This window comes from Ovis aries, chromosome 7 (genome assembly GCF_016772045.2).
Source record: "Ovis aries strain OAR_USU_Benz2616 breed Rambouillet chromosome 7, ARS-UI_Ramb_v3.0, whole genome shotgun sequence".
Taxonomy (NCBI): domain Eukaryota; kingdom Metazoa; phylum Chordata; class Mammalia; order Artiodactyla; family Bovidae; genus Ovis; species Ovis aries.
The window spans coordinates 4,333,491-4,435,264 of record NC_056060.1 but is presented as its reverse complement, the minus strand read 5'-3'; the positions used below and the strand labels follow the sequence as shown (position 1 = coordinate 4,435,264).

Sequence of the window (101,774 nt, the reverse complement as noted above, 5' to 3'; positions counted from 1 at the left end):
CAGCTGTAAGAGAAAAGCCAATGCCATATGGCCGGCACTATAGGGTAAACTTACTGTCTGACTTAGCAAGAGGTCCCCTAACGTATGTGCCTCAAAGATTCATTAAAAACCCAGTGTTAGACACAGTGGAGTATTATGCCACCTTAAAAAGAATAAAATTCTGATGCATGCTCTAATATGAAATCTTGAAAACATGGAGCTACGGGAAGAAAGACACAAAAGGACAAGTATGGTTCCACTTACATGAGGTGCCTAGAGTAGCAAATTCATAGAGAAAAATAGAGGTGACTAGGGGCCGGGGAGAGGGAAAAAACAGGAATCAGGTTTTGTGGGTATAAAGTTTTATCTTTGGAATGATGAAGTTCTCGAAATGGATCGTGGTGATGGTTGCCGAACATTGCGAGTGTATTTAATGCCACTGAGTTGCATGCTTAAAATGGTAAGTTATATATGCATTTTACTGCAATAATTTTTTTTAAAACCAGAGTCTATCCATCATTTTGCTCTGCCATCCTCGGCGTTCCAGCTGAGTTTTCCTTAAGAGTTGTACCATTGCTGCCTGTCAGGTACAGACATTGGAGCATCCAGCTGAATCAGATGGCGGGAGTGGTTTCACCCAAGTGAGGAAAAATATTTCTTCATTGCATTGTTGACAATGGTTTATACATGGCGATAATAAAAAGTCATCTGACTTCTAATTGGTTTTACTATTATTTTAAAATTTTCTCCACCTGCATCCAGATGGACCCTGCCCATCACCTCCTCTCCCCACCACACTGCTGTGGAGTCAGACTGCCTGGGGTTTCGCTTGTTTACTATGTATCTTCTAAATTATTTTTGGCTGTGCTGGGTCTTCATTGTCCTACACAGGCTTTCTGTAGTTGCAGAGAGCAGGGGCTACTGCCTAGTCACTGTGGGGGCTTCTCAGTGCAGGGCTTTCTTACAGAGCGCGGGCAGTGCGACTGCTCTGTGTGGGCTCAGCACTTGCTGCATGTGGGCTCCAGAGGACAGGCTCGGCAGCTGTACATGGGCTCAGCTGCCCTGCAGCATGCAGGATCTTTCTGGACTAGGGATTGAACCGGTGCCCCCTGCATTGCTAAGTGGATTCTTAGCCACTGAACCATCAATGTTTACTGTGTGTCTTTATTCTCAGTTCTATGGTATTTGAGTATTTACACTGTCATCTTTACAGATACCTTTTACAGATACTGAGATAGTTCGCTGTGCTATATATAATTGGTCCCTGTGGATTATCTGATTTATGTATAGTATGTATATGTTTATCCCAACCTCCTAGTTCTCTTCTCCCATTCCGCTTTCCTATTTGAAAACAGACCATGTTTGTTTTCTGTGTCTAGTGAGTCTTTGTTTTGGAAATGAGTTCACTTGTATTTATTTTTCCAGGCCAGAATATTGGAGTGGGTAGCCGTTGCCTTCTCCAGGGGAATCTTCCCAACCCAGGGACCAAACCCAGGTCTCCCCCATTGCAGGTAGATTCTTTACCAGCTAAGCCACCAGGGAAGCCCTTAGATTCCACAGATAAGCAATATTATATGATGCTTATCTTTTGTCTGGCTTACTTCATTTAGTATGATAATATCTAGGCCCGTTCGTGTTCCTACAAATGGTATTTTGTCATTCTTTTTAATGGCTAATATTCCATTGTATAAATGTAGCACAACTTTATCTGTTCATCTGTCAAATGGACATCTAGGTTGCTTCCATGTCTTGGTTATTGTAAATAGTGCTGCAATGAACTTTGGGATTGAATCAGACCTATGTCCTCTACAAATTGTGATCTTCCTGGGTCTTGGTGTTCTCATCCAAAAATGAAGACAGTAATGCCTCCCTGGTAGGGTTATTTTGGGGGTTAAATTATATACGTGTGAGGTACTCAAATAGTGAGGAGTATATGGCTTGCCATACCACTTCTGTCCTACTGGAACTATTGTGGCCTATACACATTTACTCTGTAACATGGGAAGGGGCAGAGGGCAAATAACCCACAACCTTGTTCTTAGAACTCTTGCAACTTGTAAGGACTAGATTTTAAATGAAGAGGAAGCAAGATGCTGGGCCTTATTTCCGTGTGCAGTTCTGTTCCCTTCCAGGCTCTGAGCTTTGAGAAGCCTGTCCTAATCAGCCGGTGTGTAGATTACAGGTGTGGTTGTGGAGGAGGCTGGGGGCAGGGCCCATGACGAACAAGGAGGTTGGACCATAGACTGGAGCCAGTTGGGAATGGCGTTGGAGGGGAGACCTTCAGTGGTGTTTTGTTGCTTCTCAGGCTCAGAAGACGTACGTAAGTGTTGCATATATTTGCATTGGAGCAGGGTAACCCCTTTAACTCAGCTGTCTTCTAGAGCTCAGGATTGGCGGGATCATTTTGCCTTGTCTGGGAATACAGGCTGCTTGAAGCTGCTTGGACTGTTTCCCCTGAGAGGAGTGCTCATCTGCTATTCAGCTTCCCATCCTGACTGGATTTTTGCCCTGAGTTCAGGGTTGCTTGCTGGACTTAATCTTCCAGTGCAGGTCAGGGCTGTTTTCCACTTCAGTCCTGGGTCCTTCGCTTCTGCAGATCCCTAAAGCCTTAGTGGAGCTTTGGTGTGGGCCCAAACCTCCTGCCAGGGTCTCAGGCCTCCTGGTGTAAGGATGGAGGGAGCTTGTTACAGAGACAACTTCCCTGGGTCCTCTCATCCCGTGCACTCCTTTCTAAACCCCAGGCCTGTGTGGCTAGTGCGGTGAGCTTTAGCATGTCTGCCCTAGGTGTCAGCCTTGAGTCTGGGCCTTTCCCCCTCATCACAGCCTTAGGCTCCCGGTCTGTCTTCTGATGGGCTGTCGCTGAACACGACTGTGCCCTCTGTACTCGTGGGAAGGTCTGAAGGGGAGGAGGAAAGTTCAGCGAGCTGCCAAGCACCTGAAGAAGCAAAGCCGTAACAATGAATATCAACATCTTTAAAGCAGTGACCAAAAGGAGTGAATACAGGAGAACCAGTGTTTTTGTCCCCGGAACTGATGTTTCTCAGGAGACTCCAAGGAAAAAGAAATGTGTCAGATTTAGAACATTTAGTGGCTAGATGAAAACGATGTTCTTATGTAAATTTGTATTCCAAGTCATACTTGGCAACCCACATTGTCAATTAACACATTAAGTATGAGTTGGAGTAAACAATACTTGGAAGTGCCATTAATTAATAACTGAAGAGTGTAAAAATGACTTGATGAAAAGCTAAGTTAACCTGTGGAGAAAAATAAAAGACACCGGTTTCCCCTCCTCTTTGCCAGTGTCCCAGCTTCCTCATGGTTTACTCCATCTTCTGCCCTAGTTCACACCTCCCTCCCATTCTGGCAGGAGTGAGAATAGTTATGGAGGAAAAGAGCTCCTTTATTTGGTAGATCATGCTTCCTGTCTCTCCAAATAGAGTCAGTTCTGAGTCATTTTACTCTGAGGTGAATAAATAGGAATGCTTTTTTTTTTTTTTTAAACAAATAACAAGAACCTGCCTTTAAGCAGTTTCGTAATCTAATTGAAAATATTCCTTCCAGCCTTCCAGTTACCTCCTCCAAAAAACAGGTTTCAAACAAGGAAATCTCTACAAACGAGCTTCTCCCAGGGGATTTCCACAGTTATGTTGACTGAGACACATTACCAACTTTACAGTTGTTTTAAGTATATTTATAAATAAAAACACTGTCACATGAATCTAGAGTTATGTTGGGGGTGATGGTTGTACAATTTTGCAACTATACTAAAAACCTGAATTGTACACCTTAAATGGATAAATGTTATGCTATATAAAATAAAGCTCAATAAAGAATGAACAAACAAAACCCCATAAGTGGCAATAACAAAATTCTGTGATGACTTGGAATACTATTTGGCAGTCAATACTGTTGTTGTAAGTGTGCATATCGTGTGAACCGAGCAATCCCTCTTCTATATTTGTACCCCAGAGAAGTTCCCGCAGGTACCCAAAGATGCACATGTGAGAAAGATGTCTGTTGTAAGAGTCTTTGAATAGTAAAAAATGTATACATATTGGAAATAATCTAAATGTCCCTCAGTAGAGCACAGCAATATGTGATGGGAGGTTCATACAGTTGAATACTATAGCACATTTAAAATAACAGAGCTACGAATATCAACATAGGTACCTCCCCAAACCCTAATGGTGAGGAGGGTACAGTAAACTGTAGAATAATATGGACAGTCTGATGCCATTTATATAGTTACGAAGTATGAGATGACACTAAATTTAATGGGGATACACATGGATGATGGTTATTTTATTTTCCATGGTCTTGTGTGTGTTTGAATTAGTTGATAGTCATTTTTTAAGTTAGAATATACTTACAGTCATGTTAAATGCTAGAGAATTTCCTTCCACATGCAAAGATTTGAGGAATGAAAAAAGGGAAATCAGTGGAATCAATCATATGCTGCTACTAGTAGGTTTCATTTTTTATCACCTACTGTGTCAGACACTTCCTTCATTATCTCCAGTGGTCCCCTGTGTCTGAATGGTCTTATTGTGTCCAATAAGAGTTCTGGGAAACTGAAGCTGGAGACGTAAGTCATTAGCCAAGATCAAGAGCTGGTAGTTAACGGAGTTTTCAGACTATCACGCTGTCTGGCTCCAAGTCTTGGTCATTTTTAGGCTCCATAATGTGACTTCTTAATGGATCTGTCTGTTTTCTCAAGGTGGAGAGGTCTTTAGTACAAAGAGAAAATCATGACAGTTTCTAAGTAAAAACAAGAAGTGACATGGTGAACTGGCCCTATTTTTAGTCTTCTTTGCCTGGTATGAGTAACTCCTGACTGGGAGTCAGGGAATCCATGTCCTAACTCCACTATGCTGCTGTCTAGCTCATGTTTCCAGTCGTTGGGACGGAAATTTTGTCCTGAGGTTTGCTTTAGACTTTTGTTTTGCTTTGATTTTATTTGCTTTCTTTGCTTGTGCTAGATGTTATCTATGTTAAATGAAACGCTGTTTTGACTTAGAGGGAAGAAGAAAGTGAGAGGGACTTCCCTGGCACTCCAATGCTTAGGACTCTGTGCTTCCACTGCAAGGGGCACAGCTTTGATTTCTGGTCAGTGAAGTAAGATCCTGCAAACCTTGCTATGTGGCCAATAAAAAAATAAATTTTCAAAAAGAAAAAAGAGAGGGACCCTATAAGTGGGAATCACATTTGTTTTAGGAAAATTACTGTCGCAAAGCTTTCGGACACATGTAGTTATGTTTGTGTGTGTGTGTGTGTATTTAGAACAAAAAGGTTGTTCAGCAATGTATGAAACACTGACTAAAGGAGACAAATATAGGATATTCACATATGAGTTTCATAAAGGCCTAGTTCTAACACATTATTTTTGCAATGCTTCAGTTCAGTTCAGTAAACTTCAGTCGCTCAGTCGTGTCCGACTCTTTGCAACCCCATGAATCGCAGTATGCCAGGCCTCCCTGTCCATCACCAACTCCCGGAGTTCACCCAGACCCACATCCATCGAGTCAGTGATGCCATCCAGCCATCTCATCCTCTGTCGTCCCCTTCTCCTCCTGCCCCCAATCCCTCCCAGCATCAGAGTCTTTTCCAATGAGTCAGCTCTTCACATGAGATGGCCAAAGTACTGGAGTTTCAGCTTTAGCATCATTCCTTCCAAAGTAGTCCCTTTTCTTCCAAGGAGTAAGCGTCTTTTAATTTCATGGCTGTAGTCACCATCTGCAGTGATTTTGGAGCCCAAAAAAATAAAGTCTGACACTTTCCACTGTTTCCCCATCTATTTCCCATTAAGTGATGGGACCAGATGCCATGATCTTCGTTTTCTGAATTTTGAGCTTTAACTTGACTCTCCTCTTTCACTTTCATCAAGAGGCTTTTTAGTTCCTCTTCACTTTCTGCCATAAGGGTGGTGTCATCTGCATATCTGAGGTTATGGATATTTCTCCCAGCAATCTTGATTCCAGCTTGTGTTTCTTCCAGTCTAGCATTTCTCATGATGTACTCTGCATATAAGTTAAATAAGCAATGCTTAGATCATACTGTAAAAGTGAAAATCGCGAAGTCGTGTCATACTCTGCGATCCTATGGACTATACAGTCCATGGAATTCCCCCTGCCAGAATATTGGAATGGGTAGCTGTTCCATTCTCCAGGAGATCTTCCCAATCCAGGGATGAAACCCAGGCCTCCCATATCGCAGGCAGATTCTTCACCATCTGAGCCACCAGGGAAATCCAAGAATCCTGGAGTGGGTAGGCTATCCCTTCTCCAGCGGATCTTCTGGACCCAGGAAAATTATTAATACCATGAAATAGAATGCCATACATTTTGATGAGATAGTGGCCTATAGAGACAAATTGGTGGTGTTCAGTTACTAAGTTGTGTCTGACTCTGTGACACCATGAACTATAGCAGGCTCCTCTCTGCTAAACTATCTCCCAGAGTTTGCTCAAATTCATGTCCACTGATGCTATCTAACCATCTCATCCTCTGTCGTCCTCTTCTCCTCCTGCCCTCAATCTTTCCCAGCATCAGGGTCTTTTCCAATGAGTCAGCTCTTCGAATCAGGTAACCAAAGTATTGGAGTTTCAGCTTCAGCATCAGTCTTTCAATGAACCCAGGACTGATCTCCTTTAGGATGGACTGGTTGGATCTCCTTGAAGTCCAAGGGACTCTCAAGAGTCTTCTCCAACATCACAGTTCAAAAGCATCAGTTCTTCTGCATTCAGCTTTCTTTATAGTTCAACTCTCACACCCCTACATGACTACTGGAAAAACCATAGCCTTGACTAGACGGACCTTTGTTGACAAAGTAATGTCTCTGCTTTTAATACGCTGTCTAGATTGGTCATAACTTTCCTTCCAAGGAGTAAGCATCTTTTAATTTCACGGCTGCAATCACCATCTGCAGTGATTTTGGACACTGACAGAAGTAGAAGATATTAAGGAGAGGTGACAAGAATACACAGAAGAACTGTACAAAAAAGATCTTCTCGACCCAGTTAATCATGATGGTGTGATCACTCACCTGGAGCCAGAATCCTGGAATGTGAAGTCAAGTGGGCCTTAGGAAGCATTACTACAAACAAAGCTAGTAGAGGTGATGTAATTCCACTTGAGCTATTTCAAATCCTGAAAGATGATGCTGTGAAAATGCTACACTCTATACGTCAGCAAATTTGAAAAACTCAGCAGTGGCCACAGGACTGGAAAAGGTCAGTTTTCATTCCAATCCCAAAGAAAGGCAATGCCAAAGAATGCTCAAACTACCGCACAATTGCACTCTTTTCACAAGCTAGTAAAGTAATGCTCAAAATTCTCCAAGCCAGGCTTCAGCAATATGTGAACTGTGAAATTCTAGATGTTCAAGCTGGTTTTAGAAAAGGCAGAGGAACCAGAGATCAAATTGCCAACATCATGGAAATAGCAAGAGAGTTCCAGAAAAACATCTATTTCTGCTTTATTGACTATGCCAAAGCCTTTGACTGTGTGGATCACAATAAACCGTGGAAAATTCTGAGAGAGATGGGAATACCAGACCACCTGACCTGCCTCTTGAGAAACCTATATGCAGGTCAGGAAGCAGCAGTTAGAACTGGACATGGAACAACAGACTGGTTCCAAATAGGAAAAGGAGTACATCAAGGCTGTATATTGTCACCCTGCTTATTTAACTTCTATGCAGAGTACATCATGAGAAATGCTGGGCTGGAAGAAGCACAAGCTGGAATCAAGATTTCCGGGAAAAATATCAATAATCTCAGATATGCAGATGACACCACCCTTATGGCAGAAAATGGCAACCCACTCCAGTACTCTTGCCTAGAAAATCCCAAGGACAGAGGAGCATGATGTCCACTGGGTCGCAAAGAGTTGGACACGGCTAAGTGACTTCACTTTCACTTTTTCACTTTATGGCAGAAAGTAAAGAACTAAAGAGCCTCTTGATGAAAGTGAAAGAGGAGAATGAAAAAGTTGGCTTAAAGCTCAACATTCAGAAAAGTAAGATCTGGTCCCATCACTTCATGGCAAATAGATGGGGAAACAGTGAGAGACTTTTATTTTTTTGAGCTCCAAAATCACTGCGGATGGTGACTGCAGCCATGAAATTAAAAGACTATATCTTATATTTGTTGTAAAAGTTAATAAATGGGTTAAATACAGATAAAGTGCTTCAGAGAGGAGGAAAGCACTTTCATCCTGACTTAGCCCACTATTCATGGCTGATGGCTACGCTATTCAATAAGTGCATAGATCCAGATCTTGACTGTTGCTCTGTTTTTTCCCTTCCAGACCAGATGGGTTCACTTTTCTTTGTAAGGAACAATCCATCTGCCACTTAAACAAGAACAGATGTATTGCTTTCAGCTTAAAAAAAGACATCTGTAAAGAGGAACTCCATCTTCGTGGGCCTCATCTCCTTGCCTCCTCCAGCCCTGCCTTGATGGCTGTCAGACATCGAGTCACTAGAGTGGAGCCAAGGGAGAGAACTCAGAGGCTGTGCTCTAAAGGGGAGGTGACATTAGAACCAGTAGTTAATGACCCTGGGAACTCCGTTACTCTGTTTCACTGTGTCTTATGTTAAGCTAGAGAACAGGAAGCTTCCCAGCCATTCGTTCATTGGTCAGTCTCAGTGTGCACTACAGTAGCTTTTTCATTTCTCTCTTCCACCAAGGAGATGAACGTGAGGGCAGTTTGAGGCCCGATTGTGCTGTTTGAACCACTGGGGAAGTTCTGGCATTGGTTAGTGTTCTGTGACATGGTTAGTGTGACAGTCACTCAGTCATGTCTGACCCTTTGAGACCCCATGGCTGTAGCCCACCAGGCTCCTCTGCCCATGGGATTCTCTAGGCAAGAATACTGGAGTGGGTTGCCTTGCCCTTCTCCAGGAGATCTTCCCAATCCAGGGGTCAACTCAGGTCTCCTGCATTGCAGGTGGATTCTTCACTGTCTGAGCTATCAGGGAAGCCCTAATGTATAATATAAATATAATTAACACTGCTTTATATTATATATGAAGCCCTAAGTGCACCAGTGGCGATGGACCGCACAGCATGGCCAAGGGGAGCACCCCTCGCCCAAGGTCAGGGGTGGTGGCCGAGAGGAGCTACCCCACGTCCAAGGTCAGGGGCAGCGGCTGGGAGGAGCTACCCCATGCCCAAGGAGCAGTGGCTGTGCAGGCGCAGGAGGGCTGAGAGGAGCTACTCCATGTTCAAGGTCAGGAGGGGCAGCTGTGAGGAGATACGCCTTGTCTAAGGTAAGGAGCAGCGGCTGCGCTTTGCTGGAGCAGCCGTGACGAGATACCCCACATCCAAGGTAAGAGAAACCCATAAGACAGTAGGTGTTGTGAGAAGCATCAGAGGGCAGACACACTGAAACAATAATCACAGAAAACTAGTCAATCTAATCACACTAGGACCACGGCCTTGTCTTAACTCAGTGAAACTAAGCCATACCGTGTGGGGCCACCCAAGACGGGTGAGTCATGGTGGAGAGGTCTGACAGAATGTGGTCCACTGGAGAAGGGAATGGCAAACCACTTCAGTATTCTTGCCTTGAGAACCCCATGAACAGTATGAAAAGGCAAAATGATAGGATACTGAAAGAGGAACTCCCCAGGTCGGTAGGTCCCCAATATGCTACTGGAGATTAGTGGAGAAATAACTCTAGAAAGAATGAAGGGATGGGGCCAAAGCAAAAACAATACCCAGCTGTGGATGTGACTGGTGATTGAAGCAAGGTCTGATGCTGTAAAGAGCAATATTGCATAGGAACCTGGAATGTTAGGTCCATGAATCAAAGCAAATTGGAAGTGGTCAAACAGGAGATGGCAAGAGTGAACATCGACATTCTAGGAATCAGTGAACTAAAATGGACTGGAATGGGTGAATTTAACTCAGATTACCATTATATCTACTACTGTGGGCAGGAATCCCTTAGAAGAAACGGAGTAGCCATCATCGTCAACAAGAGAGTCCAAAATGCAGTACTTGGATGCCGTCTCAAAAACGACAGAAGGATCTCTATCCGTTTCCAAGGCAAACCATTCAATATCACAGCAATCCAAGACTATGCCCCAACCAGTAATGCTGAAGAAGCTGAAGTTGAACGGTTCTATGAAGACCTACAAGACCTTTTAGAAGTAACACCCCAAAAAGATGTCCTTTTCATTATAGGGGACTGGAATGCAAAAGTAAGAAGTCAAGAAACACCTGGAGTAACAGGCAAATTTGGCCTTGGAATATGGAATGAAGCAGGGCAAAGGCTAATAGAGTTTTGCCAAGAGAACACATTGGTCATAGCAAACACCCTCTTCCAACAACACAAGAGAAGACTCTACACATGGACATCACCAGATGGTCAACACCGAAATCAGATTGATTATATTTTTTGCAGCCAAAGAGGGAGAAGCTCTATACAGGCAGCAAAAAAAGACTGGGAGCTGACTGTGGCTCAGATCATGTACTCCTTATTGCCAAATTCAGACTTAAATTGAAGAAAGTAGGGAAAACCGCTAGACCATTCAGGTATGACCTAAATCAAATCCCTTATGATTATACAGTGGAAGTGAGAAATAGATTTAAGGGATTAGACCTGATAAGTAGAGTGCCTGAAAACCATGGACAGAGGTTTGTGACATTGTACAGAAGATAGGAATCAAGACCATTGTCATGGAAAAGAAAGGCAAAAAAGCAAAATGGCTGTCTGGGGAGGCCTTACAAATAGCTGTGAAAGAAGAGAAGTGAAAAGCAAAGGAGAAAAGGAAAGATATAAGCATCTGAATGCAGAGTTCCAAAGAATAGCAAGGAGAGATAAGAAAGCCTTCCTCAGTGATCAATACAAAGAAATAGAGGAAAACAACAGAATGGGAAAGACTCGAGATCTCTTCAAGAAAATTAGAGATACCAAGGGAACATTTCATGCAAAGATGGGCTCGATAAAGGACAGAAAAGGTATGGACCTAACAGAAGCAGAAGATATTAAGAAGAGGTGGCAAGAATCTTCATGACCAAGATAATCACGATGGTGTGATCACTCACCTAGAGCCAGACATCCTGGAATGTGAAGTCAAGTGAACCTTAGAAAGCATCACTACGAACAAAGCTAGTGGAGGTGATGGAATTCCACTTGAGCTCTTTCAAATCCTGAAAGATGATGCTGTGAAAGTGCTGCACTCAGTGTGCCTGCGAATTTGGAAAACTCAGCAGTGGCCACAGGACTGGAAAAGGTCAGTTTTCATTCCAATCCCAAAGAAAGGCAATGCCAAAGAATGCTCAAACTACCGCACAATTGCACTCATCTCACAAGCTAGTAAAGTAATGCTCAAAATTCTCCAAGCCAGGCTTCAGCAATACGTGAACCATGAACTTCGAGATGTTCAAGCTGGATTTAGAAAAGGCAGAGGAACCAGAGATCAAATTGCTAACATCTGCTGGATCATGGAAATAGCAAGAGGGTTCCAGAAAAACATCTATTTCTGCTTTATTGACTATGCCAAAAATCTTTGACTGTGTAGATCACAATAAACTGTGGAAAATTCTGAAAGAGATGGGAATACAGACCACCTGACCTGCCTCTTGAGAAATCTATGTGCAGGTCAGGAAGCAAAAGTTAGAACTGGGCATGGAAAAACAGACTGGTTCCAAATAGGAAAAGGAGTATGTCAAGGCTGGATATTGTTACCCTGCTTATTTAACTTCTATGCAGAGTACATCATGAGAAACACTGGGCTGGAAGAGGAACAAGCTGGAATCAAGATTGCTGGGAGAAATATCGATAACCTCAGATATGCAGATGACACCACCTTTATGGCAGAAAGTGAAGAGGAACTAAAAAGCCTCTTGATGAAAGTGAAAGAGGAGAGTGAAAAAGTTGGCTTAAAGCTCAATATGCAGAAAATGAAGATCATGGCATCTGGTCCCATCACTTCATGGGAAATAGATGGGGAAACAGTGGAAACAGTGTCAGACTTTATTTTGGGGGGCTCCAAAATCACTGCAGATGGTGATTGCAGTCATGAAATTAAAAGACGCTTACTCCTTGGAAGAAAAGTTATGACCAACCTAGATAGCATACTCAAAAGCAGAGACATTACTTTGCCAACAAAGGTTTGTCTAGTCAAGGCTATGGTTTTCCAGTGGTCATGTATGGATGTGAGAGTTGGACTGTGAAGAAAGCTATGAGCCAAAGAATTTATGCTTTTGAACTGTGGTGTTGGAGAAGACTCTTGAGAGTCCCTTGGACTGCAAGGAGATCCAACCAGTCCATTCTAAAGGAGATCAGTCCTGGGTGTTCTTTGGAAGGACTGATGCTAAAGCTGAAACTCCAGTACTTTGGCCACCTCATGCACAGAGTTGACTCATTGGAAAAGACTGTGATGCTGGGAGGGATTGGGGGCTGGAAGAGAAGGGGACGACAGAGGATGAGATGGTTGGATGACATCACCGACTCAATGGACATGAGTTTGAGTGAACTCCGGGAGTTGGTGATGGACAGGGAGGCCTGGTGTGCTGCAATTCGTGGGGTCGCAAAGACATGACTGAGTGACCTGAACTGAACTGATGGTTGGTATGGGGAGTAGATAATTCAGACTGCCTGACAGTTGAGAGCTTTGGGGAACAATAGGTCCTGGTTACTGACCTTTTGCTAAGATATTTCCTTTATTTTTCTTGGGACTAACTCATTAGGACCCAAGCTGTTTTCTGTGATTGTAACAACCTACTCAACTTTAGAAATTTAATGTAGTTCTATTTAATTTTTAGGATAGTGTGTTCAAATGCTTAGAAATTCAGAAGTTTCCATGAAACAGTCCAGTTTCCATTTTTAAAGTCAATTAATATTCCCAGCTCATTGTGTTCTCTTCCGGAGATACTTGATACATATGCAATCAATAACACATGTGCATATGTAAATAATTTTATGTCTATCTATCCATACCCAGTAACCGATCTATCTCAGCAGTCATCCCATCTCAATACATGGGGAGCCTTCTCCTTTTATTCTTCTCTTTGACTGTCCTAATATTTCATTGCCTCAGTGTGTCATTTATTTTAACCAGCCCGTGATGATGGACTTTTAGGTTGTTTTCAACCTTTGCATTACAGTGTTCCTATAATAAACAACCTTCAATGTATATGAAATTCTGTACAAGTGTGAATGACTATATCAGTAATGCAAAAGTGTGGTAGACTTGCTTGGTCAATAAATATACGCATATGGACTTTGGTAGATTTTGTACTGTCAAAGTACTCTTCACAAAGTTTGTGTCAATTTATACTACCACTGTTTTCCCAGACGGTGCTAAGAAAATGTCACTAAATGCATTCATCTTTGCCAATCTAATATGTAAAAAATAAGATCCAAAAAATATATATATCCAGGTACAAATTGGCATTTTTTCATAAAGTGAGGATGAACATGTTTTCATAGGTCTAAGACAGAGGATGAGATGGTTGGATGGCATCACCGTCTCAAATGACATGAATATGGGTAAACTCTAGGATTTGGTGATGGGTAGGGAGGCCTGGCGTGCTGCAGTCCTTGGGATCAGAGTAGGACATGACCGAGCGACTGAACAAAACTGAACTGAAGAGCCTGTGGTATTCCCTTTTCTGCGGACTATCTGTACACCTTTTGCTCAAATTTCTATTGAGTTATTGGTCTTTTCACATAGATTTAATAGGAGATCTTCATGTGTGGGATAAATTAGCCATTGTCGGTGACTTAAGCTGCAAATATTTTTCTGAATGTTGGTTTTTACTTTGCTTGTTTTTCCCCATGGATCTATTTTTTATTTGAAAATAATAGAATTTATCATTACCTTTCATCTGATCTTTTTTCTCTTTTTTTATGCTTAGGACAGATTCCACATGTGAAGATTATTAAAGATTATAATCTGGTTTCTTCTAATACTTCTGTGGTTTTGTTGTTTATATTATAATCTTTGACCACTACAGGATTTTTTTTGGTGTAAAATATGAGATGTTGGTGTAATTACCTTTTTTTCTAGCTGCTCTAGCACCTTTTTGTGATAATCTATCTTTCCCCAATAGTTTTAAATTCACCTTTATCATATATTAAGTGTTCATGTATGTATTTTGGGTCTATTCCTGGACTTTATATTATTTCCTGTTAATCTGTGACTCTGTTCATGCATACTTATCATACTTTTTTATGGTAATATTTTGTGTTTTATTTTACATATATGACATTGCATACAACATTCTGTAACTCACTTTTTTCATTCAAAATTTTGTTTTCACAGATAGCTAGTGGGAACCTGCTGTACAGTGGGAGCTCAGCTTAGAGCTCTGTGGTGATCTACCTGGATGGGATGGGGGTGGTGGCAGGAGGGAAGTCCAAAAGGGAGGGGACATATGCACACATATAGCTGATTCACTTTGTTGTACAGCAGAAATTAACACACAATTGTAAAGCAACTATACCCCAGGGGAAAAAAATACATGGTTTCAAGATCTATTCACGTTGATCCATGTAAACCTAGTTCATTGATTTTTGACTGGTAAACTGTATTCTTCACTGTATAAGCATACTTAAATATACTATACTGTATTTATCAAATGCATTAGTTGATGCAAATTTGCACAGTTGAGTTTCTGGCTGATAGGGAATCTCTGCAGTGCTTGCCTGTACTCAGGGAATAGGCAGCATTCTAGGTGAGTATAATGAGAAAGAAGTGTCAGTTCATCCTTACCACCATCCATATCTGACGTGATAGCAAAGTGTCCTGTCACTTAATGGGTCAAGTTAAATACTTCCTGAATCTGACATCACAGTAAGTGGATGTCAGAGGAAACTTGGTCTAGGCTAAGACTCCTAAAGAGTAACTGAAATGATCGCTATCTCTCCTTGAGAAAGAACACACAGAGGAATAAAGAAAGAAGCATGCCCACTCTGACTAGAATGAAGATTCAACACAAAATAATTCTTCTCTGAATAGAAATGTCAGGAAGTTGCATTCTCATTTCTGAGCCTCTAGATATGGATCAGGAAGTTTCTATAGTATTTTCAAGGATGTTTGAAGTTGACCTGGAATGGCAGAGGATAGCAAAGTCCGCTTCTGTAGCCATTATCCTCTGCCTCCTTGAACTCGAAGCACCTAAATGCTCATTAGCTAGTGTCTTAACTTGGTGGGAAGGAGAAATCAGGAAGAGAAAAAAGAAGCCTCCTTGTGGGAGGTCATTCTCCAGGATCTTTTCTCAAGTCGATGAAGGCCAGCTGCAGTGTGTCCTCCTGGAACACAGACACTGGGCCAGATCTGGCCAACTGTCCACATTCTCTGACATCCAAGTTGACCTGCTGTAATGCTTCCAAGATGAGCTGCCGTACTTCAGCTTCCAGCAAAAGTTGCATCAAAGAAGTGGCTAAATGCTTGCAAGCTGACATACATGCAGTCTGGGCCACCTTTCCAGGAAGGTGTGTGGGCATAGCAAAGGTGCTATATAGAAAGGCAGTGAGGTCTACTAGGTAATCACTTGCTTTGCTGCCCAAATCTCCTGTCATCCAGTCATAGCCAGCCAGCTGTAGAAACTGGTCAATTTCCTGGTTTCAGTTGGTATAAATCTCTTCTTCAGCTGCATGTCTGGCAACCTTACAAGTCACGGTGCCATACAGCTTGGTAGCATGAACTGTCCCTGGAAGCACATTAGTGATATTGATGACAAATTCTTTCAAGTACTTACAGGATTTCTCCAGGTGTGTTGTATTGATAATTATCCGGACAAGCTCAGTAAATCCAATATTCTTCCTTTTAATGACATTCTGCAGAGAGTTGCTTAGAGTCCTAGTCAGCAACAGGTCTATAGATTTACAAATCATGTCATCAACTTCAGCTGAGCTCAGATGAAGATCTGAAAACTTCAGACAGGCGTAGATAAATTCTTTAATTTGGTTGTATGATCTTGGCACAAATTCAAAAAATGGAAACTTTTGGAAATGGTTGCTTTTCCAGCTCTGTATCTTGGAATGGGAATTGTCCTACCATCTTTTTATACATCTCAGGACTGTAGTTGTCAGAATCAAGTATGTTTCTGAAAATGTCCGACCACTTCTTTAGCAAAGTTTAACTATACTGGTCTCTGATTTCTGGCAGAATGTCCAAAAACTGATTTACAGGAAAACCATACACCTGAAGTGTCAACAAAAAGCATAGTGAGGTTCTTGAAATCTAACATGAGGTTTGGATCAGAGCAGTAGGATGAGTGAGTACGGAGTGCTGCGATGGTTTTTAAAAGTGCCATTTCCCAGAGTTCACCAATGTGGGCTCTATTTACCAAGTCCTGCATTGTATGTAAAATGTGATCTTCACAAAAGAAAAAGCCGACAATTTGACTGAAATATTTCCTGTAGCCATCTAAAGTTTTATGCGTGTTAGACAGAGGCTGGAGCACCAAACAAGCCTGTTTTTGCCTCTGTTTTCGGTAGTAGTTCTCAAATGTTTCCCAGGCCCCCAGGACAGAATATGTGTAGACACTGATAAACAGGAGAGAAATCAACCAAATCTTGGGTCCCTTCATCATCTTCCTCATCTTTAACATCCAGAATTCCTGAATCCTATTCAGACTTGGGGCTAGTGCTTTCTATCTCTGTATCCAAAAATTGTATATGCTTCTTTCTTAGATTTTTGTATTCTGGGTTGTTGCAAGATAATGTTATCCAGGTTTCTTTTTTGTTGAGCTTGCTTCGCAGCAGTCTCTCCAGTTTTGTCTGAAGGTTGCGAATACTCTCTAGAAAGTCTTTGAGATCAAACATAGACACATCCTTAGTTTCTTCTAGAAGCCTGGGGATATTGACTACCCTCACCTTGCAGAATCGATAGTGGCTTACTTGAGGCAGACAGGTATGTTCTACCTATATTCCAGAGTTTTCAGTTCAGGATAATGCCGTTTAGTTTTCATCTGGTCCCTCAGTTTGCTATACATCTCCAGGACTAGAAGACACAAAATTAATTTATCAGCAGTGGCAGAAATATTTCTCTGTTGTAGTTGATACTGCTTCAGCTCTTCTATTGCTATTACCAATTCCTTTCCCTCATGTTGTAGTTTTCTATTAGTATCTGTCACTTGATGTTTGAGTTCCTGGGCTTCTCACTTTCAGCAGTTCTATTACAGAGTCCACAAAGCCCTAATAAATGAAAGTTGCACAATTTCTCGGTCATGATTGCAGATGTGAGTTTCAAGCTTCTCCATGAACGGTGCATGTTGTTTACAATCATCCACAGACCTGAGTGTGGGCTGGATGCGGGCCATGTGGGTGCTCCAGGTCTCTCTCTCTCTCTCTCTTTTTTTTTTTGGCTTCACAGTGCTTTAACATGAACAGAGTTGAATATGACATTGTCTGACAGAAGAATGAACAGTTTGCTGAATAAAAGCCCCAAGTCAGGATATATACACAGCAAAAATGGGGCCTTAAGGCTCTCAGCACTTGTGCACAATGAAAGAAGGAATCTTTAAAAACAAATAGTCAATAACAGATACAGATGAAAAAGGCAGCAACACCACCAACACTGGAAAGCTGGGAAAAGGAGCAAAGCCTCTCTCTAGGGGCTGCTTAGGCCAGGCAGCCAGAGAGCTGGTTTGTCTCAGGGAACTTCAACATTTACATGGACGTAAACCCCATATTGCAGAAGACAATGGCAACCCACTCCAGTACTCTAGCCTGGCAAATCCCATGGATGGAGGAGCCAGGTAGGCTGCAGTCCATGGGGACGCAAGGAGTCAGACATGACTGAGCGACTTCACTTTCACTTTTCACTTTCATGCATTGGAGAAAGAAATGGCAACCCACTCCAGTGTTCTTGCCTGGAGAATCCTAGGGATGGGGGAGCCTGGTGGGCTGCCGTCTATGGGGTTGCACAGAGTTGGACACGAGTGAAGCAACTTAGCAGCAGCAGCAGCAAACCCCATATTAAAATCCAATCCTCAATCTCTCTGTCAGAATCAGTAATGCTTTTCCCCACGATTATATAAAGAACTCCAATCATTCCATGATAGGAAGCCTAATAAGCAAAGAGCCCCCACTTTTGACCTGACACCAGAGTAAACCTGCTCCCATCCTACAACTTGGGAGAGACATCAGGCCCCAGCAAACCAAAGATCACCTCCCAGAGAGAAGCCCAGGAAAGCTGCCAGCCTCAAGAAGCTGCTTCAGACCAAGATTTAGGAAATCTATACCCAGCTGCTAACCCTGGCTCAGCTTCTGGGGAGAATGCTGGGGTTCCATGGGAAACAAGTACAGGCAGTTCAATAACCCTGTGATCAAGCTGGGGAGGGCAGCAACACCTCTTGGGCCTAAGCCCCATTCAACAGCTCAAAGTGCTTACGAGAAGTCAGACTGGGGTTTGTTCATGTGTTTCTACTTTGTGGCAGCACTAAATAGCATGGGGGTGGCAGGAGGGAAAATGGAAGTGTCACGCGAGTGTACGCGCCTCGGTTTTTGTCTCGTCACAACAAAGATTTGGAATGACGGACATTAAAGCCCCCTCGGCATGTCACAGCTCTCAGGTCTTGGATAGACCGTGTTATAGCTCTCAGGTCTCGAATGGACCGTGTTATAGCTCTTAGACAAATCAGTGTTACAGCTCTATTTTACTTAGAAGATAGCAGGAAAATCCATCTTCGAGGCGTGAGGGCACGTCTCTCCAAAGATGCGAAGAGATGAGCGCCCCAGTGCACAGGAGAGAGAGAGAGAGAGCTAGCTTTGGCTCTTCTTTTTATATGTTTTTCTCTCCCTGGGCCTGTCCTATGTAAACTGGGCCAGCCAGGAGTGTTGTTTGTTTTACCTGAAGTCCTCACTCCGGTCCTTGGACCTTCCTTTGTTCTATTTTCGCAGGCTTTTCCCTTCCTTGTCTTTTAGCCACAGCCACTTTGGACTCCTTTTCCCTATTCTACCTACCTAACAGAAGGAAGAGAGTGGTGATGTTCTTCCCTACCACTGGGAGGTACCTAGAAAATGATCCACTCCCACACTTCAAGGAGTTAATCTGGCAGTGGTGAGTTTCCCCCAGCCGTCAAGCCACCAAACTTGCAAAGCTAACCCATAAAAGTAGCAAGGGCTTGGGGAGTGAGAGCTGCTGGCGCAGCCCATACTGACTCACCTGCTGGTGAGCAAGAAACAGGCAGCCAGAGTGGGGAGCCACAAAGGAGAGACTAGCCAACAGGATCTCCTCGACTTTCCTGTGGCTTTCTTCTGATTCTGAAGCAGCCATGATGATGGGCTCAAAAATCCCACACACTTTGCTCCATACAACAGACTGCTTAGACTCTAGAATTACTGCTATGAAAAGTTACAAGGGAGAAAGTAGAGCGAACGAATCTCTTGGGAAAACTGGGAAAAGGCCTAGAGAAAATGAGAGCTTCAGGGGTCTCTTCCACCTTCCCCAAAGGAAAAAGTTCATGCAGGTAGGAAAGGCAGGGTCTTTCCCTGCTCATCATTCCTGGTTAAACCTAAGAGTAAGAAAATGCCCCTGGACTTGCAGAATCAATATGTATCCAAGTGCCCCACCAGCACAAGACCCCCCCACCCCTCACCCCCAGGTTAGCCTTCTGGTATGGGTAAATGCCCAAGAAATTGCCTTCCAGTCCAATACCCCCATCCACTCCCCAACTCCAAGCAGAGGGCATCTGCCTGTGGTTTCCCACGTCTCCTCAGAGAAGAGGATCCTAGTAGAGTGCCTGCGGTATAGTCAGGTACCAAGGGACACAACGCCAGACAGTCTATCCGGCCAGGGGATGGGCAGACAACTTCAGATCAGAGAGAGAGAGAGGCTTCCTGCAAAAACCAATGTCAGTTCAGCAGGAAAGTAGAGGGCAAGTGGTGAGAGGGGCTCCTACTGGCGCACCTTCCCGGGGACAGTTCCTGTCAGTTGCCTCCTCCTGCAGGAACATGTGTAGGCAGCGTTCGTTCGGAGCCAGTGGGTGCCCAGCAGTTTTGTTAATAAATTGCAGGCCCTGCCTCCTTTCTTCAATAAGAGACTCCTCAAAGATCCCTTCATCTCCTCCGATAGGGAGCTGCCGCTTCAAGGCTTTCCCAGGGAGTGGTGGTACTACAATCTTGCTGTCTCGCTGCAGCTCATTTTTCAGGCACTCACAGTCACTGCAGCGCCGTTGTACACGGGATGCTTCAGTTCGACGAGTCCTTCGATCGGTGGGCATGCGAACCTCGCCGGCGGCGAGGCGCGCGCAGCCCAGGCCCACTGTCTGTGGACGAAACACGGCGGTCTCCAGGAAGTCACTCCCAGGCCCGTCAGCGTGCGTCAGGTCCTCCGGCGTCGAGTAAAGGCGCGGAGTGTCAGCTACTGCCGCGTTGACGTCTTTCCGAAGGAGAGACCGGGACCGGGGACAGAGGCCGAAGGCAGGAGCCTGCTCTGGCTCTCTTGAAGAACCCGTTTGAGCTCTGCCACCTCACCCGGCTCGGTAAGCCCCGCAGCGCGTCCCCTCCCGCTCCGCTCGGCGTTCACTCCCTCGGTCTCCTCTCCTCCAGGGTTCAGAGGCTCCTCAGCCTCCGGCCGCCTGCAGGACGACCTTCATGCGGTTTCAATTAATTGTCACCTTACATTATGCTTTAATATCCAAACAGGCTAGTCACCATTTTCACTCTTCGTTTTAAGAATTTTCTTTTCCTATACTGTCATATTTCATATGAATATGAAATACTAATTTTAACATATTGTTATTAAAATATGTGTATATTCAAAAATCCTTTCATTACTTTTATTAGGACTGCCTTACAGTATGGCTTAGTTTACAAAGATTTGATATCTTTTTTTGCAGTATTCCTGGTTTACAATGGTTACTGCTGCTGCTGCTGCTGCTAAGTCACGTCAGTCGTGTCCGACTCTATGCGACCCCATAGACGGCAGCCCGCCAGGCTCCCCCGTCCCTGGGATTCTCCAGGCAAGAACACTGGAGTGGGTTGCCAGTTAGTTTCTTGCATATATATATATATAGGCAATATATATGTATTCAGATATATATATATATTTCTTTTCAGATTCTTTTCCATTGAGAGTTTCTGGTTAATAGATACACACTACTGCTAAGTCACTTCAGTCGTGTCCAACTCTGTGCAACCCCATAGAGCCCACCAGGCTCCACCGTCCCTGGGATTCTCCAGGCAAGAACACTGGAGTGGGTTGCCATTTCCTTCTCCAATGCATGAAAGTGAAAAGTGAAAGTGAAGTCGCTCAGTCGTGTCCGACTCTTAGCAACCCCATGCACTGCAGCCTACCAGGCTCCTCCATCCATGGGATTTTCCAGGCTAGAGTACTGGAGTGGGGTGCCCTTGCCTTCTCCAATACACACTACTACTATATATAAAATAGATAAGCAACAGGACTACTGTATAGCGTGGGATATTATATTTAATATCTTATAATACCCTACAAGATAGTATTAATATCTTAATATAGTATATAGTTATATAATAAACATAATTACTATAATTACTAATTAATTATAGTATAATTATGTTATAGTATATATAGTATAAATAGTACATATAGTATATATACTATGTATATGTAAGAATTACATAATTACTATATAATAATTATAATTTAAAATATATTATTAAATTATATAATGGCATAAATGAATTGTAGTAAATATAATTATATATGACTATATAATTAATTATTTTTAATAATTGCATATAATTATATAACAATTATCTAGTGCTTATATTATATATTGAGATATTAAATATATTATCTTATAGGTTATTATAAGATATTAAATATAATTTCCCAAGCTATACAGTAGTCCTTGTGGCTTATCTATTTTATCTATAGCAGTGTATACCTATTAACCCCAAACTCTCAAATTGTGCTTCCATTCCCCCTCCTTTGGCAACAACCATAAGTTTGTTTTCTTTGTGCATCTGTTTCTATTTTGAAAATAAGTTTATTTGTATCATTATTTTAGATCCCACATACAAGTAATATCACATGATACTTGTCTTTCTCTAATTTATTTCACTTACTATGATAAAAAGATATGGTATCTTGATGATAAAGATCTCTGACGTGTGTCTTTCTGTCTAGCACTATATTATGCCAAGAAAAAGTTGGCTTAAAGCTCAACATTCAGAAAACGATCCTGGCATCCGGTCCCATCACTTCATGGGAAATAGATGCGGAAACAGTGGAAACAGTGTCAGACTTTATATTTTTGGGCTCCAAAATCACTGCAGATGGTAACTGCAGCCATGAAATTAAAAGACGCTTACTCCTTGGAAGAAAAGTTATGATCAACCTAGATAGCATATTCAAAAGCAGAGACATTACTTTGCCGACTAAGGTCCGTCTAGCAAAGGCTATGTGGTTTTTCCTGTGGTCTTGTATGGATGTGAGAGTTGGACTGTGAAGAAGGCACAGCACCGAAGAATTGATGCGTTTGAACTGTGGTGTTGGAGAAGACTCTTGAGAGTCCCTTGGACTGCAAGGAGATCCAACCAGTCCATTCTGAAGGAGATCCACCCTGGGATTTCTTTGGAAGGAATGATGCTAAAGCTGAAACTCCAGTACTTTGGCCACCTCACGCAAAGAGTTGACTCATTGGAAAAGACTCTGATGCTGGGAGGGATTGGGGGCAGGAGGAGAAGGGGACGACCGAGGATGAGATGGCTGGATGGCATCACGGACTCAATGGACGTGAGTCTGAGTGAACTCCGGGAGTTGGTGATGGACAGGGAGGCCTGGCGTGCTGCGATTCATGGGGTCGCAAAGAGTCAGACACGACTGAGCGACTGAACTGAACCGAACTGAACTGAACATGGGTACCATTCTGGAAGCTTTTAACAAAAAATATCAAGCTTTTGAATGCATTATGTGCCAAGGATTTAAAGTAGGCCTTGTATAAGTGCACCAAAAATTTCTATTTTAGGACTTGGACAGACATCTTGATTCTCTGTGTTATGGTTATGTCTCTAAAATTAATAGGAAGGATTTTAAATTTAAATGCATATAAAGAACCTTAAAAATTCATATTCTAGTAATGTTTGAAAACAAGAATATAATTAGAGATATGTAGAAATATGTATAAGAATGCTTAGTATAGTATTTTTCATAACAACAAAAATTGGAAATAATATAAATGCTTACCAGTAGAGGCTTGATTAAATTATGGTAATCTTTATCTTAAATACCATTCAGTGAGTCAAATTTTTTCTTTTCATAAATATTTATTACCATAAATATTCTAGTTGCAATTTTAAATGTAAAAGCAAAGGTTTAATTAGTATGTTTCTAATTTGTTTTTAAAAGTTGAATGTTTATGTATTATTTATATATTCTTTGAAAAAAGACAAGAAGTCAGTAAACAAAAATGTTAGCATTAGCCATCTATAGAGTTGGATTGTGCTTAATTTTATTTTTGCTTTGTGTTTTGTTGTATTTCCCCCTTTTCTATAAGGAGCATGATTATTTTATAATAATTAATTCTTAATGAAATCCTTAACAATGAGCTTTCATAACAAGATTGCAGTGAAGAGGAGGCATAGGAGGTGTATCAGTAGGTGAAAAATATTTACTGAAATCAGAATAGTGTATAAATACTAAGTGATCCTCCACCTTATTTATGTTATATTTGCCTTTCTGAAGGGCACTGCGAGTTTGCAAAGTCCTGGAATCATGGTTCCATTATTGAATAGCTGATATATAAAAACATAGCTTCAAAAATGGTGGCTCTTAGGAAAAAACATGAAAGAAACACAACAGTAAAATTAGATGTGCAAAATTAGAAAAAAAGGAATCACTGGATAATTTTGTTATTTGCCAGTGTGCTTGACTGTACACATTTTGTAAAACATAACAACAGTGATGGAGTTTTCCTGTCCAAAAAAAAAAAAAAAAGAAATGGTCTTAACCACCTGTAAACTAGCAAAAAGAAAAAGAGACTAATTACATGATTGTGATACGGATCAAGAGCAGATGAGGATGCCGCTGTGTCTGCTCTGTTTTCCACTGCCGCCGAAATACCTGCTTCCATTGTGTGTTTATATGCCCTCAGGATGAACGTTGTCAACTATCTGTTGCTATTCCTGTGCTGTGTTTACTGCTCTCAGACACAAGGGAACAACTGAAAACTTACTTGAACTCAGTCTGAAGAAGTGAAGATTTCTCTTTTGTTAGGTTCTATTTGAAATACTTATGGAAATGCACTTTCCTTTTATCCCAAAATTCTTTTATTGCTGAGTTTTGAAATGTTTTTTCCTGAATTTTATAAGAAATTAAATTTATAAGACACATGGATTTTTTTTCTGGAGACTTCAATAACTAACCACTGTGGGCTGAAATTTTGTTGACACATGAGTGCAACTTCTAATCAATGAAAGGGCATCAGGGTTTAAAATGAAACAAGATTTACAATGGCAAACCTTTGTTTGCAGGGGTGGGGGGACAGATGGGGAGAATAAAATTTTTCCTTGAAAATGTGTGGTTTTTATTCACTGCTGACCCTTGACCTTCCATCATGACTTATTTATAAACAAATGTTTTTCTAGGAAATGGTGATTTTTCTCAGGTTGAGAAATAGGACTCAGAGTTCTCAAACTGTTGCAGTATAGAATTAGTTCTACCCTCACCTACAGTTTCATTCAAAATCTATTATTGAACACATACTATGTGCAAGAGCCTGAAGATGTAAAGATAAATAAGACATGGTTGATGCTCCCAAGAAGGGTTCAGTTCAGTTCAGTTCAGTCGCTCAGTCGTGTCCGACTCTTTGCGACCCCATGAATCGCAGCACGCCAGGCCTCCCTGTCCATCACCAACTCCCGGAGTTCACTCAGACTCACGTCCATCGAGTCCGTGATGCCATCCAGCCATCTCATCCTCGGTCGTCCCCTTCTCCTCCTGCCCCCAATCCCTCCCAGCATCAGAGTCTTTTCCAATGAGTCAACTCTTCGCATGAGGTGGCCAAAGTACTGGAGTTTCAGCTTTAGCATCATTCCTTCCAAAGAAATCCCAGGGTGGATCTCCTTCAGAATGGACTGGTTGGATCTCCTTGCAGTCCAAGGGACTCTCAAGAGTCTTCTCCAACACCACAGTTCAAAGGCATCAATTCTTCGGCGCTCAGCCTTCTTCACAGTCCAACTCTCACATCCATACATGACCAAAGGAAAAACCATATCCTTGACTAGATGGACCTTAGTCGGCAAAGTAATATCTCTGCTTTTGAATATACTATCTAGGTTGGTCATAACTTTTCTTCCAAGGAGTAAGCGTCTTTTAATTTCATGGCTGCAGTTACCATCTGCAGTGATTTTGGAGCCCCCAAACATAAAGTCTGACACTGTTTCCACTGTTTCCCCATCTATTTCCCATGAAGTGATGGGACCAGATGCCATGATCTTCGTTTTCTGAATGTTGAGCTTTAAGCCAACTTTTTCACTCTCCTCTTTCACTTTCATCAAGACGCTTTTTAGTTTCTCTTCACTTTCTGCCATAAGGGTGGTGTCATCTGCATATCTGAAGTTATTGATATTTCTCCTGGCAATCTTGATTCCAGCTTGTGTTTCTTCCAATCCAGCATTTCTCATGATGTACTCTGCATATAAGTTAAATAAGCAGGATTAAGGTCCCTCTAGTCAAGGCTATGGTTTTTCCTGTGGTCATGTATGGATGTGAGAGTTGGGCTGTGGAGAAGGCTGAGAGCCGAAGAATTGATGCTTTTGAACTGTGGTGTTGGAGAAGACTCTTGAGAGTCCCCTGGACTGCAAGGAGATCCAACCAGTCCATTCTGAAGGAGATCAGCCCTGGGATTTCTTTGGAAGGAATGATGCTAAAGCTGAAGCTCCAGTACTTTGGCCACCTCATGCGAAGAGTTGACTCATTGGAAAAGACTCTGATGCTGGGAGGGATTGGGGGCAGGAGGAGAAGGGGACGACAGAGGATGAGATGGCTGGATGGCATCACGGACTCGATGGACGTGAGTCTGAGTGAACTCTGGGAGATGGTGATGGACAGGGAGGCCTGGCGTGCTACGATTCATGGGGTCACAAAGAGTCAGACACGACTGAGCAACTGAACTGAACTGACAATATACACCTTGACGTACTCCTTTTCCTATTTGGAACCAGTCTGCTGTTCCATGTCCAGTTCTAACTGTTGCTTCCTGACCTGCATACAGATTTCTCAAGAGGTAGATCAGGTGGTCTGGTATTCCCATCTCTCTCAGAATTTTCCAGAGTTTATTGTGATCCACACAGTCAAAGGCTTTGGCATAGTCAATAAAGCAGAAATAGATGTTTTTCTGGAACTCTCTTGTTTTTTCCATGATTCAGTGGATGTTGGCAATCTGATCTCTGGTTACTCTGCCTTTTCTAAAACCAGCTGGAACATCAGGAAGTTCACGGTTTACAAGAAGGGTTAAGATGAATGAAAGGCAGAAACCAGGTAAGAATATAGTTGTAGTATAAACTCCACTTACCTGGTATTGTGAAAAATGAAAGAGGAGCACGTGGACTCTGACCCTATATAGAAATTTCATCCAGTGGAATGGAGTAATAATGCTAATAATGATTGACGGCGAAGACAACAGTGATAACAGGGCCAGACACTGTGCTCAATACTTTACACATATTAATACATTACCTGTCTAGGCTTTGCCATAGTTCAGTGAAGTAGGTGGTACAGTAATTTCTTTTTACAAATGATGAAACAAGAGGCACAGCTAAGATGCAAACCTGGGTCCATTTTATTCGGAGTCCAAACCCTTATAAAGTTCGTGCTTTGAAGTTCCACATACTAAATCTTCTTGCTGAATACCTACTGGTAAGTTATTTCACCTCTTAGAAAAGGCAGAGGAACCAGAGATCAAATTGCCAACATCCACTGGATCATGGAAAAAGCAAGAGAGTTCCAGAAAAACATCTAATTCTGCTTTATTGACTATGACAAAGCCTTTGACTGTGTGGATCACAATAAACTCTGGAAAATTCTGAAAGAGATGGGAATACCAGACCACCTAACCTGCCTCTTGAGAAATCTGTATGCAGGTCAGGAAGCCACAGTTAGAACTGGACATGGAACAGCAGACTGGTTTCAAATAGGAAAAGGAGTACGTCAAGGCTGTATATTGTCACCCTGCTTATTTAACTTATATGCAGAGTACATCATGAGAAACGCTGGACTGGAAGAAGCAGAAGCTGGAATCAAGATTGCCTGGCTGGAATCAAGATTGCCGGGAGAAATATCAATAACCTCAGATATGCAGATGACACCACCCTTATGGCAGAAAGTGAAGAGGAGCTAAAAAGCCTCTTGATGAAAGTGAAAGAGGAGAGTGAAAAAGTTGGCTTAAAGCTCAACATTCAGAAAACGAAGATCATGGCATCTGGTCCCATCACTTCATGGGAAATAGATGGGGAAACAGTGGAAACAGTGTCAGACTTTATTTTGGGGGGCTCCAAAATCACTGCAGATGGTGACTGCAGCCATGAAATTAAAAGACACTTACTCCTTGGAAGAAAAGTTATGACCCAACTTAGATAGTATATTCAAAAGCAGAGACATTACCTTACCGACTAAGGTCTGTCTAGTCAAGGCTATGGTTTTTCCTTTGGTCATGTATGGATGTGAGAGTTGGACTGTGAAGAAGGCTGAGTGCCGAAGAATTGATGTGTCTCCAACTGTGGTGTTGGAGAAGACTCTTAAGGGTCCCCTGGGCTGCAAGGAGATCCAACCAGTCCATTCTGAAGGAGATCAACCCTGGGATTTCTTCGGAAGGAATGATGCTAAAGCTGAAGCTCCAGTACTTTGGCCACCTCATGCGAAGAGTTGACTCATTGGAAAAGACTCTGATGCTGGGAGGGATTGGGGGCAGGAGGAGAAGGGGACGACCCAGGATGATATGGCTGGATGGCATCATGGACTCGATGGACATGAGTCTGAATGAACTCTGGGAGATGGTGATGGACAGGGAGGCCTGGCGTGCTGCGATTCATGGGGTCGCAAAGAGTCAGACACGACTGAGCGACTGAACTGAACTGACTGAAGCTTTGATTTCCTGCTTCATAAAATGATGATAATAACACCCGAGAATGCGGATTGCCTCCTATCTGATAGCTACCTCTCCTTCCTTCTTCCATGCCAACAGAACTCACCTCCAATCACTAAAGCTGAACACTCCAGATGCTCATGTTCTCAGCTGCCCTTACAGCAAGGGCCTGGACGCATGACCAAGTCCTGGCCCATGGAACCTGAGAGGGAAATCAAGGGGAGGAACAGTTCATCTCTAATAAAAATTAGTGCTAGGAATCTACGTTCACTTCCTGCGGTGAAGCCCGATACTACTGTAGCCAACCTGCAATCCTAAAGAGCCGCCATGGACATGCTGAGGAGAGCTCCCAAAAGGTGGTGAGCAGAGGAGTCCGTGTTAACATCATGGAGCGATGTGGACAGTACATTTTCTTCCTTATTTAAACCACTTTTTTTTTTAAATTTAAACCACTTTTAATTGGATATTCTGTGACTCAAAGGTATTCCAAATTTATTGAGTTCTAGATGAGCTAAAGAGTGTACAAAGCACTTAGTATAATACTTGCATACAGTAAGTGCTCAAGAATAGAGGGTCTTATCATCTGCTTGGTCAAAGTTATCTAAGTGTGATTTTTGTTTTGTAGCTTTTGATCATTAGTAAGATACAGAGTTTTCTTTTCTCTTTTTAAATAACCATTTCTAAATTGACCAAATCTAGACTTATAAATAATAAGTAAACCAAATCACTGATACTCTTTGACTTCTCAAGGGATTAAGCATAGTGCAAAGTAACAGCTGGGGGCTTCACAGGTGGTGCGGTGGTAAAGAATCTGCCTACCAATACAGGAGACTCAGGAGACTTGTGTTCCACCCCTGGGTGGGGAAGGTCCTCTGGAGTAGGAAATGGCAACCGGTTCTAGTGTTCTTGGCTGGAAAATCCCATGGACAGAGGAACCTGGCGGGCTATAGTCCTTGGGGTCACAAATAATCAGACACAAGTGAGCACACAGGCAGAAATTAACAACTGAGTTGGCCCAGAGCACTGAGCTATCAGATATGCTGCTGGATCAATCATTAAATCCAGATCCATTCCAGAACTTGTATGAAAGGATTATAGGTATCCTCATGCATGCATGCTAACTCACTTCAGTCATGTCTGACTCTGTGTGACCCTATGGACTGTAGCCTGCCAGGCTCCCCTATCCATGGGGATTCTCCAGGCAAGAATACTGGAGTGGGCTGCCATGACCTCCTCCAGGGGATCTTCCCGACCCAGGGATCAAACCTGAGTCTCTAATGTCTCCTGCACTGGCAAGTGTGTTCTTTACCACTAGTGCCACCTGGGAAGCCCAGGCTACTCATAAAGAGGCTTCTGTCTTTTTAAATTAAAATAACATACAACTGACCATCAAGAATGCACTTGGAACTCCGCTTTCCACCAGGTGAGCACTGTAGAAGTCATCAGTCTGCAACCTGGAAGAGGGCCCTCGCCTGAACTCAACCATGCTGGCACCGAGGTCTCAGACTTCCGGCCTCCAAAATGGTGAGAAGTACATTTCTGTTGTTTGTGAACAAAAACAAGGATGCACCTACAGTTAGACAAGATGGGTTTATTACTCGGTGCAGAGAGGGAGGACAGACATCATGGGGAATGATGGAGCACCTCAGTGAATGGGTGTTGGGATAGCGCTGCAGGATGGGGACTTGGGGTAAGTAATTTGGAGACTCTAAGGAGATGGGGGTTTGTACCAGATCAGATGATGTAAGAAAGCAAGACCAATTCTATGACTGGGCATCAACCAATCTTATCTATAGAGTGGGGAGATTAGACTGAGGATAGAGTTATCACTGGCTAATAAATAGCAATCAATCATCTTGGCCAAGCAAGGAGATGCTTGGCATTTTCAGGTAAAACAGTGCCTTTATTTCTGCTTGTGCTTAGACAAAATTATGTAGGGACCTTATTTGCTCTCATTTTATTATGATCTTGGCGTAACCTTGCTTGAGGTTGATGTTCTGTGAGAGAGATTAACATCTAATAGAATGACATGGCCTCACTGTGAGTATAAGGCAAACTTTTGGATGTGAGGGACTGTCATTTTTGTTTTTATCTCAATGCAAAATGCAGTGATATTAGATGCACATGTGCTTCTCTGTATGTAATGCTGTATTTTGAAATCCAGAATTAAAATCAGTATGGGGATGGTGTGTGTGTGTGTTCAGTTGTGTCCGACTCTTTGCAGCCCCATGGACTATAGCCCTCCAGGCTCCTCTGCCTATGGAATTTTCCAGGCAAGAAAACTGGAGTGGGTTACCATTTCCCTCTCCAGGGGATCTTCCCGACCCAGGGATCAAACCCAAGTCTCTTGCATCTCCTGCACTGGAGAATTCTTCACCACTGAGCCACCTGGGAAGCTTTCACCTGGGATGGTACTTTAATGTAAAGGGAACAAGAGCAAAATCCTGTTGTTTCTATTAATGGTCCATGTTGGGAAGATTCTGGAATTCTTTTTGGATGATGTAAGGAAGTTAGAGTAGGAGTACCCCCACAATAGCAGGAAAATAGCTCCTCAGAAAGGGTGTAGTCTCCAGTTAGCCACATCTTCCTTCATCCTTGGACAAAAGATAAAGGAGGAATACTCTATGTTTTGTTCATTCACAATTATTTTTTGACAATCAAATCCCAGCTATCATTCTAAGTTGTTGGGTTTTTTAAAAATCTGGTGTTTATTTTTGAAGAGATCTTCAACTGTCCTTGGTGTCTCCCTTTCTATCTGTTCTTGTTCATATATTTAACAAGTGATTACAAAAGACCATGATAATGAGAAAATAAGCATTGTTCAGGAAATGATATTATAAGTTAAGATGAGCTGCAGTTGATGTGTTTCAGTTCTAGAAAAATTTTCATAACATGTGGCCAGTTGCAAAATAAAAATAAACCATGAAGACTTAGGGGTAGGAATAATGACGAAAGCTTCTGGATTACAAGTTGGAAAATACATTTTCACAGGGAAGAGTCAAGGAGACACTTAATGAAAGCATGTTAGTAATTGTCATTTCTGAAAGAAATAAAAATACATAGTGCTTGGATGATAAAGGGAATAGATGTTCACTTACTGCCCCTAAATAAGCACAAAACTCTGTCACGCTCCCTCTCACTCCTAATATGTGAGTTTTAGCTCAAGATTTTCTTACTTCATCTATGTTTCAAAAACAATTTTCTTCATTCAGAAGGACTATTGAAACACTTTTATTTTAAAATCTTTTTCATGTGAGATATCCCATCCTCAAGGGTAAGGATTACCCAAAGTCGTTCTCATTGCTTTCCATTTTTTGTGCCTGGCTACGTTAAGTTACTGATTATTTTTCCCTTCTCTTCTGTATCATATTTAACTTAGATTTATTCCTGCAATAATAATTTCTAATCTATTACAAACTTGAACTAACAGGTATATATGCAGCTCAACAATAATCTGCTTTATGATATATCCAAGTTGCAAAGCAAAATGAACAGCATTTGACTGTTGCTGCCTTTCCACATGTCCTGACAGAGAGGATCTAGTGTGAGGATAGAGGAAGCTGGTTCTTGAGGAAAGAGGAAGCTAGGCTAGGGGCCTGTTCTGTGGCTTTCAAGATGCTTGTTGGTAAGGGTGAGGGCACTACTGCTGGTCCTCACACTTTATTGTGCATCGAAATGACCAGAGGCTGTGTTAAAACCTCAGATGCTGAGCCTTACCTCCAAGCGTTTCTGTTTCCTTAGGTCTCAGGGCTGGAGAATTTGTAATCCCAATGAATTCCCAGGTGATGCTGTTACTGCTAATTCAGGGACCGCATTTTATTATTAAAATTTATTATATCAACATATAGTTGATTTGCAATATTGTATTAGTTTCTCTTGCACAGCAAAGAAATTCAGATATACATATATCCATTCCTTTTCAAATTCTTGTCCCATAGAAGTTATTACAGAATACTGAATATAGTTCCCTATGCTATATAGTAGGACCTTATTGTTTAATCCATCCTATATATAATAGTTTGCTGCTGCTGCTGCTAAGTCGCTTCAGTCGTGTCCGACTCTGTGCGACCCCATAGACGGCAGCCCACCAGGCTCCTCTGTCCCTGCGATTCTCCAGGCAAGAATACTGGAGTGGGTTGCCATTTCCTTCTCCAATGCATGAAAGAGAAAAGTGAAAGGGAAGTCGCTCATTCTTGTCCAACTCTTAGCGACCCCATGGACTGCAGCCTACCAATGGAGTGCGGCTGTGCACCTGCGCGGCGCCGAGTACCAGCGGGCAGTTTGAGTTTCGCTCCCGGAGCCCGGTCTCGAGACCCTACGCTCCGACCGAGATTGGGTGCGGGAGGGGGCGGTTCTCGGCGCCTCGCGACCCCACTGAGTGGGTCCTTTGCTCCCGGACACGCACGAGAGGCTTAAAGGATGGCCTCAGATCTGGAACAGTTATGCTCTCATATTAATGAAAAGATTGGCAATATTAAAACAAACTCTGTCATTGAGAAATTGTGGGGAAGAACCTACCTTGAAGACCATTTTAAATAAAATAGGAGATGAGATCATTGTAGTAAATGAACTTCTAACTAAATTGGAATTGGAAATTCAGTATCAAGAACAAACCAACAGTTCCCTCAAGGGACTCTTTGAATCTCTTGAAGAAGATTATAAAGATCTCGAGCATCTCAAAGAAAACATCCCTCCCGACTTGCCTCAAGTAACAGTTACCCAGAACTTTGTTAACAGATCAGATCTTGACCCTGAAGAACCAAAGTTGAGGAACCTGCACCCACAAAGAAGCCTCCCAAAGAACAAAGAAGTATTAAAGAAAAGCCATTTATGACTTCTGATGAGTTTAATGGCATTCCTGCGTACATGAAATCCCGCTTAACCTATTGTCACATTAATGATGTTATTAAAGAAATCAACAAGGCAGTTGTTAGTAAATATAAGATCCTACGTCAACCAAGGAAGTCTATGAGTTCTGTGGCCAGAAATCTCTATCACAGATTTATTGATGAAGAAACGAAGGAAACCAAAGGTCATTATTTTGTAGTGGAAGCTGACATAAAGGAGTTCACAGCTTTGAAAGTTGACAAGAGGTTTCACGTGATACTGAATATTTTACGACACTGCCGGAGGCTATCAGAGGTCCGAGGGAAAGGGCTTACCCGATATGTTATAACATAACGTCCTTGTGAGCTTTTGAACCAGCTGACAGGGTTTAGAGGCTGTTCCTAGAGTTTCCTTACATGCAATTTTTTAATACATAATTTTTTTAGCTTTTTCATTCTTTTTTTGTTTCTTCTAAAAATAAAGCATGTATATTTAAAAATCCGCTACCTTACAGTAAGTCCTTCATCACCTACCACATGAGCCTCTGTTGTAGGCATACAGTGGAACTAAGAAATGTTCCTATTTAGTTTTCGTGCTCAGTGACAGTGCCGCCAGTCCCAGTAAGAGGGATGCAGAGAAAAGCCAAAGTTCAAGAGGAGAAGACCGAGGAAGGCCAGGCTCTCTGGAATTAAAGGCCATTAGTGTCTATATTCCATCCTATAGACTGATGATATTTCAAGCTGTAGTCAGAAGTTGGATATGACGGCAACACATTGATCCCTGGGTCGGGAAGATTCCCTGGAGAAGGGAAAGGCTGCCCACTCCAGTATCCTGGCCTGTAGAACTCCACGGACTGTGTCGTCGATGGAGTCGCAAGGAGTCGGACACGACTGAGCGACTTTCACTTTCACTTCACTAATCCCAAACAGACTCCCAATTTATCACTCCCTTATCCTCTGGCAACCCCAAATTTATTCTCTATGTCTGTGAGTCTCTTTCTGTTTCACAGATAAGTTAATTTGTGTCATATTTTGAATTCCACATGTAAGCGATGTCATATAGTACTTGTCCTTCTCTTTCTGACTTCACTTAGTACAGTCATCTCCAGGTCCATCCATGTTGCTGCGAATGGCTTTATTTCATTCTTTTTTATGACTGAGTAGTATTCCATTGTGTATGTATATGTGTGTATATATATATACCACATCTTCTTTATTCATCTGTTGAAGGATGTTTGTTTCCATGGCTCAGTTATTGTAAATAGTGCTTCTATGAACATGGGGTGCATGTATGTTTTTAAATTGCAGTTTTGTCTGGATATATGCCCAGGAGTAGGATTGCTGGATCATATGGCAATTCTATTTTTAGTTGTTTGAGGAACCTCCATACTGTTTTCCGTAGTGGCTGCGCCAATTTACTTTCCCACCAACAGTGTAGGAGGGAAGAACCACATTTTAAAAACCTTTACCCTTGTTGATAAATGTCTGTTGATCCCCCAGCTATATGGGTTACAGGTTCCTCCTTTCCCGTATAACTTCTTACCATGCTGAGATAAGTTGGGGGTGGCCTAATCTCATGTCTTCTCTGCTAGTTTGTTATCTGGACCTCTGGTCTAGAGCCTGAAGCTTAGTGTCTTCTTAGGCTGGGTCCTAGTTTTTCAGGCTCTTTGCTCATGTCCCTGAGCCTTCATTTCTCTAATATCTTAGACTGGATGCTGAATCACTGAAATATCTTCTCTTGGCCTAACCTCTAGCCTGTCTCCCATACCCATGTGACTTACAGTGCCTGTCAACCCTTGGGTCTGTCTCCATCCATCATTCTTGGCCTTCATGTAAATGGCAACGCACTCCAATATTCTTGCCTGGAAAATTCCATGGATAGGGAAGCCTGGCTGGCTACAGTCCATGGGCGGCAAAGAGTCAGACACAACTGAGCATGCACGCACATGTCCTGTTATCATCTAAGTCTCTTGTGAAACTTACCACCTACAGAATTCTGATTTCATTCAGTTCCACTACCAGGATAAATATAATGAATTAGAGTTCCTTGGGAACTCAAAGGACACAGAAACGTGATCTGATTGAGTCTGAAAGAAGCAATATGTGGTTGTTAGTTGTCATCAGGGCTAATAAGACAATGAAAAATTCAGTTCAGTTCAGTTCAGTTCAGTTGCTCAGTCGTGTCCAACTCTTTGTGACCCCATGAATTGCAGCGTGCCAGGCCTCCCTGTCCATCACCAACTCCCGGAGTCCACCCAAACCCACGTCCATCGAGTCGGTGATGCCATCCAACCATCTCATCCTGGGTCGTCCCCTTTTCCTCCTGCCCTCAATCTTTCCCAGCATCAGGGCCTTTTCCAATAGGTCAGCTCTTTGCATCAGGTTGCCAATTCAGCTTCAAAATCAGTCCTTCCAATGAACACCCAGGACTAATATCCTTTAGGATGGACTGGTTGGATCTCCTTGCAGTCCAAGGGACTCTCAAGAGTCTTCTCCAACACCACAGTTCAAAAGCATCAATTCTTCGGAGCTCAGCTTTCTTCACAGTCCCACTCTCACATCCATACATGACCACTGGAAAAACCATAGCCTTGACTAGACAGACCTTTGTTGGCAAAGTAATGTCTCTGCTTTTTAATATGCTGTCTAGGTTGGTCATATCTTTCCTTCGAAGGAGTAAGCGTCTTTTAATTTCATGGCTGCAGTCACCATCTCTAGTGATTTTGGAGCCCAGAAAAATAAAGTCAGCCACTGTTTCCACTGTTTCCCCATCTATTTCCCATGAAGTGATGGGACCAGATACCATGATCTTCGTCTTCTGAATGAGAAATTAATATGAATAATAATTGACTTCAGTTACAGAAATGGATATTTAACATTGTACATGGTCAACACATACTTAGAAACTGTATTAGTTTTCTCATGATCTGTGATCAGTTCAGTTCAGTCACTCTGTCCGACTCTTTGTGACCCCATGGACTGCAGCAGCCAGGCCTCCCTGTCCATCACCAACTCCCAGAGCCTGCTCAACCTCATGTCCATCGAGTCAGTGATGCCATCCCACCATCTCATCCTCTGTCGTCCCCTTCTCCTCCTGCCTTCAATCTTTCCCAGCATCAGGGTCTTTTCTAATGAGTCAGCTCTTCACGTTAGGTGGCCAAAGTATTGTAGCTTCAGCATCAGTTCTTCCAATGAATATTCAGGACTGATTTCCTTTAGGAAGGACTGGTTGGATCTCCTTGCAGTCCAAGGGACTCTCAAGAGTCTTCTCCAACTGCTCTGTGATAAATCACCGTGAACTTGGTGTCTTCAAGTAACACCCATTTATTAGCTCACAGTTTTGTCTGTCAGAAGTCTGGAAAGCAGAGCTGGTCCACTCTTGGGGATCACACAGGGTTGAAATCAAAATGTCGACTGGTGGCATGCTCTTATGGAGGCCTGACGAAGGAAGAACCTGCTTCCAAGCTCATTTGTGTTATTAGCAGAAAGCAGTTCCTTCTGGTTATAGGACAGAGGTCGGACAGAGGTCTTCCTTTTCTTGCTGACTGTCAGCCGGGGACCACTCTCTGCTTGTACACAGCTCATGTAATTCCTTGATTAGGCCCAGCTGAACAATCTCCATTTTGACATTTAACATAATCATAGGGATATAATCACATTCTTAGTTTCCACCAGCACTTAAAGGGGCAGATGATTTGATTATACAAGATTGAAAGACACTGGGGTAGAATTCTGACTACTGCCGTCTACCCTCTCCCCAACAACAACCCACATCTGTTTCACACGCAAAATACCTATACCTGCTCCAAAGGTTCCCAAGGGTCCTATGCCTTTTCAGTATCAACTCAAAAGTCAAAAAAAAAAAAAAAATCATCTAAGTCAGGTTCTGATGAAGCTCCTAGGGCACACTCCCTCTCTAATTGTGGCCCTGTGGGACTATAGAGACAAGTAGTTTGCCCCCACACTCTCAAGATACAATGGTGGGACAGGCACAAGATAACAGTTCAGGCATTCCAGCTCAAATGGGGTGAAAATGGAAAACACAAAGGAGTTATCAGTCCAAAGCAGTTTTGACATCCAGCTCGGCTAACTCACTGAGGCTTGAAACCCAGAGAATAATTCTCCTTGACTTTTTGTTTTACTCTCTTGGCTCTTGGTTCCGCCCTCTGAGTAAGGGTTACTAGGGGTCATTCTTAGACTAATGTTACTGTAGTAATGATTTGATTTTTGGTGTAGACTGCATTTCAGATATCTTGAGGAATTCATGGCAGATACATGGGAATGCATGATATTTATATTAGTAAGCATAATTCAAACATTTATAAAGCTAACAAAATGGCACCCCGATTTTTAAGCACAATGATATTAACCACCTATGTTAGTCATTCCCCAAGCCATGAGCTCATAAGATGATGACTTCTAGGAGTAAAGAGCATCCATTAGGAATAGTCATCTGATAGATGACTATCTCGTGAAGAAACAGAAGGAAATCAAAGAACTGAGAAAACAAGTTTACAGTAAGGCTTTAAATAAAGCCTACTAGCATGTCCTTAAGCCAGCTTTTCTCTAGCATAGTCAAATGTCATCAGGAAGAAAAAAACAACCAAAGGTCATGTATTTGGGTACTTGTTAACATCAAAAGAGACACCTAAGACCTAATCAAGGACCAGTGTCCAGTACATGGACGACTCTTTGAAGTTATTTTGGCAGTGACTTCTAAAGCATACAACCTTGGAGACCTCTTCTACATGAGGCTGTCCTGAATGTGACCCTTAGACAAAGCCACAAGAAGGCTGCTACAGACAAAAGAGAGAAAAGATCTTTAGTCTAATGATTTGCAGCAGACGGGAACGTCGAGGGCAGTTACAGTGATAATGTAGACATTTCACACTTCACATATTAAACAGTGGCCCAGGCCCACTGTGAGCACAAAATGTTCTTTGAGGTGTTTTTCAAGTTGCAATTGTGGATTTGTGCTAATATAGTCATCATTTCTTGTCCAGTCTTTCCTGTGAACAAGGGCAAGTATTACAGTGGGTTGTTGTTAGAATTACTACAGTGATAGGGTCGTGTGAAAATTCAGTTTGTAGTGGGAGAATGAGACACAGTCAGCCAAACACAGATAGAACAAGAACTCTGGGTTCTGGCCTTGTTCCACATCCTAATGGGCACCATTTATGGCATGCCCTCTGTGTGTAAAACGCTGTTATGTGTTTTACAAATGTTATCGCATTTAGTTCTCAGAGCAATCCTTAGGCAGTAGGAACTTTGATTCAGTTTCATATCTGTAGACATTGGGGCTCTGAGAGAGGTTGCCATTTGCCCAAGGACACACAGTTGGTAGGCGCTGGCTGCCTCTGGAGCACTCTGCGTAGTTTCCTCATAGCTTGCCCATCATGTTGAAATTACCTGTTCGAGTGTTGCCCACACCAGACTATAAGGTCACAACAAGAGGGATTCTGTCTTATTTGGAACCTAGTGCAGGCAACATATGTGTGTTGAACTGAACTGTCAGCCCCTAAAGCCCATGCTCTTATCATCTGTCAGGATGTGCTAACTTCCTAACATGATAAAAATGTGGCAGAGAGATAACCAGGGCTTGGAGACAAGGAGGCTGCAGAGTTCTGGGGTTAGAAGACCTTCCAGAAGACCTACATCTGTCTCTTCAGAAAAATTCATTCTTGAAGTCTTCATTCATGCAAGTTCTTGTTGATGAAAAACCATCTCCATGAACAATACATAGAGAATGGTTGTAGAAATTCTATCTTCCTCTAATTTCCTCCCTGACCCAGAGCACACGGAAAACAATAGAAAGTGGACAAGCTATTTTTTACATTTTTCCTACGTTTCTGTCAATGCTGCTCAAGAGAGCTTTGCTAAATGGGTAACAAGGCACAGAATAGGTCAAGTATCTCTACCACGTGTCTGCCATCTGGACCCTGGGGCTATAGCCACCCCTAGGCCTTTTTACTTTGACAGTGAAGTGACCTGGGCACAAAAATGTTCTGGATATACACTGACCACTGTCTGAGGCTTGACGTCCAGGCCATAAGCTAGTATGGATGCCCGTGGAAGCTTATAACAGGGGCCGTGTTTCAGAGAGTGGAATTTCCTGGGTGTGGTGGTATTTACTCAAAGAAGCCAGAAACAGCAAAATGAAAGGGGTCAGCGCAAACCATAATTCATATGAGCCATCCACTTGTGTTCCAGTGAGACACGGTCACATGTCAGGTCTGAAGGCAAATCTATCTGCAAGTGGACAGTAAGTCCAGTTCTGGGGCCAGGCCTGAAAAGGCAGGTGGGAAGCAATTAAGGGACACAAACCATGAGCAGGATCCAGGTGGAGGCCTGTTCTCATGGGTGTTTCTGCAGTGGTAGAGGGACAGGCCTGCTAGCTAAAGGCTGTGGGGCAGGTCCAGAGAGGCAGAGTCCTTGAAGGAACCAACTCTCTGTAGAAACTCAGCCCCAGGACCCGGAGACCCAGGGGGCTGCGCAAGTGGCAACTTGAAAAGGAGACATGCATTACTGAGAACGTACCTGGGGGAGGCATGTATTGAGCTGGCCAAAAAGTTCGCTGGAGTTTTTCCATAAGATTGATTTTTTTTAAGTCTTTATTGACTTTGTTACAACATTGCTTCTGGTTTTTTTTACTGGAGGATAATCGCTTTACAAAGTTGTGTTGGTTTCTGCCGTACAACATGAATCAGCCGTGGGTCTGCCTGTGTCCCCTCCCTCTGGAACCCGCTTGCCACCCTCCTTCCCATCACACCCCCTCAGTGGTCACAGAGCGTGGGTTGAGCTCCCTGTTATGCAGCAGCTCCCCACTAGCTGGTTTGCTCACGGTAATGTATGCATTTCAGCCCTACTCTCTGCATTCTTCTGCACCCTCTCCTCCACTGGTTGTGTCCACAAAGAGGTTGTGTCCTCTTGTCTGCGTCTCTGTTCTTACCCTGCAAATAGGCTCATCAGTACCATTTTTCTAGCTTCTCTGTATGTGTGTTAATGTTCGATAGTAATGTATAATATGTTTTTCTCTTTCTGACGTACTTAACTCTATAACAGGCTCTAGTTTCATCCACCTCCCTGGAAGTGACTGCTTCTATTTTTTACGTTTTGGTTTTTTTGGCCCCGAGACATGTGGGATCTTATTTCCTTGACCAGGGATAGAACACATACTCCCTGCATTGGAAGCCAAAGTCTTAACCACTAGACCACCAGGGAAGTTCTGGGTGTTTCCATAATATCTTAACAAATGAACATTTTGGCTAACGCAGTAGCACCATGATTCAGAACTTGAGTTCTGGAGTCAGATTATCTGGATACCAAATCCACCTGCCACAACTGATCATGTGATTTTTCTTGAGTTATTCAATCTCCCAATCCCTCTGTTTCTCCACCTGTATAATAGTATTCACAGTGTTCATTATTAAAAAAATAAAGCAATCCTAAAGCCTTTTTGCCCAACCCCTTGCACAGTGAAGTACTAAATACATGCTTAGTGTATTGTCTACACTACATGTATAGCTATCAGGGAAGTTTTTATAGTGTATTGTCAGTAGCAGCAAGTCTCAGTACTGATTAGCAACAAAAAATATCCCATGGACAGAGGATCTTAGTGGGCTACAGCCCATAGGGTTGCAGAGTTGGACACAAATGAGCAACTGAGCACACAGCACACACACACACACACACACACACACAATTAGCAACAAAGGAAACTTACAAACTAGAAGAAATTTAGGAACAAATTAGAAACCCATGGTCAGCCCTGGAGCCCCCAGTGCTGTCTCAATGGCCATGCTTTGGATTCAATGCTCTGGGTGCCTTCCCCAGGTCAGAGGCTCCTGAGTCATGAAGTGGGGCTTGAGAGAAGGCAGCTTTGAAGTAATAGTCTGGAACTGATGCAGGATGTGAAAACACCAAAGGAGTGGAGGCTGAGAAAGTAAACTTCATCTCCTGGGCCCTGTGAGAGCCTATGGGTGTTCAGGGTGTGGCAGGCAGGAGCCTAGGAGTGGATCCGGGGCTCTGTCCCCAGGGCTGGGACAGAGGGCAGGAGCCCCTGACCCAGGCTGTGGGGCAGTAGGCGACCTAAATGGACTGCTGCTTAGAAGCCATCCGATTCCTCCCTCTTCAATAAAGTATGGCTCCTAAGACTTGAGTGGGGTGTCATATGCTTGTACCTGATAAGAACCTGGCCTGTCTGATATCAGTATGGGTGGTGACAGGGTTCTTCACTTAGGATGGGACTCATCAGGCTAAGTCTTCAGTAAGCCATTCTTGAGACATTGCTGGGGAGACATCAGCCATAAAGATGTATGCTCGGGCCTGAGCTAAAGAATTCTATAGTGGTTTTAGGTTTTCTGCCCACTGAGTCCTACTGAGAAGACACCGATGTGATTAGAGGAAGCATGGCTGGGACCCACACTTGTGATGTCATCTCTTTAGAAGGCTGGAAGACAAGGACTTTAAGACCATGGTTCTCAAGCTTTGTGAGCATAAGAATGGTTTCTAAGCTGTGTTTACAATGCACTCTTGTGCTTCACTTTAACTCTTAGTGAATCTGAATTTCTGAGAGTGTGGCCCAGGAAGCCTCATTTTAAACAACTCTCCTTGGTGATTCTTATTCCTGAGGTTTGTGGGTCTAAGAAACAATGATGTAGAGGCTCATTCTACTACAGCAAGTGGAGACGGATTTTCCATTTTATGAAGACTGGATGAAATCTGGCCCGATTCTGTTCCTCTGAAGTGAAGCGAAGTCGCTCAGTCATGTCTGACTCTGTGCGACCCCACGGACTGTAGCCTACCAGGCTCCTCTGTCCATGGGATTCTCCAGGCAATAGTACTGGAGTGGATTGCCATTCCCTTCTCCAGGGGATCTTCTCGACCTGGGGATCGAACCCGGGTCTCCCGCATTATAGACAGGCGCTTTACCGGCTGAGCTATGATGGCTTAGATGTGGGTGTAAGGAGTTTGGAGGAAGTGTGGTCATCGGACTCTGCCATAACTGATAAAGATGAGATAAAATGGATAGATGTTGATGTTAAAGTTTCTGGACTCATCAGGCCAACTTGGAATGAGGTCAAGGAATTACTGGCGAGGTGGAGCTACTTCTGGTTAAATGAATAGGCATCCACACAGGCATGGGCAGCCAGTCAGGGGAATGGACTCAGGAAGGACTCAGACTGAAGCTGCAGCCAAGGCCATCAACACATGGGGCTCTTTCCCAGCAGCTCTTAATGTGCTGATAGGAGTGTGCAGCTGACATGGGCCTCGTATCTGGGATGACTCTGGCTTCCTTCATCTGTCCAACACCTGGGAGTCTCTTTAAGCTATTAAAAAAAACAAAAAACAGAACACACCCCAAATCCTCTGAATGGATTCCCAGCTCTGAGTTATCAACTGCATCTCATCTTTTCAAGAAACTTGAGCTTCTATGCCAGAACTGCTAAACAATACTCAGGTGGGATGGGTTGGGATGTGAGTGGGGAGGCTACCAGGGGCTGGAAGCTGAATCTTAAGAATCTTTGGAATCTTTCTCATCCATTGCTCCTGGAAAGTTAGAGCCCTGACAACTTCAGGAAGCGAAATGACAAAGAAACAGACACTTTTACAACAACACAAGATTTCTAGCTTGTGATAATGCAACCCAGAGAAAACTGTCAGACTGTGGTGACCTGGTTGCTGCCTCCTCTTCTCACACTGTTCAAGGAAGTAAAAAGAGGCTCGACTGAAACACGCTATGGGGTGGGGGTGGGGGGGTCTGGAAATTTCTCAGCTAAAAGAATTCTGCTCTGCACACTTCTACAATTTTAAGATTCATTTGAGCTTACAAGTTTTCTTTTTAAAATGCTAGTACCCCAAGGATGTCTTCTTGCTTGAAGTAGGTTACTTTCACCAGGCTGCACATCTCCTAAAACCTCTAGGACAACTGCACTGAGAGAAAGTAAATTCTACTTGAGCTGCAGAAACAGGAAATTGTGGATTATAACGCACTTCAAGGTGGGGAGTGGAGACTTTGTACATTCAGAAGGTCGCCTAGTTTTCCACACTCTACCTGGGCAGGAAGTGGGAAGAAAGAAAGAAAGAAAGGGCCATCTCGTGTGTTTTCAGCTCCTTGTTTCTCAGTGGGGTTTCTGGTCTTCCCCACTGCCTTTTGACTGGGCTTCCTCCCACTAATCCTTGAAGATCCTGTTTAACCATCACCTCCTTTCAGATTTGCCCAAGGAGAATTAGTGGCTCTGTCCTTTGCGCTCTCACAGTTGTATACATATCTTTCACTCTGGCCTGTTTATTGCCACATTTCTCCCACCATGAATTCCTTGAAAGCAGGGATCACACTCATTAGCATCTAACACACTAAACAACAAGACTCAGTAACAAATGACATGATCAATGAACTTACCACAGAATACTCTGGTAAAACAAATTATCAGTGTTAATAGATTTCTTTTATAAGACAGGCATTTCTAAATAGTTTGGGGAGCTTATACATTACTGTACTATTCTTGTGTAACTTTCATATTCGCTTAAGTAGGTTCCTTTCATACTTTTCTGAATTAAACTGATGTTCAGTTAGTTACTAAAAATAAGAAGTATTTTGTCATTCATTCTATCTTTCCCTAAATTAGACCAACTTAACAAAGTTTACCAAAACTGTGCAAGCTGACTCTTTCATTGAGGCTTCTGGTTTAAGCAGAGAGCAGCAAGAATTAAATATCTGAAAAATCTTCAAAGGAAAACTTTGGAAGGAATACTTCACTAATTATAGGAGATTATATGGACCCCCTCCCACAAAATCACAAGGTGTCTAGGCAAATTTGGGAAATTTTGATGTACTATTTTACACATACCAAGCTAGCAAGAACTTTAAGAATTTAGCACACTCTCCTGCCACTAATATAGCATATTGGCCTGACTCTTTGGGAAAATGATACAATATGTATGAGAAGCCAGAAAGATGTTCCATAATCCAACTCCTGGAAATTTATCCCAAAGCGATATATGAAAAGAAGAACACAGCTTAGACAACTTAAGCATGTTGTTTTAGTAGTAAGAACACCCCTTCTCTTTTAGTCCAGTTCCTTTCCGTCACCCTTTCAGGATGGGGTGATGTCCTCTCTGGGCTTACAGTGTCTTGGGGGCTTTGCAAGGAGTTGCCTTCAGAGGCACTTGTAATATCTTGGGTCTCAGGCAAGACCAGTGAGTCAGAGCTGTGGATGCAAGGACACAAGGCTTCCCCTCAGAGACAAACTGGGTGTTTCACTCTGCTTCTCCAAGTGCTTCCTCTTTTGTCTGTCATCTCCTGGGTACTTACCAGAATGGGTTTACTCAGATGCTCCATCTGGTCCTTTCCCTCCTTCTACCTCTCTAGTTCTCGCCTGTACCACCTGCAGGCTCCTTGACCACGAGTCCATGGTTCTCCTTGTTAAATCCCTAAAAGCATTCTGCAGTATTCCGGAAGACAGTAATTGCTGATTAAACCAGAATCCAAAACCTTTGTGACCAAAGCAGTCCAAATCAAACCAAGCAAACCAAACAAAGCCGTTTTTCTTTCCAGTCATAGAAGGTGCCCTAGGAGATAGGTGTTTAGGACACAACGTAAGATCTTTCCACAAAAAAGAAAAAGGAATTTTAGTTATCTCTATTTAAGAAAACAAAAAACTGAAAACAAAGTTTGGAAGAACAAATACAGCCAAAATCTTTAGAGAAGGAGACAACCTCCAATAGGAGGTTGATGAGTAAATCAGATGTTTTTGTTCACACATATGAAATATTATTTAGGTGCTTCCCTGGTGGCTCAGAGGTTAAAGCGTCTGCCTCCAATGCGGGAGACCTGGGTTCGATCCCTGGGTTGGGAAGATCCCCTGGAGAAGGAAATGGTAACCTACTCCAGTAATCATGCCTGGAGAATCCCATGGACGGAGGAGCCTGGTGGGCTACAGTCCACGGGGTCACAAAGAGTCGGACACGACTGAGCAGCTTCACCACCACCACATATTTCTAGGTTAACATTTAAATTTTTTTGTCTTATGTTTAAGCAGTTCCAAAGGATGAAATCTCCTGCATATTATAAAAATGACATTTTAAAGTTGTACTTTAAAATGTCATTCATTTTTCCTATACGGAGGAAGTTGCGGGCTTCCCTGGTGGCTCACTGGTAAAGAATCCGCCCACTGATGCAGGCCTCATGGTTGGATCCCTATGTCAGGAAGATCCCCTGGATTTCGGCAACCTACTCCTGTATTCTTCCCTGGAAAATCCCATGGACAGAGGACCCTGGCAGGCTACAGTCCACAGGGTTGAAAACAAGTAGATACAACTTAGTGAATAAACAACACAGCAAGTAACTCTTTCAAATGAATCCAATGAAATCTAGTATCATAGCAATTATGCCTGTTATCAGCCATTTACAAAATGTATGAACAAACCCTTCTTTACCTTCAGTACATTTTACGTAATTTATTTTTCTTTCCACACTTATAACTCCATTCCACATCCCCATCCCTCAAGAGTTTATCCTAATTTAATGTATTTTTGTTTGTACTTTATTGATCATCCTGTTATATTTCTCTGCATTGAAAATATATTTTAATTTAAAATTTCCATTTTCTTCTACATTAATTATTATATTTACTAGTAATGATGAGGTATTCCAATAATACAAAATATAAACGTTTATGATTACTAAAACATGTAACTTTTTACAATTAGTACACACAACTGTTGTTAAATACTGCATCTTACAAGAATGAGATAGAATTTAGCATCAAATGTTTTTCTCAATTTTTAATTTTTACAAATCCTAAGAAAATGTTTTTACATTAATATATACAGTTGTGAGAAGTGTTGATATGTTGTCATATCAATGTCACTTAATTCTTTGAACTACTTCTAATTTATAAACTCGCTTAGTGATCTTAAGGTCATACTTTGCTGTAAGCAATTACTTGCTGTGCAAATCAATCACCTGGCTTGCAGAAGAATTTGTTATTCAGTCATTAGAAGTATACTCTTAGTGCAGTCCAATATTTTAAACTGATTAAGAACTGACAGAGGTTGCCTGAGGTTTTTATATTTTGGAACAATGCACCATTTTAAGATTCTAAGTGAGTGAAAGTTATGTCCTTTCTTTTTGACATTTGGGAAATAAAGGGCTATTTTGAAAGAGTTGGGAAATGAAACAGGGAGACACCTTACTACATTCCTTTACCAGCAGATCCGTTTTAGGAAATCCTATAGATGCAAGTTGAAGATTTCAGAATCCGGTGGCCTTAAAACTAAGCGTACACCTATGTCTTGAACATCTCCTGGGGGATGCACATGTGAGATTGAAGACCACTGATGTCAATTTTTACATTACCTTATTGAATTTGATAAGAAAGATAGGTCAGCTCAGATTAGGCCTTGACTGGGAAACTGTACTCAGGTGTTTACTCTTTGGGAGTATAGAACTGTGGCCTGTAACACTAGGGACAGAACAGCCAATCCCTCTTAGTTGTTTGAATTTTTTATTGATAGCTGCTCTCATCCTTTCTACTCTGTCCTTCTCTATTTTTTTCTCAGTGGTAATAATTTTTAACTGCAATTGTTGGGTAGTGATGTTGAGTTTACATACTGACTGCCTGAGGCAAATGTAATGCCTCACTTAAAAATGATTATTAAGATCATAAAAAACTATTAATTTTTAGAGTGTATTAAAAGGGAAAAAGCAAAGTTGTATGAAAATTACTATTTCAGTTCTACGAAGCTACATAAACTTCTGAATAATGTCAATGTGCAAAAATGAAGTTGTGATTTTTTTTTAAATAAAATGTCTTTAATATTGCATTACTTTTAAAGTGATAATGCTGATAACATTTATGATACTGAGGGGTCAGATAATCTAATACTCTTTTTCTCAGTGGTACCAAGAAACTGTGAGTTTAAGTTCTCCAGGAGATTGAAGACTATTGTTTTTCAAAACTATTTTCTCATCATGATTCATTATGGATGTTATTCTCCAAACATTTAAACTCCTCAACCGAGTTTAATACATCCCACGTGTTAACGTCACGAATTCCACAAGTGTACTTCCTCTTGTACGACGTAGTAATTCTTTTCTTTCACATTAACTTTTTAGCCTCCTCTCATTTCCTGGTTTTATTGCTTAGTCAAGAACTCGACCATGCTGACTTACACTGGTCTCAAGTTTTATCACTCTTTGAATCTTCCTAGTTAAGAGTTTGTACTTTTAAAAAATAAAGTTTGACACCCGCTAAAAGGAATCTTTTTCTCAAGTTTGTATCCTGCGTTGTTTGGCTTTTTCGAACCCTCCCAACGAACTCGGTATATTCCAGGGCCCACCAAAGGAATAAGCCGTAGAAGAGGCTAGTTTGAGACAGTTTATGTCTGTGAAAAGAGAGTATAACAGCTACCACCACCCCGGAGGCTGTGGCCGTGGGATCCAGGCCCCCGAAACTAGCACCCAGAAAGGCGGAGCGCGGAGAAGCCCGCGAGATCTCGGCGGCTGATCCGCCAACCCCCGGCCGCCGCCGCCGCCGCCGCGGCCACGCCCCCTCCCGGACCGCCCCGCCCCGCCCCGCCCCGCCCCTAGGCAGTAGCGGCGGCCGCCGCCTTCCCCCGGCCCAATGGCTAGGCTGCCGCGTCAGTGATGTGAAGCCGTGCTCTGGCTTGTCCGGCCCCCGGCCCTCAGCCCCATTACACCATCCGCGCCGCGGCAGCCGCTGCAGCCGCTGCCGCCCGCGCAGCCTGGGAGGGCGGGAGGCGGCTCGGCGTGGGGGGGCGGGGCGAGCGGCGCGGCCGGATTCATTCCTGTGGGGCGCGGGGCATGGCGGAGCGGGGCGGCCGCAGGCGGAGCGGGGCGGCCCGGGCGGCGGCGCGGACAACGGTTTCACTTTGAAGGGACGGCGGGCGGCGGCGGGGAGGACTGGCCCCCGGCAGGTAGGGGCGGCGGCGGCGGCGGCCCGGCGGCGCCCAGGCTGCGGCCTGAGGGGCCTGAGGGGAGGCCTGGGCGGGAAGGGGAAGGAGGGCGCCCCCAGCCGCGGAATGCGGGAAGCGGGCTGGAGGCCACGGGCTGGGCGGGCCGCCGGGAGCGGGTCGCGGCCGGTCGAGGAGCTTGAGGGGTGGGGGGAGTCTGCCTGCATCTGGAAATGGTACAGGTGAAGGCTATGTAGGGGCGATCGTGGTTTGGGGAACTTACGGATCCCTTGGCGGGGAGGATCAAAACGGGGCGGATGAAGTTAGCTAAAAGGCAGCCGGATTTCCTGAGTCTCGAGTAGTTTTAAAGGGAAGAGAACCTTTCGGGTGAGGGTTTCGGCGTTAGCTGGCCGCAGTTTGTTGAGTCCGACGTTTTTTTTGTTCCTTCTGGAAAGCCATCCAGGCGACGACAGGGCCTTCCAGCCTCGCGCCCTTGGCCCGCTCTCCTCTGCAGATGTGAGAAAGGGAAACATTTCTGCACCCGCGCCTCCTGCCTCTGTCGGTTGTACTCTCCCTGGGCGTGTGCAGAGCAAAAACTAGAACAAAGCTTGGCTGCTTAGGAGGCGAGAAAACCGGTTGCCTGTCGTGTCAAATTTACCGTATATAGAGAAGAGACTGCCTCCCACGAAAACATTTGGTCTCTGTGTATATCTTTTTGTATTCTCCTTTCCCACCTTTTTCGGGGCCGGGGGCGGGGTGGGGGGGGGTGCGGAGTAGTCCCTAAAGTATGGTTCTCTTCCCCAGAAGTAGAAATTAAGAAAACCTAGTGTTTCCGCCTTTACCTGTGGAAAATTCAAAACTGCTACCTTTTTTTTTTTTTCTAGTTTGGTGCTCGGGCTGTCAGATGTTGGAAGTCAGTAGACAGAACATACTCTCCGTGGTTTTATATCCGTTCTGGGGTGCAGTGATTAACACTGAACTTTGGTTCCTCTAACTCTTGCCTGGGTCGATAGAGTTAAGCTGGAGCTTTGCTTCGAAGGATAAATAAGGCACAGCCTCTCGACTGGACATAAATGGATCTGAAGACAGCAGTATTTAACGCAGCTCGAGATGGCAAGCTCCGGCTTCTCACCAAACTGTTGGCAAGCAAATCCAAAGAGGAGGTTTCCTCCTTGATCTCTGAAAAAACAAATGGGGCCACGCCACTCTTGATGGCCGCCAGGTATGGGCATCTTGACATGGTGGAATTCCTCCTAGAGCAGTGCAGTGCCTCCATAGAAGTAGGGGGCTCTGTCAATTTTGATGGGGAAACCATTGAGGGGGCTCCGCCTTTGTGGGCCGCTTCTGCAGCAGGACATCTGAAGGTGGTTCAGTCTTTGTTAAATCACGGAGCGTCTGTCAACAACACGACTTTAACCAATTCCACGCCCCTTCGAGCTGCCTGTTTCGATGGCCATTTGGAAATAGTCAAGTACCTGGTAGAACACAAAGCTGATTTGGAAGTGTCAAACCGCCATGGGCATACGTGCCTGATGATCTCATGTTACAAAGGACACAAAGAGATTGCTCAGTATTTACTTGAAAAGGGGGCAGATGTCAATAGGAAAAGTGTTAAAGGTGAGTTCATCTTCTTCATTTTTTTAAGTGTTTGCCACTTATTTTCAGGAAGTGTGAGGCATAATTTTAAGCAGTGGTGTTAAGTAAGCCAACATTGACAGGCCTGTTTTGATTAGGTGTCCCTTCCTAAAAAAGACCTCTATCACTGTGTTAAGCAGCATTTTCTCTTTTTATTTGAAGTGACTTCCAGTTCTTGGAAAGTGGGTTCCCCAAAGTTTAGAGCATGTTAGTGGCAGTTGATCTGAACGATTAGACTTGTGTGTACTTCAGAATATACTTTGATGTGATACATTATTCTAGGTTTTATTTTTTTAGAACACCCTTGGAGTAGAAACTACTATATTTAGTGAGTCATCCTTCTGTTTATTTTAGGTAGGCATTTCATTTGTTATTCCATCAGGGAAGACCAGGCCATACTGACTTGGAAGGATTAATATCACTGAAAAGAAGAAAATCTGTTTCCTTATTCCTTACTTATTGTGTGGCCAGTAGAAAATCCTTTTATTAAATAATAGCAAGAGGGAAGGCAGATTTTTTTAAACTGCTTCAGTGCTGAGAGCAAAACAAGGACTAGGTTAAGCAGATGTGGATTTGTTGACTGGCAACCGTATAAATATCTTTGTCCAAAAGAGGAGCTCAAGTTTATGGTTGTATATACTTTTTTAGGATATTTTTTTAACTGTTAAAAACAACTGCTATGCTAGTATAATATTGATGCTTAATGTTATTTTCCTTGCATATGTTTGTTTATAGAAAGGAAAGTTTCACTGTCTAATATTAAAAAACTATAAAATTTAAAGGAGCATACATACATGATAAAAAAGAATCATACAATACAAATTGGTTTATAGTGTTTGCTCTGAAAAATCAGTCTTACTACCTCTCATTTCTAGATCTCCAACCACTATTTACAGTGTTTGGTGTGTCCTCAAGATAGTCTATGCAAATAAAAGTATATTTGTCTGTATATCTCTCCCTCTTCCTTCTTTGTTACTTGATATATACTGTTCTTTTCTTTTTTTAATTTATCTTGGATATCATTCAACTCCAACACACATAACTGCCTCATTCTGTTTCATGGCTACACAGTATTTCATTGTATGTGTGTGCATAATTTATCTAGTCCCTGTTGATAGGCAGTTAGGTCACATCCAGAATAAACAGTGCTGCTATGAATGTTCTTGAACAAATGTGTGTCTTTGCACACTTCTGTGAAGACAGCTCTATTGTAAATACCTATAAGTGGATTTGCTGAATTAAAGTGAATGCTTATTTGTCATTGTGTTAGTGACTGCCTCTCAGAGCAGCTAAACCTTAAAATTACTGGTCTCTACAAAGTTACTGGATATATTTACTGAAGTTAGTATAATCTTTTAAAAAAAGATTTGTCACAAAAATGATGCAGTCTCATTGTGATTTTTTAAATAAATTTTTTCCCAACCAAATATAAAAATCTCATAAAATTCCAGCACTTAGAGATAATCCTCCTAAAGATACTGAATTTTGCATTTAGATATATGTATACAATTTTATTTTATATGCTCTTCTGTACCTATGTTTTAGCTTAATAAATGTTATCCTTAATGGCATTAATTATAGCTGTTTAATTTCAGTAGCTGCTTACTCTTCTGCTAATGAAGTTTTACATTGCTTTGCTTCTGGCTTCTCACTATAAGAAATGTTTCTGTAAACATTCTTGTAGATTCATTGTTTCTGATTATCTTTGAGGTAGGTATTGAGTCAAAGGACAGCATGACTTTTTTTTTCCTGAAACAGTCACCATTCTTTTAAAGAATGATTGTTTTGAAAGAACAAATTACTGCTTAATTGGCCATGTTAGTATTGGGAATGCTTTGAAGTCATACCTAGAATAGAAAGGGTTAAAAGAAATGGCTGCATGTTAGGCTTGTTGAATTTTTAGTTTGTTTCAGCTTTTTATTCATCAACCTAATGATGTACAGACTGTTGGTAAACTCATGTATTTAAATCAATTTGGAGCATGTTTTAAACTCATGTCATTGGAGGGATGAGTACTGGTACTATTTCCCTTCTGTTTTTTCGAAATTTTTTATGCTTCTAAAGGTATAATATTTGGGAGAACTGTACTGTAAATAGCCCATATTTTAATGAGCATTTTTCCTTAGTAAACTGTACAGTATTTAACTTGATTACCTTTGGTATTTAAGAAAACTGTTAACACAATCGTCATACAGTTTTGTACTTGAGGATGTATATGCTGTCTCTTGGCTAATTCTAGAGTTGTTTTTTTTTAATATACTTTTTTTAAAGGTACATGTAATTTTTTAATACCAAAAATTGTTTTATGTAGCTTCAATTTTATATACATATATATACAAACAAACATATGTATTATTATACGTATATATAATATATCACTGTGTGCAGTATTTGAATTTTTGTATGGTGCCTTTAAATTTGACAGTGAGTCTTATTTAATGACTGTTGGGAGCAGATTAAAGTACATTTGTACCTCCCCCACTCTGATCCTGAAGCTTCCATTCTTTGATAATTACTCTCTCATCTACTATTCAGATTTTTTCATTTTTTAATTTTCTGGGTTTGGGGTAATAGAAAAACAGGAACCAGTTGAAACTGAGGCAGGAGCACTGCAGAAGGATCTGGTAGAGCATCAAGAAAGGATTTTTTCCCCCCACATTTTTTATCCTCATCCAAAAAATGGGAAAAACTGATAAGACTAGGGGTAAAATGGAATAATTTCTTAGGAAATTTTATTTTCTATGTCAGCTGTTGGAAATGGTTCTGAAGAAAGAAAATGCCAGTAGATTATGCTTGGTCTGCTAAAATGTAAAATTCATGTGACTTCTACCTTCCATTACTTTTTAACAGGCAGTTGGCATTTGAATATATTAGTTAACCTCTTTCCATTACTTTTTAACAGGCTGTTGGCATTTTGAACATGTTTTAACCTAAAGGTGAAATTCATTCATTAATTGAGAGTATTTATTGAATTCCTTGAGTGTGCCAGGCTGTTAGGAAGGAAATGACAACACACTCCAGTATTCTTACCTGAAAAATCCCATGGACAGAGGAGCCTGGTGGGCTACAGTCCGTGGGGTCACAAGAGTTGGACATGACTTAGCGAAACCACCAGCTTACAAGATGAGTAAGACAAGATTCAGTCCTTGATTCCCTGCTCTTGAGGAGCTCATGGTTTGATTGGAGAGACAGTTCATAAGCAGATACTTAAACCACAATATGGTAAGTGCAGCAGTAGTGTTTTCTTGTCTTAGATTTTTGGAAATACTTGATCCCCAACTAACTAATCATCTGAGGGGGCAGTGGGTTCCCATGGCATTTAGAAAGAGGAGAAAAACAGATATTTTATGTGCTTCTCCATTTAACATAGCAGTTGATTTTTGAGACAGGAAAGTTGGTTGCTATTTAAACAGAGTCCCTAAATGAGAAGTGATTAGACAAGCCCATCTTACAGCCATCCACATTTATCTCAGTATTTCATAGTTATAGTCATTTTTGACTTTTTGACTTTAATTGGTCCTTTTTTATTTGAGTTTTTTGTTTTTGTTTTTTTGTTCTGTTCTTGATGATTTTTTTGTTTTCAAATGCCAGAAACAAACAAAAGGCTTAGAGTAGGACTTTGCAGATCTATGAAAAGCTTAAGTCCTTAATTCAGCTGGAAATTGAGCAGCTGAAAGTGATTGAGTGCTAGAGACCTATAGAATGGCTCTGAGTTGGAATTGGGGAGACTGGCCCCAGAGGACACACTATCCTTAGGCATGGGTCGATCACTTTTAATTATCCAGGATAGTTAAACAAATTGGTAATCAGATAATTCCTGTACATTTTCTGTTGGCAAGGTATTGTGTCAAGATGTTGTGGAGGCTTTGAAAAGATAGAGCACATCACATGTGTTCACTGTTAAAAGAATAGTATAAATTCATTCTATAGAATTTTGGAAGAGTAGCTGGAAAGGCTTCATGGAGAAGTTAACTGGGCTTTAAAAGGATTGCTGAGTTCAGATCTGCAGAAGGGGTCTGATACAGTTTTTAAGCCTTAAGGAATGACGTCAGGAAAGGCACATTGAGAAATATGCTTGGAGGGTACAGAAATGGGAAAGTAGGCATATTTTGACCAGTGGGCACTCAGGGCTAAATTTTACAGGACATTGATTTCCTGGTAAAGGACTTGGATTTTATTCTTTATGCAGTGGTAAGCCGGTGGATGTGTTCAGTAAGGAATGACTGAGTTTTTTTTTTTTTTAAGAGAACCCTATCCTACAACATTCTAATTCTGTTACATTGTGAGCTCTTTGAGGTTAGAGACCTGATGTTTGTATGCATGTGTTAGAGAAATCCCGACCACAATGGACATTTGGTCAGTAAGCTTGTTGAATGAATGTGTTGCATTTAAGAGAGGAAAGAGTATGAGCTCTTTGATGGCAAGGACTGTGTCTTCTAGTCATTTTAGTACAGAAATACATACATGAAGACATTGGGATGGTGATTGTGAAAAATAAGTGGTACAGGTGGAGCTCTAGAGCAGTTCAGAAAACAAACTCACGTAGGCTCGTAAGTATAGACACTAGGTTGGTGAAAAAGTAACTTTGGCTTCAGACCATAAATTTTAAATCATTATAACTAGGCTCAAGCACATCGTTATTAATCAAAATAGGAACCATTACAGTCAACACATGTTTGCCAACGAGTTTTTTTATTCCTGTAGCATAAAATTGTGCTTCAGGATTCAGTGAACTCTTGGAAAGTACTTTCTGCCTCCTGCTTGTTGTGGAAGCATTTTTCCTGAAAAAAGTTGTGGAGATGCTTGAAGACATGGTAGTCAGTTGGTGAGAGGTCAGGTGAATATGGCAGATGAGGCAAAACTTCGTAGCCCAGTTTGTTCAACTCTTGAAGCACGGTTGTGTGACGTGTGTTGGGCGTTGCTGTGGAGAGGAATTGGGCCCATTCTGTTGACCAGTGCCAGCTGCAGGCATCACAGTTTTCTGTGCATCTCCTTGACTTGCTGAGCATACCTCTCAGATCTAACGGTGTCGCCAGGATTCAAAAAGCTGTACGGATCAGACAGGCAGCAAGCCAGCAAACAGTGACCTTGACTCTTTTGGGTGCAAGTTTGGATTTGGGAAGTGCTTTGGAGCTTCTTGGTCTAGCCACGAGTCTGGCCGTCACTAGTTTCTTACAATATCCACTTTTCACTGCATGTCACAGTCCAGTCGAGAAATGGTTCATTGTTGTTGTGTAGAGTAAGAGAAGACGACACTTTAAAATACAGCGTTTGTGATTTTTGGTCAGCTCATAAGGTATCTACTTATCGAGCTTTTTCATCTTTCCAATTTGCTTCTAATGCCGAATAGACCATAAAAGGGCCAACACTGACTTCGGTAACTTCTTGTGTAGTTTTAAGAGGATTAGCTTTGATGATCCTCTCAGTTGGTCATTGTCAACTTCCAGTGGCCAGCCACTACGCTCCTCATCCTCAAGGCTCTCATCTCCTTTGCAAAATTTCTTGAACCACCACTGCACTGTACATTCAGTAGCAGTTCCTGGGCCAAATGCAGTGTTGGATGTTGTGAGTTGTCTCCATGGCTTTATGACCCATATTGAACTCAAATAAGATTTCTTGAAATTGCTTTTTCTCTAACATCACTTCCCTAACTCTAAAATGCTTCCCTGGTGGCTCAGATGGTAAAAGCGTCTGCCTACAAAGCGAGATACCCAGGTTCGATCCCTGGGTGGGGAAGATCCTCTGGAGAAGGATATGGCAACCCACTCCAGTATTCTTGGCTGGAAAATCCCATGGATGGAGGAGCCTGGCAGGCTACAGTCCGTGGGGTTGCAAAGAATCGGACATGACTGAGCAACTTCACAGTAAGTCATTAGCAAAAAACATTAAGTGAGAAATGCACATTAAAATGATGTATAACATAACCACATTTATTTAAGAATGGATTCCAGTATCCAGTGGCAAAGTTCGACTGCAGTTATTTTCGCACCAGCCTTAATAGCTTTAAAAGGATTTGAGAGAGAGCTAGTTCAGGCAGTTTATTTGCCTGTTTATTATGGACATTTTCTAACTTAGGTGCAAGTGGAGAAAGTAGAAGAATACTTTAAACTGCTGTGTACTTACCATCTTGCTTCAACATTTATCCACATTTGCCAGTGTACGTTAAAAAATACATTTCCTTCATCCACTTATTTTGTTATCTACAGTAGTTTAAAGCAAACCCCAGGCATTCTTTCTCTCCCACAGTATAGGCAGTTTTATGTATAGATGTATTTCAATCAAGATGATTTTTTTTTAAAGATCCTTTTTTTTTTTTTTTTTGGTTACCCACTGTAAATCCAAAAAGAATGCATAAAAGAAAATCTCTACTGTAAATTAAGAATGGTTGGAAATAAGGTAATGGACAAAGATAATAACTTGCCATGTAAATAGGTTATTTGTACACTTCAGGACTTAAATCCTGATGGATCAGTTGGTAAAGAATCTGCCTGCAATGCCGGAGACCCCAGTTTGATTCCTGGGTTGGAAAGATCCCCTGGAGAAGGGATAGGCTACCCAGTCCACTATTCTGGCCTGGAGAATTCCATGGACTGTATAGTCCATGGGGTCCCAAGGAGTCGGACATGACTAAGCGACTTTCACTCTACTCCACTCAGGACTTAAGAGTGTTGAAAGCTGAAATTCTCTTTCTCTTTGAGAACTCTAGCTTAGCTCTTCGTTACCTCAAAATATACCTACTAGCAGAGAAGAGTAAAAGAGAGGGATTTAAAATTTTCTACTTGTAACATTCTGCATTTATTTTGATTTAATAATAATATTTAATAGTTGAATTTGTTAATTTTTTTTTTGGCCACACCACACGGCATGTGAGATCTTAGTTCCCCGACCAAGGATTATACCCAAGGAGTCTTAACCGCCGGACCACCAGGGAAATCCCAAGTTCAGTAACATTTCAGTCACAGACCAGGTTACTCCCAAGCTGTTTCTTATTCATTTCTTTCCTTCCCGAATCCCCTGGCACACTTCCTCTGTGTCCTCAGGGAGACGAGGCATCCCAGTGGCGAAGCTAAGCTGTAGATGGTGTTGAGTGCAGTAGTAGGCTATCCATTGTGTTCCTCTGTCCCTGGAGATGAGGCTGGGAGCTGTGCTCCTTTAATATCCTAAAGGGTTCCTCTCTACCCCTTCCCACCTCTCCCTTAACACATGTTGCTGTTGTTGATTAGTTGCTAAGTCATATCTGATTCTTTTGTGACCCCATGAAATGTAGCCCGCCAGGCTCCTCTGTCCATGGAATTTCCCAGGCAAGAATACTGAAGTGGGTTGCCATTTTCTTCTCCAGGGAATTTTCCCAAACCAGGGATCAAATTCATGTCTCCTTACCAATTAGCTATTGGTATAAATAGCTAATACCAGGAACAAATACAGGAATAAAACGCTTGAAGTCAGTATTTTTGTGCAGTTGAACTGCACACCTCCCTCCCAGTCTTCATCAGTAGACCTCTCTTAAAGATTCAGCTTAGCCCCAGCTGCAGGGTTGAAAAATGGATGCCAAGCACAGTAGGCTAAAGAGGAAGGATGAGAACTGTTTTTGTGCATTTCCAGAGGAATCTATTACAATAAAAGAGCTTTTAATTGCTGCTTTTATCAGTCGAAACATATACTTTACTAAAAACACACTTTGGTTTTAAAACAGCTTTGACACATAACTCACATACCGTTCACCCATTTAAAGGGTGCACAATCACTCATTTTTAGGACGGTCATAGATTTGTGCAACCATCACAATTAGTTTCTCATCCCCCCTCCCCCCAAGACCCCTTACCCATTAATAATCGCTCCCATTCTGCCCTTCACTCCATCTTCACCCCCGGGTGCACTCGTCTTCGAGTTCACTCAGACTCACGTCCGTCGAGTCAGTGATGCCATCCAGCCATCTCATCCTCTGTCTTAGGCAACCGCTGATACTTCTGTCTTTGTAAATTTGTCTGCTCTGCACATCTCTGATAAGTGGAATCATACTGTGTAGTCTTTTGCAGCTTTCACTTAGCGTAGTGTTTTCGAGACGTCCGTTTTGCAGCGTCAGCGCTTCTTCTTGCTGAGAAGCCCGTTCTGCACATGCGCGGCCTTCATCCTTCCATCACTTAATGGGCGTTTGGGTTGTTTCCACTTGTTTGCTATTATCAGTAATGCTGCCATGAATATTTGCGCCCGAATTCTTCTGTGGATGTATATTTTTCATTTCCCTCAGGCATATATGTAGGAATAGAATTTTGGGGTCATATGGTAACTATATTTTTAAGAAACTGCCAAACTGGGTCTTTCAAAGTCGCTGCATTCCTATCAACATTGAAGAAGGGATCTAATTTTTCCACACCTTTACAAACATGTTATGACCCTTTTTTAAAATGATAAGTCTTTATTTATTTTTGGTTGCACTGGGCCTTTGTTGTTGCCCACGAGCCTGCTTTCGTCTTGGCAGGTAGGAGCTACTCTAGTTACAGTGCGAGGCCTTCTCATCGCAGCAGCTCCTCTCGTTGCGGAGCTCAGGCTCTAGGGTGCACGGGCTTCAGTAGTTGCAGCTCATGAGATCTGTTGCTCTGCTGCATGTGAAATCTTCCTGAAGCAGGGATTGAACCCATGTCCCCTGCATTGGCAGGCAGATTCTTAACCACTGGACCACCAGGGAAGTCCCCCTTCTTTTTAAACATAGTTTTTTTAGTGGCTGTGAAATGGTGTCTCATTGTGGTTTTGATTTCTTTTTCTCCAGTGGTTAATGATGTTGAGTATCTTCTCATGTGCTTATTGGTCATTTGTATATATCTTCTTTAGAGAAATGTCTTCTTATCATTTGCATGTTTTAAAATTGGGTAACTTACCTTTTTATTACTGAGTTGTAAGAGTAATTTACAACTCTTGTTGGAGTTGTAACATCACCAACTCGATGGACATGAGTTGGCATCATCAATTGGAGTTGGCATCACCAACTTCATGACATGAATTTGAATAAGCTCAGGGAGTTGGTGGTGGACAGGGAAGCCTGGCATGCTGCAGTCCCTGAGGTTGCAAAGAGTGGAAGACGACTGAGCAACTGAAGAGTAATTTATATATTCTGAGTACAAGTCTTTACCAGATATATGATTTACAAATACTTTCTCCTGTCTGTGGATTTTCACTCTTTTGATGGTATTGTCTAGAGCAATTTGGATTTTCTTTTACAAATTAATTTTTTTTAAAATCTGACTTTGGATCACTTCAATTTGACTTAAGAAAATTGCTAAAAATAGTCTAAAATAGTCTGCAGGGTTTACTGATACCTTTTACTACATGGATAAAAACTTTCTGTGGATCAAACTATAGTAGACCCACCCTATTGCTGTGGCATATAAAATTTAAATTTAGAATAAAGAGGAATGGAGAATTTTCATTTCTGTATGATATAAAACAGATCTGTTTTAAACTTCTATGCTTAACACTTGATATAGTTACTGGACATGTTAGCTATATGGCAAATATCTATGTAGCAAACAAGAAAATGAATATTCTTTTTCGGTTTCCTTTCTGCTTGAAGTAGCGAAGACCAGGAGTATAGTCATCACTTGGCCCCATCTTGGCTCACCTGCATCAGAATCTGTATTTTGCTGTGATCTCTGGAGTTTTTCACTTTAAAGTTTGAGAAGCACAACATTATTTGACTTACACGAAAAACATGCACAAAGTTTGAACCCTGTGAAGACTTTTAAGAAAAGCGGAATCTGTTAAATTGATATTGTTAGAAAAAGCAGTTTAAATTATAATGGACATTTTGCACTTGTTAAATATTTTATAGCTTTTATGAAGACTTTTTCATTTCACTAAAAAGATAAATTCTGTTTGTTACTTGGGAGTACTTTGAAAACTTGATCCTAGTGAATCTTAAGTAGTTTTACCCAAATTGAGATATTTATAATGCTGTATTGAAGTTCTTGTATAATTTAAGTGGTTGGTGACAATCACTTATTTATTGTTTAATCAATCCCTGAACATCTGGTTTGGAGCAAGGGAACTCTTCGGGCCCAGACTAATCCTTACTCAGAATACTAGTATGTTTTTGGATTATTAATTTTAGAAAAATCTTGACTCCACCGTTAGGTACTTTTCACAACTGAGCATAAATTCCTGTCTCTTTTGAGCCTGCTATCAAAAATTACGAGTCTCTTTAAAGTTATCAGCATTTAGGATTGGCACTTCACACGAGTCTTCTTGACGAATACCATCATACTTTAATGTGTGAGCACTTCCCACAGTCTCCTTCCCATAGTTCAGTTCAGTTCAGTCACTCAGTCGTGTCCGACTCTTTGCGACCCCATGAATCGCAGCACGCCAGGCCTCCCTGTCCATCATCAACTCCCGGAGTTCACTCAGACTCACGTCCATCGAGTCAGTGATGCCATCCAGCCATCTCATCCTCTGTCGTCCCCTTCTCCTCCTGCCCCCAATCCCTCCCAGCATCAGAGTCTTTTCCAATGAGTCAACTAACTCTTCGCATGAGGTGGCCAAAGTACTGGAGTTTCAGCTTTAGCATCATTCCTTCCAAAGAACACCCAGGGCTGATCTCCTTCAGGATGGACTGGTTGGATCTCCTTGCAGTCCAAGGGACTCTCAAGAGTCTTCTCCAACATCACAGTTCAAAAGCGTCAATTCTTCATCGCTCAGCCTTCTTCACAATCCAACTCTCACATCCATACATGACTACTGGAAAAACCATAGCCTTGACTAGATGGACGTTAGTCAGCAAAGTAATGTCTGTGCTTTTGAATATACTATCTAGGTTGGTCATAACTTTTCTTCCAAGGAGTAAGCGTCTTTGAATTTCATGTCTGCAGTCACCATCTGCAGTGATTTTGGAGCCTCCCAAAATAAAGTCTGACACTGTTTCCACTGTTTCCCCATCTATTTCCCATGAAGTGATGGGACCTGATGCCATGATCTTCATTTTCTGAATGTTGAGCTTTAAGCCAACTTTTTCATTCTCCTCTTTCACTTTCATCAAGAGGCTTTTTAGTTTCTCTTCACTTTCTGCCATAAGGGTGGTGTCATCTGCATATCTGAGGTTATTGATATTTCTCCCGGCAATCTTGATTCCAGCCAGGCAATCTTGATTCCAGCTTGTGCTTCTTCCAGCCCAGCGTTTTTCATTATGTACTCTGCATGTAAGTGAAATAAACAGGGTGACAGTATACAGCCTTGACATACTCCTTTTCCTATTTGGAACCAGTCTGTTGTTCCATGTCCAGTTCTAACTGTGGCTTCCTGACCTGCATACAGATTTCTCAAGAGGTAGGTCAGGTGGTCTGGTATTCCCATCTCTCTCAGAATTTTCCACAGTTTATTGTGATCCACACAGTCAAAGATTTTTGGCATAGTCAATAAAGCAGAATTAGATGTTTTTCTGGAACTCTCTTGCTTTTTCCATGATCCAGTGGATGTTGGCAATTTGATCTCTGGTTCCTCTGCCTTTTCCAAAACCAGCTTGAACATCCGGAAGTTCACAGTTCATGTGTTGCTGAAGCCTGGCTTGGAGAATTTTGAGCATTACTTTACTAGCATGTGGAATGAGTGTAATTGTGCGGTAGTTTGAGCATTCTTTTCATTGCCTTTCTTTGGAATTGGAAGGAAAACTGAGCTTTTCCAGTCCTGTGACCACTGCTGAGTTTTCCAAATATGCTGGCATATTGAGTGCAGCACTTTCACAGCATCATCTTTCAAGATTTGAAACAGCTCTACTGGAATTCCATCACCTCCACCAGCTTTGTTCGTAGTGATACTTTCTAAGGCCCACTTGACTTCACATTCCAGGATGTCTGGCTCTAGATGAGTGATCACACCATCGTGATTATCTGGGTTGTGAAGATCTTTTTGTACAGTTCTTCTGTGTATTCTTGCCATCTCTTCTTAATATCTTCTGCTTCTTTTAGGTCCATACCATTTCTGTAGTAGCCCAGTGAACATGGTTGTGTTTTCTTCCTTCATGATTTTAAAGCACTGTTTCTGTGTTATTATATACTTGAAAGCTAGTGTATTTGGATGATTACTATTTTAACTTTCTTTGGAAATAACTTCTAACACTTTATGTATCATCAGTTTGATTTTATAGAAATGTCCATATAATAGACACATCTTTTGAGAAATCATAAAAAATTTGCCATTATGAATTCAGTACCAGAAATTTTTTTTTTTTTTTCAGAAATTTGTCTTTTCTTAATCAGGCATTGAGAATTGTATAATAAGGTACTGGTGACCCTTGAACAACATGGGTTCGAGCTGCAGGGGCCCATCTATATATGAATTATTTTCAATAATAACTATAATATACACTGTCTGAGGATAAGGAACCATGGATACTAAGGGCTGACTGTAAGTTGTCTACACTTGAATTTTCCACTGCATAGTGTCGGTGTCCCTAATCCCCGAGTTATTCAAGGGTCACCTACTCTTAATCTTTTTTCTTTAGCTGAAGGTAAATTCATTAAATTTCAATGCTAAATACCCTTTATTTCACTTTTTAGAGGAGATAGGTATTTTTAACTAATTAACTTTTGGCTGTGCTGGGTCTCATTGCTGCCCACGAACTTTCTCTGACTGTGGCAGGTGGAGGCTCCTCCCTAGTTGTGGCACATGGGCTCGGTAGTTGTGGCTCATGGGCTTAGTTGCCCTGCGGCGTGTCATGAGGGATCTTAGTTTGCAGACCAAGGATCCAACCCATGTCCCCTGCATTGATAGGTGGATTCTAAGAAGCATGTAACCCAGGGAAAATGCCTGAGTTGAATCTTCAGTAGTACCTGGCAAATAATATTATGCATTTAAATCAGTGAAGTTACCTAGCAAGAGTTAGATGTGATCTTACTGATCTTTGGCATGTATCGTTTAGCACAGACTACTCACAAGGCCACGGTAACTTGATTTTTAAGTTCAGCTTGTTATATTTTTTCCACAGGACCTTGCATTCATAGTGTATCTAATTCTTGAATGAAAGAACAAAGGAAAATATATGCAGTAAATATAACAGACTATTATATACATATATCATTTTATAAAGTACTTATATGTTGAAACTCAGACTTACCCCAGAAATGGGAACATAAATATACATGTCCTGAAAGAAAATAAAGTTTGTGAACAGACATGGGGAAATGTTCTGGATACCCAGGTATTAGTTCAGTTCAGTCACTCAGTGTCTGATTCTTTGCGACCCCATGAATCGCAGCACGCCAGGCCTCCCTGTCCATCACCAACTCCCGGAGTTCACTCAAACTCACGTCCATCAAGTCGGTGATGCCATCCAGCCATCTCACCCTCCGTCATCCCCTTCTCCTCCTGCCCCCAATCCCTCCCAGCATCAGGGTCTTTTCCAATGAGTCAACTCTTCGCATGAGGTGGCCAAAGTACTAGAGTTTCATCTTTAGCATCAGTTCTTCCAGTGAACACCTAGGACTGATTTCCTTTAGGATGGACTGGTTGGATCTCCTTGCAGTCCAAGGGACTCTCAAGAGTCTTCTCCAACACCACAGTTCAAAAGCATCAATTCTTTGGCGCTCAGCTTTCTTCACAGTCCAACTCTCACATCTATACATGACCACTGGAAAAACCATATCCTTGACTAGATGGACCTTTGTTGGCAAAGTAATGTCTCTGCTTTTCAATATGCTGTCTAGGTTGGTCATAACTTTCCTTCCAAGGGGTAAGTGTCTTTTAATTTCATGGCTGCAGTCACCATCTGCAGTGATTTTGGAGCCCCCAAAATAAAAGTCTGACACTGTTTCCACTGTTTCTCCATCTATTTCCCATGAAGTGATGGGACCAGATGCCATGATACCTAGGTATAGAGGTAATATAATTACAGTTAATTCCAGTGCTAGAAGGAATACCGTAAAAGCATTCTTTTGAAGGAATTTATAATTCTTTTGAATTATAAAGAATCATAAGAATGTTTTGAAAGATTTTATGATTCCTTTGGAAATGAATTAAAGATGTCTCTTAAGCTGTCACACGTTTCTGGTTCTAAGGTAGGGATTAATTTTTATGTCATTTGTTTATTGAAGTACACTTCATGTACAATAAAATCCATCCTTTTTAGTATATAGTTCTCTAAGTTTTGATGAACATAAGCAGTAATTTAACCACCGCTACAATACAGATGGAATGGAAAACTCCTGTATTGCCCTTTTGCATTCTCTCAGCGCCCACCCTCTGGCAATCACTGGTCCCTTATCTGTCTTTTAGGCATTAGTCTTACAGTTTTTTAGGCATTAGTCTTATAGTGAAAATTCTAAAGCAGTGCAAATGTCCATCAGCAAAGTGTTTATGTAAATTGATAGTATCTGTATAGTTCATGTAGACTATAGGTACATGGAACATGACAGAATGACTCAGATGTAGGTGAAAAGCAGGAAACAGTTGTCTATTTTCTGATTATAACTTTATAAAAATATACTATTTAAAAAGACTGGGAGACATGACATAGTTGCTTTAAAATTACACTTTTCGGACTTCCCTGGTAGCACACTGGATAGGGATCTGCTTGCGAGTGCGGGGGACATGGGTTCAGTCCCTGGTCCAGGAAGGTTTCACAGGCAGAGCAGTTGACCCTGTGGACCACTCTTCTGAATCTGCTCCAGAGCCCGCGTGCCGCAGCTGCCCCGCCTGCGTATACCCTGGAGCCGGTCCTCCGCAGTGAGCGGCTGGGGGAAGCCCGCAGGCTGCAGTGAAGAGCGGCTCCTGTTTGTGGCAACTAGAGAACACACGTGCAAAGCAACGAAGACCCAGTGAAGCCAGAAATGAATCAATGAAACTAGGCCTTTGTTTTGGATTTTGGTGGGATTTTTTTTTTTTTAACCTGTTGTCTAAACTTTTAAGTAATGAACTGGGCTATAAGTTGAAGATTTTTTTAGGGCTTCTAGGGCAGGGGCATGAAAGTATGGTGGTTGTATACTTGTTAGAATAAAGACTATATCCACCTGCTAAGATTTTACTTTTTAAAGTTATTTTGTCCTTGTTTGAAATCATGTTTTGTGATATCTAGTGTTAAAAATTTAAGAATCTACCTTAGCTTTGATACTGTGCTAACTGCTATCTGGGATTTAAAGGAAATACAGGCTCTGTGTACTTTAAGCCATTTAGGTCAGAAAACCTATTTGTGGGGCCAGAACATATTATATTACTTCCCTTGTGGCCCAGAAAATAAACAATCTGCTTTCAATATGGGAGACTTGGGTTCGATCCCCGGGTCAGGAAGATCCCCTGGAGAAGGGAATGCCTACCCTTTCCAGTATTCTTGCCTGGAGAATTCCATAGACAGAGGAGCCTGGCGGGCTACAAACCTACATTGTTGCAAAGTCGAACGCAACTGAACAACTAATACAACAACAACCACATATTGTGTGGGCTTCTCCAGTGGCTCAGTGGTCAAGAATCCACCTGCCAGTGCAGGAGATGTGGGCTTGATCCTTGGATTGGGAAGGTCCTCTGGAGAAGGAAATGTCAACCCACAGCAGTATTCTTGGCCTGGAAGATCCCATGGACAGAGGAGCCTGGGGGGCTACAGTCCATGGGGTCACAAAGAGTTGAACACGACTTAGTGTCTAAGCAACAGCAGCAGCATGTTATGTAATGTCTTACACGAGGTATTATATGAGTACTTATCAGGATGAGTGAAACATTCATTCGCCAGACATTCTCAAAATGATAATATAGTATAACCAAGAAAGCCTCTTTGAACAGCTAAAATCTGTTGAAACATGGCAGAAAAGTTAAACAGTAAAGAAGGAGGAGTATATTGCAGGAAAATTAAGAGGCACGGAGGTGGAAGTAAGCAGGACTGTTTGTGGGGCTGGAAGAGGTAACGTAGGATAGAGTGATGGGAAGGCTACTCTAGTGCCCCTGGGGCTACTCTAGGGCAGGGGCTTCTCACTGCATCAGCTTCTTCTGTTGCGGCTCCCAGGCTCTAAAGCAGAGGCTCAGTAGCTGCGGTGCACAGGCTTAGTTGCCTTGTGGCTCGTGGGATCTTCCTGGACCAGGGGTTGAACCTGTGTCCCCCTGCATTGGCAGGTGGATTCTTAACCACTGGACCACCAGGGAAGTCCCATTTGTTTTTAATATAACTTGTATTGTGAACTTAGAACATATTCAGTGGTTTCAGTCCCTAGACATTTATGTGAGTCTCATTTTATGGCCTAGACTGCAGTCAATATTTATATGTGCTCCAAGTATCCTTTCCAAAAAGAAATGAAACTCTATAGTGTTCATTATGCAAAGTCAAGTGTGCCTTAGGAAGCATCACTATGAACAAAGCTAGTGGAGGTGATGGAATTCCAGTTGAGCTTTCAAATCCTAAAAGATGATGCTGTGAAAGTGCTGCCCTCAATATGCCAGCAAATTGGGAAAACTCAGCAGTGGCCACAGGACTGGAAAGGGTTGGTTTTCATTCCAGTCCCAAAGAAAGGCAATGCCAAAGAATGCTCAAACTATCGCACAATTGCACTCATCTCACACAGTTGCAAAGTAATGCTCAAAATTCTCCAAGCCAGGCTTCAACAGTATGTGAACTATGAACTTCCGGATGTTCAAGCTGGATTTAGAAAAGGCAAAGGAACCAGAGATCAAATTGCCAACATCTGCTGAATCATCGAAAAGCAAGAGAGTTCCAGAAAACATCTATTTCTGCTTTATTGACTATGCCAAAGCCTTTGACTGTGTGGATCACAACAAATTGTAGAAAATTCTTAAAGAGATGGGAATACCAGGCCATCTTTCCTGTCTCCTGAGAAATCTGTATGTCTGCAGGTCAGGAAGCAACAGTTAGAATTGGACATGGAACAACAGACTGGTTCCAAATCAGGAAAGGAGTACATAACAGCTGTATATTGTCACCCTGCTTATTTAACTTATATGCAGAGTACATCATGAGAAATGCCGGATTGGATGAAGCACAAGCTGGCATCAAGATTGCTGGGAGAAATACAATAACCTCAGCTATGCAGATGACACCACCCTTATGGCAGAAAGTGAAGAACTAAAGAACCTCTTGATGAAAGTGAAAGAGGAGAGTGAAAAAATTGGTTTAAAGCTCAACATTCAGAAAACGAAGATCATGGCATCTGGTCCCATCACTTCATGGCATAATAGATGGGGAAACAGTGGAAACAGTGTCAGACTTTATTTTTTTGGGGCTCCGAAATCACTGCAGATGGTGACTGTAGCCATCAAATTAAAAGATGCTTGCTTCTTGGAAGAAAACTTATGACCAACCTAGATAGCATATTAAAAAGCAGAGACATTACTGGGCCAACAAAGGCCCACCTAGGCAAAGCTATGGTTTTTCCAGTGGTCATGTATGGATGTGAGAGTTGGACTGTGAAGAAAGCTGAGTGCTGAAGAATTGATGCTTTTGACCTGTGGTGTTGGAAAAGAGTCTTGAGAGTCCCTTGGACTGCAAGGAGATCCAAGTCCATCCTAAAGGAAATCGGTCCTAAAAATACTTTGGCTACCTGATGCAAAGAACTGACTCATTTGAAAAGACCCTGATGCTGGGAAAGATTGAAGGCGGGAGGAGAAGGGGATGACAGATGGCATCACCAACTTAATGGACATGAGTTTGAATAAACTCCGGGAGTTGGTGATGGACAGGGAGGCCTGGTGTGCTGCAGTTCATGGGGTCTTAATGAGTCAGATACGACTGAGCGACTGAACTGAACTGATCGTGTTCATTTAATTTTCTGTATCGTTACTGATTTTGGTCTTCTATACTGAGAAAGGTGTGTTGAAATGTATTATTAGTGGATTTATCTGATTTTCTTTATAGTTCTGTTGATTTTTGCTTTATTTTGCTGTGTTTTTTGATGAAAACAAGCTTAGAATTATATCTTTATGTTGTTTTGAATTTCATATTATAATATGTTTCTTTATCTCTAAACATGCATTTTGTTTTAAAGTCTACTTAATCTCATATTTTACTATCAGATAGCTTTCTTATGGTTAGTTTTTGCCTAAGATATATATATTTTTTCATTATTTTACAACAGCCTTTTCCTGTTCTTACATTTAAGGTATTTCTCATGTAAGCAGCATGTAGTTGAGTTTTATGTGTTTGTATTTTTAATCTGATAGTTTTTGTATTTTAGTGGCACATTTAGTTTGTTGTATTTAATATAACTACTTAGGTATTTGGGTTTTAATCTCCTTACTGATTTTTATTTTTCTGGCCATTTTGTAGTCTTTGTTTCTATCGTCATTTGGATTAGTTTTCATTTTTTCAATTTTTTTCTGTATTGTAGGATGTGTAGTAATTATCTGCATGTATACCCTCTATTATTTTAGTGATTCTTCTAGATAGTACTACTTTGACTTATTAAAGTCTAACATAAATTACTAATTTTACCTTTTTCTAAGCAATGCAGAAATCTTAGAATACTTTAACTCATTACCATCATTATTTGTATGCTATTACCATCAAGCATTTTTCTTCTATACACATCTCAAACCCTGTTACAATGTTTAAAGTCAATATTTATTTAGATATCTCCCAAATGAGTTGGCATTTATTTTCCTGTACTGCTTTAGGGCTTCTTTTGTTCCTGATTAGAGCTTTGCTATCAGTCTACCTGTTCTTTTGCTGGTCATTTCTACCTGTTGTTTTGTTTTAAGATTTTTCTCTTTGTCCTTGGTATTCAGCACTTTTGCTGTAGTGTGCCTCGGTGTAAGTTTCTTTTTTATCTAGCCTTCTTGTTTGTAAAACTTTTTAAAACTGTGGCTTAATCGTTGATCAACTTCAGAAAATTCTCAGACTTTATCTCTGTAAATATTGCCTTGCCTTGGCCTTTCTTCTTCCTCTAGAATTCTGACCTTAAGTGTGTTAATCCTTCTGACATCGATTCCTCTGTCGCTTATAGTCTCCTGCTTTTTCGTCCTTTCACTTTCATGCGTCTTTCTGTGTATTTTCATCTGACTTATTTTCTAGTCCACTGATTGCCTATTCAGCTGTGTGTAGTCTGCTTTTAAAGCCACCCATTGAGTTTTTCAGTTCTAGAATGTTCATTTTGTTCTTTTTTTAGTTTCCAGTTTTCTAATTCTCAAAACTTTAAATCCTTCTGAATATTCCAAGCATAATTATTACTTCAAAGTCTTGTGTTTGATAACTGTATTATCTAGGTCCTGTGCTGGGCTTTTCTCTTAGCTCTTATTTCTCTTGGTTTTCGTGTTATGGCTCCTGATTTTCTCTTCTGTCCATTATGTTTGATTAGATACCAAACATTATAGATGAAGAATATGTATATAAATAATTTGAACCCTAGTGTGATAATTGCTTCATCTAAATAGTATTTGTATTTGCTTCTGGCTTTTGATTACATATGCCAGCAGTCCTGGATTACTTTAATTCCATATCAAGATGATTTTAATTTCCATTTCAGTTCCTGTGATGATGGGTTTATTTGTGCTTCATCTTAACTCCTAGAGAGCAGCCCCACAGAGCTGTACCCTGAAGTGTAGTGGGATTTCTTAATGGGCTCTGGACTTTAGTTTTCTCCTCTAGCCCTACAAGATCAGAAGCTCTGCTCAGTTTTTCAGCTGTCTCTTCCATAGTCAGTAGAGGTCATTGGGGGAAATTTCCCCAAATTCTGGCCTTAACTAATTTTTTTTATTCTCCTGGATGTTGTCTCCATATGAGCTCTTACCTACTGTCATAACAGATTTTTTAAAATGCACTTCTCAGCTTTTCTAGTTCTTAGTGAGAGGGGATACTGTTACCGCTGCCGTTACTAGATGTGAGTCTCCTAGTCCTTTAAAACAAAACCCATTTTCTTCAGCATATGGTGTATTCAAAATACATGTATTTGCTGCATTTTTATTCTTGATTTTATTACTATGAATGGAGAAGAATGCCATCTAAGCCCTCTCTTTATTACACTATTTCTTAGAAAAAAAGGAAGTATTATGGATCCTTAATTCAAGAGCGTTTTCAAAAATATACTTAGTAGTAGTCATGTTTAACTGAAACTGGTTTGGGCAAAGAAACAGGAGTAGTCAGAAGTTCGGGCTCTTGAGTGCTTGGTTATTATACACATCGCAGAAACCTTCTATCAGACACTGAGATGCTGAGTCAGAACAAATGCACAGATGTTGTCAATGTAGTCCCTGTAGATGCAGAAGACAAATAAGCGGGGTACGTTTGTGAAGAGATTAAAGTCCTATTATAACCTGTGCTTTTTTGAGTTTTAGTTGTAGATTTGTAATGTGAAGGATTCAGATTTAAGCCACTTTCTAGAACATATCCTGCACCTGGGGTTCCCATGGCCACCCCCACGTTTGGAGTTAACATGCAGTCGTACTCATGGCTAAGATTTATTCCAGTGATGTAGTAAGGACATGGATCTGGATCATAAGAGGAAAGGTACAGGTGGGGTCCAGGGGACTCTTGTGCAGGCTTGTTCATGCTCTGTCCTTCTTGTGAAAGGTCATTCAGAGTACAGTCTTCTCCTAGCAACGTAAATGTAAGCGTGTAATGTTCCTGCCCAGGGAATCCCATTTGATTGATTAGAGGCTCAGTGCCCGAGTTTTGATTGGGTGCTGGTTATGTAGGCATCCTCTGCTGAGCCTCCCGGGAGGAAAGCAGGTAGTCCGCATGAATTCACCCTTATCATTTAGGGAAACTTAGATCTTAGAACTGTTTACCAGGCAGCATTCCAGATGCCAGCCAAGGACTATCCTTGCAAGCAGGTCTTTCTAAGAATAGCTGTCTCAGCCAGCTAGGGTAGCTCTTTTCCACACACATGCCTAAAGTGACTCACTGTTGAAGTTTTCTGTAAACACTATGTGAATACCAAAGGTCTGCATGATAATTTCTGTTTTGATCGTAAGTAGAATGTTTATCATTAAACGTAGGTAGCTAAAATAACTTGAGTAGTTATTATGTCTTAGTATGTTCCATCCATGCAGGGCTTTTTATTAGTGTGCCAGTGCCTGTTGTCAGTTTTAAGCCATGTGTGGGAAGAAGCGGATAGTATTAGAACATTTAGTACATCTAAAAAGAATGTTTAAGAAAATTAAATTACAGTGGGAAGTAATGCATTATGAAAGGACACTTCGGATGTCTCCTTTTAAAGTTCATATTCAACCACCCACATGTTTTTTAGATTTCAGTGGATTTGTTTTTCTTATGGGAGTTTTTTGAAGAAAGTACTTTGTTACCAATATTTTTGACTAAAGCTGAAGTTCACTTGGCAATCTGGAAATACTGAAAAAATAACCTCTCACTCCTAGAAGCAAATTGAAGAGTCTTAGATACCTATAGACTAGATTTCTTGTTCATAAATGTGGACTCTGACTCAGAAAGTTATGTGACAGCAACACTGTACAGCTGGTTAATTTCGTCAGTTTTTAGTGGTAGAATATGCACTTGAAAACATTATCAAAAAATACCAAAAGGGCCATGGACTAGTTTTGAATTTCATTTAGTGACTTTGAATATCTTTTCATGCCTAATTTGGTCATTTCATTTATTCAGAGAACTTAACCAATATTATTTTTCCCTTGCTGTGTGTCAGACATTAATTTTAGGTGCTGGGGATCTTTTTTTCTTATTTGGAATCAAATTAAAGTATGTCTCATTGAGGGTGGCTTGGAGCTGCCTTCTTTTCTTTAGATTTTAAAGTACACTTATGTATTGTATCCTGGTTCCTCAAAATATGTTATTTCTTTTTTCCTTCTCTAAGGTAATACTGCATTGCATGATTGTGCAGAGTCTGGAAGTTTGGACATTATGAAGATGCTTCTTATGTATTGTGCCAAGATGGAAAAGGATGGTTATGGAATGACTCCCCTTCTCTCTGCAAGTGTGACTGGTCACACAAACATTGTGGATTTTCTGACTCACCATGCACAGACCAGCAAGACAGAACGGATCAATGCACTGGAGCTCCTGGGAGCTACCTTTGTAGACAAAAAAAGAGACCTCCTTGGGGCTTTGAAGTACTGGAAAAAGGCAATGAACATGAGGTACAGTGACAGGACTAATATCATTAGCAAACCAGTGCCGCAGACACTAATAATGGCTTACGATTACGCCAAGGAGGTGAACAGTGCAGAAGAGCTAGAAGGTCTTATTGCTGATCCTGATGAGATGAGGATGCAGGCACTGTTAATTAGAGAACGCATTCTCGGTCCTTCTCATCCTGACACCTCTTACTACATTAGATATAGAGGTGCTGTCTATGCAGACTCTGGAAATTTCAAACGATGCATCAACCTATGGAAGTATGCTTTGGATATGCAGCAGAACAATTTGGACCCTCTCAGCCCAATGACCGCCAGCAGCCTGTTATCTTTTGCAGAACTGTTCTCTTTCATGCTGCAGGATAGGGCTAAAGGCCTGCTGGGCACCACTGTCACCTTTGATGATCTTATGGGCATACTGTGCAAAAGTGTCCTTGAAATAGAGCGAGCTATCAAACAAACTCAGTGTCCAGCTGACCCATTACAGTTAAATAAGGCTCTTTCCATCATTTTGCACTTGATTTGCTTATTAGAAAAAGTTCCTTGTACTCTAGAGCAGGACCATTTCAAAAAGCAGACTATATACAGGTTTCTTAAGCTGCATCCAAGGGGAAAGAATAACTTCAGCCCTCTTCATCTGGCTGTGGACAAGAATACTACCTGTGTAGGGCGGTACCCTGTTTGTAAATTTCCATCTCTGCAAGTTACTGCAATACTGATAGAATGTGGTGCTGATGTGAACGTCAGAGACTCTGATGACAACAGTCCCCTCCATATCGCTGCTCTGAACAACCATCCAGACATCATGAATCTCCTTATTAAATCAGGTGCACATTTTGATGCCACAAACTTGCACAAACAAACTGCTAGTGATTTGCTGGACGAGAAGGAAATAGCTAAGAATTTGATCCAGCCTATAAACCATACCACGTTGCAGTGTCTTGCTGCCCGTGTCATAGTGAATCATAGAATATACTATAAAGGGCACATCCCAGAAAAGCTAGAGACCTTCGTTTCACTTCACAGATGATATTTTGACTGTTAAAGCACGAATTGGTAACAGTTGTTTCATAAATGAGCACTGTTGTGATAACACCAGCATTCATTTAGCTTGATCCCATTGTGCTCTCATTGGCTAAAGCATTGTAAGCATCAAATTTACAGGATTGGTTTCCCAGTATTTAATATAAATATACCATATAATATATTGTTTGTGAATTACTGAGAAATGAAATGTCATATTCAGTTTCTAAAATTGTCTGCCAAAGGCTTATCCATTCTGGTTTTGTTTGCGTTGGGTGTTTGGGACAGAGTTAACTAACCATTTTTCAGTGGTGTCTTTATACTTTTCTGATTTGTGAATTTTATACAATTGAAGGTCTTTTTTTCTGCTTCTTCCCTCTTTTCTCCAAACTTCTCTCCTGTTTCCACTTTATTTTTAACTTAACCATTTCTACTGAGCAGTTTTTCTCCCGTCATGGGCCCATGTTAAGTTGTACGAACTTTATGGACTTGTTACCATTTGCAGTTTACCATAAGTGCTTTATCTTCTCTATGCACGGGCTTCAACTTGACTGTTGTATGTTAGCATATTTCTATGCAGCAGTTGGTCAGCTTCAACTCTGAAACACTGTTAAGTATGTTACAAAGTTCATCTTATGAAAGTACTCTTGTAGCATGACAATTTGTAGAGCTACAGGTTAGCTACCAGAGCTTGAGCTTTTTTGTTGTTTTCTTCTTTACATCTGAGATTTCTTTTTCTAATCCACTGAAATTATTGTGTGCTAAATTTGGGAAGCAAATCTATTCTAACTCATTAACCCAGTTGAGATTTAGGTCTGTCATCTTAATATATCATGCAGTAAAAGGAAGACTTCACAAAGTAACCCACCTTTCATGCTACGCCAGCATTGTCCTGCTTGTGCCGATGATGTGATTAAATGTAGAGAATTTGCTTAAATTTAACCTCAGAGTTTATCACACAGCTTAATGGGTCACATTGAAATATTCAATAATTGAACTGCAAATCACTTTTAGTTACTAAAAGAGCTGAAGCATGTCAGTGGCATGATGCTTGCCAAGCCAGACCTAGGCATCTAGGATAATTAAGGAATTTTAGTATGCCATTTACTGCCATAGTATCAAAGGTCAGTAACAGTGTTCTTTCTTTCTTCAAGCTTAAGTATACCTTTGAAGATAACTTGCATGGATTACTTTGGTCTCAATTATTTGTCACCATAATTAAACACAAAAGATTGCAGTGCTTCCTGTTCATTTACTGAAAATTAACTTTTTTCTCTTTCTTTTTTTTTTCTTCCTTTCTTCCCCTCGCTTCCTTCCTTCGTTTTTTTTTTTTTTCTTTTGTTGTTGTTGTTTTGTTTTTTAACAGCTTTGCTAATGCCACAGAAAGGGCTCTTTTAAACTTAGGAAAAAATAAGTGAAAAGTACTAAAAAAGTTCAGGTAATTATCATTCAGCACTTTATTGTTACTCAGAATAAAATTTATGATGGCGTATTTGCCTTGCCAATGTCTTAATAAAGTTGTTCTGAATAAAAAGCTCCTTATTGGTTTCAGAAAAACTCAGTTTACCTGTGAGTTTAATGAGCTGGATCACTTGGATTTTTGTGTTGACATTTTATTCTGAGGGTGGATGTAGTGGTATTAAGAGTTGTCATTGCAAACAGTCATGTTGGGTTTATTTCATCTTTACTCAGTAAAAAACTTGTAATGAATTATAAATAAAAAAGCTTTAGACTCACTTTCTGGTTAAAAAATTGAAGTTTGATTTTTTAAAAGATACCCTTACTCATTTTACTAGGTTGAACATTTAATTTCACCATTGAAAAAAGTGGTTTGGATATAAATGGTTACTCTCCAAACTTTTGATGAAGAGATTTGCATATCTTGTTTACCATGGGCAAATTTGATGAAATATTTGAACTACCACCATATGTTATGACTAATTTGTGATTTAGAGAAATATTCCAGAAATATCAGACATCAATTTTTGAAGTCATTTGCCTCTAACCCTGTGGTATAAGAATTATATATGCATAAACTACTTTTTTTAAAAAAATGAAAACTTTGTAAGTATAGTAAATTTGCATTAGTGAATCTCAATAATTTACAGATGAAAGGTGAGTAATTGTTGTTTAAGTGACTTCATAGTCCTTTTTTGGGGAATGGGGTAGGAGGACTTTACATGCTCTTATAGTAAGGCATATCTCACACTACTTTATAGGTGAATTTGAATTGTGCAACTTGAGTATAAAACAAGGATTTCTTTACATACCATTTTCCCACTGCTGACTATAGATAACTTAGAACTATTCTTCAGTCTTGATAACTGAAATGCATTATTTCAATTAGGATACAGTTTAAAAGCTCAAAATTATCCATTTTATTTTCAAGGAAGTTGTTTCATAAATGTGACCTCAGACACTGTTTAAGGCCTTTGTCAGAATTCTCAAAATTATGAGGCTGAATTTTTAAAAAACTTACATTTGTGTTATTTTTTAAACCAACAGATGAGTAATTTAATACTTAACGAGCTAATTGTGCTCTCTACTGTACCCTGCAGCATGGGAATGTTGATTGGCACTAATGCATATGATTATGTTTCCATAAAAGTTCTCAGTCAAGGCCTGATGAATTTTAGATGTTCTGCTCTTGATTGTTTCTGTAAAAGAAATGGTAATTTTACTCAGATTATATACCAATCTACTTTATAAAGACAAGTGGATTATGGATTTTACAAATAGTCCTTTTCTTCCCGTTAATTGGACAGGGACATAAGCCTACATCAGCAAAAGGTAATTTGGTGCCCAGGATGATTTTGCAGTTAAGTGACTGCTCATTTGTAAAGTGATAACTTTAAATTTTCAAGACCCCTATCTACTGTGACTTGGGAAAACTGTTTAGGTTATATTTGAAAAAGTAGCTTTTTAAAATCATATAAGCCCAGCAGAAACCCTAGGTTGAACTTTACAGGCATAATAATCCTTGTAATTTTCCCAGAATTGTAGGTGCTGGTTGAAATAATAACCATATTCTTGTGCATTGTAACAGCAGTTTTACTGCTTGGACCTTTAACCATTTTAGAGTTAGATACTAAGGAAAGTAAAATTAACTGGTTGTCATGGTTACCCCCCCCCATCACTAAACAACTAGTTCCCCTACTCTTTTGTCAATTCCCATTGTGTGTTTTTCCAAAAAGTACTGTATTCTGGTGCCAGCCAATATATTGTCACACAATGGAAAATGATATTCAATGTAAGTTTAATAAAATTAAATTTGCACCAAATACTAGTGTATTATTAACTCAATACTTGATTGATATTATCTTAGTGAACTCCTGTCTCAAAAACACCCACTGGTAATGTATAGTTAGAACTCATGAGATAGCACTTATTATTATACTTCTGTGTGAAAAACAAGGATGATTTATGTAGCTCATTCTAATTTTTTTTCCAGTTGTAACCACAGAAACTAAAGATACAGTAAGATTTTTGTTGTGAGATGAATGGGAGAGGGACTGCTTTTACCTCTTGTGTTTTAGCTAAACTCGGTTTTTTAACTGAGTGTAAGTATCAGAAGTATGTCATAAATATATTCCTATGAAGTTAAATTTTATAAACTTATTTGTATCACTTCCATAAAAATCTTAAGTAGTCATTATCTTTTCCTAATGTGTAAGTTTCCTCATATAAGAAGTTTTCATAGATCCAGAAAATGCATACTTTCTAAACTCCAGGCATAAATTATAATCTCGAGTTATATGGGCTTTCCTCTTTTGAAACTTTGAATTTGTTATATTTTTAATATATTATTGAAAATTTGAATTATTATCCATAACAGATATGGATATGTCTTTGTCATCATTTTGACAGGACTCTTTTCAGTGTTAGTGTTCTTTACCCTTGGACCTATGGTCGTTCTCAACAACAACCAGAGATACTTAAAAGGAAATCTTACCGAACTTACAAGGAAAAGCATATTTTTTTTAAGGATTTGAACCAAAAAAAGTTATTATATCCTTTTTTCCCTCCATCTCTGCACTTTGTCAGGAAATTCTTTGTTGAGTAATATTGGGATTATGGAAGAACTATGAAGTTACTAGTTTCTGTGTGCCGTGTTATCTTCCATTCTATTATAAGGCTCTTAATATTTTTTCCTAAAATTAATTCAGTTTTTAAATAATTATCTCAATTTAGTCTGATTTTAAAAATAAAAATATGGTTCCATGCCTTTAAAAAATTGAAAATTTAAACTTTAAAAAGAAATACACTTCAGACATGTTCACGTTAAAGGATTTAATTTAGTCCCACTAAAACAATTTGGGTGCTTATCAATCATATTTTGGTGTAAGTCAAGGAGTGGAGTGGTATAAAGTGCTTGACACTGACAAAATATGAATGAAAGATAATTTTCCAGGTGGCTCAGATGGTAAAGAATCTGCTTGCAGTGCAGACCTGGGTTCATTCCCTGGGTCAGGAAGATCCCCTGGAGAATGGGATGACTACTCCAGTTTTCTTGCCTGGAGAATCCTATGGATAGAGCAGCCTGGTGGGCTACAGTCCACAGGGTTGCAAAGAGTCAGTCATGACTGAGGGACTTAAAAACAAAGCCCCAGTAAAACAATTAGAATGTATTTGTTGTAAGTCAAGGAGTGGAATGGTTTGAGATATTTGACATTGCCAAAAATATGAATAAAAGGTGTTACGGTCTATCACTGAAAAATTACTTAAAACTTCCCAGTAATGTCTTTTCTAAAGTGAGGTCTACTTGATTTATTTTAGACATTTGAGCCTTATTTATTTTTTTCCTTTTCCAGAAGATTTTGTTAACAGTCTCCCTTTTTGTTTACATAATAGCCATATCAATTGATCCTAGGATTGATACTTCTAAAATACTTTCATCCATATAAATGAATGGGTTTGTAGATTATAAAGGTTTATAAGGATACTTGAGATAATACTTGGATCTAAAAGAAGGTACCTGTTTGTTTTATACATTTCTTTTAAAAAACAAAATATTTAACATGTTCATTACAAGGACTCAGCTGAACACAACTGAAAAACTAAAATGACACACAGCTTAGCAGAAATCAAAGAAAGGACAGATCATCTCAGGAATAACCAAGGCAACAGCGAAAGAGGCCGGGCAGCAGCAACCCGGGTTCTTAGGTGGAGGAAGACCTGCTCTAGCCGCAATTTCTTGGCAGGTTACTTAAAGGTTGTGGGTATTTCTAGAATTTAGCAGCGTGTGTGTTCGGAGGCCTGTCGATGTTGGGTTCTACCAGGCTCTGCGTGGAGAGCAGGTGGTCCTGACGTCACGTAGGCGGACCCACTTGCCCTCCAAGCAGTCCAGCCGGACGTGAGCCTGGCGTCCACGTGGTGCTGAGGGGCTTCACTGCGCACACGCTGCGATGGAAGCTGCCCGGGAACCCCAGGGACGGACCTGGGGTCTTCACAGACCGTTCCCGCTGCGCTGTGGATGGTCCCCCACTCCTTTGGAAAGCTCTCATGCAGGGTAGGCAAGAATTTCCTTGTCTCCAGACTTTCTGGGGGTCACCAGCTCCTGCTGGAGTGTCTTGTCCACGGGCCGTCGGCGCCTCCGCTGGGGGACGTCCTATTCCTTTAAAGGAGTGGCTGCGGGTTCTTGGATCCAGTCGGTCACCTTGATTCTTTAATAGCAAAAGTAATACCAGTTCAGTATTCAGTCAATAATATTGAATTCCTGTAGTAACAGGCATTGCCAAACGATTGTTTTACTCACTGGAAGATTTTCAAAGATGATCAAAAAACCAATTATCCCATACCTCCCAGTTATACACAGTTAATGCTTAAGTATTTTTTATTTTTCTGTTTTCAGTCTTAAGTTCTTTCAAGACAAATTCTTAAAGTAATGGATTGTAGCTAAAACTTGGACAATTCTGAAAATAGAGTTAGGTCACTGAATTTAGATGAGTGTGACCTGTTTATACCGGAGTGTTAAGGGAAAAGTAGGCATATTCTCCATGCCCTTTCAGGGTAATCGTCACAAAAAAATCAGGTAGCAAAATGAGTCCACGTTCTTTGTCAGTCGGTAACAGTTCATTCCTGTTTATCTCTGAAATAGCTGGTGTTAGGACAGCTTCTAGTCACCTAAATATAACTTTTAAGGAAAATATGGGAACTTCAGTTACATAAACGGCTTATAAAATACATTTAATTCTTTCTGATTTTTTTGCAGATGAATTACACTAATTAGTAAGAGTTGTAGAATATTTTTATTTCTATGATTACACCAAAACTTTTAAAAGTTTTGGAGTAATTTTGGATTTACAGAAAAGTTGCAAAGATAGTACAGAGAGTTGCTATATACCCTTCATCTAGCTTTGCCTAATGGTAACACATTACAGACATTGTACCTATTTATCAAAATTTTGTTTGTGAAAACCAAGAAATTAACATTGCTATAGTGGTATACTAAATTAATGTTATACCAAACTATAGACTTTACTTGGAATGCAGTTTTCCACTAATGTCCTTTTTCTGTTCCTGGATGAAATTTAAGCCACCACAATTGGATTTAGTCCTTGCGTTTCCTTAGCCTGTTAACAGTGTAGACCTTGAAGTTTTTGAGGACTGCTGGTCAGATATTTTGTAGAATGTCCCTTGAACTGGATCTGTCTGATGTTTTCTCATGATGTTAGTGGGACTGTGATTTTCTGAAATACGACCAGAGATGAGGTGCCCTTATCCTTAATCACATCAGGAGTGTGTGGTACCAGCAGGACAACACTGATGATACTGACCTTGATCACTTGGTTAAGATAGTATCTGGTGGGTTCCTTTCTTTATCTGAGAGTTATATTTTTCTATTCCATAGGCTATTCTTTAAAAGTGAGTTGCTAAATCCATCCCTTGTTTGAGGAGGAGAGGAATTAAACTCCTCTTTCTTGACAGAGGTGTCTATATATATTATTTCTAATTCTAATGTAAAGGAAGTTTGTCTCTTTTCCCTGATTCAGTCATTTTCCAGTTATAGGCTCATGGGTACATATTTTATTTTTTTGTGTTATAATTAAATGCTGTGATTGTTTTGTTGCTCAGATTGTTTCAGCTTTGGCCATTCGGAGCCATGCCATTTTGACATGACCCCTCTTTTACACCTTAACCTTCCTTCCTTTCTGTAAGCATACCTCAGATTCATGTTGTATTTTTTCTGCCCCAGCCCTAGAATCATCCATTTCTCTAGAGCCCTGTTGTCTTAATTGGAGAATGGTATTTACAATCCAAGATTTGATTGCCGGGTGTACTTGTTGAATGTATATAAACACATGTAAACACACATATCTGTAATTATTTCTGTATCTGTATGTGTTTAAAATAAACCTGAGTTCAGACTGACATCTCCTACACCCAGTCTGACAGCATGGAATTTGTTACAGCTTCCTCACTTTGCTTCTTTGAACTTCTTTCTCTGTCAGTGACAAACCTAACTCCCATTATCTACAGTTTGTTTATTTTTTCAGCTCCAGTGCCCACATGAAGTACTTTTAAAATGGCTAAGCCAGTATCCTTGTGAGAAATTTACCTGTTAGAGTACAGTGTCATGTACATTTTGTTTTCTACTTTTGTTGTTAGCTTTATAGTATTTAGTCAAGACTCGATATCCCAAGATACCGTAAGGCAGCACCTTTTATCCCCACAACTTTTTAAATGCCTATTTAGTAACAGACATCAAAGAGAGTAACTTTAATGTTCTAACTAGAAGTTCAGTTCAGTTCAGTTCAGTCGCTCAGTCACGTCCAACTCTTTGTGACTCCATGAATCGCAGCACGCCAGGCCTCCCTGTCCATCACCATCTCCCAGAGTTCTCTCAAACTCACGTCCATTGAGTCGGTGATGCCATCCAGCCATCTCATCCTCTGTCGTTCCCTTTTCCTCCTGCCCCCAATCTCTCCCAGCCTCAGAGTCTTTTCCAATGAGTCAACTCTTCACATGAGGTGGCCAAAGTACTGGAGTTTCAGCTTTAGCATCATTCCTTCCAAAGACATCCCAGGGCTGATCTTCTTTCAGATGGACAGGTTGGATCTCCTTGCAGTCCAAGGGAATATCATCAAGAGTCTTCTCCAACACCACAGTTCAAAAGCATCAGTTCTTCAGCCCTCAGCTTTCTTCACAGTCTAACTCTCACATCCATACATGACCACTGGAAAAACCATAGCCTTGACTAGACAGACCTTTGTTGGCAAAGTAATGTCTCTGCTTTTGAATATACTATCTAGGTTGGTCATAACTTTTCTTCCAAGGAGTAAGCATCTTTCAGTTTCATGGCTGCAGTCACCATCTGCAGTGATTTTGGAGCCCAAAAATATAAAGCCTGACACTGTTTCTGTTGTTTCCCCATCTGTTTCCCATGAAGTGATGGGAGCAGATGCCATGATCTTCGTTTTCTGAATGTTGAGCTATAAGCCAACTTTTTCACTCTCCTCTTTCACTTTCATCAAGAGGCTTTTTAGTTCATCTTCACTTTCTGTCATAAGGGTGGTGTCATCTGCATATCTGAGGTTATTGATATTTCTCCCGGCAGTCTTGATTCCAGCTTGTGCTTCTTCCAGCCCAGCATTTCTCATGATGTACTCTGCATAGAAGTTAAATAAGCAGGGTGACGATATACAGCCTTGACATACTCCTTTTCCTATTTGGAACTAATCTGTTGTTTCATGTCCAGTTCTAACTGTTGCTTCCTTACCTGCATACAGGTTTCTCAAGGGGCAGGTCAGGTGGTCTGGTATTTCCATCTCTTTCAGAATTTTCCACAGTTTATTGTGATCCACACAGTCAAAGGCTTTGGCATAGTCAATAAAGCAGAAATAGATGTTTTTCTGGAACTCTCTTGCTTTTTCGATGATCCAGCGGATATTGGCAATTTGATCTCTGGTTCCTCTGCCTTTTCTAAAACCAGCTTGAACATCAGGAAGTTCACGGTTCAAGTATTGCTGAAGCCTGGCTTGGAGAATTTTGAGCATTACTTTACTAGCATGTGAGATGAGTGCAATTGTGCGGTAGTTTGAGTATTCTTTGGCATTGCCTTTCTTTGGAATTGGAATGAAAACTGACCTTTTCCAGTCCTGTGGCCACTGCTGAGTTTTCCAAATATGCTGGCATATTGAGTGCAGCACTTTCACAGCATCATCTTTCAGGATTTGAAATAGCTCCACTGGAATTCCATAACCTCCACTAGCTTTGTTCGTAGTGATGCTTTCTAAGGCCCACTTGACTTCACATTCCAGGATGTCTGGCTGTAGATGAATGATCACACCATCATGATTATCTGGGTTGTGAAGATCTTTTTTGTACAGTTCTCCCGTGTATTCTTGCCAGCTCTTCTTAGTATCTTCTGCTTCTTTTAAGTCCAGACCATTTCTGTCCTTTATTGAGCCCATCTTTGCATGAAATGTTTCCTTGGTATCTCTAATTTTCTTGAAGAGATAGGTCTCTAAAACAAAGAACTGTATAAAAGACATAATGTATGAAATGTTAAAGTAAAAATATATACATTCAACCTCTAACTAAAATTGTCCCCTTTTTCCTGTCTGAGCTGATTGTTCAACCAAGCTCACTCCAGTATCTTTTCACTACTTTTGCTGGTTTGCTAGTTTGTTTTTTGTTAAATTTAGAAATTGTGATTACCGAAATAGAATCAAAATGTTAGTTGGTGAAATTCATTGTCTGATATTTTGAGTAGGCCTTAAAAAATGAGGTGATGTTTGAGTATTGTTAGAAGTAGATGGGAGCAAGTTTAGAGAAAAGTCGTGTATCTTTTTAAGAAAGATTAAAGGAAATTATTCTCTGTATTTAAATACTGAAACACTTTATCTGTGCTAAAGGCCAAAACAAGGGAGTTGCTGGTCACCACCATAGCGGTTTATGGGATCTGTAGTGAAGGCACTGCTTTTCTTCAGACCACATCTACTTCATCCGCATTCAGCAACGTGACGTCAAGTTCTAACTTCTCTAGCCTGCCAATGGACTGAAAGTTTAGCGGAAACAGTCCTTATGACCGAAGGGAAATAAACTTGGGAGGATTTTATCATGTAAATTCACACATTCAGTAAATGTGTTGGCCATGCAGTGAGTGAAGGTATAAAGACTAATGATAGGAGTCTGCCATTGAAAAGAGCAGTATTTTTAAGGAAGCAAATGAAGCTCTTTCAGCTGTATTCTGAAGGGCGGAGGGTTTTTCTGACTTTAGGTGAAAAAAGATTTGAGACAGATCTTGAATTAAAATTGTTTATATGTTACATTGTCCACGTAAAAAAAAAAGTCATTCATGTTTTTAAGACTGGCTATTTCATCTTTTTATCAAAATGAGGTTTAGAGGAAAAGTGCATAGTCCACTGACTGAATTTTCCTCATCATTTTGACATCAGTGTTGTGTTAAAATTTGTACTTTGTATTTTATTTTGCAGTTTGTCCTTTTCCTTACGTAACATTGTAGGAGCTGTCCTTTGAGTGAGTGAGAAAATGTGTGTGTGTGTTCCCAAGTAATGTCTTTTGTTTCTGAACTTGTTAAATCTGGTCCGTGCTGTGCACTTAGAATTTGTGCTCACCAGGATTGAAAATCGGTTAGAGCCTACCAGGTTCATTAGCAAGATCTGTTCTCTGAAGTCTGGAATTTTACAGAAATTTTGTTTTATTAAGACACAGAATTGGCAGAAGAAAAAAGTTGAGTGAGGGGTCAAAAATAAATCTCACAGTTTTAACCTTTTGCTAACCTTTTAAGCCATCTAAAACTATGTTTTAATTTTAAAACGGATCCAGAAAATGTAACTCCTTAACTACCACTAGAATGGGGAAAATTTGGTTCGAAAACAATTTTTTTCCTTTTTTCTATTTTGTAACCTTTGTTTATAGTCTGGTCTTAGTGTTATTACCGGTGAATATGATTTCAGAATATTAATCAGATAAGAATGTCTGCCTTGATAAACTAAGTTGCTGAGGAAGATATTAAAGAGAATGGGACCCAAGTGTGGTTATTCTGATCAACAATAGTACATGTGGGTTTTATTTCATTTTTAATTTAATCTGAAGTTGTTTTTTAACAATTGCAGTTTAATTTGTTTACACTTACTTTCTGGTTCCTTTGGACTTAATTTCTAGCATCTTATTTTACCATGCCTTTTTAGCTTTTATTTCTCATTTCCTTCTTCAGGGAGATTGTTCTCTATATTTCTTTTTCCCTCTATCTGTTTGGAAGTTTTGCATTCCATTAGAAAAAAACCACATTTTTAATGGCTACCTTTTTGTTTTTAACAGGTGCACTGGGTTAAATTGTGGTCTCTAAAGATATGTCCACCCAGTACCTGAGAATGTGACCTTATTTGGCTTAAGGGTTGCAGATACAACTAACGATCTTGAGATGAGATCATCCTGGATTAGACTGGGCTCTAAATCCAGGGAAGAGTGGAGAAGGCGGTGTCAGAGGGGCACAGAATGGAAGGCTGTGTGAGGCGGGGGCAGGGAAAGGCGTGGTGCAGCCCCAGGTTACGGAACGCCCAGGGTTGTTGGCAGCCCTCGATAGCTGGGGCCAGGTTCTCAGAGACCCCAGAAGGAGCTAGCCCTCTCGACACCTTGACTTAGCGCTTTGGCTTCCACAGCCGTGAGAGCAGGTATTACCGTTGTTGTCATTCCATTTGTGGTAAGTTGATATGGCAGTCCCAGAAAACTAGTCCAGCATGAGTCCTGGCGTCACAGAGCTATGCATACTGCAAGGATCTTGGAGTGTTTTAACTCGTCACCTTTCTCATCTTGTTGCTTAGTTTCTTAAGTCGTGTCTGACTCTCTGTGACCCCATGGATTGTAGCCCACCTGGATGCTCCGTCCATGGGATTTTCCAGGCAAGAATACTAGAGTGGATTGCCATTGCCTTCTCCAGGGGATCTTACTGACCTGGGCTCGAACCCACGCCTCCTGCATAGGCAGGCTGATTCTTCAGTGCTGAACCACCTGAAAAGCTGCTCTTGTCTTCTTTTTGTTTGTTCAGTTGCTAAGTTGTGTCCGACTCTTTGTGAACCTGTGGACTTCATCACATCAGCCTGCCCTGTCCTTCACCATCTCCTGAAGTTTGCTCAGACTCCTGCCCATTGAGTTGGTGATGCCATCCAGCCATCTCATATCTTCCAGGCTGTTACAAATCTAAGATAATGGTCTACCTTGGTTTAACCTCCCTCTCATCCAAATGAATCATTGTGTTGTTTTAGTTTGTACTCATATATACTTATTTGCCAGTTTTATTAATAGTACTATTCATTACTTGGGCCCCATTTCTTTTTGGGAAAATTTGTCTTCTTTGTAAAGCACTGAAGATATTTTAAAAATGCATATTAAAATACCTTAAATATTCTTTTGTCCGTGGGGGTGGGTATTGTGTGTCAAGTCTCACTCTGACAGCTCGTCCCTCAGCATTTTGAAGATACTATCGCAGTATCTTTTGGCCTCTAATGTTGCTGTGAAGTTCGGCCATTCTCTGTTCCATTGAGGTCATTATTGTTTAGAACCTCATTTACGCTGAGATTTTCTCTGTCTTCAGCATTTTGCTGTTTCCTTCTTAAGTGACTAGGCTGCGATTTATGTACTTAGCCTGCTTGTGGCTCAGCATGAGTCTTCAGTCAGGCTAGAGTCTTACTTCAGTTATGGAGAATTATCCATGAGTGGGCTTCCCTGGTGGCTCAGCTGGTAAAGAATCCACTTGCAATGCCGGAGACCTGGGTTCGATCCTGGGTCAGGAAGATCCCCTGGAGAAGAGAAAGGCAACCCACTCCAGTATTCTTGCCTGCAGAATTCCATGGACGGAGGAGGCTGGTGGGCTCCAGTCCATGGAGTCGCAAAGGGTCTGACACAACCAAATGACTAACACACACATGTATCCATGTGTACTGACTCTTCCTCAGTCTGTTTTTTCTTTCCTTGTTTTTTTTTTCCTTTCCTGATCTCCTATCAGCCATATTTTTAGACTTATTTGATCGCCTTTTACTTTTTCTCAAATCTTCAGCCTGTATAAGGCTCTGGTTTTCTTAAGCCTTTCTCCCACTCACTAATCCCGTCATTTCTATCTAATCTGCTAACACAACACTGAAGTTGTAAACTTTCAATGCCTGTATTTTTACTTTTAGAAGTTCTGTTTCGTTCATGATTTCCTATTCCGTTTTCGGCGTCTACCCACTCAGCACTTTGCACATTTGTGCTCTGGCGTCCCCTGTAGTCCTGGCGTCTGTAGTCCTGGCGTGCCCACTCCCCTGTGTCCAGTGCTGCGCTCTTCGGGTGCCTCCTCTCCTCCTGGAGGCTGTAACGGGGTTTTTGTGGCTCTCTTCAGCATGCAGTGTTTCTGCAGGTGGAAGACCTGTGTGTCCAGGGTTTTGCGAGTCGCCCCATAGAGCAAACAGGGCTCCAGGGGTTCCAGAACAAGTTTTTATAGTAAATCTTCAACTTGGGCACCCTATAGGAAAGGCCCCTTTACTCGAGGGGAGTGTCTCCTGGGTTCCTTACATTCTGTGTGGAGCTCAGTTCCAGCTTGCTGTCTGACTGGGACTCAAGCAGATGCCTCTGTGGGTGCGAAGCCCTCCCGCTAGTCGTTAGACATCCCTGCCCGCGTCATCGTCACAGCAGCTCACGCACTCACGCTGTGGCTGTGCATTCCCCTCTTCACTCCTGAAATCGGAGCGCTCTCCTTTCTTCTCAGCTCAACTCTGTATCAGAGAAGTGGGCGAGGTGTGTTTGGAGTGAGAGCGGCCTGCCCTGAGCGCACCAGCCTGTCCTGCCTCATGGTCTCCAGTCCTGTGCTGGGTCACCAGTACCAGAGTCGACTAAGGGGGTTTCAGTTTTAGAAATTACAGTTGAATCAAGGTTATTTTTACGTTGACATTCTCCTTAGAAGTCAGTTGCACTTTGTTAATGGACCAGGAAAGCATAGGATTAGAATTGAGACCCTGGGTATGCCCACGGAGTTCTGTGCTGGATGTGACCGGTGTTTTTCCTCTGCCACAATAGAAACCGAAGCTGCTTAGAGCAACCTGTGCTGAGGCCAAGACGTGGGGCTGAAAACCTTTGAGCCACAGAGCAGTCTTCATTTCATAGTCACAGACTGTAGGCTTGGCTCAAGTAAACCCTGCTGCAATTTCCAGGGCAGAAAGGAAGATGAGAGTTTGTATAATGTGTTTTTTCTGATTTACTAGAAAAATTCACTCATGGGTTATTTAAGGGTACAAAATACATCTTCCTTTTTTTTTACATGTATCCGAAGCACTTAGTGTTTCATGATTGTATGCCTCTAGCAGTGAACTAGTATCTCCAGATATCTAAAAGAAGAAATGTGTATTTAATGTATCCTTTCATCATAAACATTCCGTTAAATGTGTGTTATATATTGACCCATAAGACACTCCATTTAATATGCACATATAAAAATATAAATATATATACACATACATACATACATGGCTATATGTGTTTGTGTGTGTATGTATATATAGAGAGAGAGAAGAGAGAAAGATCCTTCCCAAAGCATGATTAAATATATGACTAAGAAGTAATGCACTTTGTTGGACTGTACCAACAGCATCATAGATAGGGTATTTGTTAGAGTGCTTGTGTTCAAGTCAGGGAGTGACTTATTTAGTTATAATGGCAACACTGTCTTTAGCCCTAGAAAATGAGAGCCATTCAAAGGTCAGGTGTCTAAACCAAGTTGGGTCCATCAGATGGGAACATACTTTAAATAATTGTGACCACATTTGTTTTGCTTGCTTGTTTCCTGGTTACACACAAGCCCAGGACAGTACTGCAGCCTCAGGGAAGAGGTGGTAAATTACCCTGGTTATCAAACAGCTGAGAAAATAGTTTGGCTCTGGTAGTGAGTGAGAAACTTACGTTTAGAAAATAAATCAAGGCTTATAGGAGATCTTTTACTGCAGTGAATTCATTCAACATACCTTCTTTGTAACATACCATTACAGTGTTAAAGTGTTAATTATGGATGTCCAGTTTTCTTAGGTAGCTACTGAATGCCGCCTTTTCAAGAAATGTAAAATTCCATGTGATTTTCTTTATTCATTCAGTTAGATTCAACAAATCAAGTCAATGGCAGTGATGAGCAGAACACAAAATTTAAAACAATTTATTGGAGTGTAAAGATTAATATATTACTTGATGCATGGGTCTCTGTCACTAGCTCTGTGACCTTGAGCTTCAGTTCCATAGTTCATGAGAGTTAATAATGCCAGCCTCACAAGGTTTTCCTGAGGAGTAAATAAACCATTTTAAATGCTAAGTAGATACTAATGATAACATAATAATAAAACAATTTCTTTTAATAAATGCAAGTAGCTGTTAGTATTTTTTGGTGGAATAGTAGATAACAAATGCTGGATTTATTTGTATTTTAATCCTCAAACAAACTTAATAGGTACAGTGAGATTATTTTATACTTGATCAAAAATGTGAATTTTTTATTTTCTGAAATCAAGACTATAACACTGAAGAGTGCAGCTGGTTTTCGAGACTTGTAAGTTGTACTTTCCTGAGAGATGAACTTGGAAGGTATAGTAGGAGGAAAGAGCTTAGAATTAGAGAAGCTTCATTCTTAATTTTGAATCATGAAGAGCCAGGCTGTGAGACCTAATACATCCAAATTCTGTAATATCTGTGAGACCAAGCCCTGCAGCAGCTGGCCCTGGGATGAGAAATGTGCCTAACTTTTCAAAGCTTTGCTTTGAAGGATCCCAATTGTATTGTCTTTCCGACAGGGAGACCTGATTTCTGATTCTGCGTATAAGAGGAAATTGGCCATATTTTCAGTATTATGAGCAGATTCCTAATGTCCAAAGGGAATTATATTCTGTCTCTTATTGCCTGTGGGAGGGGTGTTGCTAAGAAACAGAATTCCTGGTACATTCTGAGGAAGGCAGTTTGTCATTTTAGTGATGCACTGAGAATAAAACACACTGAAGGCAAATTCAAATTCTAAAGCTGTTACCATCCAGAGAAGACCGTATCTCTAGACAGCTAGATGGAACTCATCTGGTTAGGTAAGGCTCAGAAAACAAACCTTAAACGTTTATATGTTGACACTCTAAAAGCATGTGTGGCCTGCCAAAGTCATTCTTTTATGAGTGTTTGAAGGACAAAAGAAAATGACCTACAGTTTGAAGGCTGAAGGGGGCAAGCATGCACCGAGGACTTCCATACAAGCACTGAGGACTTCCATACAAGCACCGGGCTGGACTCGGTCACAGTCATACCTTGCTGATGCTCCGTGATAACCTGTCAAGTCGGGGCCATAATTTCCACTTTACATACAAGGGGATAAGTTCATCTGAAATGACCAGTCACAAGGCCATTGAGTGTCATTACTTACAACTTCAGACTTACGTTTTCTCACTCCAAGTGCAGAGTTCTTGCCACTGCACTTCCCATCTATTGGCTTCCGTTTTTAGAGACTAAAGTAGGGCCAGAGTAAGACCATCTGCAGGGGAGATCAGACAGAGTCTGTGATGTCAGGACACAGGCCTAAATATCCTGGAAGGCCTCGATTGCTGGTTCCCTTGGCTGCTAAAGAACAGGTGCTTCCTCATGTTTCATCCTCTGAATTACCATACCCTCAAGTGAATAGGAATTTTTGGCAGAGATCTTTAAGGTACTGAAGTCGGGGAAGTGCTGACGGCCTACCAGTGGCCTTGTGGTCTGGTGCCGTGGGAGGCTCTCTGAAATGACGGGCCTCTCAGGGCCCGCCCAGTTCTGTGTCTCACATACCACCACGTTTTCAGACACCTGCTCTCGCCTTTTTGGCACTCAGGTAAGCTTTCTCTGTTACGATAACTGGGGTCAAAAATATTTCATGGAAATAAACACAGTAGGAGAATTCATTCTTCCAGCAGGTGTTGATGGAGAGCATGCCATGCGAAAGGCAGTGTCATAGGAACTGGGAATCAGCAGGAAAGACAAAGTTCCTGTTCTCAGGGGGCTTATCTTCCAATTGAAGAGAGACATATACATAATTTCAGATATTATGTGCTCTGCAGGAAAAAATTAAGGGCAATGTGGAGGGATGGAGAGTGAGTAGGGACGGGAATGTGGAGGGGTTTAGAAGATTGGTCTGCAGGTTGGTCTGCTGTTTGTGCTGAGACCTGAGGGGTAGGAGGGAGGAAGTCGTACCAGCCTCAGGAGACAGAGTGTTCGAGACAGAGATAATAGCAGGGTGAGGTCTGAGTCGGGTGCTCCAGCCTGCTTATTTCAGGGGTGGCAAGGACAGCACCTGGCGGGGAGGGGCTGGCAGGTGCGTGGTATCAGCCTGCATGGCTGCGTGGAGGAATCTGGGTCTCCTTTGGGGTGTGATGGATGGGAAGTCACTAGAGGGTTCTGACCTGTTTCTGAATGATACGTCTGGCTCCTGTTGGGAGAATCAGTTGTTTGAGTGGAAGCTGGGAAACCTGTAGAAGGCTCTTACGATCGTCTGGATGAAAGGTGGTGGTGCCAGTAACAGGCCTGGAGATGGAAGGACGCAGGCTAACGCTTAGAGGTGGTCCTCAAAGGACTGCTGATGGACTGAGTGTTGAGTATGAGGGCAAGGAGTCAGGGACTCTATAAACAGATGCTTGCCAACTTGCCACTTTCTTAACGGTTGTAAAACAGAATACCCAGTCTTTTCTGCCACTCTCTGAAACCCAGCAGCAGTGACTGGCTCTACACTCTACTTGTGAGTGATGGTGAGATTTTTTGAATTGACGCTCTTAGTGCTTTCTCCTTCCATTCCTGCCTTCACGCAGTCTGTACGCCCAGATCAGGCCCAGAACGTACCTTCTATGTGCACTTCTGGAGACCTTTGTCTCCTTGTCCTTGCTGTCAGGATTTAACTGGTTGTAAGGCGGGAGTTTCCTATGGTCCTGACTGGTAACTTTGGGGTAGTCTAGAAGCCCAGTCTCTCCTGCAAGTGGGTCCTAAGATCCAGACCCAGGAAGCAAGAGGTATAAATTCTGTTGCGAGGTCACCCTGATTCAAGGCAAGCACATGTGCTGTGAAGAAATCACAACAGTCCTAGGGGGTAAAAGGGCAGAGAGTAAAGGAGATAGGGTAGTTAAGGAGGACCCCTCTTAGGACGTGAGCTTTAAGCTGACACATGAATACGGGAAAAGGAGGAAGCTATTGTGAAGATTCATGGACAGAATTTTTGGGGCAGCTGCTGCTGCTGTCACTTCAGTCGTGGCCGACTCTGTGCGACCCCATAGACGGCAGCCCACCGGGCTCCCCCGTCCCTGGGACTCTCCAGGCAAGAACACTGGAGTGGGTTGCCATTTCCTTCTCCAATGCATGAAAGTGAAAAGTGAAAGTGAAGTTGCTCAGTCGTGTCTGACCCTTAGCGACCCCATGGACTGCAGCCCACCAGGCTCCTCTGTCCATGGGATTTTCCAGGCAAGGATACTGGAGTGGGGTGCCATCGCCTTCTCCATTTTGGGGGCAGAGGACACAGCAAAAGTAAAGTCCTCAATGGGAAATCAGCTCAGATGTTCCAGAAGTAGCAGGAAGACCAAGGTGGGAGAGTGGTAGGACAGAAGGTCAGAAAGAGGAGCAAAGGAGCGTGTAGTGCCTTTGAGGCCCTGATTCAGTTCAGTTCCGTTCAGCTGCTCAGTCGTGTCCGACTCTTTGTGACCCCATAAAGCGCAGCACACCAGGCCTCCCTGTCCATCACCGACTCCCAGAGCCTACTCAAACTCATGTCCATTGCATCAGTAATGCCATCCAACCACCTCATCCTCTGTCGTCCCCTTCTCCTCCTGTCTTCAATCTTTCCCAGTGTCAGGGTCTTTTCCAACGAGTCGGTTCTTTGCATCAGGTGGCCAAAGTATTAGAGTTTCAGCTTAAGCATCAGTCCTTCCAATGAATATTCAGGACTGATCTCCTTTAGGATGGACGGGTTGTAGTCCAAGGGACTCTCAAGTCTTCTCCAACACCACAGTTCAAAAGCATCAATTCTTCAGCACTCAGCTTCCTTTATAGTGCAACTCTCACATCCATACATGACTACTGGAAAAACCATAGCTTTGACTAGATGGACCTTTGTTGGTCAAGTAATGTCTCTGCTTTTGAATATGCTGTCTAGGTTGGTCATAACTTTCCTTCCAAGGAGCAAGCATCTTTTAATTCCATGGCTGCAGTCACCATCTGCAGTGATTTGGGAGCCCCCCCAAATAAAGTCTGACACTGTTTCCATTGTTTCCCCGTCTATTTGCCATGAATTAGTCCCTGATTAGGAGTTTGGATTTTATTCTGAGTATGATGAAAACCACAGGAGGGTGTCAAGTACAGAAGTGATGTAGTCAGATTCGTGTTTGAAAATGCCACTGACAGCTCTAGGGAGAAGAGATGGAGAGGACCTAGGATGGAGGGAGGCAAGGTGGTGGAAGTGATAGTGGACAGATTTGGGATACGTTTTGGATATGACTGATACATCTTGTTAAAGTTTTGAATATTAGATATGAAGGCGTAAGAGGGAATCAAGGATGCCTCCTAAGTATTGAGCCTGAGCAACTAGGTATATGGTGGTACCATTAATTAAGATGGAAGGGGTGGGGGGAGTAGAGGGCAGAGTTCTGTCTGGGATATGTTACACTTGGGATCTTATTGGACATCCAGGAAGAAATGTGAAGTGTAGTCCAGTCTGTAACTCTGGGGAGAGATTGGGGCTGAAATATAGCCATCACTGTTGAGATGATGATATTTCAAGTCATGGATCTGGCTGATCTCACCTGTGGGGAAGATCTCACCTATGGTCTTGCCTCACAGGCAAGACTCTTGAGAACTCAACTTTAGAATGGAAAATGGAGGCTGAAAAGGAGACTGAGAAAACAGTTGTTAGGATCCTCCAGACAAACAGAGTCAATAGGATATGAATGTGTAGAGAAAGAGATTTATTTGTTTATTTCAAAATGTAAACTTTTTATCTTGTATTGGGATATAGCTGATTCACGAGGCTTCTTGGTGGCTCAGACAGTAAAGAATCTGCCTGCAATACAGGAGACCCAGGTTTGATTCCTGGATTGGGAAGATCCCATGGAGAAGGGAATGGCTACCCACTCCAGTATTCTTGCCTAGAAAATTCCATGGACAGAGGAGACAGGTGGACTGCAGTCCATGTGATCACAAAGAGTTGGACACGACAGAGTGACTAACACTTTCATAGCTGATTAACCATGTTGTGGTCTTCAGGTGAACAGTGAAGGGACCCAGCCATACAGATAGCTGTATCCATTCTCTCTCCAATCCCCCACCCATCCAGGCTGGCACATAACATGAGCAGAGTTCCTTGTACTGTATGGTAGGTCCTTGTTGGTGATCCGTTTTGAATATAACAGTGTGTAACTGTGTACATGGCCTTCCCAAACTCCCTAAGTATCCCATCACCACCCGCCACCACCACCCCGCCAGCAACCATAAGTTCATTTTCTAAGCCTGTGAGTCTCTAGAGAAAGAGATTTGTTATAAGGAATTGGGTCACACAGTTGAAAAGGTTGGCAAGTCCAAGTGTGCAGGAGGGCCAGCTGGTCAAGACTAGGGTGAGTTATTGGTGCAGATCAAGTCCCAAGACTGACTGCTGGAGAATTCTCTTTCACTTGGGGGAGAGTCATGAGGCCCACCCACATTAGGGAGAGCAGTTCGCTTTACTGATTAAAATGTTAAACTAGTCCAATGTTAAACCTATTGATAAAAATGTTAATTCCACCCCAAAACATATAGAAACACACAGACCAAAAATCCAGGCATCTTGTGGCCTAGTCAAGTTGATGCATGAAATTAACCATCACAGTGGTACAGTCAGGTAAGAAAGTGGGTTTCTTGACTCTTGATACTTAACACTTTCTCATGCATGTGTATATGAGCTGAACAGACGTGGCAGAGATAAATGGCACATTTGAGTCTACTTTTCAGCAAGAAGCATAAGACCCTGAAAGAGACTATAAAGACCAACTTTCCATCCAATTTTTCGATTTCCGCTGAAACATTTGCAAGGTTAAGGTGCTCACTACTTTCTAAGAAAAAATTCTGTTAATTTGACTCTCTGTTTCCTAAGAAAAAAACAGTTATCCTTATGTTGAGCACAAGTCTTCCTTACAAAGCCTGCATAGCTGTCAGCTTCCAGGCAGGTAGTACAGATGCGAAGCTGCCAGATCACCCCTGCCACGGCTTGCATCAGTTCTGGAGCTTTGTGGAGTTTGGAGAGCTTTATCAGTCCTGGAACACAAGGCTCTTTCTCCCCGGGACACCGACATGCCACCCAGGTAGCTGGGTCAGGATGGATGAAAGTATTGTTTATCTGAAACCACTTACCAGACATTCAGGCCTTCCTGCTAAATCTGCCGGCTGCTTCAAACGGTGAGCATGTTCCCAGATGCCTCTCTGGCCCCACCAGCTGACATCTGTCAAAGCTGAAGGCTGTCAACCCTGACAGCATACGTCTGAGCCAACTATGGACATGCTGCTTTTTTTTTTTTTTTTTAAATTTCTCAGCCTATGTTTAGGTCAGTAGAAGTGAATAGATTGGAAAAAGGAGACTCATGGTTTAGCTCCAAATCCCTGTGCAAACATTAGCTCCATTCTCCCGGGAGATGCTGTAGTTGGGAGGACCACACATTGCTTCTGCTTTTGTTCCTTGGTGACACATTCCCTTTTTATAGCCAGTGGACGTAGCTTTGCCCTAATACCAACTCCATTTTTATAAAAACGTGTGCAAGTTGCAGTGTAGACATCGATGAAACAAGACGGTTTCTCTGAGTGAAGCCCTGGAATGTAAACACATTCCTGAGGCTGCCGGAGTTCCAGTGCTGGTGGAGACAAGGGCCTCAGAACTGCGCAGATGCCACTACTAAGAATCGTTGACTGCAAAATTGACCACAGGCCTAGGAGAGAATCGTCATAGAAGCCAAAGGAAGAGGATTAGGACAGGATTAGGTCCAACCGCCTTAAAGTCTTGCTTCTACTCGAATAAATGAAAGCTCTTAGAAAAAAGTAGTGCTAGTGCAGGAGGGGACTGGCTCTGGTATTTAGAACCCTGCTGGGCAGTCTTTTCAGCCTGCTGTTTGCAAACACTTGGGTGTGACGCTCAGGCAGAACGTCCTCCACCCCCACATTCATCCATTGAAACCTTATCCCCAGTGTGATGGTATCAGGAGGTGAGACCTTTAGGAGGCAGTTAGGTGGTAAGGCAGAGCCCTCATGAATGGGATTGGTGTTCCCAGAAAAGAGACCTCACAGAGCTCCCCACCCCCTCCACCCCAGGAGGACCCAGTGAGAAGACCGCCTCCAGTCTTTGTACCAGGAAACAGGCCCTCACTAAACACTGAGTCTCCCAGAACCTTGATCTCAGACGTCCAGCCTCCAGGGCTGTGAGAGGTAATTTCTGTTGTTGACAAGCACTCAGTCTCTGGAATTTTATTATAACAACCTAGTGGTTGTTAAATAAACAACCTAATAAAATAAAATTATGGCCACTAAAATGCAGTGGCCATAATTTTTCGACATGTTGTCAAAAAAGGGCGACACGTCAAAAGAGGGCTTGGTACACAAATAATCACCAATGATGTGTTTGATTATTGAGTTCTATTAGGAAACGGAGGACACTACTGAACTGAGGTCTGGCAAACAGGAGCCACTCTGGGTGTGAGTCTTTATTTTCTTCACTACAAGGCAGTGTTCACCCTTCAAATCCTCCCCGACCCCGCCTCCCCTCATGGGATAATAAACTTTATCCCTGTAATTACAGGTGCACCTCAGCGTTCACACCTCTTTCCTCAAAAGCAAACAGTTCCTCGTAACATAAGTACTCTAAGAACACGTATGCCTTTTGTAGAGTTTGTGGTGACATCTTTGGCTATTCAGTTTTGTTGATTCAGTTGTGAACTTGAGAAGAGGATGATCGCTCAAATATCTTTTTAGGCACATATATTTGCGAAGAGTCAGACGGACTAACATTTTCACATATTTTAAATACAGTCCTGAACTTAGTGAACTATAAATATTTAATGAAGGGGTAAAAATAATAAATGCATTATAAAGAGATTCCTATGTACTGATATCTCTTGGTAATAAATTGCGCTCTGTTAAAAACAGGATGGTATATGCATAGTATATACAGTTGGCTTTCTGTGTTTACAGGTTCACAGTCACAGAGCCAACCAATTGTGAATAGAAAGTATTCAGAATAATAATTCCAGAAAGGATCAAAAAGCAGCACTTGAGCTTGTTGTGTCCTGGTGACCACTCCCACGGGATTTACATTGTGCTACATGCTATAAATAGTCTAGGGATGATTTAAAGTCTCTGCAGGAGATGTGCGTAGGTTATAGGCAAATGCTATGTATGCCATTTAATACAGGATAAGGGACTCGAGTATCTGTGAGTTTTGCTATCCAGGGAGGGATCCTGAACCCAGTTCTCAGCAGATACTGAGGGACAGCTATATATATATTTGAAATTAAAAAAAAAAATGACTGTCATTATAATTCCACTGTCCAAGTGTAACAATTACTGAAACTTTGTTGTGTTTACTTTAGTCTCTGATTAGTGGAATTATTAATACGACATCAAACAACTTTCATTATAAGTCAAACTTTCCTTGTATAATTGTGCTGTTTCCAGCTCTTAGCTCACAGTAATGATCTATTAATAGTTAGAAAGAAGCTAATGTGATTTCATTGGTTTACTTTGTTTAAAGAGAATCCTCTGTGTTCAGGGGCAGGTAGCTTTATTGGCATGGCCCTGCAGGTCTGAGAGGTGTGTGCGTTGTTTAGAAAAATCAGCTCCTGACCACACCCTCTTGAACTGCAGGGTTTCAAGACATATCTATGCGGGGGGCACTCCGCAGAAAGAGAGAGGCTGTGGAACTTCCCTCAGCAAAGCCAAGGGGTCCTGAGGAGAGGTGAGCCTGCTGTCCGCCAACGCAGCCCCTTGGTGAGCGAGAGACAACCAAATGTGACAGAGACTCCAAACGTGACAGAGACTCCGTCTAAGCAGTTCCGCTTTGTTGCAGCAAGCTCTTGGTTTATAAAGGCAAGCAAGGGGGTTTTGTGAGGGACTTTCTACAGTTGCACCAATCACATTAAAGGTCAAATCGTAATATGCCATAGTTACACCAATCTTGTTAAAGGTCAAATCGTCATGTGCCTTCATTATAACAGGAGTCTCTGGTGATCACGCATTGTCCACGTGCACGGAAATCAAGCGAGCCAGTCAAAAACTTTAACATAGACCACGCCCCTATGGCTTTCGCCAGGCGCCATCTTTAGTTTCCCACTGCAAAGCTAACTCATCTTTTTAAGGTTTCCCATCTAGGGCCCCAGATATCTGTAAGTACAAAAAATGACTGAAGTGATTATTCAGATTTTAAGAGTTTTTTTGGGGGGAGGGGGGGTGGGGGTTTTAATTTGTTTCTTACCTTTTGCCTTAATGATCAGGCAGAACTGTTTTGAGACCTGAATTATCTGAGTAAAAAGTTCTTCAGTTTTCTGTTAATACAAAGTGGCATTCACTAACACGTTGAAATGTTCCCATGGTGTCAACCCTCTAGGCACCCTTTGGATATGGTGCTTTTCTTTTTAGAAGTGTTCTTATGCTACAGATCCCCAGGCCGACAATTCCTTGTTCTCTGGAACAGTCCAAACAGGTGTATAGATAAAGGGGCAGAGCTCTGGGCCTCCCGATTCTCATGGAAGGTGCCGTGAACTGGTTTACTCGGCACGCGCTCCAATGCCCTTTTCTCTTGACTCCTGATCAGAGAGGCTGCAGAGCGGAGCATGGCTTTCTCACCCTCCTGGCCCCGAGGGCTCTCTGCTCGTGATGCTGCTTCAGCTCAATCCAGGGATCTGTGTGAGACGAGGAGTGCGTGCAAGCTGGCAGGCAGTGGCTAGGCCTGGGAGTGGGCTGGAGCGCAGTTCTTCTGACAGGCGTGGTGCTAGAGGCATCTGCTCTTTTGGGGCAGCTGGGGCAGCATTTCTAGTGTTCAGTCCCTGCTGATGTGGATTCAGTGCAGTGGGCATTAGAGAGGTCTGTGTTCTGCCAACACAGTCACATGGTGTGGGGTGGCTTTCTTCTAGTGTTCAGTTCTCTGTTACTCCCAGATTCCACAAACTTCTAGGAGTTTTTCAGTAATCCCTTTTGTTTACCCTAAATAGAAAGGACTCTCTTGACCTTAAATAAGAATTGGGCTGTAGAATGACATCTCTGGGCTTGAACCATAGTAGTTCTCCGCTGCTTGAATTTCTTGGATAGAAAAAATTTCCCCCCAAAATATTTTGGAATTCCATTAGTGGAATTCCATTTTCTTTTTCCAAGAAGGGATATTGATAATACAAAGTGAATAATTTACCATCAACCGTAATTTACCTGAAGAAATACTTTTGAAGACTACAAAAGTAAGGAAGGACATAGATGCAGAAAAAAGGACAACTTTTAAGATGAAAAAAAATTTGCATTATGAAAAGCCTCACAGAAACATCCTTCTATTTTCTTTTATTGCCCTTGGTGAAAGGTATTCTTAGGAAGTCACTGGGCAGGACACCAGTGGTCTAGAGGGAGTCCACACGCGCCAGCCCCCGCTGACTGCTCTGGTTTTAGTATTTATCTGCTTATCTGGCTGCGCTGGGTCTTGGCTGCAGCATGTGAGGTCTCCTGTCTGTTGGGGCATGCGGGATTGCAGGATCTTTACTTGCAGCATGCAAACTCTGAGTTGCAGCATGTGGGTTTTGCTTAGTTCCCTGGCCAGGGATCAAACCCAGGACCCCCTGCATTGAGAGCTCTTGGAGTCTTAGCCCCTGAACCACCAGGGAGGTCCCACCACTGATTTTTTTTTTTTTTTTTTGGTGCATGAAGTTTTCTTGGAACCCAACTAGGCTCATTCACAAATGTTCCTTCCCAAGGGCTGTTTTCATGGGCAGCAGCAGACGTGAGTAGTCATGGCCTTGACTGGAAGGCCTACAAAGTCTGAAATACAACTATCTGGTTCTTTAGCAAAAATGTGCCAACTCTGAGTGGCTTGTAAGACTCCTTCTATCTGGAAGAGTCTCAGAACCTTGAGTACTCTCAGAGCAAATCCTTTGTACTCCCCAAATCGTTGGGGAGTTCACTCCTTCAGCAGACTTTGATCGAATATCTGTATGTGCCAGGCTGTTTTCTAGATGCTGGGACACGAGGCTGAATTGCAAAGACAAGTTCTCTAACCTCACAGAAATCATGTTCTAAGAAGAGATGGATGCTAAACAATTACATGAAAAAATGAACAAGGCTATTTCGTTCAGTAATAAATGTTGTCATGAAAACAAAACAGGTTCGGTGATGATGAAGACTGACCCAAGAGGAGGATGCCTGTGTATTCAGTCTGGAGGGGGAAGGAGGGGGTGATTATCAACTCTCATGTTTCCTTATGCTGAATGGGTTAGACCATAAAGGTCCTAGTTGTAAATCATGTAGAAGCACTTCTGCCTGGGCCAGTTCATACTTGTGAGTGGGGCAGAAAAAGGAGATGCAGAAACACATAATCCAGAGAACGCAGACACAAGTTACCAATAATATAAGTTCCTCAAGCTGGGGGAAATAGATCAGATGACAGAGAGCTACAAAACTAGATCCTAGCTCTAGGTTTTAGATTTTTTTCATATATCAGGACACAAAAACAAGTTTAAAATCAAAATGTTTTACTCTGCACAGAATATTGTGATGTAGTTTTTGAGTTGAGAGGGGCATATAATTTCTGGTACTTTTCCATACTTTATGTATTTTTGTAAAGCCACTGTGGTGAAGGTGGGGACATTCTATGACCAGGTTGAGAATCTCCTAAACAGAAAATAAAAGGTGATACTAAACTGGCAGACAGGAGTATTATAGAAACCTTGTTCTTGGGAGAACTGTGGTTTGACACTATAAGCGATTTCATTTATTTTGCTGGCATTTCTTATTATTTGAATAATAAGGCATGCTCTTCTACCTAATTCAATGACACAAAACAAACCAGCCTAATTAGACTTATCTACTCCAGCCTGAATTTCTGGTCGGTCAAGTTTGGAAAGCAAAAAACAAAACCAAAATAGTCTGAGTCTGCTTTTCTGAACTTTAACACTGGGCTGGATGGCATCATCAACTCGATGGACGTGAGTCTGAGTGAACTCCGGGAGTTGGTGATGGACAGGAAGGCCTGGCATGCTGTGATTCATGGGGTCGCAAAGAGTCAGACACGACTGAGCGACTGAACTGAACTGAATACCTTTTCAGGAAGGGGAACACAGATTGTTTATCCTTTGATCAAATTCCTCAGATCATAACCAATGCTAAAATATGGTCTTGACTGGCACCCTGCCACGGGGCTTGGAAGTGATGGTATAGAGTGGACTTGAAGCCTTTGCTCTCTTGCTTGTTTTGAAACAGAGAGCCCCGTATTGTAAAAATGGCAGAGTTCTTACGGTCCCTGGTTGAGCATAGCTAATTCCCAATCCGTGGGAGCATGTTTGTATTACAGTGATCCTAATTTACCCATAAATAAATTATTCTCCTCTGAAGCCCATAATAAATATAGTTTTAATTGCATGCCAACTGTTAGACCCTAAGATTAGATCGCTTCGGTCCTCCTTTGCCAATGGGAGGAGGTGTTCCGGAATATTTGAGTGGAGATGTTCTGTGATTCCAGAGGCACTTTGGGAGAGAGGAGAGGCAGAGATATTCTGGATGATTGTCTGAACAGATTTCAGTTGTAGAAGCCTGATTTCTGGGTCAGACAGAAGCCATGTTCAGATGTTTTTCAGCCATTTGAAGAGTGGTATTCCAGCCATGCCTTTGATCATCTTGCTTCTTTTGAATCCCCAGGGTCCATTTTCATAGAGGAATCCAAAGAGGGTGAGTCAGAAACTGCCCTCCTGCCCCATCCAGCTTTTAGTCTGCCTTCATTAGCAGAAACAGTACCCATTAGAAAAGATGTTTGTGCCCTGGTGACGAAGAGCCTTCAAATAGAGTCACTCTCTAAGGGGAAATGTAGGACAATCTTACAAATTAACTTGGGCACAAGGGAATATAGGCCATGTGTGAAATTAGGTTGGCTCCGATAGAAGTGAGGTTAAGGCACTTGGGGGGAGATTCTGAGCTACCCCACCCCCATCTGTACCCCTTCCCAGCCCCTTCCAAGCAGAGCAGCTTGCAGGAGCTGTGACTTCAGGCAAGTACTTAACCTCCCAACACATGTTTCTTCAGTTGAAAAACAGAGTAACAGTCCCTTGGACTGCAAGGAGATCAAACCAGCCTAAAGGAAATCAGAACTGAATATTCATTGGAAGGACTGATGCTGAAGCTCCAATACTTTGGCCACCTAATGCAAAGCTCTGACTCATTGGAAAAGCCCCTGATGCTGGCAAAGATTGAAGGCAAAAGGAGAAGGGGGCACCAGAGGACGAGATGGTTAGATAGCATCACCTGCTCAATGGACATGAGGTTGAGTAAACTCTGGGACTTGGTGATGGACAGGGAAGCCTGGCGTGCTGCAGTCCATGGGGGTCACAAAGAGTCGGACACAACTGCGCGACTGAACTGAACAGTGCCAGCCTCCCTGAGTGGTTGTAAGGATTAAATCAGATGCTGTTTGTAAAGTCACCCCACTCCCACGAGGGTCATTAGAAGTTACTGCTTGCTTCTCCCCTTTCTCCTGTAGTGAGTTACCTCCTAGGCCTGCTTTTCCTTTGCTTCCTACCTTCCTCTGTACCCACATTGTCCATCTGTGGAATGATGAAGACAGATGCCCTAGGTAAGTTTCTTCTGAGAGAACGGGGTTGTATACTACTACTGGACTCAAAGCCCCGCAGACCTTGTTTAATGCGCCAGTTGATTGGCCCCAGTTGGAGCCAGTCCAGGATCCTGGGGGTGCCTCAGAATCATTGCAGTGATGGCAATCAGGACATTCTTGTCTGCTACCACGGTAGCATTCTGGAAGCTTCCTTAACCCCTGGACTTATTTTGGAGCGAAGCACCAAGTGTCCTCTTATTCCTCAGTTCACATTTTTAACAGACAAGAACAAATCTTTTAAAACAATTTTGAAGCCATGTTCTTTCAAACAGTATCATCTTTCTTGCCTTTTTACTAATCAAAACTCTATTTACTTAGGTATATTCAGAATTTTAATAACATACCTTCTACTCTTTTTTTTTTTTACAAGTGTAGGATAAGTATTCCATTAATAGATCAATAATTTGAATTCCTTGTTTCTTTCCTCTTTGGGAAGAGTGTAGGTTTTGATTTTTTTCATAATAGTCTTTGTTCACCTTTGCCCTGCCTTCACATTTCCTTTCTCTTT

General features: G+C 41.6%; 2 protein-coding genes and 2 pseudogenes across 6 annotated transcripts; 2 read left to right on the top strand and 2 right to left on the bottom strand.

Annotated features, from left to right (window-relative positions):
- Positions 1-14,162: 14,162 nt before the first annotated feature.
- Positions 14,163-17,263, bottom strand: LOC101102241 (exocyst complex component 6B-like; annotated as a pseudogene).
- LOC101101989 (sorting nexin-12-like) lies at positions 14,163-24,001 on the bottom strand. The gene is made up of 2 exons (XM_042252890.2): positions 23,931-24,001; positions 14,163-20,408 (listed from the first exon to the last, which is right to left on the bottom strand). Exons 1-2 carry the CDS (start codon positions 23,999-24,001, stop codon positions 19,805-19,807), a joined length of 675 nt encoding a protein of 224 aa, XP_042108824.1. The 3' UTR covers positions 14,163-19,804.
- An 8,328-nt stretch (positions 24,002-32,329) lies between these two features.
- LOC132660148 (spindle and kinetochore-associated protein 1-like) lies at positions 32,330-44,463 on the top strand (annotated as a pseudogene).
- Positions 44,464-47,639: 3,176 nt separating this feature from the next.
- FEM1C (fem-1 homolog C) lies at positions 47,640-74,171 on the top strand. 5 transcript variants are annotated; one of them, XM_042251970.2, is made up of 4 exons: positions 47,640-47,778; positions 48,210-48,270; positions 48,639-49,371; positions 71,133-74,171. In XM_042251970.2, the coding sequence occupies exons 3-4, from the start codon at positions 48,828-48,830 to the stop codon at positions 72,440-72,442; spliced, it is 1,854 nt and encodes a 617-aa protein (XP_042107904.1). In that variant the 5' UTR covers positions 47,640-47,778; positions 48,210-48,270; positions 48,639-48,827; the 3' UTR covers positions 72,443-74,171. The 5 variants fall into 5 exon arrangements, with proteins under 5 accessions (XP_042107904.1, XP_060274711.1, XP_027827254.2 ...); XM_060418728.1 differs by having other exon boundaries at positions 48,210-48,451; XM_027971453.3 differs by lacking the exon at positions 48,210-48,270.
- Positions 74,172-101,774: the final 27,603 nt, after the last annotated feature.

Coding starts and splice junctions, on each gene's coding strand:
- FEM1C (XM_027971453.3), top strand. CDS start 48,828: ATGGATCTGAAGACAGCAGTATTTAACGCAGCTCGAGATGGCAAGCTC. Junction 49,372..71,132: donor CAATAGGAAAAGTGTTAAAG/GTGAGTTCATCT, acceptor TCCTTCTCTAAG/GTAATACTGCATTGCATGAT.
- LOC101101989 (XM_042252890.2), bottom strand. CDS start 24,001: ATGGAAGCAGGTATTTCGGCGGCAGTGGAAAACAGAGCAGACACAGCG. Junction 20,409..23,930: donor TCCTCATCTGCTCTTGATCC/GTATCACAATCA, acceptor GTGAGGTGGCAG/AGCTCAAACGGGTTCTTCAA.